At 34.3% G+C, this 144179-nt stretch overlaps 6 protein-coding genes and 1 long non-coding RNA gene across 8 annotated transcripts in view; 4 read left to right on the forward strand and 3 right to left on the reverse strand.

Annotated features, from left to right (window-relative positions):
- The window catches only part of LOC134253303 (F-box/WD repeat-containing protein 5-like), a 13767-nt gene extending 5072 nt beyond the window's left edge, over positions 1 to 8695 (forward strand). For both annotated transcript variants that reach the window (XM_062735822.1, XM_062735823.1), the window contains 6 exons: positions 6463 to 6699; positions 7055 to 7229; positions 7332 to 7468; positions 7551 to 7915; positions 8038 to 8232; positions 8330 to 8695. In XM_062735822.1, the coding sequence (XP_062591806.1) occupies positions 6463 to 6699; positions 7055 to 7229; positions 7332 to 7468; positions 7551 to 7915; positions 8038 to 8232; positions 8330 to 8582 (1362 nt within the window). In that variant the 3' untranslated portion in view covers positions 8583 to 8695. The remainder of the gene's footprint in view (positions 1 to 6462; positions 6700 to 7054; positions 7230 to 7331; positions 7469 to 7550; positions 7916 to 8037; positions 8233 to 8329) is intronic.
- A 5572-nt stretch (positions 8696 to 14267) lies between these two features.
- LOC134253339 (protein hobbit-like) lies at positions 14268 to 62963 on the reverse strand. Its single transcript, XM_062735869.1, has 58 exons — positions 62766 to 62963; positions 49873 to 49996; positions 48888 to 48937; positions 48317 to 48443; positions 47282 to 47400; positions 46104 to 46164; positions 45824 to 45910; positions 45525 to 45570; positions 45334 to 45396; positions 45158 to 45216; positions 44958 to 45016; positions 44723 to 44835; positions 44567 to 44631; positions 44255 to 44427; positions 42424 to 42578; positions 42160 to 42305; positions 41671 to 41938; positions 41123 to 41229; positions 40921 to 41007; positions 40622 to 40733; positions 40058 to 40172; positions 39843 to 39954; positions 39667 to 39755; positions 39378 to 39447; positions 39045 to 39146; positions 38767 to 38917; positions 38257 to 38467; positions 37876 to 38048; positions 37599 to 37697; positions 37255 to 37521; positions 36958 to 37054; positions 35705 to 35798; positions 29331 to 29474; positions 28747 to 28838; positions 28041 to 28287; positions 27860 to 27915; positions 27685 to 27766; positions 27313 to 27480; positions 26880 to 27020; positions 26576 to 26657; positions 26128 to 26294; positions 25157 to 25327; positions 24643 to 24747; positions 24464 to 24553; positions 24168 to 24233; positions 23985 to 24082; positions 23017 to 23100; positions 22810 to 22902; positions 21980 to 22032; positions 21686 to 21800; positions 21284 to 21380; positions 20919 to 21003; positions 20598 to 20729; positions 18813 to 18931; positions 18642 to 18713; positions 18412 to 18552; positions 18033 to 18143; positions 14268 to 15335 (listed from the first exon to the last, which is right to left on the reverse strand). The coding sequence occupies exons 1-58, from the start codon at positions 62822 to 62824 to the stop codon at positions 15279 to 15281; spliced, it is 6528 nt and encodes a 2175-aa protein (XP_062591853.1). The 5' UTR covers positions 62825 to 62963; the 3' UTR covers positions 14268 to 15278.
- A 41-nt stretch (positions 62964 to 63004) lies between these two features.
- On the forward strand, positions 63005 to 94113 carry LOC134253318 (mediator of RNA polymerase II transcription subunit 13-like). Its single transcript, XM_062735847.1, has 21 exons — positions 63005 to 63214; positions 63553 to 63814; positions 64268 to 64361; positions 64618 to 64701; positions 66568 to 66713; positions 67016 to 67183; positions 68145 to 68460; positions 68675 to 68761; positions 68923 to 69609; positions 70678 to 70897; positions 72068 to 72119; positions 72514 to 72641; positions 73025 to 73118; positions 73210 to 73364; positions 73482 to 73645; positions 73741 to 74456; positions 80681 to 80806; positions 80954 to 81124; positions 85340 to 85437; positions 85546 to 85610; positions 91315 to 94113. Exons 1-21 carry the CDS (start codon positions 63146 to 63148, stop codon positions 91445 to 91447), a joined length of 4035 nt encoding a protein of 1344 aa, XP_062591831.1. The 5' UTR covers positions 63005 to 63145; the 3' UTR covers positions 91448 to 94113.
- LOC134253337 (uncharacterized) lies at positions 84253 to 85192 on the reverse strand. Its single transcript, XR_009989105.1, has 3 exons — positions 84735 to 85192; positions 84445 to 84545; positions 84253 to 84332 (listed from the first exon to the last, which is right to left on the reverse strand). It is a non-coding gene; the product is annotated as an uncharacterized LOC134253337 (long non-coding RNA).
- A 2439-nt stretch (positions 94114 to 96552) lies between the features above and the next one.
- LOC134253335 (small nuclear ribonucleoprotein Sm D3-like) lies at positions 96553 to 97655 on the reverse strand. The gene is made up of 2 exons (XM_062735867.1): positions 97203 to 97655; positions 96553 to 96933 (listed from the first exon to the last, which is right to left on the reverse strand). The coding sequence occupies exons 1-2, from the start codon at positions 97513 to 97515 to the stop codon at positions 96854 to 96856; spliced, it is 393 nt and encodes a 130-aa protein (XP_062591851.1). The 5' UTR covers positions 97516 to 97655; the 3' UTR covers positions 96553 to 96853.
- An 8013-nt stretch (positions 97656 to 105668) lies between these two features.
- Positions 105669 to 107008, forward strand: LOC134253325 (short-chain collagen C4-like). Its single transcript, XM_062735855.1, has 3 exons — positions 105669 to 106081; positions 106184 to 106252; positions 106539 to 107008. Exons 1-3 carry the CDS (start codon positions 105805 to 105807, stop codon positions 106997 to 106999), a joined length of 807 nt encoding a protein of 268 aa, XP_062591839.1. The 5' UTR covers positions 105669 to 105804; the 3' UTR covers positions 107000 to 107008.
- A 15926-nt stretch (positions 107009 to 122934) lies between these two features.
- Positions 122935 to 125296, forward strand: LOC134253310 (protein ABHD15-like). Its single transcript, XM_062735833.1, has one exon. It carries the CDS (start codon positions 123303 to 123305, stop codon positions 124647 to 124649), a length of 1347 nt encoding a protein of 448 aa, XP_062591817.1. The 5' UTR covers positions 122935 to 123302; the 3' UTR covers positions 124650 to 125296.
- Positions 125297 to 144179: the final 18883 nt, after the last annotated feature.

Consider the following 144179-nt stretch of genomic DNA (forward strand, 5'->3'; position numbering starts at 1 on the left):
TAAGGTTTGGGTCAATTTTAAATCCTCTTTAGCAGAACCATTGGGCTAAAAACAATACTAATGTGAAAGCTTTATCATTTAATAAGTGTAGAGATGTTTTTGAAGATTATGTACCCCTAATGTACTTATAGTGTTACATTAGAAGTCTAAAATGTGCAAGGAATAGGTGTAAAATCTTTTTAAAATCTCCTTCTTAACAACCAGAAACTAAGATACTGTCTAATTAATATGCAACATCGTTTTGTGTGTTGAATGATGATTCCATTTTGATAAAATTATGGCGGATGGGGGGTAGGATGAAGATGCAGTTAGACATAGAAGAAAAAAAAAGAGTTGATAGAATTTAGTTTTTCTTCCATTTTATTTATCAATACATATTTCTGAATAAGAAATATACTTCTACTTCTTGGTTGGGTTTGATCAACATAAAGGGTGATCTTGCTGTAGTCAAGAAAAACATGTTTTGTACGGTAAAGAAAATGCCTTTATATAATTGCAGAATGAATAAAATGGACAGAGGCGGAACTGAAGGAGAGGCATGAAATAAGGAATATTTCAAAGATTGCCTGAGCATAACCACTGCTACTGGATAAACATATGGCGATATAAAAGAGCAGGGTCAATGGAGGTATCATACAGTATAGGCCATGAGACACCCTGAAGAAGAAAGTATTGAACAGAAACAAAAATAAAACCATTTTGACATTTATTGAAATATAGGATCAAAGTCTTACATGTAAAATTTGGGCATGTAATGACTTTTCTCTAGCTCTAAGACTTATACATGTAACAGTGATGATTTGATTTAATATCTTTATCCCGATTTGTCGAAAAGATTTGGACATAGTGCATCAATTATTATAAAGTTTTGATACAACGAATTCATTCATTGTACTTGTAACTGAGTTTTCTAATGCGACACTGTTTTATCAGCTTCAAAACTAAGTTTGTGATTTCCAAACCAGATTAATGAGATCATATTTTTATTATTACAGGGAAAATATGCATCGTACATATATCTGTAATAAACAGGATTATAGAAATTTTCCATATAATACAACACAATCTTAGCAACTGAAGGCAAATATTTTATCAAGGGTGTGATCTTTTTATCAATATGGTTTTCAGCATCTTGCTCTACCTGTAATGACTTGCTCCAAGTTCCAATATTTAAATTTAAATTTTGCAAACATTGTTATAAAATTCTTTAAAAGCCAAATAGTTTAGGCACAAAATGTTTATATATTTCCTATCATTTGTAAAGTGTACACTGAATGAGATGTGGAATGTTAGAATTAAAGTATTAAATATGTTTTGGACATGTATGCTTATGCAGATAAATTTGAATTCAACTAGGGAAGGTAAATGTCATACTTATTGGGTTTGCAATCTAATGTAGGAGTATAAATATCCAAGACAAATTTGACAATTTTAATGAAGGGTATAAGTAACCCAAGAAGAACTGGACAGGTAAACATCACCTGTTGGGTTTTATTCTAATGTTGGGATGTAATATCCAAGAAGAGTTGAACCGATGTCCAATACCTATTGGGTTTTCTTTCTTATGAAAAAAAAATTTGAATAACCCAAGAAGATTGTCCAATACCTTTTAGTTTATATACTATTGAAGAGATGAAGATATCCAAGAGGAATTGGACAGGTGTCCATTACCTGTTGGGTAGTATTCTGATGAGGGGATTCTCAAGAAACCCAAGAATCAGACAAGTGTCCATTGCCTGTTGGGTGGGATGTAGATATCCAAGAGGAGTTGGACGGATGTCCATTACCTGTTGGATGGTATTCTGATGAAACAATTCAAGAAACCCAAGAAGAATCAGACAAGTGTCCATTACCTGTTGGGTGAGATGTAGATATCCAAGAGGAGTTGGACAGGTGTCCATTACCTGTTGGGTGGTATTGTGATGAAACAATTCAAGAAACCCAAGAAGAATTGGACAAGTGTCCATTACCTGTTGGGTGGGATGTAGATATCCAAGAGGAGTTGGACAGGTGTCCATTACCTGTTGGGTTGTATTTTGATGATGAAATTCAAGAAACCCCAAAATTAGACAAGTGTCAATTGCCTGTTGGGTGGGATGTAGATATCCAAGAGGAGTTGGACGGATGTCCATTACCTGTTGGGTGGTATTGTGATGAAACAATTCAAGAAACCCAAGAAGAATTGGACAAGTGTCCATTACCTGTTGGGTGGGATGTAGATATCCAAGAGGAGTTGGACAGGTGTACATTACCTGTTGGGTGGTGTTTTGATGATGCAATTCAAGAAACCCAAGAATTAGACAAGTGTCTATAGCCTGTTTGGTGGGATGTAGACATCCAAGAGGAGTTGGACAGATGTCCATTACCTGTTGGGTGGTATTGTGATGAAACAATTCAAGAAACCCAAGAAGAATTGGACAAGTGTCCATTACCTGTTGGGTGGGATGGAGATATCCAAGAGGAGTTGGACAGGTGTCCATTACCTGTTGGGTTGCATTTTGATGAGGAGATTCAAGAAACCCAAATAGAATTGGACAATGTACACATGTTCAATTGCTCTTGGGTAGTTTTATCCCTTCGTCAAAATACAACCCAACAGGTATTGGACACATGTCCAATGCCTGTTGGATACCTTCATTCTGTCCAACATGTAATGGGTATTTGCTTATTATTAATTGGTCAATTATTAATTATTAATTGGTCATTGACTCAAAAAGTTTTCTCCTTAAATACTTAATTTTGTTATTCAAGAAAGGTTGAACAGAGCCTGGGATGTGTTGAGTTGTGTTTTCACAATTCAGTTTTTTTGCACTTAGGTATTCATATATTTAAATATTAAGTATTTTGAAACATACAGGTGTATATCCTTATTGCTAAGAACAAATTAGTTAGTTGTTACAATAAAAGAGCTATACCACAGAAATTGACAAAAATATGGGTTAAAAACCAAAGGTTTTCAGTCTTGTCTGAATTTACCAGCAAATATTAAATATATAATAAATTTGAAATGGATAAAAAAAAACAATAAGAAAAAACCCAATAAAATACGGACACGAGGATTAATATCCAATAAGATTTGAACAGTAACTACCCAAATAGTGCTCTCTCGTGTGTACACTTTTTTTGTATCCAATAAGCAGTATCCAATAGGACTTGGACTTGATGTACCCAATATATAACCAAATGTGTGTCTGTCCGACTGTACGTCCGTCCGTCCGTCCGTCTGTCGAGTTATGTCCAAGACACGATGTAGTTACGATATCGACACATTACTTTTTTATAGTTTACTATAATAGTTCTATATTCTCATGTGTTTATTACAATACTTTCTGTTTTAATACTGTTTCCTTACTGTTAATATCCTCGATATCGTGCCGATATCGAATCATGGTTGCTCCAAAAATTGTGGTTTTCATCCTTAATATGGTGTTTTTAAGAACTGTTACTTAAAAATTTCTTTATAAATCTTTCCCTGATGTGTCGATATCGTCGACATCGACGATATCGCTTCGATATCGAATCATGTTTGCTTAGCCCTTGGTAAATACCTTCCCTGTTTCTTTGAATGTGTTTATGTTTAAATACTTTACTTTAACGAAGATATTACCTGCCATCGATATCGTCGATATCGACGATATCGTATCGATATCGAATCATGATTGTTAAGAGCATATTACTTTACAAATCTTCACCCTAATACAAAAACTTTATTTTTACATCACTTCTGTGTTTAACAAGTTTACCTTACTGTCGATTTGCAAGATTGGTAAAGTAATATGCTCTTTCTTTGAATTCGCGGAAAGTCTGTCCGTCCGTCCGTCCGTCTGTTACGCTTTGGGGTACCCATCTCTTATCCGCAACTCCTCTCATACCACTGATTTATAAAATCTTATATAAGATCATGTATAATTATGTGTATTTGTTTTATGTATGATGACATGATACCAAATAAATACTACTACAATGTACTACTACCGTCACACAACCCCAATTGGGCCAATATCGTAAATGACCAACTGGTAACTAATAAATAAGCAAAAAAACCAATGGGGTCCTATCTTAAAAACTTTAAATAAAAAATAATAATACAATGTTCCATCAATAAAGCACTATGATAATTTTTGGCACAGCTATTTTAGCATTTTAAACATCTAAATTGAGTTAAAATATGATAACATTGACATTATCAATAAAATAATAAAATATATTTTATAAACTATTACTGAAACATAAAAATTAAAAGAAAACTTTGTCACAGTGCATTTTAAAGCTAGATATTATCTAAAACATAAAAAATGAATTATTTATATTTCACATAATTATTTTTTTTTTTTAATAAATCATCAATGATTATTTCCTTGATTTGAAAAAGAAAACACGTCTATATTAATTATCATTTCTTGTGCAATGGGACGTCGTATTTTTTATAACTCTCCGTTGAGTCCAACTTTTCTATCATTTGCTTTCCTTTATATTTGTTGTTCCGTTGTTTTATATGGCACGTCAAAATCACAAAAAATGAGCTAAACATGTATAGTTTCACAGTCGAGGTTTATCGATTGTAATTACTAAACTATATAGTTTGTGTACTATAAACTATAGTTAACAGCGTTAATCAATACTAGTATTTTACATCTGTAAACCATAGTGAACGCGATAATCTATGTTTCAGAACCGTAAACTTTACTGAAACACTGAAAACAATTTAACAATCGTTTAAAGGTACTTGGACACAGATTTGAAGTTAATATTTTTTGTATAATATCACGAATTATATATTTTGATAGCATTTCACACAAAAATTAATAAAAATCTTATTTCGTTTAAAAGTTATTAAAACTTTAAATTTTTTGGCGGGTTTGATTAACACATCCTTGCACGTTCACAAATTTTAACTTTATTCTTAATCCTTAGGAAAAGTGGCAATTTTTATGTGTTTTAATGAGAAATATTAAAACTTACAGAAAAATAATTTTATTTAGAGTAGAAATGTTAGAAAGCAAAACTCCTTCACAAGTGTCGTCATTCCGTTGTGTACAGAGTTTAGCAAATCGAGCACACTCGTGTTATGTACACAGTTTTTTTTTTTTGTAAACAGGGCACGAGCTCTGTTATTGTTTGATGTTTACGATTCACCGGGTGCGTTCAATCGCCAAAGTCTGCTCACCACAAATACATGAACTGACAATATATTGTGTGTTTGTTTTGCTTTCGAACATGTCTACTCTGAATAATCTGTATTATAGGATTAATATTTTTCATTAATACACAACACGATTGCCACTTTTCCTAAGGGTTAGGAATAAAGTTAAAATTTGTGAAAGTGCAAGGATGTGTCAATCGAACCCGCCGAAAACTTTGAAGTTTTAATAACTTTTAAAAGATTTTTAATTAATTTTTGTGTGAAATGCTATTAAAATGTATAAGTCATAATAATATAGAGAAAATATTAACTTCAAATCTGTGTCCAAGTACCTTTAAATATTATAGTTTTACAGATGAAAACTTTTTTGAAAAAATTTTGAAGAATAAGCGCTAGGACTTCATAATCAGACCTTCTTTTGGATACCAAGAGTTTGACTAACTATTTGTTAACTAAAGTTCACGGTTTGTAAATTACAGTTAACAGTCCACGTGAGTCGATAAACCTAGTCTATCAACTGTGAAACTATGTTTAGCTCATTTTTGTGAATTTGGCTTTCCATAGTTTTACGTCCCACTCGACTCTTGAGTATTTAATTTTCACATATTGTGGAGACGCGAGCACTTTCCGCTGCACATCGAGGCTATGTTACAACACAAAACACGAATTTTGAGAAAAAAATATAGTCTTTTTAAAAAATTGAGAGTGCATTGGTTTTGTCTCAAATTTGAGGCACTTTATAAGCATTTTCAAAGAGTGTTGATTTTATCCCAGTTTTAACGCACTCTGAAAAATGTTGTTTAACGTGCGTAATTTTCAAAAATTGCGTTGGCACAAGGCTATAGACCTCTATTCGCCACCTATGGCATTTGAGCAGTGAGATATTTTTTTTCACCAACACTCACTACAACACGGTACCTCGGTTTAGATTGGGATTCGAAACCAAGGATCGACTCCGAAACCAACGGGCGAATGGGAGGGGGTGGGAAACTACTACTAGTACGCAAAAGTTCCCCGACAACCCAATAACCCAAATAAAGAAAAAGTTGTAATATGTAGACAAATCCATAAAAAATGTTTTGTTTGTCGAACACTTATAATCGCAAAATTATGGTATAATGACATTTTATGTTCGCTTAAAATATGCTTTATGAATGTATTCAACAAACGCTGTTCCATGTATAAGATAAGATAAGATAATTTTATTTTCCAATTTTGGGCCCACAAGGCATAAAGGTTCTTTTTACAATGTATATGTACAATTAAACTAAATTTAGGAGACTCAAATACACCAAATGCAGTTAGTTTTCTTTCGGTAGAATTGGTATCGAATAGCCCAGGATGAAAGCTTATGGAAAGAATTAACATACAGGAATTTAGGATGTCGTTACTCTCGACATGACGTCAGCTGGAAATCGGAATTGAAACGACTGACTTACCATGCCCCCACCCATCTTCATCAAACGTGTGAGGGTCACGTGGATGAAATCTACTACGTCTGCTGTTCTAATAGCGGCAAATTCCTAGCTACCTGTGGAGCAGACGGTATTGTAAAGGTAAGTCAAACAAGAAGAAGAAGAAGAAAGCTACATGACTTCTTTGGCATGACGTGATTCGTATTCTACTCATGTGACTGTTGTAAATTAGTTGAATTTGATTCTTCGAGGAATATTTCTCAAATATTCAACTTTTTTTTTAACTTTTTTATCATTCAGTATAACATAATTCACAAATATTGCATGCAGTCAAGGGGTATTATAGTATTTGAAGTTTTTCGACCCTTCAAAAACCAATGTCAACGTAGGCTACAAAATGTTTTTCCTGGGGAAGGGGTGGGGGTAAAATTTACGACGTTACACTTAATTTTATAAATATTTTTAAATTGAAAATGATTTCTTGTTATTTACAAAGGTATGGAAATATGGTCCCAACACGGAGCTTTTACACTCCAGTCAAGTTGTGGATCCGCCGTCCTATGCCAACTACGTGGAGTTCAATGAAGCTGAAACGCATCTAATCGTGAACTGCATGATGAGGGAGGAGGGCGGATTACAAGTCGCACTGGCCGTGCTCGCCATTGAAAAAGGTAATTCTTGGTTCCCCACCTGTAGATTTTTACAGAACATGTCACGTACCTGTACATTTGTATGTGGGATATAACAATTTAGATTTGACATTATCTGTGTAGGACTTGCAGTGGTGGCGGCGAGACAATCTTGGTTCCCTAACTTTAGAGGAACTTGGCTGACTAACGACACTTTCCTTCTAGCCGATGTATTGGCGTACTTTTTCTCTAATGATAATGTGAAGTTAGTCGGTTGTAAGGTGAGTAGCATTTAATACAGGTACTTAATTACTGTTTCTATTTTAAGTTTAAATTAACATTCGGTTTCTTTCATTCAATCAGTTCTATGAGGAAGAATTGGAAAACCCGGAACTTTATGAGCGCCCTCTTTTAGAAAATCTCACGGATGACAATGTGGAATTATGGACTCTACTAGAAATGGTACGCGATGAGTATCGACCCCATTTAGTGAAGGTCATAGAGTGGTCCAAATGGAACCAAGATTCTCCAATCGAACGCGTGGAGACTTCCCGCCCAGGGGATAGGGTGGTGATTATTTACCAACAAAGTCTGGAGTGGGACATCGTACACAGACTGGTGTTCTATAAAGTGGACATAGACTGTGAGACCCCCAGTGTTACAGAACCGATCAAAATAATCATGATCAACAGCGGGTGTCTGGGAGTCAATCTCTCGGCGGATCACAGGTAAGGAATGAGTGGTGACCATTCAATTTGACGGGGGGTGTTCGGAGTGATATTTTATGTTTATTACAAAATTACTAATACAGTTTTACTAAGTATACTACTTGTTATTCCAATGCATACAGGTACGTCGTGTACAACTTAAGAAGGGTGTGTATAGACGGCGATAACAGCTGGTACGAAAAAGATGTCGACACAATGGTGATCAATTTAGCAAATATTGGAGAAAAACCGGAGGTGTTTGAAGGAAACAAGTCTTTAGAACAGTCAGCAACAATATTTTACTTCTTCCCTAGCATTTCTTCTGATTTCCTTGCAAGGTATCTATCATTTCTTATTTTTAAACAATCTTTAAAATATCCAATGTCTTATTTCCGTATTACAGTGTATTTTTATTTGTTTCTTTTGTCCAAAAAGCGGATCTGAACAAGACGTTGCTTTTCTTTGGGATCGTCATTCGAAACACGTGATCGCTACATTACCTCACACACTTCCGGATCCGAAGAATGGAGTGAGTGCCGTTGCCTTCCATCCACGTGACCCGGAAGTCTTAATTAGTGTAGCAGATGATTGTAGAATTAGGATATGGATGTCCAAAAACAGGGAAAGACAATTTAAACAGCAGAGTGATATACCAGACTGTGATTATACCTTACAAAGTGATGTTTAATGTAAGCCATAAACTCAAACTCGTTCTGCTTGATATCACAACGTCAGGCGTTTTTAATGTAGTTCTTGTATACTTACTGCCAATAAATTATGGAATTAAAATTTAAGTTTTGACTATGAGTTAATGTGGTTTCTTCCTCCGTATTCCTGACGTCAATGGTGGAAATAAATATCGAAATACTTAGTACTATAGTGGAAAATGCGGGTTCGCTTACCGGTTGCATCAATCCAAAAGGACCACACGATTTGGAAATGATAAAACCACAGGCAACTGAATTTTTACCAATCAGACGCTCAATAAGACAAATATCGAAAACGTCTACCCTCTCTATATAAAATGAAATAGCCTTCGGTGATTCTTGAGAAAAAAGATTTTTTTCTATGTATTTGAATGTACACTTTGATACCCTATCGTTGGCCCCACGCAAGATTTGAATAATTTAGAATCTGCACTACCTCAAAATGCGTCTACAAAATATTCAATTCTCTGTTCCAATAGTTCTTGAGCACACCAGATAGTGTTTTTACATTTTTTTTGCCCATTTTTGTTCCCCGCTGAAAGTGGAGGATAATGATTTTGGTCTGTCTGTCCATCTGTTTGTAGCTCTGTCTGTCTGTAACACTTTCGTTTCCACGCGATATCTTGAGAAGACTTTAATTTGTGACATGAAATTATACATGAACTCCCCATGGCATAAGAACGACCCTATGGATTTTGAGGTCAAAAGTTAAGGTCACAAATTCAAAACTTCTGTTTAAGTACTTTCGATTCCGCGCGATTAGGGGCCTTTGAGCTTTTGCAATGACATTTTATACAACAACTCCTTATTGCTTAGGGTCAAACCCAACGACCAATGGTTTGAGACCAGGGAAGCGGTTATGACAGAAATAATCGAAAATAAATGCGTGCAAGTCCAAATGTTTCGGGAAAATTTAAGATCGGTAAAGAAGGACATTATATTCGCCGAATCAACCTACAATGACATATGGGGCACTGGTTTGGATAAAAAAGGTACGGAGAACACCAAAATTGATTCCTGGCCTGGAAAAAACCTACTTGGGAAAATTATCAGTAAAATCGGCAAAAAAATACGGAAACGAAAAAAAAGTGACCAGTGGAGCAAACCAAAACAAAAACCGAAAGTTAACACCAAACAACGGGACATTGCACAGATGTTACATGCTTTAAGGAATCAATCGGATTCTGAATCCATGTCAGGTTTTGATGAATCATCGGACTCTGATTCAGACGACCCGGCTAAGAAGGACAAATAAATCAAAAACTGTGTAATGCTCGAACGCTACAGGACTTTGATTCTCGATCAGCGGACTGGAATGAAATGTTACGGTATTTTTTTCTATATCAAATATATGCATTTTAAGATTAATTCGTATGGAAAAGTTAGAATTTATCTCAGTTAATGTAAGGGGTTTAAATACCCCCGAAAAAAGACAAAAAATTTTTACATGGTTGAAAGAATGTAACATAGATATCATTCTGTTGCAAGAAACACATTGTTTAGAAAAAAATGAATCTGTATATAATTTAAACTGGAGAGGAAAAACATTTCACGCATATAGCGACTCTGCATTCAGTAGAGGCGTGTCTGTTCTATTTAACGAAAAAATAGATGTAAACATAATAAATGTCAAAAAGTCTATTTATGGTAGGAAAATTCTGATAAATCTTGAAGTCGAGGGTAATATTTTTACAATAGTAAATATATATGCACCTAATGAAATTAAGAAGAGGTGTGAATTTTTCAAAAAACTTAAGAACTTTATTTCAAAAAGTTGTGTCAACGAAAATATTACACTATGTGGAGATTTTAACTGCCAGATAAACAATATTAATAATGTAGATAAAAGTGTAAATTATTTCAAAGATTTGATAAGGCATTATAACATGGATGATATTTGGAAAAAACAAAATCCAGGTATGTCAGGTTTCACTTGGTGTGATGCAAAAAATGATCCTAAAAGTCGAATAGATTATGTTTTTATAAATGATTCTTTTTATTATAGCATAGCAGATATTAAGGTTAGAAAAATTCCAGGCACCCATTCAAACGGGAGTCGAATGAGTGACCATAGATACTTAAAATTTAGTTTTGATATCGATAAAACGAAAAAAGGTCCCGGATACTGGAAACTTAACGTTTCCTATCTCGATAATGAAAAATATAAAAAATGTATTTTAGACATTATTTATAATATAGATTCCTCTTTAAGCCCTATAATGACATGGGAGTTAATTAAACGAAAGGTTAAAGATTTCTCTATTTATTTTGCAAAAAATGAACAAAAATCAATTAAACAAAAGATAAGAGCAATAGAACGCGAAATAGAAGATATGGAGGAAGGAAATGTAGAAAATTTTGATTACAAAAGACTGAAAACTTTAGAAGCGGAAGTTGACGCTATTTACGACAAAAAATCTAAAGGTGCGCAGATAAGATCTAAAATTAAATGGATAGAGGAGGGGGAAAAAAATTCAAATTTTTTTTTAAATTTAGAAAAGCGCAATCAATCATCAAACGTAATTAAAGAAATAAAAACAAGAGAAGGTAACAAAATCAGTAAAACTAATGCTATTTTAGGTGAAATGCATTCTTTCTATAGTGAACTATATACGAGTAAAGACATTTCAAACGAAAAAATAGAAAAATATTTATCTGAGATAGACGATATCCCTAAATTAAATGAAGAAGATAAGATACTGTTAGAAAAATTTCCAACATATGAAGAGTGTAAGGAAGCTGTTGATAGCATGAAAAAAGAAAAATCACCTGGACTAGATGGACTTCCTAGTGAATTTTATCAATGTTTTTGGGAAAAACTTGGGCCCTTCTTTTATAAAGCACTTAATGATATTTTTGATAAAGGTGAATTGTCTTACACACAGAAACTTTCTATTATATCACTAATTTACAAAAAGGGTGAAAAAGATAATTTAAAAAACTATAGACCGATAAGTTTAACAAACACAGATTATAAAATCATTGCCTTTGTCTTTGAAAAAAGATTACAAAATATACTATATAAGTTGATTAACGAAAATCAAACTGCATACATAAAAGGGAGATATATCGGTGAAAATGCTAGATTAGTCCTTGACGTTTTTGAATACTGTGAAAGAGAAAATTCAGATGATATTTTACTTTTCTTAGACTTTGAAAAAGCCTTCGACTCGGTTGAATGGAATTTTCTTTTCCAAGTCTTACAAAAATTTAATATTGGCAATAGTTTTATAAAGTGGGCAAAAATTTTATATACAAATCCAATGTTTAAAATGAAAAACAACGGCTGGCTTTCTAAAACCAGCGAAATGACGCGAGGAATTAGGCAAGGCTGTCCTATTTCCGCTCTCTTGTACCTATTCGTAGCAGAAAGTTTGGCTATTAAAATAAAATGTGATACTGATATAAAAGGCATTACAATTAATAACCATGAAATTAAAACCATCCAGCATGCAGACGATTTGACTGTAGCTTTAAAAGACGAAATATCAATAAAGCGAACTCTGGATAAATTACAAGAATTTTGTGAACATGCAGGATCAAAAGTAAACATGCATAAGACAGAATGCATTTTACTAGGGGAACTAAAAAATTTATATGATGAACTCTACGGTATAAAAATTACAAATAAAGCAGTAAGATGCTTGGGAATATTCATAGGGCATGATAAGGAAGAATGTTACACTAAAAACTGGATGAAAATTTATCACGATATTGAAAAACTTTTTGAATCCTGGAAAAGAAGAAAACTAACGTTATTTGGTAAATCATGTATAGTTAAGACACTTGCTATATCTAAACTTACATATGTTGCCTCAATACTTAGTCTTCCTGATATTGCTTACATTAAAAAAATACAGCGTCTAATTTATAACTTCATTTGGGATAAAAATGAACGAATTAAAAGAAACACGCTTATAGGTAGAATTTCAAAAGGTGGCCTCTCAATTGTTGATATTGAATGTAAATTAAAAGCTTTAAAAGCAGCTTGGGTACCTAGATTGTTAAAAAGCAAAGGTATTTTGTACAACATTTTTGATGGCTATTGTAAAAAATCAAATTTTGATGTTCTTTATGTGTTAGATTTTTCTGATAGAAAAATAGAAAATATTGAAAAATTAGAGAAACTACCTATTTTTTATCAACAAATGTTATGTTGCTTTAATGAATGTAAGCCCTGTTTTTTGAACAAAATGTCTTCCGATAATGTTCTTCGACAGCCGATATGGAACAATTGTAACTTTGTTTATAGGGGAAATACATTATTTTTTAAAAACTGGATAGCCAGTGGGATTTTGCATGTTAAAGACTTATTTGACGATGATGGTAATTTTAAATCATTGTTAGATTTTTCTAATTATATAAAAAACAAGTCAAACTGGTTGTGTGAATTTAAAATTCTTACTTCTGTTTTCAAACCTTTGCTACTAAAGTATGATTTTTCAAATTGTAAGTTTGTTAACATAAGATACAGAAATTATTTTCTTTTCTACACAGGATATGTTAATATCATAGATCAAAGATGTAACTTTTTCTATGACAATCTTGTACACAGAAAATTTTGTAAACCATTTTATCAAATAGTTTTAAGCAAAGAATTCAGTGTTGAACCCTCAGAATGGAAAAATATATATCAATGTAAATTATATGACATACCCGATAAACAACTTACAGAATTCAACTATAAACTTTTAAACAATATTCTTTGTAATAACTTCTATCTCAGTAAATGGAAAAAAAGACACGAGTAGTCATTGCAAATTATGCCACGTGAATGAAACTTCAAAACATCTCATTTTTGAATGTAAAAATGTTATTGAAATATGGAACAGATTAAGTTTGTACCTGAAAATAGATATCAAATGGAAACATGTAATAATTGGATTTAGCTCTGAGCGCAATAGAAAAATTGTATCACTCAACGCACTCATCTCTTATGTTGCCTATAGAATTTACAAATATAAGATGTACTGTCGACTAAATTCCTTAGATGAAACTAGTTATAACATCTTCAATCACGTTAAATCTTCAATTTTTTTTCTATGCTTCCATTCTGAAAAATTTGAAATCACTTGACTACAAACTTTTTAAAAATAACTCCTTATTGCAGTTGTAACATGTGTCCAGCCGAGTGGTCTCAATATTCAAGTGGACACGTACTCGGTTACATCCAGGATTTCTGCAGTGAAATAACCTAAACAAATGATCTGTATCTTGTCCACTAGGACACAAACTTAATCAATATATTTACGATGAATATTTAAACAATTTACTTAATATATTTACTACGATTCGCAGAACAAAATCAAGGGACAATTTGACTTCGGACCACTTGTCTCACCCCTAACCAATGTCCCGGACAACTGGCCCAACCAAGGGTCCAGGTTACTAAACCAAAGGTCTCTAGTCAACTGGCGTCTCCAGTTCACTTTGACACTAGGGTACAGACTTATTCAGCCTTTACTTCTAATGCCAAAGCTACAGTGCTCTTAGAAGGAGGTTTGTTTCTTCACTCGGGGATGCTTTGTATCAACTTTGGTTAAAATTAAACTAGGATTTCTTGAGAAAAAAGTTAAAAATGTAAAGTTTACTGATGGATGAACAGACATATAGACTGAGGCTGGAGAAAGGGTGTGGGGCTAAAAAAGGAAACCAACAGAAAAGTAAACAATGCAATATGTATTGATATTGTATATATCATTGAACTTAATAATACAAAAAAATTAATTTATTGTGAAAATAGATGACTTAAATAAGCAGAACCTTAAATACACACAACAATAAATAAGTACAAAAGTTTGAGCTTTAAACTACAAGCTTAATCCTGACTTGCAGCTAAAATAAAATTAAAGTTCTACCTCACAGAAAATAGTGAATCTAAAACATTTAAAACGTGACTAAAGCAATGAATATCACAGACGTTATATTCAACAATAAATAGCATAACAAGAGCAGCACCATAAAACAATTATCGTTGTTCTCTTAACAACATTAGGTCATATACAGTGTAAAATTATATTCCACATTCTCTTTCTTTCTCTGGTGATATTGTTAGAAAAATTATTCCAATACAGGAATTAAACAATGGAAGAGAACTTAAAAGATGGAAGAGAATTAGTATCATAAAATATATCTTACATATACATAAATTATTTGTGCTTTTTAATTAGTTGTATTCTTCAGAAAACCATGTATATGCAAATCTCATAACCCATGTATATATGTTTGAGAAATAGTCTTTTTTCATTTCATTATTGCACAAAATAAATTACAGTGAAGTCATATCTTCTACAGAGGTAAAATTGGATGTTTTAAGGTACAAAGAGACATTATTCATCCCCTTCAACAAAATGTAAAATACTTGTATGAAAACTCAGTAGTTCCTCAATAACCAAAACCATTCTCATTGAACCAGTATGTTTTCCTCAAAGCAGTAAAATTTATCTTAATAAAAATTGATTTTACAATATACACATACATCTACATGTATATTTGAGTAAACATAGCTAAATATTAACTACATGTAAGAAAGACTCCTGGCACAGAAGAAAAGCAAAAAAAAAAAAAAAAAAACAGTTTACATCTCTTGTAGAAACTTGTCAAACAGCATTACACTGTTATGATAGCAATCATTATCTCTTCGTCTTCATCATTTGTGTTGTTCTCACAATTGAGTTTTACTTCTTTTGAGATTTTCCAAAAATTCCTTTCTTTGCGGGTTTTTCCTGACCGGCCTGTAAAAAATGAAAAGATATCAGAGCTGACAGGGAATGATTTTTCTCTGATATAATGTATTTCAATGGATTCCAAAGGTACCTGATTCCAAAAGAATCTATTTCCCAAGAAATCTTTAGACATTTTTCTCATGTGTATATTAAAAAGAAAAACTATGTTCATTTTTATATCATCTATAAAGCAAAGGAAACTATCCAGATATTTTACATCTGTATTTCTCACAAAAATTGTCCATAAATCATTTTACTAAAAAAAATATTCATTTTATTCATACACTGCATCATAGTAAATTAGTCTTAGAATTTTAAGATAGACAATTACAGTTAATTCTCGTTAAACCGCCACCTTTTGTAATTTAGAAATCATGGCGGTATAACGAATTTGGCGATGAATTGAATTTCCCATCTTTTAGGAAACAAGAAGTAAAGTTATCGTTCTTAGAAATACCATTAAGCATTTCTTTTCTTATTACCGGTATTACATGTACATTTATATAAAAACATATTTCTAAATTTGAAAATACTTCTAGTAATTTTTTTATGTACAATTTCACTAAAACAAAATATGCAGTTATGAAATAAAAGATAAGTACATGTGAATGCATTAAATCTGCACGTCTGATATTGAAGAAAAAAAACATGCTGGTTCGATCGTCGTGATATATTGCGGATAGTACTTAAAATGAATTTTCAATAAATTCATTGTTTATGGCATCATAGTTAATGAAACGTTCACAATTTCTACCATATAATTATTTTTTAAGCAAACTTTGCATTGTTTAAAGCAGAGATCATCAAAGTAATATCGTTACTGGTGAACTTTAACAACAACCGCTTTCGTGGCGAAGCCCTGACTAAATGATTTTTATTAAACAGGAAACGAAATCATTATAACAGTTCAAGTTAAAATTATTGTTTATTTAATTTTTATTTAATTATGTAATTGCATGTACCTCGTCCGGCTTTGCATGCTTTACAACAGTGATAGTGTCAACCAATTAGCCACTTCACTGACCACATACAACTTGTGGCAGTATATCGAGATAATTGAGACTAAGAAATGGACATTTGTTGTGAAAACAGGGCGGCAGATGGTGGTATGTGAATTTGGCATTATAAAGAGAATTTTATATAGCAGGAAAAGCGTTCTTGGAAAATCATGGTGGTATTGCGAAAATGGCGATGAATCGAATGGCGATAATTCGAGAATTGACTGTACTCAAGTATACACTATATGAAAGGAAACAGCCAAAAACATAGTACTTCTATAAGTACTTATTATAGGAAAGTCTTTTTTCTTTGGAATGCCTTACCAGGCTCTAGGGCCATAAAACCTACTTATGATCTCCGTCTCACTATTACCAAAGGAAGTTAAAGCAAACAAGAGGCCCATGGGCCACATCGCTCACCTGAGAAGCTTTGACCATTCTGTTCTTTACCAGATTTCCCCCTTGTAATACATAATGCATCCCCACCCTACCCCACTGATCATAATTTAGACATTTTGAAATTTACACTACCCCATGATTCTTCCATGTGCACATAAGTTTCAGCTTTTCTGGCCCAGTGGTTCTTGAAAAGAAGATTTTCAAAGATTTTTCCTATGTATTTCTATGTAAAACTTTGATTCCCCATTGTGGCCCCGCCCTTCCTTCGGGGATCATGATTTGAACAATTTAGAATCTACACTATACCAGGATGCTTCCACATAAGTTTCAGCTTTTCTGGCCCAGTGGTTCTTGAGAAGAAGATTTTCAAAGATTTTTCCTATATATTTCTATGTAAAACTTTGATTTCCCATTGTGGCCCCACCCTTCCCCCGGGGGTCATGATTTGAACAATTTAGAATCTACACTACCCTAGGATGCTTCCACATAAGTTTCAGCTTTCCTGGCCCAGTGGTTCTTGAGAAGAAGATTTTCAAAGATTTTTCCTATACCGGTATATTTCTATGTAAAACTTTGATTCCCCATTGTGGCCCTGCCCTTCCCCCGGGGGTCAAGATTTGAACAATTTAGAATTTACACTACCCCAGGATGCTTCCACATAAGTTTCAGTTTTCTGGCCCGGTGGTTCTTGAGAAGAAGATTTTTTAATGACCCCACCCTATTTTTGTCTTTTCTTGATTATCTCCCCTTGTGAGGGGACTTGGCCCTTTATTTTAACAATTTAAATTCCCCTTCACCCAAGGATACTTTGTACCAAGTTTGGTTGAAATTGGCCCAGTGGTTCTTGAGAAGAAGTCGAAAATGTGAAAAGTTTACAGACGGACAGACAGACGGACGACGGACAAAACGTGATCAGAAAAGCTCACTTGAGCCTTCGGCTCAGGTGAGCTAAAAAGCTAAGACCAAGATCAAGAGTGAGCTAATTGAAGTTTATGGTCCCAGAGCCAGAAATTTAACACCAAGCGACATTTGATCTTGACACTTACCAGGACTTTGGCCTTGTCACTGGCACCAAGCAACATTTGGCCTTGACATTTACCAGGCATTGGCCTTGTCACTGGCACCAAGCAACATTTGGCCTTGACATTTACCAGGCATTGGCCTTGTCACTGGCACCAAGCAATATTTGGCCTTGACATTTACCAGGACTTTGGCCTTGTCACTAGCACCAAGCAACATTTGATCTTGACACTTACCAGGTGTTTGGCCTTGACACTGGCACCAAGCAACATTTGGTCTTGACACTTACCAGGACTTTGGCACCAAGTAGCATTTTCATTTTGTTCTCCTCTTGTTGAACATCATTAAGTGGAGTCTCCTCATCAGCCCTGGACTTCATGTGTAGCTTTTGTTTGATAGCCTACAAACAGGACATCAAATATGTGTTAATACACAATCTATGAAAGGATTGATTTAGTATGAATCAGGGGTCAGTCAACAGTTACAAGATTTCAAAAGATCGTTTTATCTCCAGCTTAAAAAAAATTATAAAATGTTAAATTCTCAAACATATGTACAAGGAAATTCATCTTTACAATGGCAAATATAAGCTGTTTAATCAGTAAGAGTGACTTTTGCTCTTTACGTTACCTAAGATATAAAAACATGAGAATTTAAGGAGGACGAACCTGAGACAAAATGACCCTCTTGGTGTCACCCCGGATGGCCATCAGGAGATCAAACCAGGTCCAGATCTGATTGTGGTACTCCATGGTGGGTAGGACGATGCTGAAGTCATGGATGTCTGCTATATTCTTCTCCTTCTCACCCTGAAGATTTTAGATATTAGTTAACTCATTGGGCATTATCACTACAAGTCAATTTATAAGAAATGAGTCCAAAGTAACATTGTCTATACCTTGTAGCTCACACGGAGAGAAACTTCTGGGATTTTAACGTACACAAAGGTGTTGTTATTTGAAGCTCTTTCCTGTAAGAATTATGAAGTATAGAGTAAATCTCAAGTTTGCACAACACTAGTTTGTTTATTCCATACATATCATGAGTTTAATTTCATGTAAACACTTGCCTTCATTTTGTCGATTTCTGCAAAGTTATGAGCTGAGGAGCTTCGTTTGACGCTGTCTCTCTTTATGGAGGGTCGCTTCTCCACTTTCTTTTTCACGGGGGCCTTCTCTGTCTCTCCATCTTATCAAATAGTGTATATATTATTATATAAAGATTTAATAGCATTTTCTTCATTCTACATTTCAATAAAGTGCCGCGCCACAGCATGATAAGCCCGTCAAAAAAATACAATTTTCTTGAACATTTTAGTGTGCAAGAATATCACGTCAACCTTGATTCCAAGATTTCCATGATTTTTCCATTCCTTCAAATATTTATCCATTTCCTGTTATCTAGGCATTAATTATAATAAATATTTCATCATTAATAGATTTCTATGCTGGTTGTGTTAGACCTTGTCTAATGCCCATCATATTAAACAATATCAAATTAGTCTTAACATCTTAATCTATACCAAATTAATTTTGAAAAGAAAAGTCCTGGCCATCAAATGACATGCTATAAACTGACCAGCACTTCTTTTGTCTAATCCCCAAAGGATACAGATAAGCCGCTTGATCAGCTAGCCTTCCTACATTGAACTCATTAATTAATCTTTAACTGGATGCTTGTCTACTCATAACTACAAAGAGATGAATGGGTCTGCACTATCTACCATAAATTTTTTCTAAACATATAAAATATTCAACGATTTTTTTTGGTTGAGATTTAATGTCCGACAGGTTTTAATATGTAATTCATATGGAAATGCTGATTCCACCCCACCCCTTAAAATTAGTTTTTAAATTAATAATATTATATAATATCAGATTAGTCTATTATGCAATATCAAATTAGTTTTAATTACTTTTCATCAAATTCATTTTAAAACTTTGGCTAGCCAACAAGAGCTATTTTTAATCCAAGGGGCTTACCCATCTGCCCAATACCCAAGGGATGTAGATAACACTGATGTTCTATCAGTTAGATCCTCACACTCAAAACTCATTAATTTCTCTCTAATTTGACATGAAATTTTCTGTTATCAAAATTCTTCTTGACCAGTGCTTGATAATTACACTCAAGGGAGAGGTAGGATTTCTCTAACATACATTGTATTTGTTATAAATTGCTGTCAAGTATATGCTTAAAAAAATAAGTATTTTCTTGATTTAACACTTTTTTAATAAGAAGAGAGCAATACTCTTACATTATTTGGGATGCTTCAATGAATAGTAAAAAGACACATTTTTTTTTTTTTTAATTTCACTTAGATTAAAGGTCACAGTGACCTTGAAATAGGTCGCGACACTTTCTACCTAAGATGCATAAACTGCCCAAGTTTGATGATTGTTAGTCTTATAGTTTTCTAGTTATGGGCCGGAAAGGATTTTTCCATATTTGGCTATAACTTCTTAATAAAAGGTCAGAGCGACCTACTTTTTGTGCGCAACACACCTTCTACCCAAGATGCATCAGATGACAAAGTTTGATAATCCTAGGCCTAATAGTATTAAAGTTATGAGCCGGAAACGAAAAAGCTAACAGACAGACGGACGGACACGAAGCCTATAACATAATACGTCCCGTCTTAAGACGGCGTATAAAAAAATGATGTCAGAAGAGAGTACATTTTGAACCAATTTACACAGGTATACATTCCAGACCCTCCAAATAAAACAGTAATAATTAAATATTTTTCTAACCTGGATACAAGTTTTAGAAACATTCAACATCGACATTCAGAACATGCTGATATAAGACACGACAAATTTTAAAATAATCATGTGCCTCATCTCTATCTCACCCGGGCCTTCTGTTTCAATGTTTTTATCAGGGAAGAAGAATTCCATGACTGTCTTGTAGAACTGGTAAGTCATCTGAATCTGTAGGGGGACGACATTCACCTCAAAGTGCTCCTTCACAGCAATCCCTCCAACTAAAAGGTAAGTTTTAAAATTATTCATCAGTGGCATTAAAAGCACATTTACGAAAATATTGATAGTGAGATAAAAAATTATGTATAAATTTTTGATGATTGAATTTGTTAACTTATTACGAAGGTAATCATAAAGGTTTTGAAAATTCACACGTTTGTTTACGACGATTTTGTTTAGCTATCACTCACCAGGGGGTCTCTCACTACATATGATTCGGAGCGCCATCTGTCTGAGATCATTCTCTTTACCCAGTACAAGGGGGACCAAGACATCCTATGTAAAATGAAATGTTTTTTTAAAAATAAAATATAAAGACAAATTACTCAGCTCAAATGTGTTTTTATGGATCAACACGATAAACTATGTGGAATCATCACAGTGGTTCTTTAAGGAGCAGAGTACTTGGATCACTCTTAATCAGGGATTAACATCCCCTTGAACGATAACTTTGTCAATATTTTGGTTATTCATGAACATTGACCCCCCACATTAAAATGATTAAACAGTAAATTAAATTTGCAATGTCTGTACAATATTGATCTGATTCTCTGACCTTGTAGATAGTGTTTGGTAGTAGGTTGGTCATCTTGACCCAGCCCAGTTCCAGCTGGTGAGTCCACGTGTCATTATCTCTGTTAACTTTAGTGTATCTGTGTCAAGAAAAAATATTACAAATCCTAGAATTCTCACTCAGAAAGGCTCAGCAGAGTGGATTCATTTTTTTATTAAATGTAAAAGCAATGACAATGTTTTTCTCTGATTTGTCAAATAGTTTACGGTACTCCAAAAGCACAACCTTTCTACTTTACTTCATCCCTCTATTCAAACTCTAAACATAAATTTTTAAATAAGGTTTCTTCACAAATGTTTGACCTGACATGTTGAGCACTTTCTTTAGCATTAACAATCCTATCTCAATGGTGTATTGGACCAGTAGTCCATTTTTATCACTTACACAAAGTTTCTGAGCATTAGGTCCGTTATTCCCAGCTGCCCGTCCTCTCTGGTCAGCCTCCACTGAGCAAACTTAAAACACACCTCATTACGCCGCGACACATGGACCTGCTGAGCTGTTTATAAAAATTTATCTTTACTGGATAATTAATTTTACAATTAAAAAAAGTCTTAGTCAAGATAAATTCAGTTTTTTTTAAATACACATATATTAAATAATTTTCATTTGAATATATCTCCTACTGTATGCAAATAAAGTCACAGTAATAAATATAGACTTAATAGAAAAGCCTACCCTTCATGATCCTCTGCAGTGCTTTGAACTGAAGTTGGCTCTCTTTAAAACAGCTGTCATAAAAAAGCACATTTAGCTTAAAAACTATCATACAAATATTCACTTGTGAATACTTAATTAATATAGCAATAAATACGAGGGGTGATCAGAAAGTTCGCAAACTAACTGAATAACTTCCATACAAGAAACAATATTTGGTTTTAATGTTGATTATATTTTAAATTAATCCTCCCCGATTTTAATGTACATCAACCACCATTCTGCGCATGCGCGAATCACGTGATATTGGCGGTATTAAATACTTATATCATTGTTCAAATATTCAACTATTTTTCAAAGTGCTAATTAGAGGTCTTTGATAGCAAATTGCTTAATTAAAAATCCATATCTTTTCAAACTTGCTTTCACTGGGCAAGATGACAAGTATCATTTTTAACCATCAGCCTTCCTTCATTAAAACGATAAATCCAGTCATTAATTGAATTTATAGGAACTCCTTTATCTCAATAAACTGTGTACAAATTATTATATGATACTGTAGAGGGATTTCTAAGATATTACAATAAATTGTACAGTCGTTTGTTTAACAAGTTCGACTGAGACAACCATTTTTCGTCACAAGTGACCTACATAGTGACGTCATTTTCACATTGTGACGTCACAAACAAGGAGAAAAATTTTAGTCAGCATATGCTATTTATAGATCTTGTGTATGGCTATGTGTGTACCGAATTTCATTCTAATCTGAATTGTGGTTTTGTAGATATAGAGATAGTTTGCGAACTTTTTGATCACCCCTCGTACAACTAAAAACTTTATAACATAATTACCTAATTCTCATTGACAGTTCCTCATTGAGATAGTAAATTTTTTCCTTGAGATCAAACAATTGGTGCTCACGTACTTCACTCTGTTGCATCAAACTGAACAAAAAATAAAGAGGTCAACTTGGTAGAATACATGTATATCACTTAACATTACATTACAGTGCCATATGAAGCTGCTCTGAACAAGAAAGACATCTTTGAATTCCTTACTCTTCATTGTCTTCATCATCGTCCAGACCTTTGTGAATGAGGTAGAGTTCTTTCTCAAGTCGCCGAAGAGTCAAACAATGCTCCCTATCAAAAGATTTAAGGAATTGCATATAAATGTCACAAAAGTTTTCTTGTAAGTAATTTTTTCAAATTTCAGAAGTACATATCCTTTCCTTTTCTGTTCCCTTAAAGCTGAGCATGACTCATGATAAGGCGAATGCCATTTTCAGTTTTACTTTCTACAATATCAGCACCGGGGTACTCGTAACACCTGACTGCTTTATTGTCACGGTTATCGGCATTGACTGGCTACCCATGTTCATTTTGGTTATCTTACATTTCCTTTGTTTACATTTTAATAAAGTTACATGTATTTGTGTTTGTATACTGCACTGGCCTGTGCAACTGTTGAAAGTCTCTTTGGTATTTTACTCTACTTCATAAGAAGTGCAGAGTTTTTTTTACCCTACAATTACTGTAAAACATATATCCATATATGCTGGTGACAATTGATTACACTGAACAGTTACTAAGTCAGTCGCTTTATAAAGGTCCTCAGATATAGTGAGAGTCTAATCAAATATGGCAGACACATTCCTTTTACAAATCGTGTTTAGTTTTAACTACCTACAACTAACCCTGAAAATTCACTGTGTTAAATTTCTAAGATTTACATGAAGGACTACCTGACATCTTTCTGAGTCATCCAACTGCTCAGTATTTGTGTTTGGTTTCTCACTACCTGAGATTAGTAGTGGAAAAAATGTATGTGTTTGATGACTTCATAAGATTTTTCTTTAGTGGGCTTCCTACCACATCCTCATAATTAACAACTACCTGTTATTTTCATCATATCTATTGACTTCCTGAGATTTTCAAATGTTAATTGACTAACTTAAATCATTCAGTGTTGCCTGATCATGTGAGTTATTTCGCTTAGTTTGCTGAATACCTCAGATTCTGTTTACCTGAGATTTTCCTGTGTGACCTGGATAGGAGTTTTCTGGTCCTCGATATTGGAGAGTTGTAATTGGAACCTCATGTCCTGAAGCTTGTCTGTGGTCTCCTGTTACACGATAAACACAGTTCATACGAAGTCTTATGAAGTACTGATGATCAGAAAAATGTGATTGTATTAAAAATTTTTATACCTTTTGTTTTTGTTCCACATGGAGCAGCAAATTGTTGACAATATCCAGGATCATCTGATACTGAGGCTGAAAAGAATTCAGAATGTTTGGTAAATGTACATGTATGTGTTTATAAACATCACAGTAGCTGAAAAGAGTTTTGCTTAAATGAGTACTTATTTGTACAATAGGTCTGAATTTCTCTTACATTGAATAAACCTTTTTTTCACAATACAACAACTTTAAAGTTCTCAATTCATTTTAAGCACTGTATAGTCTTGAATAATAATCAATATAAAAGCCATAGAATTACTTACAAAGTTGGTACAGATATTGAGATCATGGTGGAGAAGAGTAAACGTGTCTACCGCCTCCTCTGGTGCTACGATGTCCGAGTCATCCATTGGCTACAAAGTATTGTCATGTGTTACGGTACTATTTATAGACATGAGTAATTCAGTACAATTCAGAACGGTACATAAAGCTCTGTACTTACAGGAGGAGGGATAGCCAGTGTTATGTCAGGCCCCACTTTTCCGTAGCTGGCATAGAACACCTGACATTTACACCGGGAGATGATCCTCTGAAGCTGAACTTGTTTCTAAAACAATGTAAAAGTAATTGTAATGGCAAACATTATACAGTGTACACTGAAGACTAACAAGTCAAAATAAAACCTGAGTTGGTAATTCATATCATTTTATAATAGGAGGATAAAAACTGATCTTTTCACTGTGGGGTGGGGATATAGAAACCCCCCACTCTTTCCTCTCAGTTCATGTTTATCATGGTGTTAAAGGTGGTCATAGATCCCCATTCCCCCCACCCCCTAAACACAACAGTTTTTGTATTAACCTAGGTATTGGGGCTGGTGCTGTAGATGACCCCCCTCCCCCACCTTTAACTCATTCTCCTTCACCTCCCTCTTCCTTTTCCCAATATTTGTTTACCTTGGTGTAAAAGATGATGATATAGATCCCCCCAACACACACCACATTATTTGTGTTTACCTTGGTGTTGGGTATAGTGCTGTAGACGACTCCCCCTACACTGTGCCCACTAGACACCATCTCGGGCAGCCCACTTAGATCCTCCTCCATTCGATCCTCTACATTTTCCTGGGACAGCCAGGGATAGCAGTCTTCTTCAAGGTCACTGCCAGGGTCCACAGTGGCATAGTACTGACAAAGAGAGTAACATTTAGGTTGAGAAAAAAAATTCTGGATAATTATTTGCACTGGAAAGGTATTATTACCAGTACATTTGAATGTATAATCTAGGGCAATCTGTGTGGAAAACATCTTCCACTGAATCACCTAAGAAGAAGATACAGTTTGAGCTTTATTGTGCCCTAAAAATTTAATGTTCTTAAAAAGTTATGAAATTGGCTTTAACAATAGATGAGTAAATGAATACGATAAATTATTAAAGAATATGGCATGAAAGAGGACCTTTCTAGAAATATGACATCATTAATTTGGTACATTTCTAAGTTTAATGCAGAAAAGCATCAAAATGGCTCATTTCTGTGCTTATTTTCCTTTAGAAAATAGTGTCTGCCACAGTCGCCCAATTTAATTTTTTGTATATAGTATGTAAAATGCTATGAAAAATCACATATCTCAAAATCTTTCCGGGCGACGGTGGCAGATTATATTTTTTGAAAGAAAATTCTACTGGAAATTGATGTCTTCTGCTACTTTTTAAGAAAATACGGGAAAATGCACAAGTTAATGATGTCACAATTAGCGTTTAGGAGGTCATATGAGAAAAACGATTTATATATTCTTATTGCAGGGAGTTCCTTTGATTCAGAAATAATGAATTTTGATTTCTTATATCACTTTCATATTTTAGAAAAAATATTAGGCTTAATTTGTTTTGAAACTGTACCTTGTTCTTCTGATGTATCCTCAGATTAAGCATTTCAAAATGATTTAAAATCACATGTAGAGCTTTGAGAGATCACTACTGGAGTTACCTGCATGCATTCGATGGAGCTGACCCAGGCTGTCTTACTGTGGATCTGCTGATTCTGCCACACAGGTTGATACTCATACGACGTTATCTCCGCTTTGGCGGCGCTGACAATCACATGACCATCAGTTTCTACCCCTTTTAGAACAACCTGACAGTTGTGTAGCTCAACTATCGGGAAAAATTAGCAATAAAATATACGTTCTACAAACAATAAGCACAGTTTACAGGTCATACCATATCTTAACCTCAATAATTCCTTTACCATATGGCATACAAGTTAATTTAGCAAACTACAAATTGTTTTTGGAAAAGTGAAAATGCCAGAGTTAACTAAAATAAATAACACTCAAAAATTATACACATATGGGTTACAAAAAGGACTTATCTTCATAAGCTTATAATTCTACATGTACAGAAAACCTGAGAATATTGTGACAATTCCAGCATACTTAGCCAGTTCCTGCAGGTGATGTCGTCCTCTCTCATACATGCAGCCTTGCCATGGAGCTGTTCCAAGTTAGAGCTTGAGGGCTGAGGATCAAAACAGAACACTCAATATATCAGTTTAAAACTAACAAAGCCAAAGAATTTAAATAATGAAAATGTATGTTATTTAGCTACATTGGAAAACAGAAACAATCAAATTTGGTTCTATGGAAGTCACATAGTAGTCACGCGGACTTCAAATTTTGCTTCTTTATAATGATGGTTCTTAATATGCATATAAAACAAAAATTATATTTTGTTTCTCACCTCTTCAGTGAAGACGACAGATTTGCTGTCTGACTCGGCCACCAGTTTTTCCAGTATGTGGAGATAGTTAATGGAGGGTGGGGTTTGTTGTGTGGGGGACTCGGGCTGACCCGCAGACATCGACATTGACCGGTTCTTCTGCTGTAAGTAAATACAAAATATCATCTGACCCTTAAGAGCTCAGATCTCTATTTGTAAATATAAATTCTTTCTCTGGGAATTGTTTTTATTTTTTAATAAAAAAAATTATTGTTGTTAGCAAATAATCAGAATCAAAGAATTCCTCTCATAAATAATTCAACTTTTTTTTTTTTATTAATGATTTGTTTAAAACACAGATGCTTGTGGACAGTACCTCCCCTCCCCCTTGGACTTGGGGTGTATAATGGGGGATGGAGCCCTGTTGACAAGCACCTGTGGATTTAACACTTACTGAAGATCCCTCCTCCACTTTGAAGGCCTTGAGGGCGTCGGCTGCCAGGTTCCTTCTCAGTGACTGGGCCTTCTGGTAGCTGTCATATAGGCCAATCAGAACGTTACGATTGTGTTTAGTCCATGCCCCCTTCATTCCGTACACATGGAGGTTATGGACAAACTGAGACTGCAAGGAAAGAAGTAATGGAAAAGCTAAGCTGGCAAACAAATATTGGAATAGTGCATAGAGACAAATGACAAAATTAAAAATAAAAATTTGGGTTCATGGGTCAAGATTTAATTGTTTGAAACAAGCTGTATCCATAGTTCAACAAAGAAAATTAAGAGTTATTTGTGACCAATTTTAAGTTAAAATGAATTTAAATCCTACCTTTTCCTTTTTTATGTCTGTTTCATCTTCTGAATCACTCTCTGTCTTTGGAGTTGTGATGTCCCCTCTCTTGTATGTTACCCTGTAGGACAAATAAATTGATTGAAATACAAGTACATGTAGATCTATGTGTGTTTGAAAATTAGTGTGTATATTGTGAAAACTGACAATCTACCTATTGACAGTGATGAACAGCTTTTTATCCACTGGATTTCTCAAAGAAACATTCAACTAGATAGAATAAAAAACAATACTTGCATATAAAATACCACAGGTATATAAATCACTTAAATGCAGTACAACCAATATGTGATAAATCTACAATGACTTAGATATCCCTACAGTGTAAGACTCACCTCGTCTGCCGTCTGTCTGGCACTCTGTAACCAGACCTTGGCAGCGTTCAGGTCACAGCTGAGGTATCGGACACTCCAGTTCGCGGCCGGGCGGTGGAACAGACCGTCTTCTATCGGGACCAGTGTCAGGTCGTGACAGCTGTGGAGAACGAACGACTCCGCCAGCAGTTCCTGTCCGTGCTGCTTAGAGAAGGACATCCAGTAACAGATGTTAAATCGATGGAGGTTTACATCCAACTTAATGGTTCTGTAAAATGGGAAAAAATGGTAAGCTAATTCTCTTATACCCTAAATCTGGAAATTTTACGTCGATTTTATTTTGCGATTTCGGGTCAAAATGGTGTTGATTAATTTTTACGTTTCAAAATTTTGCCAATTACCACTGCTTTGTTTACATTTTCTTATTGGTAATTTATTTTTAAGAAAAATATTTTTGCGAATGCAATGAACTCGCAAATTTGCTAAAAATTTATCTACAGCAAAAATTCCCAGATTTACGGTATTGTTATTTTTCATCATTTGACAGATTACTCGAAAAATATCACACAAGTCAAATTCCTCTTCTTCAAATGCTAAGAATTGTGTCCATTTTCCTCATCACATGTGTATTGAATTATTTTTAAATTCTAATTCAATAAATCAAATGTGTGTCACCTTCTTTTTCAATTTCTATTGCATGCTGGTTATCACAGTCAGGTAAACTTACTTGTAATGTCGTGTCAGCTGGATTTTCCTTGCTTTAGCATTCTTAAAAATGGCTCCTCTTTTAATTGGTCTCGTTACTGAAGCTAAACATGTCTGAAATGACAAAGAAAGTCAGTTTAAACATTGTATACAAGTATTTTAGGTACATTAATCTAACATTTAAGCACTGCAAGATACATGTACTTCACTGCATTTTGCTTATTCACATTTTATGACATGCACATGAATTGAAAAACTAGCTGTAGCACTATGAGAAATAAGATTTATGGCACCCAGAAATACAAAACATGATCTTTCAATACTCAAAATGTATTTATATTCCTAAACCATCTAGTATTTTACAAAGACTTTTGAAGTCATATCTTGAAAACAGGTTTTTACTGACTTCATTATATACAGAAGTATCTTTGTCTTTAAGTGCCAAATAAATTGCTTGTAAATGGTAAGATTAGTTAATATAAAAAAGTTGTGTAACTTCTATGTTTTAATTAACATATTTACTCAAACATAGTCATCAATACATAGAGCCAAAGTCTGTGTGATAAGACCCTAATTTATATTCTTATTAACTCATTCATATTTTACCCCAATTTTATCCAAGAATTTGAGAGTGCTGGCATAAAAAAGGCAGCTAGGAATATTCAGAGTGTTGTCTCTACTTGGTTTTGTATCCATGGAAATCTCCAGATTTAGGTTCTGAGATCTGAAAGCTCGGAATGAATCATGCTCCTGTAAGGACAATTTTTTATTTTGAATTTAACATGAATTGAAGCCTAACCAAAAATTTAATTGTAGAAGTGTATCATTTAATATACAGCATAATAATAACATCACATCTATAAACAACACTGATAAAACAAAATAACAAACTATATACAGTAAAACATGCTTGTAGTGAAGTGGAGGCAATGGACAACTTTTCTTAAAGTCATGGGAAATGAAAATCACTTCTTGCAGGGTCAGTTCATTATAAGCATGTTCCCTATCAGAATGTTTTCCTGTTCTTTGATTGAACTGAATTAAAGCTTGTGCTCTTTTTCTGAGTCAGGTCTTACCTCTAGTGAGTACTGTGGTACTTTATTTAGAGTCAGGTCTTTACCTCTAGTGAGTACTCTGGTACTATATTTAGAGTCAGGTCTTTACCTCTAGTGAGTACTCTGGTACTATATTTAGAGTCAGGTCTTACCTCTAGTGAGTACTCTGGTACTATATTTAGAGTCAGGTCTTTACCTCTAGTGGGTACTCTGGTACTATATTTAGAGTCAGGTCTTTACCTCTAGTGAGTACTCTGGTACTATATTTAGAGTCAGGTCTTTACCTCTAGTGAGTACTCTGGTACTATATTTAGAGTCAGGTCTTTACCTCTAGTGAGTACTCTGGTACTATATTTAGAGTCAGGTCTTACCTCTAGTGAGTACTCTGGTACTATATTTAGAGTCAGGTCTTTACCTCTAGTGGGTACTCTGGTACTATATTTAGAGTCAGGTCTTTACCTCTAGTGAGTACTCTGGTACTATATTTAGAGTCAGGTCTTACCTCTAGTGAGTACTGTGGTACTATATTTAGAGTCAGGTCTTACCTCTAGTGAGTACTCTGGTACTATATTTAGAGTCAGGTCTTACCTCTAGTGAGTACTCTGGTACTATATTTAGAGTCAGGTCTTACCTCTAGTGAGTACTCTGGTACTATATTTAGAGTCAGGTCTTTACCTCTAGTGGGTACTCTGGTACCTCTAGTGAGTACTCTGGTACTATATTTAGAGTCAGGTCTTTACCTCTAGTGAGTACTCTGGTACTATATTTAGAGTCAGGTCTTTACCTCTAGTGAGTACTCTGGTACTATATTTAGAGTCAGGTCTTTACCTCTAGTGGGTACTCTGGTACTATATTTAGAGTCAGGTCTTTACCTCTAGTGAGTACTCTGGTACTATATTTAGAGTCAGGTCTTACCTCTAGTGAGTACTCTGGTACTATATTTAGAGTCAGGTCTTATCTCTAGTGAGTACTCTGGTACTATATTTAGAGTCAGGTCTTTACCTCTAGTGAGTACTCTGGTACTATATTTAGAGTCAGGTCTTTACCTCTAGTGAGTACTCTGGTACTATATTTAGAGTCAGGTCTTTACCTCTAGTGAGTACTCTGGTACTATATTTAGAGTCAGGTCTTTACCTCTAGTGGGTACTCTGGTACTATATTTAGAGTCAGGTCTTTACCTCTAGTGAGTACTCTGGTACTATATTTAGAGTCAGGTCTTTACCTCTAGTGAGTACTCTGGTACTATATTTAGAGTCAGGTCTTTACCTCTAGTGAGTACTCTGGTACTATATTTAGAGTCAGGTCTTTACCTCTAGTGGGTACTCTGGTACTATATTTAGAGTCAGGTCTTACCTCTAGTGAGTACTCTGGTACTATATTTAGAGTCAGGTCTTTACCTCTAGTGGGTACTCTGGTACTATATTTAGAGTCAGGTCTTACCTCTAGTGAGTACTCTGGTACTATATTTAGAGTCAGGTCTTTACCTCTAGTGAGTACTCTGGTACTATATTTAGAGTCAGGTCTTACCTCTAGTGAGTACTCTGGTACTATATTTAGAGTCAGGTCTTACCTCTAGTGAGTACTCTGGTACTATATTTAGAGTCAGGTCTTTACCTCTAGTGAGTACTCTGGTACTATATTTAGAGTCAGGTCTTTACCTCTAGTGGGTACTCTGGTACTATATTTAGAGTCAGGTCTTTACCTCTAGTGGGTACTCTGGTACTTTATTTAGAGTCAGGTCTTTACCTCTAGTGAGTACTCTGGTACTATATTTAGAGTCAGGTCTTACCTCTAGTGAGTACTCTGGTACTATATTTAGAGTCAGGTCTTTACCTCTAGTGAGTACTCTGGTACTATATTTAGAGTCAGGTCTTTACCTCTAGTGAGTACTCTGGTACTATATTTAGAGTCAGGTCTTTACCTCTAGTGAGTACTCTGGTACTTTATTTAGAGTAAGGTCTTTACCTCTAGTGAGTACTCTGGTACTTTATTTAGAGTCAGGTCTTTACCTCTAGTGAGTACTCTGGTACTTTATTTAGAGTACTTTATTTAGAGTCAGGTCTTTACCTCTAGTGAGTACTCTGGTACTATATTTAGAGTCAGGTCTTACCTCTAGTGAGTACTCTGGTACTATATTTAGAGTCAGGTCTTTACCTCTAGTGAGTACTGTGGTACTATATTTAGAGTCAGGTCTTTACCTCTAGTGGGTACTCTGGTACTATATTTAGAGTCAGGTCTTTACCTCTAGTGGGTACTCTGGTATTATATTTAGAGTTAGGTCTTTACCTCTAGTGAGTACTGTGGTACTAATTTAGAGTCAGGTCTTTACCTCTAGTGAGTACTCTGGTACTTTATTTAGAGTAAGGTCTTTACCTCTAGTGAGTACTCTGGTACTTTATTTAGAGTCAGGTCTTTACCTCTAGTGAGTACTCTGGTACTAATTTAGAGTCATGTCTTTACCTCTAGTGAGTACTCTGGTACTTTATTTAGAGTCAGGTCTTTACCTCTAGTGAGTACTCTGGTACTTTATTTAGAGTCAGGTCTTTACCTCTAGTGAGTACTCTGGTACTTTATTTAGAGTCAGGTCTTTACCTCTTGTGAGTACTCTGGTACTTTATTTAGAGTCAGGTCTTTACCTCTAGTGAGTAGTCTTTACCTCTAGTGAGTACTCTGGTACTATATTTAGAGTCAGGTCTTATCTCTAGTGAGTACTCTGGTACTATATTTAGAGTCAGGTCTTACCTCTAGTGAGTAGTGTGGTACTATATTTAGAGTCAGGTCTCTACCTCTAGTGAGTACTCTGGTACTATATTTAGAGTCAGGTCTTTACCTCTAGTGAGTACTCTGGTACTATATTTAGAGTCAGGTCTTTACCTCTAGTGAGTACTGTGGTACTATATTTAGAGTCAGGTCTTTACCTCTAGTGAGTACTGTGGTACTATATTTAGAGTCAGGTCTTTACCTCTAGTGAGTACTCTGGTACTATATTTAGAGTCAGGTCTTTACCTCTAGTGAGTACTCTGGTATTATATTTAGAGTCAGGTCTTTACCTCTAGTGAGTACTCTGGTACTATATTTAGAGTCAGGTCTTTACCTCTAGTGAGTACTCTGGTACTATATTTAGAGTCAGGTCTTTACCTCTAGTGAGTACTCTGGTACTATATTTAGAGTCAGGTCTCTACCTCTAGTGAGTACTCTAGTACTTTATTTAGAGTCAGGTCTTTACCTCTAGTGAGTACTGTGGTACTAATTTAGAGTCAGGTCTTTACCTCTAGTGAGTACTCTGGTACTTTATTTAGAGTCAGGTCTTTACCTTTAGTGAGTACTCTGGTACTATATTTAGAGTCATGTCTTTACCTCTAGTGAGTACTCTGGTACTATATTTTGAGGCAGGTCTCTACCTCTAGTGAGTACTCTGGTACTTTATTTAGAGTCAGGTCTTTACCTCTAGTGAGTACTCTGGTACTTTATTTAGAGTCAGGTCTTTACCTCTAGTGAGTACTCTGGTACTAATTTAGAGTCATGTCTTTACCTCTAGTGTGTACTCTAGTACTATATTTAGAGTCAGGTCTTTACCTCTAGTGAGTACTCTGGTACTATATTTAGAGTCAGGTCTTTACCTCTAGTGAGTACTCTAGTACTATATTTAGAGTTAGGTTTTTACCTCTAGTGAGTACTCTGGTACTATATTTAGAGTCAGGTCTTTACCTCTAGTGAGTACTGTGGTACTATATTTAGAGTCAGGTCTTTACCTCTAGTGAGTACTCTGGTACTATATTTAGAGTCAGGTCTTTACCTTTAGTGAGTACTGTGGTACTAATTTAGAGTCAGGTCTTTACCTCTAGTGAGTACTCTGGTACTTTATTTAGAGTCAGGTCTTTACCTTTAGTGAGTACTCTGGTACTATATTTAGAGGCAGGTCTCTACCTCTAGTGAGTACTCTGGTACTAATTTAGAGTCAGGTCTTTACCTCTAGTGAGTACTGTGGTACTATATTCAGAGTCAGGTCTTACCTCTAGTGAGTACTGTGGTACTATATTTAGAGTCAGGTCTTTACCTCTAGTGAGTACTCTGGGACTAATTTAGAGTCAGGTCTTTACCTCTAGTGAGTAGTGTGGTACTATATTTAGAGTCAGGTCTTTACCTCTAGTGAGTACTCTGGTACTACATTTAGAGTCAGGTCTTTACCTCTAATGAGTACTCTGGTACTATATTTAGAGTCAGGTCTTTACCTCTAGTGAGTACTCTGGTACAATATTTAGAGTCAGGTCTTTATCTCTAGTGAGTACTCTGGTACTTTATTTAGAGTCAGGTCTTTACCTCTAGTGAGTACTCTGGTACTATATTTAGAGTCAGGTCTTTACCTATAGTGAGTAGTGTGGTACTATATTTAGAGTCAGGTCTTTACCTCTAGTGAGTACTCTGATACTATATTTAGAGTCAGGTCTTATCTCTAGTGAGTACTCTGGTACTATATTTAGAGTCAGGTCTTTACCTCTAATGAGTACTCTGGTACTATATTTAGAGTCAGGTCTTTACCTCTAGTGAGTACTCTGGTACTTTATTTAGAGTCAGGTCTTTACCTCTAGTGAGTACTCTGGTACTATATTTAGGGTCAGGTCTTTACCTCTAGTGACTGGTACTATATTTAGAGTCAGGTCTTTACCTCTAGTGAGTACTCTGGTACTATATTTAGAGTCAGGTCTTTACCTCTAGTGAGTACTCTGGTACTATATTTAGAGTCAGGTCTCTACCTCTAGTGAGTACTCTGGTACTATATCGTTACGTTTCACGAAGTGTACCTGTGAAATTCGGGTTAACTCTTGTTTACAAGTTCGGAATAAATGGACCCTGAACCCGATGTTTATAAACTACGTAAATATTTGTCAATGAATAGTTAACAAAAGAAATGAACACTAATTGATTTAATATGACTTTATTAACTTAACTTGTATAATTTAAAGACAAAGTGATGTATTTTGTATGTTTTATATTATTATTATTTTAGTATGTATAATTTTGTTGGTCAAAACCCGCTAACTTATTGATTGTATTGATTGTGACGTAATATAGGTATCTTATTGTCTCTTACGTCATCATAACAACTTTTGTCTATATAAACCAGCTGTTTTGGGTTTAGACTTCAGTCGGCTGTGGGGAGCGACTCGCAGCACACAGCCTTCCCTGGTAAGTCACTTGGGGAACGACTCCGTATACTTCGGTTATAAGATGGTACCAAGTCTATGTATACGAAACCATTAAAGGGAACCAAGTTTTTAGGAACGTCCTGGATTGACCATCGGTTGGTCACCTTTTTGTTAACCAAATAACGTTGTACCAACCAAGTTACAGTGTACCATTCTGTGTGTTTATAAGTGAACCATTTGATCGTCCTAATAAATGTTATAAACTTTTAACAAGTATTATTCCTAACAAACATTATTTAAAGTGACCAAAAATTGGTCATTACGTCAACCAAAGAAGTGACCAAAATTGGTAATTACGTCAACCAAAGAGGTGACCAAAAGTTGGTCATTACATCAACCAAATAAGTGACCAAAAGTTGGTTATTAACCATTATATAAACTGTGACCAACAGAACCATCAAATCTCGACCAAGTGACCAGAAAACTAATAGCGGCCCACGAGTAAATTATAACACGATACCCTCGGTCTCGTTACAATATTTAGAGTCAGGTCTTTACCTCTAGTGAGTACTCTGGTACTTTATTTAGAGTCAGGTCTTTACCTCTAGTGAGTACTCTGGTACTATATTTAGAGTCAGGTCTTTACCTCTAGTGAGTACTCTGGTACTATATTTAGAGTCAGGTCTTTACCTCTAGTGAGTACTCTGGTACAATATTTAGAGTCAGGTCTTTACCTCTAGTGAGTACTCTGGTACAATATTTAGAGTCAGGTCTTTACCTCTAGTGAGTACTCTGGCACTTTATCAGGGGCACACGGCATGACTGAGTGGTGATCATTGGCATCACCAAGACAAATCCAACCCAACTTCACACTAAAAATAAAAGACTGAAACCTTATACTGAAAGCCAAGTGAGAATTAATAAATAGGGAATATAAAATTTTTTCTAATAAATAACAATTCTGGCAAAGTCTTTCTTGGGCTGACCAATAAGCTTGCCCTACTTATTTACTTTACCTCTAATACGTTTTGTGAAAGAAAATCCAAAGTCAGACTGAGTGCATGAGATATAACTGCTGGCAGATGGAGTAAGTATGACATATGACAGTCATAAAATCTAACACTCATTTTGGTCTGGGTCTCTAATAACTATATTTCTTAGGAACACAGAGCAGTACTTTTCTAAGGAATACACAATACCTGTTTTAGATCATTTGATAATATTTTATCTTACTCAGCAAATACTTTGTGGTAAGAAACATTTCTATCAGATATGAGCTCCAATTAAACTGTGGTTTGTTTGTTGTTTATTGTCCCCTTACAGAATTTTTCACTTATACACATGTATTGCGACACCATTTCATACAGTTGGTGGGCTGCAAATTTTACTTTATATATCTAATTTATAAGTATTTTTTTGTGCAATCACCTACTGAACCACAGAATCTCGATTTATGGTCTCATCTGAAGAACCAGTCTCCATGTCCCACAGTGAGATTAGAGACAGTGACATAAGGATCAGACTTAATTTTGTAACTCAAAAGCAATTGCTTTAACCACTGTGCCACACATGCAACTTTATCTTTAAAATGCTTAAGACATTTTTTTTTTCTGCCTTTGAAACTCTGTAGGGTTGGAGTTAGAATTTAAGATTGAACATACGTAAAGTTTGAAACTTGTGAGGAGAAAGCAATACTGCTACTGCAAGACAACTGTTTACTGTTTGTCTCAATGAGGTCAAGCTATCAAATGGGCAGATCAGGTGTCACCATTTTCAGGGGAATCACATTTGTGTGTGTGTGGGTGTGTGTGTGTGGGGGGGTCTATAGTTTTCCTGGTGTGAACAGATGAAGAGATACATAAATTCACATCAACATTGAAATGTTTTAATCTTTTATACTACAGTCTGAAGCTCCTCTTTAGAACATGTATTAAATTATCTCTAATCAATGACTCTAACTAAAAACATGTAAAAGAAGTGAATTTACAGTATTTGGGGTGAATAAATGTACAAATCAAACCACATACATACCTAAGATTAAGCTTTGGAAGATGAAGAAGTTTACAATCATCATATTTGGAAGCTGTTCTTGCATAAATGTCCAAGTCACCTTTTAATCTGAACCATGCTGTAATTGTAAATACTGTATAACAAACTAAATCTGAATAATTTTGAAAACAGAAACATGAATTATTCTACAAAAAAATCTACATCAATAACTTTTTTTCATTTATCAAAATATCTTCTCCTTCCTCTTTACATCAAAAGATATTTATATATTAATCAGGATCTTTAAAGACTTTAAACTATAAATAGGAGTCTGTTTACCATTGGTCCAGTCCAAAATGAGGTTACTCCAGGACCAGTCCATCAGTTCCGTGGTGTTGTATGGATCAAATGAAGCATGATAAAGCCAGCTCATCTGGTCTACAGACATGGTCAGTCGACCGTGCAGGAGGAGGCGAATCTTGTCCCACCAGGGGAGGGGTCGACTGGGGTCAACCGAGGGTTTGTTGACAAGATCCATGGACAGGTTATACTGAGCCATAGCTGGTTCCCAGCATGCACCATAGGCCATTATCCAAGATTGTACATCTGAAAGGAATGCACATTCTATAGTTGATAAAAAGTCTATAGCAGAAGTCATGGTACAATTTGAGAGCAGTACTCACCACAGCTGAAGTCATGGTAAAACTTTAGACCGGGTAGGTTTCTCTCCACAGTCATATCTCCCCATGGCTCTCCCACTGACACGGTACAGGACCTCTTAGCTACAATCAACACACAACAAGGGCTTTCTGACAACAAGGCACATGAACTCGTGACGCATAGTTATATATTCTTTAGTATCAAAGTGCAGATTTTCACAATAAACTTTTAATGGTTGTGCTGTATTTCTCAAGAAGTTTTAATGGATGTGATAGTCATACAAGTATAAACTTTACAGACCTCTTTTGAGTCCCTCCTGCTCGGCTCCAATGAGCCTACCCCACAGATGCATGTCCTTGACCTCCAGCCAGGGCTGGGGATAGTCCCGCATAGTGATCAACCAGGTACTGAGGCTGACATTGACCATTCTACACCACAGGGTCACAAAGTCTAGTCCCTCAGCAGGATACGGACTGTTTATTCGGCAGGGTACGGACTGTTAATACAAAGTTAATAAAAATACAATAACTCAGACATTGACCATTCAGTCTAGTCCTTCAGCAGGGTACAGACTGTTAATACAAAGTACAATTAAAACCAATTAGGAACTGAAGCTTACACTGAACCTCTATACCATTATTAATATTACATTAATACAGTTTCCAATATGAGAATTCTTACCTGTCCTTGTCAATTTCCCGTAAGTGCTTTACCACGTTCTCTTTGCCGTGGAATGATAGGTCCGCCAGAGCAAGGATTTCAATGTCCTCCATGGCCCACGTAAACAGCTTCCGTCTCATTGGTGTCTGAGCATACAGCTGGTGAGATCGCTGAATGTAGATTTCGCTGTTCTTCTTGGCCAGGGAAGCATACAGCTCTTGTAATTTATCAGCTGTCAAAAGCATTTAATTAAAATTAATTCTGCAATATTTCTGACAAGAATTTCATCCAAAACATTTCTTACATGTATCCGTGTATAAAATTATAGCATAATATACAGTCACTTTTTAAAAAAGAAAAACTGCAAAACTTCAACTAAACTTAGCTCACCCAGTCAAGCACCTCTATAATTAAAATCACTTTAGTTCATAAAACATGTACTAGTCTAATTTGCTTAGGGAAGATTAATTTTATAAGCGTCTTGCATGTTACTAGATATACGCAATGGATTCTGAAATTTTTATTGATTACCAGGTATGATGACACGACTTCTCGTCTCCTGAATCTTTTGGTCCAGTACTTGACGCCGTTTGATGCCCTCGCTGCTTTCATCTTTCAGTAAATCGTAATTATCTCCTAACTTAACCTCAAATGGGTCATCACTCAGTTGTATAATGAATAACTATAAATAAACCCCATGGAACTTGCATTAGCATGTAAATATGTACAAAAATAAAATGTAGGATTAAAATGCCTCAAACATCTGATAAAAAGGTATATATTTAAGATACATGTATGTATATATGTACCTTAGCTTTGATCCTGAGATCAGGAGGGAGTTTACTGTCCACTGTAAATGGCTTCTTTTGTATGTTGTGAACCAACTTCCACCATTTAAACAAATTGACAAACTTAAAAACAAAAAAAAAACATACATGTAAAATTAATTTTAATTCTGTTTGAATGGTAGATAAAGCTGTCATAGATATCATCTCACATACAGGATCATCATTAACTTCTGTATCTCTTGCCTTTTGGATCGGTTAATTGTAATTTTGACTTCTTTATATGCCCTTGATTGACAAACATAAATGTCTCTCCTTGGTATCAATCTAAACTCTTTCACTAAATTTTTTTCTTACCTCATCAAAGCACTCAGCAAAGTTGTAGTTAAAGGGAAAGAAAACCTTAAAGGTTGAAAATGATATATTCCTGCAAAATAATGCAGAAATAAATAAATTTTTAATGCTGCATGAACATATTTGCAATCACTCAAAAGAGAAATTAAAATATGCTCAGCCAATACAGCCATCAAAGGATATTTATTCCGTACAGAAACATATATGTCTAGAATATTTTAATGTGCCATTTTTGAGCACTTACATCCTGTGGCATACATTTAAAGTCAAAATTACAAAATTATGAACTTGCCAGGAACGGTTAGATTGTAATGTGAGATCCCCAAAAATAGATCTTTCCTTCATTAAGAACGAATCTCCCATAGCAGCAAACAACACTTCCTGAAAAGAAATATTTGTTACACTTCACTTTACATATTTAAATGTATGAATCTTCTTTGATTGCACAGTAAATCTGACCTGCCTTACCTCTATATGGAAGACTTTGTGTTTATCACACTGAATGACTAAATTCTTGATCTCCATTAGGACTTCCACCACAGATCTTTTGAAGACCAGGCCCTCCACCAATAGAGTTACACTGAAAAGGACAAGGAACAAGTTTACAACTACAGCTGCACATGTACTGGAATGTATCAGTGACAGGGGAAATTCTAGATAGATGAATGTACTTCAAGACTTACGTTCTTTTGTGTGCCAGTTTCAGTGTGAGAGACACTCTAGCTGTAACCCCCACATTGATCTTCATTTTAATCTCCGCCGAGGTGTTCTTTAAAAGTGGACTTGGCTTCTTAAATTCTGGAATAAAAATCAGGTCATTATTTACTGTCCTAGAGCAGAAACACTTGGCTAGTTATTAAACTAAGAGAGAAATGCCATGATTAGCATTGGGGCAACTGAATTTTTGAATGAAACTGGTGGTTAAAAACAAGACACACAGTTTAATGGCTTTTCGTATTTAAGATTATACTTGAGGGGAGACGTAAGGTTCTTGATGTATTATAAACTTTTGTACCGTCAATCTGCTGAGTTTGACATTTAAGTTCCATTGCATTTGATAATATACATGTTCTTCAAGCAGCATATTTTTTTGAGAATGGTAACAAGTTCATCATTATTTTTTTTAAACAAATCCTTCCAATAGTTTCCGAGAAATGGTCCAGACAAAAACTTGTCTACAGACAGACAGACAAGCTGATTCCATTATACCCCCAGGAACTTCGTTTGCAGGGGGTATAATAAAATACCTTTGAATTTTGCTACGAGTTCCTTCGTATCTTCCAGTGCCTGAATAATACACATATGATGACCAGTCTCCCAGTGGCAAGACAAACTCTGGGTCACCTTTACGTCCAATGTCTGGAAAGATTACATCAACAGCTAATAAGAAATCATGAAATCACATTTTATAAGCACCTTAACTAAAACAAAAATTGTCTAAGAAATTGTGATGTCCATGTCCATGGTAATCTTTGAATTACAGTAAATAATCTGACCGTCTGATAAAATTTCTAAACTAATTGTAATATAGAATTTCTAAACTCACATTGCGAGTATGTGATAAAACAATTTCCACTTTTTGAATGTGGACAGCTGGACTGCGAAGGTCACTGGAACTCTGTAGTTTTACAAACTGTAACAAAGTGAAGCACAAAAAGATCATAATGAACCGAAACACCCAAAAAAAAGCACCTACACTCTGTAAAACAGAAAAAAAAAGATGTCTCACAGATGTCCTCAATGCTTACTTGATCTTTGAGTTGAACAGCCATGACCTTGACCCCTTCGATAGCCATGTCTATCTGTGAAGGTTGTCTACACACAATAATGCTGTCCACTCGTAGCATCAAGCCAACTACAATATAAAGTTGAAATATTTTTTTAGGGATGACAACGTTTAACCAGCTAACCAACTAATCAATCAGAAACATGAAAGCTAATTACAATTTCTATAACTGGTAAGTCCATAATTTTTGCAAAATAAACAATTTTTTAAAAATATTTCTTTCTTTTAAAATTTAATCTCTTTGGTAGAGTGTTTAAAACTGAAATGCTGCCTATAATCAATTGAACAATTCATTTTCCACCATCTAAACATGTCCCAACATTTTTAAAAAATATATCCCTAAATGCTTAAGTTTAAAATATCTCTGTAAAAAATATTCTACCTGCATTACTGGGTAACACAAAACAGCTTATTTTCTACTCAAAATGCGGAAATATTTCAAGAGGTACTGAGAAGGCAAAAAAAAATTGCAAAACAAATTATCAAATGTTTGTCTGACCAAGCTCTCACCTTTATAATTATTAGTGATGAACACACTTGTGTTAGATGCTTCAAAGTTGATAGTGACCTTTAAATTGGCAGGTACTTTCCATGCTGTATTTCCTGACATTGGAGCCCTGGATGAGGACCTTGGTAGATTGATCTCCCCTGAGTAGGAGCGCGATCTCTGTAGGGAGCTCAGAAAGCTGAGGAGGACATTGACGGTGTTGGAGGACCACTCTAGCTGTCCATTCATCACGATCGCTGTCACCTCCACCTCACTCCCCGACTTCATCATCTGACGTACCAAATATTACATAGTGTTACATGTACTTATAGGTAACATGAAAATATTATACAGGTATTCTGGAGATCCATATTATTTTTTAATTTTTTCCCATCATTTGCAATCTCACATACCACAAACTGTGTGCCTGGCCAGTGCCTACTTCTGTTGAAGTGATACTAACCTTGAGAACCAGTTTATCTATGTAGTCCCAGTAACGAAGTGGTACTAACCTTTAGAACCAGTTTATCTATGTAGATGGGGTGGTCCCAGTAATGATGCTGGTGATGCAGTGTGTCGGGTGTGACTGTGCTCTCCATATGTTGACAGTACACCGTATTTACCTCCACCTGACAGGAGAGGTCCTGCTGGACGTCTCCTGTTGGAAACAAAGTTTTAAATTTATGGAGTCATTTGTACAATCATGACATATATTTTGACATGTAAATATAAAACAGTACTCAAGATAAGTTTGACAAAATAAACCTGAGACTAACCTGCCACTCCAGGAAAGACAGTGAATGAGAATTGTGTGGAGAGGACACCAAAATGAAGACCAGAACAGATAGCAGATGACACAGCAGACGACACATCATTTAAATTAACAACACATGAAATCTCACGACTGTGTAGAAAATCCCGCAGTTTGGATCTGGAAATGCATGCATGTCAAAATAATTCAGAAAAGAGCATATTTTCTTTACATCAATAAAGTGCACCAGTCACAGTATGAAACACCAATAAAATAAACTGCTTTTTAAATTTCTCTCAATTTGTTTCATAATATAACCAATTTTTACACCAAAAATACATTTCCATTTGACATTCAAAAGAAATCCTTTTGTGTAATACATCAAAATATCTTCGATGAAAAATTTTTCTGGAAATCTAGATGAGGGAGATATCTGGAAGTGTAACAATATACTTGCAAGGACATATCTGGATGAATTACATGTAAGTAGATATCTGGATGTGTTATGTGTAGGGAGATATCTGAATGTTACCTGTAGGGAGATATTTGGATGTTGTTTTCAGGGAGATATCAGGATAATGATATCTATAAAATTCTTGAAATGTTACCTTTAGGGAGATATCTGGATGTGTTACTTGAAAGGAGATATCTGGTTCGATTGACTGTCAGGAGATATCTGGATGTGTTTTCTGTAGGGAGATATCTGGATGTTTCTTGTATGGAGATATCTGGATGTGTTTTTTGTAAGAAGATATCTAGATGTGTTTTTTGTAAGAAGATATCTGGATGTTTCTTGTATGGAGATATCTGGATGTGTTATCTGTCTGGAGATATCTGGATGTGTTTTTTGTAGGGATGTCAAATCGGTCAATTTTTGATACTCGGTTATGTGTTTTTTGTAAAAGTGTAAATAAATATGAACAAGTTTATTGATGACTGTAAAACATTGTAAACTCTTGTAGAAATAAAACCGATGGGAGGTTACCTGCAAATGCGTTGTAACAATTATGACCACTTTGTAAGAAATTTAATCTAACATTTTTTTGTAAATTTTTTATCAAATAAATACGAGAAATAAAATCATAAATGGTTCACAGTGTTTTTGTTCCGTAAGTGTTCGCTATGTTTGACGTCCAAGTTGTCTGAGCTACATGTACGGTATAAACTTGATCAACTTATCCTATAATTAACAGAGCGGATTTATACGATCTTCGTACACTTTTTGATCCTAGATTTCATAGAATTACGATATGTTATGTTGTAGTTTTGAGCAACGATGGACATAAGATTTTTAAAGCATTTGTCTTCAACCATTTGCATTAATTGGCATGCAATCAGACGCATCCAAATCAACAATCGCACTTGCAATATCGTCTGTCTCTTTCCCGAAAATTTACGGCTTCTTGGAAAATTGACAAAATTATTTAATTTATTCAAATATAATGGACCTTAAACGATGTTCAATGAAAACAAATAATTAAAGCAAACTAAATATAGGGAGGTATCTGGACGAGATTTTGTAAGAAGATATCTGGATATATTACATATAGGGAGATATCTGGATGATTCTTGTATGGAGATATCTGGATTGTTGTCCGTATGGAGATATCTGGATGTGTTTTTTGTAAGAAGATATCTGGATGTGTTTTCTGTAGGGATATATCTGGATGTGTTTCTTGTAAGGAGATATCTGGATGTGTTTTTTGTAAGAAGATATTTGGATGTGTTTTCTGTAGGGATATATCTGGATGTTTCTTGTATGGAGATATCTGGATGTGTTTCTTGTAGGGAGATATCTGGATGTGTTATATGTAGGGAGATATCTGTTACATGTGGGAGATATCTTGATGTGTTACCTGTAGGGAGATGATGGTTGACTAGAGTTGGTAGACATTGTTGATAATTGGGAGGAGGAGCGTCCCTCAGTTAATCGACAGACCACACTGCTCCAATATTGCACTTCATCGTGATGATAATGAAAGTAGCCTCCATGGACAGCTAAAGAACTATCTACAGAGTCACCCCCAACCTGAAAATCACAACGTGTTTACATGATATATAATGAGTAATTAGCTGGAAACTCCGGCTATTTTCAGAGCTTCTTGTTTAACATGTAAAAAATAATTAAATAAACTTCTCTGAAAAATGAGAATTTATAAAGATGATACCTTGCACTTGATTTTCATTTTTTCTAAATCGGCAAATCTGGCTTGTGGAGATTTTGTATGAAAGTCTGGAAGAGGAAAACAAAATATACTGAATGTACAATGTAACTAAGAAGTCAATAGTGTGATATTAATAAATATGATAATGTAAATACTTACCATCTATAATAATGTTAAGAACTGCTTCCTCACTGCTGTTAGTATTAACTTCATGTAAACCCTTCCCTTTGAAGAATTCTGTATGGAACATTCTCAGACTAATACTTAGTGTTCTACAAAATAATGCCACAAATTACTTCAAAGTTCAAGCCATAAAATAACACGAGATTTTACTTCACTAGGTAATCACAAATTAATCTTATGCACGATATAAGATGTTAAAAATTTATATTACCTTTGTTTATTATCCCTAACTATCACTGTGTGTAAATCTGTAACATCAATTCCAATTTCCTGTTGATGATAATGATAAATACAAAAAGTTAAAGAAATATACATTTTAACTTATAGTTTAGAATGTTCTTTTCGTTAATTTTATGTAACATTTGTGAGATAATCATCACTTTATTACTAATTATTACAATGGTCTCTTACATTTGGAATTATTTGTTCTAATGGAATCTTTGAGGCAAGGTTTTGGCTGGAAGGTCTTTCTGAAAAATCGATGTCTTCTTTATATACCAGACCAACAATAAGCAATAAATCTTCATTGTGAATCAAATCCTTATTAAGTTCTTAATTAATTTTACCTTCGTTATGTTACATCTTACCTTCTCTGGTTAATGCATTGGCAAGGCGAGATCGGCGGACATCTTGTAAACTTGTTAAAAAAGCTGTAAAATACAATTATAGTGTTTGTCTTAAACATTGAGAGCATTACATGTAAACACTGTAACTTACAGCAAAGAGCAAAGACAAAGAGCATGTTCACAGATTTGTTACCAAAAATTGAGTTCCTTACCTTCTGTCATCATTGCTTGTGGTTTCTCCACCAAAATTCTTGCTGACTAAAGAAAACCATAGGAAACACCAATGCATAAAATTCTTCCTTACAAAATTTACATGATGAAATAACAAATTTGAGAGAAATTTATATTCTGCACTATTTTTTAATGTTTAATACTATTTTCCTTCAAACTGGATTTACTTCTATAATTCCTATCATTTTACACAATACAAATACATATATGTACTATACATTGAGTTTTTTTATTGGATAAATCTTGGTAATTCAGAGCATCTACAGATCTATAAATTTACTTTAATTTTTGTGTTGCTGTGTAGGAGACCTGTGACATGGATTAACTTCCAGGAGGCTTCCGCTAGACATGGCTCTATATTCTCTGTCTGTAAAGGAGATTGTTTAATTTCAGACAATAGTTCATAACTTGATTTGGATAAGAAATTATGATGATGGATGATGAATGTTGAGTCATTTCAAAAATAGCAAAGTTCTCTTAAGTTTTCTAAATATACTATACATATGAGAATATATTTTTTAAACACTAATATGAGAATATAAACATGTAGGTAGACTCACTGTCTGGGCACTGCGTAAGGCCTGACATTTTACACTGTCTACATCAAATGTCAGCTGATAGCTTCAAAACAAATAATTAGGTTGATTACAAAAATGGAAAAGGAAAAATAATTTCAACAATTGTAATCAGCAAGATTCTTATTTATAACCAAAAACATAATTCAAAGAAAAGTCTATCTTTAAAACAAAATGTTCCTTATAAGGGAAAAATACACTACATCAACGGGTTTCCTTCAATAATTCTATCACACTTCAATGGCTAAAATAATCCATAGCTAAGTCAATCTAAATAAGAAACTTTCCATCTTTAAGCCTCAGTCAGATATCTCTTTATCATCCATCAGTGTCCATCAGTGTCTCATAACCTACTATCCATAAATCACTGTTTATCAGATACCTACCAGTATACAGTTACTCTTCATTTATATAACAAATTCAATAATCAGATATCCACCAATTCTCAGTCACTCTTCATCAGATACCAACCACAACAAAGCTTCTCAATCAGATATCCAACATCTCTTAGTCCCTCCTAGTCAGACATCTATCATACATAGTCACTTTGATACAGATACCTCCCATACACTTTAAACCGATATCGATCATCTCTCAGTCACTTTTAATCATCTACCATGGAATAGTCACTTAGTTGGATATCAACCCATAAAACTGTCATTTTTAAGCAGATATCAATCATTTCTAAGTCAATCTTAATCAGATATCCACCAATTCTCAGTCACTCTTAGTCAGTCATCTACCATACATAGTCACTTTCAGTCAGATATCTACAGTCACACAGTCACTCTTTTACAGATATCAATTATCTGTCAGTCATTTCAAACAGATATCAACCAATTCTCAGTCACTCTTTGTCAAATATCTACCATACATAGTCATTTTAAACAGATATTGATTATCCTTCAGTCATTTTAAACAGATATCCATCGATTCTCATTCAATCTTAGTCAGATATCTCTTAAACATAGTAACTCTTATACAGATATCCACCATAAAAAGACACTCTAAAACCAATATCAATCATCTTTCAGTCACTTTTTAATCAGATATCCCCTAATTCAATTAGATACTCACCAGCCCTCTGTCACAGTGATACCTAAGTTGACTCTTTACTCACCAGCCCTCTGTCACAGTGATACCTAAGTTGACTCTTTACTCACCAGCCCTCTGTGACTGTGATATCCAGGTTGACAGAGTCACTTTTCACGTGGACAAGGCAGTCTTGTATCATTGTATTCAGTAACAACACAGTGAGATTAGAGATTTTCAGTCCTAAAAACTTAAAAGAGAACCAGAATTTTATTTAACGGAGAGGTCATGACTTCATTACTCAATGGCACGTGTATTGCAAAGATGATAAAAATATATGCTTTCTTTTTCTGGCCAGATAGCAAATTTTGATAAAGTACTAGTAAAGTTTCTTTTTCTAAATTAAAAATAGAGATGTGATGTGGCACAAAGAAAATATGGCAAAAATAACCCTATTAATTAACAATATGTATTTGGCCATTTATTTCCAAAGAAATCTTTGTCTGGGCATACTTATAGTGTGTATAAGAATTAAAATGGCAATCCAAACAAATTGTGGTGTGGTGTACCATGGAATTACGACCCCATGGGTAAAAAGTAAGCTTAAAGTACATGTACATGAAGTTAGATAAAAATTACTTAAATGAGCATTGTGGGAGAAACAAGTAGTACAACGGAGAAACAATGTGATTCAAGATCAAATGGAACAAAAGAGCAAATTAAATTCACAGACTATCTTGTAAGAAAACTTAGTTTTTTTTTCAATGAAAATTTTGCCTCTTTATAAATCAGTAGCAATTACTTTGGGGCAAATGTAACTATTTCATGTAAGACAATGTTTCTTAAGGATATTACCTGACTATAGCAAGCTGGTTTGGTTACAGACAATGTTTCTTAAGGATATTACCTGACTATAGTAAGCTAGTTTGGTTACAGACAATGTTTCTTAAAGACATTACCTGACTATAGTAAGCTAGTTTAGGACATTACCTGACTATAGTAAGCTAGTTTAGGACATTACCTGACTATAGTAAGCTAGTTTAGGACATTACCTGACTAGAGTAAGCTAGTTTAGGACATTACCTGACTATAGTAAGCTAGTTTGGTTACAGACAATGTTTCTTAAGGACATTACCTGACTATAGTAAGCTAGTTTAGGACATTACCTGACTATAGTAAGCTAGTTTGGTGATGACAGACTTCCTCTCCTGAGATCGAGGAGTGGATCCTTGTTCTTCGTGGTGGACATCAGCCTGTACTCTTATGTCCTCTATACATATCACTAGGGGTTTCCTGATTGGATAATGAGTTTTGTAATATTACACTTATTAAACTGACAGTTATAAACAAATAAATTCAGGAATTTCACAGCTCTATTCTACGAAAAAGCTTTTGATGAATACAAAGACACACTCTAAACTGAAATTTTTTCTTCATTTTCAAACTTAGTTTTATTTTTGTATATGTCAAGGACACAAAAGTACTATGGTGGAACTTTGGTATCTCAACTCGGATATCTCGAATACCATGGATTTGTCGCAGTGACGCATAAGTCCCAACCACAAATTCTTTAAGTATTTTACCCTCAATATCTCGAATCCCCGGATATTTCGAAGTTTTTTCTCAGCCCCATTAGAATTGAGATAACAAAGTTTGACTGTATTTAAAAAAGTTTTGGTTTTATGAGTCTGATATCTTACTAAGTTTCTGTTAAAATTTTGATACACTTTAACTTACTTCACCTCTTGGTTAAAAAACACACTGGACAGCCAGGCTCTTTCTATCTCCTGTTTCAAGAAAATGTATGCTTGAGAGAATTATAGAGCAAAAGTCATTCTATATATAGCTCATTTTTTTACTTTGACCTTAGTAATGCCCTTGACCTAAAATAATGCTATAACCCTATGAAATAGTAAGTCCCTATCATATAGTTTAAAATTAATGCAATAAATCAAATACTCTATGTCTTAAAGCTCTTCAGATGGTACTGTGGCAATTAGCTGCAGATCTGTAACGCTATGATTTCATTTATTTGTCTTTGACCATAACACTTGACCTAAAATAATGCTATAACCCGAAATAAAGCAAAAAAAGGTGCAAGCTCTTTTACTGTGGCGGCGCAATATTTGTCTTTTTTTGTGCATTTTTGGGGAGAATTTCTCCACTTTCCAGCATCTGTCAATTAACTACCTTTCACTCCCTAATTCTAGGCACATTATTTAACTAATCTGTATAGTTTATCCATCTCCCAATCCTTTATAGTCGTCTCTACAAGTGATAAACTCGCTTGATTAAAATTATTTGTTAGATTGCTGAAAATTTACTTCAAGAGAGTTTATTGCCTGTAGAGACAAAAATAAATGGTTGGGAGGTGGATAAAATATACATATTGGCTACAGGATGTGTCTAGAATTAGGGAGTGAAAGGTAGTTGATTGACCAATGCTAGAAAGTGGAGAAATCCTCCCAAAAAGTGCGCAAAAAATATTGCGCCATAAATTACACATTTTTTGCATTACGGGATCTGTAGCATTATGGTCAAAGACAAATACATCTATATAAAGCAATAGAGATCTGCAGCTACATGGCAATAGTCTTGAGTTTTCAAATTCTGCGAAAGAGTTTAACTTCATAAGCAAATTTATTTTGAGACATAGACCATAAAAATTCCCACTGCTATAACATGTGAGGTATTGAGGGTACAGATATTTGCACCAACTCACCACAGAGAGGCCTTTTTTTATGGTTATCTGGACTTTTTTACAGCTGAAGAGGCCCACACTTCCTATCTTCACAAGGACCCCTCCATATCGCTGGAGCAGCCACTGAGCCAACCAAGCTAACAATCTGTAACAATAATACAGAATTCAAATTGCAAACAACTAACAACACATACAGTAACAAGAGGCCCATACGCCACAACATTCATCTGAGAAACCATGGTCTTTCTTGATCTTCATCAGCAGATTCTTTATCTTAATTTATAAACCCAAGGATTCTCCATGCCAAGTTTGGTTGAAATTTGCCCAGTTATTCTGGGGAAGATGAAAATGCATAAAATTTACGTGGATGACGACAATGGCAACAACATTGATGACAAACAATGAACAGATTTTGATTCAGTAAAGTTCAGCTCAGGTAATGTCTAGTGCAAGGATACGAACAATAAAAGACATACAGTGAAATCACAAATTTTCGTGGGGGTTTAAATTTCGTTGTTTTCGAGGTATGTAGAGACCCACGAATTCATGTCCACCACAAAATGTAAAATGTTACATACATAACTACTCAACAATTTTTCATCCATGAATTCAAATCCCCACGAACCAAGAGTTTTTACTCGAACCACGAAATTTTGACCCCACGAAAATATGTGATTTTACAGTATACAGTAAAACATGGCTACACATGTGCAATATCCCAATGCATGAATAAGAATGATTTTTTTTTTCAAATACATATAATTCATCATAACAGACAAGTTTGTAATATTTCATTCATTATAAGCATGTTTTCTGTAAACATGTTTTATTTTATACACATATTTTCTAATGTAGTATTTGTGGGTTATGTACTCTTTAACATGGTCATTAAAAAGCACTACAAATCTTAACATGTATATACATGTAAATTCCATGAATATCTTTAAAATTTTGGAGAACTTCTAAGCAATGGCACTAAAATAATTACTGCTATGAAGCAGCATTCTTTTGTCAACCATATACATTGTTCACCCTTTCACATCCATTAAACTTCTACTATACTGTATGTTTTGCATGTATTATGTAAATAAGTGCAATTACAGTAAATTTTGTCTAATCTCAAATACCACTGGTTCTATGGAAATCTAGTGGATAAGAAACCATTCTGGATTAAACATTTTATACATATGAATGAACATTGAAAAGGATTTTTTTAAGTAACAGGATTTTTTTAAGATTTCATTGTAGGCAAGATTTTGGAAGTTTTACTGTACTTGTTTTGTTAATGTATTTGATATATTTTCTTGTCAACAGATCTATTTTAACTCTCTTTTTAACATCATTTTATTATTTTTTAAAATTTTATTTATTCATTTTTTTTTTTTTGGCATCAAACTCTTGCTGCTTTTGACATGTTTAAATATACAGAAGTTTGTATTTAGAAATAATCTAAATTGGATTACAATTTCAAAGCTTAACTTAACAAAAGGTTATATTTTACAAGAGTTAGTAACTGTAGTCACAAAAAAAAAAACAGAAAGAAATAAGATCAAAGATATTTAAATTAAGTTGCATGTGTGCAACAGTTATGAACTATCTTCTTTGATATCAAATAGATTGAATGTATCTTTGAATAGACACTCTATGAAACACATATTATAAAAGCCATAAAATCTTTTAAAGTTTTGCACTTATGAACAAGTGAAGAAATATGTCTCCAACGAAATTGCTTTAGAAGATGCTACAGTTATTAAGAGTTATTTTTAAAGGTATAATCCTCAGACATTCTATTCATGAAATAAATGTGTAATGAGTAATATATAAACGGTCGACACATGCATTTCCATTCATTTTCTGGTTTACTGGCATTCAAACCAACCAACCATAAAGGCAGCGTCCCCCGATCGTTAATCATGCCCTTTACATTCACTTACATCTCAAACCATTGTACATCAAAAGACCTAACAGACACTTTTTTAATGCAAGAATTAATGACTGCCTACATGATTGATCACTGATGGGATAGATTGTATTGAGAATATTGTGAACTGCTTTTCTGCTGTATAACATCACTGCAATAGGCTGCTACATTTTTAATACTATTGATCCCATCAGTGAGACTATTAGCTAAAAGCTTGTACGAGAGAAATATGTTGGTATTGGACAAACTCATATTAATCCCTAATTTGAAAACTAATAATATACGTGATATTTCAATCAATAACATGTCTAATGTTGCAGTATACCAAAATATGTTTATTAAAAATTAGCAGGGGAAAAAAATTAAAAGTTGTAACACAAGACCCTTCTTATTCCAATAAAACCTATCTATGGTATTACAGCCTGGTTAAAAACTAATATTACATGGTGGGTGGAATACTTATTTTCCATACTTTGCTTCAGCGTCTTAATAGCACGACTTTGAAGATAGTCCAGCTATTTATGCCTGTTGCTAAAAGCTGTGAATTTATGTATCTGTCTAATCAATAGATATGTACTGTTAATCAACGGTTTAAGAACCTGCAATACACCAGACTAAAACTCGTGTTATTCTGTAATATACTGGAGACCACAAAGCTATCTCGCCTTAGTACTTACAGCCTCTGCTGATTAAAATAACCCCGTCATCTGACACTGTACGTCTAGATTTTTATTTATATGTGGTTTCCATGATGTGAAACAGATGGGGATTAAAGATCTGCTTTAGAGGACATTTGTGTGCAGTGTAAACTAGATGCTCATATGTTATACTGAAATGAAAGAACATATACAGTGTAGCACTCTGAGTGTGCTGGCCTTAGATTTGATACAGGAACCACTGCACCACTTGGCCATATATACACATATATAGTAATTTCAGAATGTATGGAAACATCAAGTAAAATTGGTAGATTTTTTGCATCATTGTCATTCATTACTGGGTATTTCTCTGAAGAATATGAGACATATTGCTCACTGACCAGTTACTACAGCAGACAGAGTTTTTCGTTTTGTTTTTAAATCTGTCATAGCTAGCTCCTGTCTTAAAAAATCCATAAAAATGGATTAAGTCATAATCAATTTTGAACTTCAATGGGGAAAAAATGGGGCAATCATGGTTATCAATTATTAAACTAGACAAATACAGAAAAAAACACTGTAATCATGGTAATGCAAACAGTTATGTCTTTATTTTAAAGTGCAGTAAATGCAAACAGCAATCAGTTATATTGTTTTCTTATGTAAATGTTCAGTGTTCACTTTCAGTTATTAGTATTTTGACAATATGTATATTAGTTTATAAATTATGTAAGCATTTTTTTACTCAAACTCAGCAAAATATGTTTTTAAATTCCACTCATGTTTTGTATTTGTTTGACATTTCAAATGCTTCACAGTTTATCTCAATCATTATCAGTATGTATGTACATATATCATCATTATCTGGAGAGATCACTTTTATTCTGATCTCATAGCATCTTCCTGATAGCTTAATAACAAGTACCCTCTCTCTCTCTCTCTCTCTCTCTCTACCAGGCATGAAAAAGTCTAAAACAATATTCCATTACATAATGACAGGCTGAAGCAGCTATCTACCAAATCCTGGTCATGGCAGCCCAAGAAATCAATACCAGCTAAATTCATTTAATAAATCACCCGGTTCTAGCAACAAATGACTTGATTTTTAAAATCTTGCCTATCCGCGGTGACAAGAGATATGAAGAATAATGACTGCGGCAGACAGCATTGATTTTCTTAATACGCAGGTGTTTTTCTTTATACCTGGAATACGCTGAGTATCTTATGTAACCTTCCAATCAAACGAGTGTTATTTACATCATTAATTCCATAATCTTTAATACCTGGTAATACCTTATAAAACTTCAGCATCATTGAGTTGTTCTTCATTATATAAACATATTCCACATTTCTACCTGTTATTTTTTCTTATATGCATTGCCTTGTGTTTATATAACTAGTAGTATTTGAAATTCTCAGTGAAATTTTTACATATTTAAAGATGTTGCCAAGCGAGAGCCCCGAGTGAAGGTTGAAATCAATGTGATTTGTAAATAGATATACACAGTGACGATATGTTAGTTGATGCAAAATCTACTTAAAATGTAATACTGCCACTTTTTAATGCTAGTATTTGCATTACTATTGATCTAAATTCATAGAAATTGAGTAAGTAAATGAAAAAGGAAGTATTATAGTTATTGAGGAAAAGAGAAAGAGATATACAATTGATTCAACAAAAAAAAAAATGATTTTCTAAAAATTTTCTCTGAAAATTAAAATTTTGTGTTAACAGATGCACTGACAAATTCACTACCATAAACATTTGTCTTCATATTCTGTACCTAACTGACTGTAATCTCACTTATAATTATCAGCACAAATTTTTTTTTTTAATTTACCAGAATAATTTCCCCTGGCATATCAGTCAATTTTCAAATATGTCTCAAATGTTTTAGATTTGAAGATTCATATCAAAAATGTCCATAAGAATGCAAGATTTAATTTTCTCTGTTTTCCCTAAATGGTTCACAAATACATGTAAAATAGGAGGAAAGAGAAGTTTGAAACAAAGTTGACTTTTGTGAAGAAACACAACAAAGGGGGTTAATGACAACGACTCATTAATAAGCTACAATGATTACAGTTCAATAAACATATTTAAATGTTTTTAGGTCAGTAGATTTGCTTACCAGTAAAGTACAATGTATATGTATTTGATTTTAAAACTCTACATGCATCATGTTTACATTTCCCATTCCACAAATTTTATGAAATGATGCTGCCCCAGACTCTGTGAAATCTAATATTGACATTATCTTAAAGAGAATTTTTTGTGTATTGTTACCTTGGTTATTAATAGTCTGTGTCAGGCAACATACTACATTAATTTTTTGGAGATTCTTGTACTAATTTTCGACAAGCGGCTCATGGGTTTCAACACTCACTTACATTCCTTTACTCCTGCAGACATTCAGCAGATTTTAAAAGATTTTTATATTCTCTTGAAAATTCTTACCCTGCCCCATATTGTGCCTAATACCAAATCTAAAGAGTCTTAAGCCACACATCTGAGGATGCTACTACATCTACATGACTAACATGGCCTTCCACTTAAGCAGGAGATAATTCTTTTCCTGTTGTAGTAGGAAAGGAGAAATGCACGAAGAAAATAAATGGCTGGACTGGGAATCGAACCTGGTACCCCTGCATTACTTGACCGGTGCTCTAACCACTGAGATATCCACAGTCCATAAAGCCCGAACTTCTACATTCCTCCCTCCTTAAACAGTCTTCAACCTCAAAGGCACAAGTTCTAGGGCCCTGCCAGGGATTATTAATTTACACATACATTATAACCTGAACAAACTCCCCACACTGGCCACCAATTGTAGTAGGAAAGGAGAAATGCACAAAGAAAACATTAGACTGGATCGGGAATCACACCTGGAACCCCTGCATTACTAGTCAGGTGCTTTAACCACTGAGCTATCCAGGCCGATATCCACAGTCCGTAAAGCCCAAACCTCTACACTGTATTATATCATGTAGATTCATTTATGTAAAATTTCATCGTATTTTAGCCATCTATAATCCAGGGTCCATAATTAAAAAATCTGGTGATTAAGCCACCTGAGGAGAACAATATATTATACTTTGAGGGTGGATATATCATCATATTGACCTTTAAATAGCAATTCAATTTTATTATATGATGCAATTATTAAATGATATGATCAAGACAAACCTAGGAAGCAAAGCAAACCATCTTTCTAAATAAAGTCTACATTTGAGAGAAACAGTAGAATTCCCTTTTTTATAAACAATGTCAATATCACTTTACGCAAAACTCATTTAATCAGAAGTCTCTGTCAAGACTGTAAGCTCTACTGGTTTGTGCTAATAATAAAGGTTTGATTGTATATTGTTTAACGTCCCTCTCGAGAATTTTTCACTCATATGGAGACGTCATCGTATGCCGGTGAAGGGCTTCAAATTTTGACCTTTACTAGGCACTCAGGGCCATTGAGCAGTGAGTGATCTTTATCGTGCCAACGCCTGCCGCTGACACGGGGCCTCGGATTTTAAGGTCTCATCCGAAGGACCCGCAACTTTCACTTCAAAGTGCCGAGCGCATGGCGAAGGAACAGTTGCTACCCATTTTATCGACTGGGTCAGTCGTGGCTGAGATACGAATTCACGACCTCCCGATCATGGAGCGAGCGCTCTACCGACTGAGCTACCGTGAACGGTCTAATAATAAAGGAAGAGAAAAGTAGCAGTTGGGACATAAAACTTTTACAAAAGCAATAAACAGAATAATGATCCTTGATTAAGTCTCTTTTTGTAGCAAAATTGCCATAAGGCTACAACAATTACTGTAGGAGCAGTGATTTTTCTACACTCAATTTAGGTCCGAATATCGGCCCTTTCCCCTCTCAAAAATTACCCATTTTTTCCCAATTTTCAACTGCTTTTTTCCCAAAATCAAAACGTATTGTTTTGGTGATATTGAATTTTTTATGTATGACTTATCTAAAATGGAACGCACTTGTTTTTGGTTAATGTAAAATAATTAAAAACAGCAGTTTATTTGTGTGTTTGCAAGACTTGGAAAAACACATCAGTCATGTGGATGTCAAACTTGTGTGTCAATACATCGTAAGAAATTTAATATGCATGTGAATCAGTTAAACATAGCTTTATTTGCAAATTGCAACTAGTAGTTCTACAGCAAGTTTCCTTGATTTCACCAAAGTTAAACTGTTTCTTCATTCTGCAGATACTAGCATTGCGGAGAAACACAGCAATACATGCTTGAAAATCGTGTCAAGATTATTCCATCTCTAATACGAGCAATAACCAGAAATCGGGAGTGATTTTTTCGCAGTTATGTCTACCATTATGGCAAAAAATGGAATACAGGACAATCAAAGAACAAAAATGAAAGAAAATTAAAAATGTAGAGCTGTGTTCATTTTGTTGAAACATTTTGTAGCAAATAAATTAAATAAATGATATAACATTTACTTATATAATTTATTTTACTTGTCAATATGAAGGTTAATTACAATCTTATTGTTTTTCCCAATTTGACACAAATGTCGACAATTTTTCCCAATTGAAAAGGCCCAGGCCCCTTTTAAAAATTGTAGAAAAATCTCAGAGGAGTAGCTTTTAATAAAATTTTAAAGAATTTTCAATTTTAGCTACCAAGGCAACATTGTTCATCAAAATCAAAAACACAAAACTGATAATTATGTATCACAGTGTAGTCTACTTGCATGCAAAATTATGATATAATCAGACTAAAAACTGTATTTGGAGTAGCATTTTGAAAGTATTTCACGGAAATTTCTATTTTTAGCAACTACATCAACACCGTTCATGGAAATAAAAAACCGATATAAAGAATTATGTATCTTTAGTGTACTGGTAGTCTACTTGTGTGCCAAGTTATATTGAAATCAGACTAAAACTGAAGGAGGAGTAGCATTTTAAAAGTATTTCATAGAAATTTCTATTTTTTAGTAACCATGGCAACACCATTCACCAAATTCAAAAACTGATACACAACATTATGTACCTTTATGTAGTCTACTTGTGTGCCAAGTTATATTGAAATCAGAACAAAACTGTAGGAGGAGTAGCATTTTGAAAAATTGTTTACAGACAGACACATGGATCAGACGACAGACTCATTACTATCGCATAAGCTCTTCTGACCAGTAGATCTAAAAATTAGAAAATACACAGAAAACCTGACAACATGGTAAGTTAAGATTTAACGTTTCCCTTCTTGTCATCCCCCCTCTCCCAAACAAACCAAATGAGTAATAAACTTAAAATCAGAAAAAATACATTAACTAAAATTCCAAATTTACTTAGTGTACAGTGTACTACTTGACTGCTACCCTACCAAAACCTATCAGATCAGTTCAAAACCAGTCTTGGTTACAAGTTGACTCGGTTATAAGTCAGTCTGGTTACAAGTTGATTTGGTTATGAGTCAGTCTGGTTACAAGTTGACTCAGTTAGGAGTCAGTCTGGTTACAAGTTGACTCGGTTAGGAGTCGGTCTGGTTACAAGTTGACTTGTTTATTAGTCAGTCTGATTACATGTTGACTTGATACCCTAGCTTCACTAGTCACTTGCAAAGGTAGGTTGAATCTATATATAGTTTCTATGTGACTTGTAGAGGTAGACTTACACAAGTCTTGTTGATTTTTCAATATAAGCTCATAATGCTGTACTTAGTACTACATGATTATGTCCTGCTCATGACTTTCAAACACCTGCTCTACCTATACCACAATAGACTTGCTTGTCTTTCTGGATGGCTGTTGTTGTTTTTTTTCTCTTGTACGTAAATGTTTGAAAAAGTAATTGTTTTTCAAAGTCTTTATAAAAACTTAATGAAGAAAATCCCCTAAATGCTGAATATTAAAAGCAAATATTTAACACTGCTTACAACCTTTATTGACAATTGTCATATGCAAAGAGTTTACCTTTTTGACCAATGGCATGAATTTTACAATTGCCTTACACCATTTGTAAGATTAGTACAACATTTCCATGTTATATCAAGAAGTACACTGTCCATTATTAAAATAATCAATTTCATTTGACTTATATTAAAAATATATTTCCTTTTTGTGTTTCCAAAAGCTACACTCTGCATCAACATCTGAGCAAGACTCAATAGTTTCTAAAATAAATGAAATTTTTGGGATGCACTTCTGTAAGATCAATATGAAACTGCATGATTTCATCTTAATTTTTATGTGTATACCTACTCTCAATACAAACGTGAAACCACAGCTATGTCACAAACTTTTGACCTCTTCCAAGCTAATATCTATCCTGAGTTTTGTCCACTTTTAGATGAAATATGGGAGAAGTGCAAGAAATTACAAATTTTGTTCAAATTGCATGACTAGTGTTTTTCACGCTAATTAATTGTTAGGCCATTATTACACACTGAATTGTCGACTGTTTTTTTTTCTATATATTCGATCAATGCATACTATCTTTGCAAGATATATAACTGTATTCAGCGGCAGCTCACACATATTGGTCCGACCAAAATAATTCCATCATGATAAGTAGATACAACATTATTGTTCATGATAAGAGTAAAGTTGTGTATGTCATACGTTAAAGAAATCAAAAATAACGTCAAAATATCATTAGAAAGTCACTTTCCCCCCGAAATGCAAATAAAAAATATCAATATTCCTACGCTCGCTCCCTCCTCAGCCTTTTTTTTTTACGTGTTTGATAACAGAGAATAATTAGGTCATTCTTCGATTCATATCTTTTCACCAATGAATTGATAATACTATATCAACAATTGTATTAAGTACATGTTTATAGTCCGTTAATTATCATACAATTTGTTCTTAAAGAAAAAATTAATCATTCTAGCAGCTGTGTGTGTGTATTATTAAATGATGGAATTTTCAATCCCTGGCCTGCTCGTGTGTACACTTTGTAAACTGTAGGGTATGTGTGGCAAAACGAGAACTGCATGGGTTGGAGATTCGGGTTCGTGTTGAAGTTCAGCATACCATTATATATAGAACTTGAATAATGTAAGTAATTTCTGCGACAAATATATTAGTATATTTCAGTTATTTTCAAAACAAAAAAGGTTTTCCATGTTTTCAGTTTAGAATTTTCCGACCCGGTCCTGATTTTCCCAACCCGGCCATTTTAAACACAAGTTGTTGCAGATGCAAATGTTAGAACAAACTATATAAAGTTCAACAGGGATTGTATAATTTTTATTAATCAGAATTCGTATTTATATGATCTAATTAAGAAAAGAAAAGTTTTGTCTGACACCGTAACTTCTCGGCAAAACAAAACGTGTTTCTCCGAGCTCGCTGGATGCGTGTGACAGCTCCATTGCACGTGTGTAGACCAAGGCTACAGGTACATGTAGGCCTATGTGTACTGTTTGTTAGGAGACTGGGTGACCGTAATGCTATGGAATCACGATATTTACAACAGTTCCATAATTAGACAGTGCAGTTTTTTTTTTATTAACGTCATTATAAACACTGTTAAACATATTAAATCTAACAGTCGAATATCTTTGGATATGGGGTAACCCATATCTATTCTTGTTTATTGTTATTTCCTGACCTTGAGGAGAACACAGTGGGTGTGACCAAACCAGCAGGGAATGCTCACTACTCCATGGCACCTGATCCCACCTCTCCTGTTTTTAGAAATTAGAGGTCCACGTTTTGCCAAATTTGTATTGTGAAATGGACTTTTGAACTTGAACATGTTCGTTATCTCCATATTTTTCATGGTTTCAATATGAATGAGTGCCAAGTCAGTTTGTCGCCTCTAGTCTAAGAAAGTAACTGTCAGAGTTATACTTATCCTATATAGTTAAATTTCATGAAATGTGTGTGAAACTGTGGATCTCCTTTTGAATTGTTTTTTACCACCTTCAAAATTTCATAAATGAGGTAGTGTTAGAGTACAGATAGTGAAAATTTAAGGGGGAGTCCCAAACTGAACTGTTAAACATGACATGCTAAATAAAATGTTTAGTTCTCTTGACAGGTCGTTGGGTTTGATGGATGGGTACTGCCCAGATAGCATGACTCCGTTGGGCCAACGTTGGTTTTTGGTTGTATGGTCGGTGGAGTGTTGGCGTTGGGGAACAGATGTAGGCCCAACGTTGGTCCAACGTTCATTTACGTTGGCATGAAAGCTAAACCAACGGTGTTGGACATGTGATATTGGCCCAACGTTGGTCCAACGTTCATTTACGTTGGCATGAAAGCTAAACCAAGGGTGTTGGGCATGTGATATTGGCCCAACGTTGGTCCAACGTTCATTTACGTTGGCATGAAAGCTAAACCAACGGTGTTGGGCATGTGATGTTGGCCCAATATTGGCCCATTGTAGTTACATGTTGACAAGAAACATAGCGATTTTGTGTTGGACATTAAGATGTTGGCCCAACATAGGTCCAACCGAGTAAATGTTGACATGGATTAAGACCATTGTGTGTTAAATATGAAATGTTGGACCAACGTAGGTCTAACTGAGTACACTTTAGTGGCAAAACATTGCCACTTATTGTTGGTTATTCAATGTTGGCCCAACGTTGGCCCAGCTTAATAAATGTTGACAATATAATGATGCATTGCTCTGTGTTGGGCGTGCTTGACTGAACTGGAGTTGGTCCAATAGTAGGAATACTGGGATTACTAGTACATGTACAGGTAGCCTGCAATGTTTGAGATGAAATGCTGGTCCAACGTTGGCCCAATGTTGCGAAAAGTATTCATCAATTTAGATTTATCTATTGTAAATCGATGGTAATGTAATAAGCAACTCATTATAAACATGTGATCTATATTATATATTGAATGGAAATTATGAGACAATCCTTATAAGTCTGTGAAATACATATAGTAATTTTATATCTTGGTAGATTCTATATTTAGCATCATTGAATCAAATTTAAAGTGCTGTGTTTTGCAAGTTTTGGGCTCCAAAATAAATAGGTCACTGGTGAAATTCACTGGCTCGGCAGGTGACTCATAGGTCTCCAAGGAAACCGTGATCTTTAAATCAGTTTTTTTTAACCGCGCACTTTAACAATTCAAAGCGTATGTGTCTGTTTAAGTGTGTCTGTTGAAATAATTAATAGTGTGAAATACACAATATTGTAATGGCCTGCATGTAGGCTTTCAAATTATTGGTACCAGGTAGCTGATTAAACAATTGTAATTGATGACGACCTTAACTTTTATAGGAATTGGCGGGCTTGTCCGGATCTGTAAGTGAACACAAGAATGTTAACCAGTGAAATGTAAGTAACTATTTTGTATTTGTTATTAATAATTACTAATGTGAAATTCAATTTTAAGGATTGCTTTAAAAATATGTGTGATGCTGATGAACATTTGAAAATACTATTTTAATTGATGACAATCTTAACGTTTGCAGGAATTGCCGGGATGGAAAAACCCTCTTCACTCTGAGACTATTGATGTGGCATTTCTGTATATGGAAGGGACTGATTTATATGTGTGGGAAACATGGATTCTAAGAACAGATAAACAACAGAAAAAGTGATAAGTGATGCAAATATGACCTTTCAAAACTCTACAGTTAGAACTTGAAGACTCTTATATCAAAGTGATATTAAGTAGTGGACATAGTGATGTGGAGTGTACTTGAGAAACATTGAACTTTCTACCTCTTCCTTCTTTTAGTTACATTCCATGGAATACTTTAATGAAATGAAAGTGGTAAAGAATATATTGTGATACATTTTAGGAGGAAAAAAGTATTTGACCAAACATGGTGAAATTAATTGTGTCGTATAATCTGGGAAATAAAAATTACAGAATTTAATTAATTTTGTGAGACATTTGTATTGAGGAATAATTGTGTCATTGATATTTCAAGAATCAGCTTTGTATCAACATTGAACCAACGTAATAACTATATTTTGAACTGAGGTCCAATGTAGGGCCAACGTTACAAAATATTTGGTTAGCATCGGTACGTTGGAATAGTGTTGTACCAACGTTGGCATTTCAACAAAAGCGTTGTACCAACGTTGGACCAACGTCGGACCAACGTCATGATTATATTTTGAACTGAGGTCCAACGTTGGGCCAACGTTAAAAAAATATTGCGTTGGCGTTGGTATGTTGGAACAACGTTGTACCAACGTTGACAAATGAACAAACAGTATTGTACCAACATTGGCCCAACATGTTGGGCCAACGGCGCGCCAATGAGCAGTAAGACATTGGGCCAACGTAAAACTGCCAACATTGGCCCAACATAACCGACATTGTTTGGCCAACGTTGGGCCAATGTCCTCATGCTATCTGGGTGAGGGTTTCAGAAGTGTTTATTCTGTGTTTTACCTTGTGATCAGCCAAATCAAGACGATTACGTAAAAAACGCTCCATAAATAATACCACATGGTAAAGATTTCAGTGTTAGAAATAAAATGTCAGAACTCCGTCCTAAAACTTCTTCTCTTTGACGCCTCCCACTGCATTTCTCGTGTGTAACCTGAAATTTCCATGATGGACGAAAAGTAGGTCAAACGTCCATGTGATGATAATCAGCCAATCGTATCTCTCGGCCATTGCCGCCGTTGTTCACCCAGCGCAGCCATTACTGTCGCCATATTATTCGAGGATTTTATTGTATTGAAAGTTTTTCCTGCTAATATACTGAAGTAAATGTCTTAGGGACAAGATTTTTTTCTGTGTTCGTCTTGCAAAACCATGGCGTGACAATGAGTCACTCAACTCCATCGGGGAACGGCTGTTCACTTGAGGATTGTTACACAAATTTATTTTCACTTGTAAGTTGAATGCCTTTTTCAGGCGAAGGCCGTCTACATTTTTTAAATCTGTTGTATTCTAATGAGTCAATTATAAGTTGTACATGTTGAATTACGATAACAAGGTTAAATATAACTGTAAGATATTGAGTAAATTTAAATATAAATTGAACCATAATAGTTAATAGCTTGATAAACATGTCACCTGTGTATTTATTTATTCTAAAAATACAATAACTTTGATGAATGCAACCACCGTGCATGTCTGCTGTCCGCGTGCCGGTGTAATTAACATTGTTTACGTCTGTGTAATGATCGTAGCGCTTCCATCATATTAACTACTGATTTTGTTTATTCAGACGGAGATTCGTGGAATAAAATGGAAAAGATTGTCGGCTAATCCCGAGTATACAACTGTTGACCAGTTGGAGGACCCAGTGTTGGTGTCTTATGCTAAATGCATTAAAGCTGACATTTTGTCAGTATGGAGAAGGGTTCCCAGGAGCTCTGACCAGCCTCGATACACAACTGATCAGCTTGCTTATAACAAGGAATTGTGGATATTTTGGTATGGAGACGAACCTGAAAATTTGAATCGGTTGCTCTCAGAAGATTTGAAAGGTAAAGAAACGGTGCCAAATAAATTATGTTGAAATCAGTTTCTCTGTCAAATTAGTCGAGGGATCAGAAAGCAAATTGAAGGAATTGACAAGTGTTAATATATTGTGTGATTTATTGCTAGTTTTCCACTTGATGAAATTCATGTGAAATTGGCCGCAGGTTATTTTCCCTGCCTTATAATTTGACAGTTTTAATGATTTGCATAATTTTTGTCGAGACTTACCTTTTGCTTTTGTACACTGTGACATCAATTAACAATTAACATTAAGTGCAAATCATGAAATGTTACATTCAAATGACTTCATTTCAGTTTTAAGTTATTTGCACTGTTTAAATTTGAATGAGGCTTTATTAAATTGTATAAAATAAAATATTTTCAGGATTTGTAAGCAAGAAAGAAATTGCTTGTAAATTGTTATTATAATTAGGTGTATTATAAATTTTTTTTCACAGAGGATGCCAGTGGTGGATGGGACAAGGGAGAATGTGGAATTTCATATGAATGCAGGACCTTGATTTTTAAAGCTCTCCACAATCTTATTGAAAAGTAAAACATTTTAATTATTTCAAACTATTTATGACTATGAATTCAATCACAATATCTGAAAGAAGTAATTATGATAAAATTACATTCTCTGTTGCTTGTCATTAAACTTCTTATCTTGTCTGTACCAACTGTATATAATGATGTCAACAAATTGAATTAAAATATACACGTGTTCAGAAAAAATTGACATCCAAATTAAAGTTAAGTATATTTAAGACAAATTTCAAGCTTGATATGTTGATAATGAATATTGTAGATGCCTCCTACACAGAGGGTTTGTACGGATTGGGAAGTGGTTTGTCCAGCCCCACGATGTCACTCCTAGTGGACAGGAAAGGAGGTGAGTTAGCTACAAAAATTTAATGGAGATGTAAAACACAGTTGCATATAATTATTTCTTTGGAAGAAGGGGTTGGACTGAGGAATGTTGTTTTATGCATTTTTATATGCCCGTCTTAAGACGGGACACATTATTCTACAATTCACTTCCTCCCAATTCCCAGAATTTATTTTTCATCATGGGAGAAGGATTGATATGATCTATTTCAGGAACACAGTGAAGGGTTAGAGATCAGTTGTAACAGGCTAGGGACTGAGGTTTTTGAAAAAATCTCTGAGGGCCTTACAACAAATTTTTATTTCAAAATTTTTATTTCAAGGGCATACGGAATTTTATTCAATTGATATAAGAATATCTAGGCCAAGTTCTGTTTTGGGGATCACACCATTTTTGCAGAGTTATGCCCCTTGGATTTGGAAAAATTTCAATTATTTGCAGTTTCCGTTCATTTTCTTTGCAACCGTTGCACATACTGAATTCAAATTTGGTATACAGATATATCACATGAATATCTAGATCACACCATTTTTGACAGAGTTATGCCCCTTGGAGTTTGAAAAAAAAATTTTTGCAACCGTTGCAAAATACTGAAATCAAAGGTAAATATATACATGAATTTTTACGAGGCACCATTTTTGACAGAAGAAAAAATTTCAATTATTTCTTCATTTTCTTTGCAACCGTTGCACATACTGAGATGAAATTTAATATACAGATTAATCAGATGAATATCTAGGTCATGTTCTGTTTTGGGTACAATCGTGCCATTTTTGACAGAGTTATGCCCCCTTGGACTTACAAAAAAATTCCAATTTGGGGGGAGGGGGGCATAAGTGTTTTACAAACATCTCTTGTATTCAATTGAAGTGGTCAATTTGGCCCAGCCTATGCAAAAGTTTAAAATTTTTGCAGGACAAAATGTCAGGTAAAAATAAAATTTTTACGAGACCAAGAAATTTCTTACCAGACCGACTCTTTTCCTTTAAATTCATACATGCATGTGATTATGAATTTGAGATTGAAAGGGCGGGTGGAGGTTTGGTGGAATTGGGCTAAATTTTTCTCAATCTGAAATCATACCTTAAATAAATCCAGATAGAAATGGACTTGTTAAGTTACCAGTAATATTATTAATTTTCCAATTACATGCAATTTTTTAAAATTGTAAATAAATACACTGTATCAAAGATTTTCTTAAATTAATATGCACTTCCCAATATATATTAATTTTTTTCTGAAACATCTCATTATATTATAGTTACTCAAGTTCAATGATCATTTGAAAATAATTTCCCAAACGAATCTATGTATGTATTATCTAAATAATTTCCCAACTGAATCTACGTATGAGTTATTTAAAGACCTCTAATCCTTAACAGGGGAAATTTGAATTAGGAAAAAACTATCATGACAGGGTTGTAATACTTAACAATTAATCAGGTATTGCAGCTAAATTAGTCAAATAAAGTATATCTGTTGGAAAGGGAACCATGTGTACATCTTAATTTAGATTTATTTGGTCTTATTTTTTATCGGACATTTGGTCCTGTATACTGAAATTTTTTACCAACCCGAACTTAATTTTACTGGTAAAAACCGACGGTCCGGTGACTTTCGCGTAGACTGTTGGCCGGTAGCCGGTTCTTGGGGAAAACACTGAGAACACATCATATGCCCCCAAAACTGTTTAAGAGTTTACTTACTGCATTACCTATAGCTTAAAACTTTTATCTTAACTATAATCTAGTTATGGATATTAAAATTAAAATGTTTGTATTTATTTATTTAAACACTCTTGTAGACATTTCAATTGATGGAAACATCTTATCTTTTAACCAAAACAATAAACATTTTATTCTGTTACAGCACCCACTTGTCGTTCTGTTTTAACTTCTTCCTACATGGGGAGAGTTCTGTGTGTGCCAGTATAGAAGTCAAGCAGCACCCCCCAGTGTGGAGATTGACCAATCATCATTTAGCCTTGGCCCAGGAAAACCCAGACAGTCTTCAAGGTAATAGAACATTTTTTTACCACCTTACTACATGTGTACATGTACCTGATATCAAAATTATTCAATTTAATTATAGAGAATTGTTAGTTTTGATATTGGAACAACTTTGTATTTTGAATTGCATAAATCAAAAAAAAATACATCCAATGAATTGAAATATAATTAAGTAAAAGTAACTTGTGTTAAAATTTGAATGATGTGGAAGTTCTAGTAAATCACATATGAAACATTCCTTGATGTTACTGAATGTTGATACATTGCATTTATTGCTAAGTCAGTAACACATTTGATTCTATTACTAGTTATTCTTGTGCCATACGGGTTATGTGGGAAACTGACAGGGAATTCCTACAGAGACACTGATCAGTCAGCCAGTAAAATAATGGAAGAGTGGAGTCAGTTCTACCCTCTGGATAAAAACGATGGAACTGATGTCAGTCGAGTGCCACCCTTAGTAGAAGTCACTGTCGGTAAGTCTGTTTCTATTATGTTTTGTAGAAACATGTACTTTGTGCAAAATGTTAAAAGTATTGATAATGGAGATAAATGATGTTAAGAATTCGTTTTGGGGACATTTGTTACTACTGTATATACTCGCCTTTAAGTCGGTCCGCCTATATTTCGGTTGTGATTTTTGCAGCTATTTTGGAGGAATTTGCCATTGACCCACTTATGAATCGGTACAACTTTTGTCAGAATTTGTTGACAATTTTAAATCAATGCTGTGGTGTTTTAATAAGGTTTAAACTAATATTTTTCAAACACGACGTCGATTTTTAATTCCAAATCATTAAACAAAATAAGTAATGCGCACTGAAAATAAAATAAAACTATACAAATTCATAAATACTTTTACTGTATGCATAATCTTATAAAACTACATTTCTTCGACCAGAAATAATACCAATCTTTCAGTGACTTGCCTATAAGTCAGACAATGAGTTTTGGACCAAAATTCAACTCCCAAAAAACTGACTTATAGGCGAGTATATACAGTACATCCTAGAAGACTGATTATTATTGTTGTGTGTGCCCCCTAGAAAGGGTGGAGGATTGTTGATCTCATGAATCTGACATCATGAAGCCCTTCTGAAAGCATACACTACGATTGAAATAGACTTTCATTGAGTGATAAAGCTATTGGATTGGGACAGTTTAAAAGTATGAATAAAAAGGATTCATTTTCTATAAAACATGTCCATCCACTTTTAAGTGGTTTCCTTTCCCTGTACATAGTTGGAAAGCTTCTAATGGTCTTACCATGTTGGATAGTCAAAAACTTGAATACCTCCAATATGTTGTTCCAATAAGCCAGATATTTGGGGTTTCTCATACCAAAACAAGGACTTTGTTATCATAAGCAAATTTTAGCATGGTTATTGTTTTGAGAGCTCAGTGCTTACTGTACTTAAAAATTGATTTTAATTGCAGCGGGAGTGAGGATGAAGTATCCTTCATGTTATGTGTTACTTTGTGAAATGGAAGATGCACCGGCCCGTGCCCCAAACCCGACTGTCCAGCGTCCCGGGGTAGCCCCGGGAGGCCTCTTAACTCCACCTACCTCACCGGCAGCTGCTGGCATCCACCCAGGGGCTGATGCAGGGGGGAAAACTCAGTGTGCCCCATATACAGGGGCTCACACAGATGCCAATACAGATCTGATGGCTAAATCATCACGGGCATTCAGTGCTAGAATCACAGAAAAGGTCACCCAGGACAACCTTATCACTGCAGGCATTGCAAAGAGGTAACCAAATCCTTTGTTATTTTCTTTAAAAATATGAGGAATAAAATTTAAGTACATTATATTAATTATTTTATCATACAGATAGTGAAAGCATTTTGAATATATTATTAAAAAAAGTTTCACAGAAAAGAAAGCTTATGGAAGTAATTTAAAGCAAATTCCTGTAGATGATGGGAGTGAAGTGAAGTCAGTTGATACAGAAAGTTATTTTCAGGTCTATGGAGACTCTGAGTGATGAAGCCGCTGTAGGAGTGTGGAACTTCAATGATCCTTCAGTCAAGACAACATGTAACTGTGCAAGGTAGGGTTATATCTCACTGAATCAATGATTGTCTCCAGACATGAATGTGTATTGTTAGTTTATGTTACAAACAACAATCTCAACCAAGTTTACTAACATTTATATTGCTCACCTTATTTTTAGCACATGGAAAATCACCATTAAAAAAAATTATATTTTAGGCATAGAGGTGCAAAAAACAAACTTACTCAGCAAAATAAAAGCATACCTCCAGTTGGGAAGAAAGGAGACAAACCAGAGAAACTGGACCGCCAACAGTCACGTCTAGCTAGAGGTGCTGCTCCATTCCATCGTCGACATTTAATGGTGGAGGATACATCACAGAGTGATATGCCATTAGTTCTCTCTGGACCTGTGGCCTCTTTTAATTCCACAGCTGGGAATGCTTTGCTTCCTCAGCTGAATAATTCAACAGAAACAACAGGTGGTACAGCAGCCAGTGTAGAGGCTGCATCCCCCGCAGATATGTCTCCACTGAATGGACACCCATCACCACCTGACCCAGCTATGCCCAAACTCAGTCCTCATCCCCCCGTAGATACAGGAACAGAGAATAAGCCTGTTAAAATGGCCACTGAAGCTCCACCGCAAGCTAACACAGCATTTGAGTTTATTAAACCTGCCACTGCATCAACACCGAAAGTGGCAGAAAATATATTGTCTCCTCTTTCCTGGCCTGGTCAGCAGAGCGAGGCAAAGACGGCCAGTATAAATAACTGGATCAAATCGTCTCAGCCCCAGCCCGAGGTCACAAGCATCAAGCGGCCTGTACTTCCAGCTAAAGATACCGATGAGGATGAACTAGTCACAAAATCTCTCTTACTACCAGGACTAAACCGCCACCTTTTGTAATTTAGAAATCATGGCGGTATAACGAATTTGGCGATGAATTGAACATCTTTTAGGAAATAAGACGTAGAGTTATCGTTCTTAGAAATGCCATTTAGCGTTTCTATTTTTATTATTACATGTACATGTATGCATAAACATATTTCTAAATTTGAAAATACTTCAAGTAATCTTTTTATGTACAATTTCGCTAAAACAAAATATTCAGTTATGAAATCAAGACAAGTACATGCATAATGATATTATGTGTATGCATGTAAATCTACACGTCTGATATTGAAAAAAAAATGCTGGGTCGACCGTCGTGATAATATTGCCCATAGTACTTAAAATAAGTTCTTGAATAAATTCATTGTTTATAAAATCATTGTTAATGAAACGTTCACAATTTCTGACTTATAATTATTTTTTAAAGCAAACTTTGCATTGTTTTTAAAAGCAGAGATCATCAAAATAATATCGTTATCGGCATACTTTACAACGACCGCTTTCCTGGCGAAGCCTTGACTAAATGATTTTATTAAATAGAAAACAAAATTATTCTAACAGTTCATGTTAAAATTATTGTTTACTTAATTGCATGTACCTTGACTGGCTTTGCATGTTTTACAACAGGGATAGTGTCAACCAATTAGCCGCGCTTCACTGACCACACGCACCTGTGGCGGTATTATTAATTGACACTTAAGAATGGACATTTGTTGTGAAAACAGGGTGGCGGATGGCGGTATGCGAATTTGGCATTATAAAGAGAATTTTATGTAGCAGGAAAAACGTTCTTGGGAAATCATGGCGGTATTGCGAAAATGGCGATGAATCGAATGGCGATAATTCGAGAATTGACTGTATATACATTTTCTTGTACAATTGAAAAAAAAAATCAAGTTGAAAATGGTTGTATTAATACTCTGTATAGAGTTTTAACAAAGATACATTTTGATTTCAACTTATTAATGACAAAAGTGATTCTCATTGTACCTGTCAATTTAGGTAATGTGGATAGTCTTTAAATGTTAGCAGGCATGAACTGATGTACAAGATTAATTTGGTATGTTTTTTCTCATCAGGTCAGAGTATCCAGTGAAGAGAGCTAGGGTGGAGAGGGCTTGTTCACTGGTGGAGGTGGGTCCACAATCTCCAGGTCTTCCCTCAAACCTCTCACAAAAACACAAGACGAAGCAGCCAGACCCCTACGACTTCAATGACGATGAGCAGTCCATCAATCCGGCCACTGTGTCTAAAAGAATGTTCCGCTCAAGTCGAGATGAATTCATGAACAAGAAAATGGTGGGTATAGTTTTTCAACACTTTAAAGTAGTCTCTTCATTTAGGAATAGTAAAAAGCAGCCAACTTTCACTGTGACTAATTAGGATGTATACCTAAAACAAAGACCCCTCTCTCCTTTGGCATTTAGATATACACAAGCAAAAGCATTTTTGACTGCAAAGAATTAATTTCTTGGAGACTTGAGGGGGCATTTTCAAAATGAAAAATTTGATTTGTTTTTTTGAGGCGCATCGTTTTCGATGCAGCCTCATTGCTACCACCTGGCATCTTTCTTATCTGAACTGCGGCGGCAAAGGACTCAACAATGTTGATTCTTAACACGTTATTAAAAATAGTGCTAATGTACATTGACAAGTTGGCGATATCCATTGTTAATTTTAAACAGCTAATAACATAAAATCTCACTTTGTTTGTTTGTTTTTACTTTGAATCAACAGAGGTTACAAAAAATGAGAAAATAAACAATTAAAACAAAGAGAGAAAACAACAACAAACGTGCCCTACGCGGAGTAAGATCTATTTGCATATCAACAGCTCGTATGATTAATTACTCGGTTTTGTATCGGGTTCATAATAAACCGTATACCACGCCCGATTGTTTATTTTAGTCCCGTATAATTTACATGAACATCTCATGTATATAACATTTGTTATATTGTGCCATTTATATTGGGGAAAAGTTAAAAACAAAGTACTGATATTTATAAAAGTGCACATAATGAAAGAAACTGAAATAATTCAGATATGAAATTAATCAAAATTAATTATATTAATTTTTTCAATAATCAGTACTAGTAATTTCTATATTGACATTCATTATTTCATCTTCCTAATAGTAAAAGAATAAAAATTTAAAAAAAAAGAATAAAAATACAATTAAAATACAATTAAAATCAGTTATGATTTAATTTAAATATCAATATATCAGACTTTCTTTTTTTAAAAAAAAAGTTTTCCTCTCCTGCACATGATCGATTGGCTAAAACTCAGAGCCATGGCTCAATTTTTTTTAACCTCAAAGAAACGTTAGTTATTTTTTAAATTCTTATTCCTGGATTCTTTCATTCCCTTAACATTGATGTTGAATTTCTCTAAGAAAAAAAAAAGTTTTATACCTTCAATGCGATGCGCCTCTCAGGCCGTCAGGCCTTTGATTTTTCTATTTTTAGGATGATGACATGAAGATGGATTTTGGTGATCCTTTTTCAGTTGAAATTCCAGGTAAAAGAAATATTTAACTTAAATAGTGAAATGGTTTGTAAGTGTAATTGAAATATACTTTATATATGAATTCTTATATTTCTCATTTTAGGGGGAAATAAACTGTAAATCTGGAAATTTTTACGTCGATTTTATTTTGCAAATCTGGGTAAAAATGCTGTTGATTAATTTTTACGTTTCAAAATTTTGCGAATGACCATTTCTTAGTTTACATTTTCTTATTGTTGAATTATTTTTAAGAAAATTATTTTTGCGAATGCAATGAACTCGCAAATTTGCTAAAAATTTATCTACAGCAAAAATTTCCAGATTTACGGTATGTAAAATGTGTATTCTCTTTATTTTTATTGACTTTTTTCTAGACTTGGTCTAATGAAGAAAATTTTTGTTTCAGACTCGGCATCATCTCCTCCAGAAACACCAAGCGCCTCGAGGAATCTGATTCACACGAGTGATCTGAAGCCCAGCTATGATGACCTGGCTCACATATTTGATTCTGATGATTCAGACAGAGATGATAATGTAAGTCATTCTGTGTAGAATTTCTGAATTTGAATGTATCTAGATCAGGAAAGTTTGAATGTATCTAGATCAGGAAAGTTTACTAGGAGAATTTGTTGTAAGGCAGCAGGTACTCTACTGTTTCAAGAAATCTCATTCATGAAACATTCATTCCTCCGTATCTTGGCTTCTGAGATGAGGTTATGGTTGGGTTTTGAGTAGATCAATTTCCTTTATTTTAGTTTGAAGGAGATTGTCTTGCCCTATGGACCTTTATTGTTTAATATTGTGCATCATCAGATTATCACAAATCCCAAATTTTTCATGAAGTAAATAACCATTCTCTTCTAGTTTTACAAACATTTTAATTGGTTTTATGTATGCGGAATTTTGAATCTTTTCAGTTTGGTGACCATCCTCAGACAGTGGACATGATGGATGATGGCACCACAAGGTTTACAATGGGCAATGCAATGACAGTTGCAGATGGCACAATTTGTGAGTAATACAAATTATTTATTTCATGGGCTCATCTGCGTTTTGATGATGCTTTCAGAATACAAATTAATTTGAATTTAAACCTTTTCAGCTGTCTCAGAACTTTCCAAAATGTACCCCACCCCTCCATCAAATAATACCTCATCTGACAGATCCCCTGGCCCTCATGATATACTGGACAACCATATCCCAGAGAAGCCCATCGTCAAGACCGAGTTCATTCCAATCAAGGAAGACTTCTTCAGGGTATTACTTTCGTTTTCCTTTGCTTGGTATCCTGTATTTAAAAATTAATGCAGTAGGAAATGATACACATGCTCTTGATGAGTGCATTTAATAATGATGTATACATGTGTCTTTCAGGACTTGCCTGCTGTCTACAAGCCCCTGGAACAAGCCGATTTTGTTGGTTCTGATAAATACTCACCAATAATACTACAGAGCAGCAAGATGTCTCCTATACCACGCCCACCAGAATACAAAGCCCATTGGCATTTCACAAGCTTTGGGAAACCTTTGCAACCAAGGTAAACATAATTGTTATGCAGTTATTGCAAATATTTTTTAAAAATTGCTTGAAAGTTTATGATGTAATTAGTAATCAATGATCTATTACTTGCAGCAATTATACAAATATCCCGTCCATAGAAAACATACCGAGCATGTCATCACGAATGCCACAAAATTCACCAGCCACATTCCTGAACAATAGTGTAGGCCAACAGAGGACTCCAATGAGTAACTATAATGAACTCCAGTCTCCAGCATCTAATGCTTCCTCCTATCTCAACAAAACACTGAACTCTATAGACAACCAAGGAACTAACCTTCAAATTCCAGAAGTTCACAGTCTTATTGTCAATGTGTTCTTAATGGATTCAAGGTCAAATTTGTTTCGTGATGTGAATTTTGATAGTTGCAATATCTGTGTATGTAACATGAACATTAAGGGAGCAGACACTGAGATTTATTTACCTGATTCCTCAGGGGAGTCTGCCACCCGTTGTGTTTGTGGATTTAGTGCTATAGTCAACAGACGTTTTGGATTTAATTCCGGGTTATTTTATGAAGATGAAGTGGATATTACGGGTATTAGAAACGATCGATACGAGGGGCGTAAACCTAGTTTGTTGGCCCTAGAGTATCAGAAAGATGGGGAGAAGCTAGCGGAGTATACAGATCTGCCTCACGAGATTCTAAATCTGCTGATCAGCCAATTTTCTTATCCCTATCCCTCATCATCAACAATACAACACATACTGCGACTCAGCATGATGAACACAACGTCAGGATTTACAGACAATTCTTCTGCCTTGGTGGATGTTTTACAACTTCAAGGTCGGTAACCTTAAAAAATTGCGTTGTCCATTTCTTTTTTATTTATGCATCGATCCGAGGCGTATATTGTTGTAGTCCTGTCTGTCTGTCTGTTTGTCTGCTAACTTTAACCTTCGCCATAACTTTTGAACCATGAAAGACAGAGATTTCATATTTGGTACGCATACTCCACTAATAAAGCTCTTTCAAATAACACCAAGGTCTATGACCTTGTGACCTTGGCTGTGATCTACATGCTAAAAATAGATTTTTTCTGCAAACTTTAACCTTCGCTATATCTTTTGAACCATGAAAGATAGAGACTTCATATTTATTTTGGGTACTTCACTCATTAAGCTCTTTCTAATGACACTAAGGTCAATGACCAATGACAGTGATCTATATGCTAAAAAAGCTTTTTTTCGAACTTTGTTGCCGCAGGGCGTATAGTGTTTCACAAACACATCTTGTTTTCTTATGCTTTATGAGAAAAGGTAAAACAGCTTTGAGAAAGGCAGAAGTAAAATGTAGGGAGTGAACTTTACATGTTCACTAGCCAACGGTTTATGATCGGCACCACTCCTCTCCGAATTAAGCGAACTTGGGTTGTAGAAGAGTTGAGCTGCTTGAGCAGATTGTTAACCCTTGGCTAGCGAAGATTCTGACTAAGAATCACTACGCTTTTCTAACTGTTATCATACATGTTAATGTACTGAGATGAAAAATGGGAGATAAGGATTTCAAAAGCAGTAGCATTGTACATGTGTTTACAAACTGAAAAAAAATCTACAACTTAAACTGGAAAATCCCAAATTTATTTTTAGCTTTCTAGATTCTTGCCAGATAGTAAAAACAATTCAGAGTCAATTGAGTATTTATTTTAATAAGTGGTGTAAAGCTAAATCAAATTGAGAGTGTTTCTTAGGCCCTGGTACATCTGTTTTGAGGGAGCCACATTCCAAATTTAATCATAATTTTGATAGAGAATAAAAAAAAATTTAATGGAGACCAATTTGAAAAAAAACCCTCCCCCCTGCCTCTGTATTGGAGAAAATTGACTGAGAACTAGAGAATTGAATTTATGTAGCCTTAAGTAAAACCTTTTGTTACAAATGATATAGTATGAAACAAATGAAAAATATCTGGTGTCTTCGGTGTAGAAAAAAAGGAACAGAATTGGGATACTAATTTTTGGAATAAAACACTTCACTTTAAAAAAAGTATAAAGAGTATTTTGTAACTATATTTTAAAACTAATCATTCCTAAAAGATCTATGTTGCATTTTTTAATGGACTAATTCAGGGTCCGACACTCGTCAAAATTTGGTCTCGCCATTTGGGCAACCTATGTATGATCACAGGTTGCCCGAATGAATTTCAAGTCGTCCAAATAAAATTTCAAACGAAACAAAACTCAATGTGCAATTGTTTAAAATTTGTTAACTAAAGATAATCAAAAGAAGTTGTGTTTTTTCAATTGTGCATTTAAAAAAATGTAAACCAGACATTTTTGGAATGTCAAGATGTCTTCCAGTACTTTATCAAACAAAAATATGAGCAGAATGATGATTGAATCAGACATGCAGAATGCTAAGGTTTGTAGTTTAAAACATTCATTTTCTATTTCCATGAAACCCTACAGAAATGGGTTCAAATAACCCTGGACTGAATTAACCAGGTGTGATATTACAGTGGACACCCAACATGGCTGTCTAGCAGCAGAAAACGATCGTCAGATGATCCGAAAGTTGTAGGGGGAAATGCAAGATTTTACAATGATGATTATTTCTCCGTATATTTAAGGTGATTGTTGACTAAGTTGACATATTTTATATCTCAAATAAAACTTAAATAAAGACTTTTGGTAAAAATTGCATCAGCTGATTGATCGAGCACATATTTGGCAGTGAGAAAAATCTTCACGGCTGCAATTTGAACATGTTGAAAGGGTTGGTTTTGTTATAGTTAATTATGTTTTCAAAGCCTCATGAAGTTTATTTTAAAATATTAAAGATCATTATTAGATATTCCCAACTTGTCCCAGGTCGTCATTTGGGCGAGGCAGACTAAAAATCAGGTCGTCCGAAATCATTTCTGGATGGAAATGACGAGGTGACGAGCGCGAATGTCGAACCCTGCTAATTTTTGCATGACAAGTCCATCATGCATTCATGATTCTCTGCCATGCTTCATACATTGCTGCTATGCATAAGTCATTGATATAACATTCGTAATAGAAGATTTACTCAAATTATCAATTGAAAAATAATTCATGAACAACTCAAATCACCAGAGCTAGAATATTTCACACTTGTGGTGAACTCGAGTGCCAATCACAGGGTTTGATGCAATAACTGTCAGTTTTAAGCTTTCATTTTTTGATAACAATTATTACAGGGAAAAAATTAATTGCTGTTGGATAGTACAATCTTTAAAGTAATACACCTGTTAATGCACTTGTGGGTTTTTTCCAGCCTTGATAGGTTTTTCTTCATAAAAAAACAAGATGTGTTTGTAAAACACTGATGCCCCCGTATGGCAACGTAGCAAAGGTGAAGCTTTCCCAAATGCAGATCAAGTATGTTGGTACCTCAAGTAAGGCCTTTTCAGAAAAAATACAAATATGAAATATAAAACCTTGGCACCACCTGTTCAAAGGTTATGACCAAGGTTAACGTTTTTAAAGGTAGGGCAAACTACAGGATCAAGGTCAAAGGGTCAGGGTTGTTGGTTTCTAAAGAAAGATCTTGTCTCAGAGTTTACATATGTGAAGTATAAAAGCGCTGGCCTTTATCATTCAAAAGTTATGTCCAAGGTTAAAGTTTGTAAAAAATAGGTCAAGGTCCAAGGGTCAAAGTTGTTGATATCAAATGAAAGGTCTTCTTACAAGGATTATATATGTGAAGTATGAAAGCCCTAGCCCTTACCGTTCAAAAGTTATGGCCAAGGTTAAATTCTTTTTGTAAGTACGGATATCTCCAAGGTCAAAAGGTAAAAATTGTTGGTTTCAGATGAAAGGTCTTACCACAAAGAATTGATATTTGAAATTCCTAGTATCTACCGTTTGAAAATTAGGGCCAAAGAAAAAGTTTGTATCTTTTGTGTAAAAATGGGTCAAACTCCAAGGTCAAAGGGTCAAGGTACTTGATATCAAATCAAAAGTCTTGTCACAAGGATTCGATATGTGAGTTATGAAAGCCCTAGTCCTAACCCTTCAAAAATTATGGTCAAGGTTGTATTTTAAAAGTAGGTAAATCTCCAAGGTCAATGTCAAAGGGTCAAAGTTCTTGGTATCCAATGAAGCGTCTTTTCACAAGGATTACGTTTGTGAAGTATGAAAAGCCCTGTCCCTTACAGTTCAAAAGTTATGGCCAAAGTTAAATTTTTTTCTTAAGTACGGAAATCTCCAAGGTCAAATGGTCAAAGTTTTTGGTACTTAATGAAAGGTCTTTCCACAAATAATACATATATGAAGTATAAAAGTCCTGGTATCTACTATTCAAAAGATATGGCCAAAGTAATAGTTTGGAATTTTTGTGTAAAATGCATCCACTTAATCAAAAGTTATGGTCAAGGTTAAAGTTTTTGCAGACAAACAGACAAGACTGAGAGAGAGAGAGAGAGAGACAGACAGACAGACAGATGGACAGGACAAAAACTATATACCCCCCAAAACTCCATTTATGGGGGCATGAAAGGCACCAATATTTTGACTTTTACACCTGTAAAATGATTTTATTTGTTTAAGGCCAAAAAAAATAATCAATAGTTTCTCAGGCCAAAAAAATCAGAATTCAATGTGGCAGGCAGGTTTAACACCTTTTTTAAGCCATTTGTTCAATAAAATGATAATATCTACCAATTCTTAATTTTTGTTCTCTGAAATTGGTTGTAATATGTATTCAACTTTAAATAATGTTACTCCAAATATTTATTTAAGGGGGCCGACTATAGTTTTATTGTGTGAAAACTACAATAGCGAAACTCTTCATTTTTATACCATATATACCTTACATTAACTTCAGTGTACATGCAAAGTTTGGGGGAAATCTACCGTCCAGGTATTTTTGAGGGACCGTCTCAAAATACAGGTACATTTACTACAGGTTTATATAGGAAAATGCCAATTTTTGGCTATTTAAAGCAAATTATACAAATACTACAATAGACATTTTGTTCAAACTATAATATTTGATGAGTAATACTACATTATACAATATATGTATGAAACACAAAATTCTACCGTCTTGTTACCAGAGGGGGCATCTCAAAATGCAAAAAATTAGCAAATTTTACTATTTTTATAGAGTATTTCACAATTTGACGTACACAATGGATTCACATGAAAACATTATAAAATTATTGTAGATATTCTCAAATTTCTATGTTTTAAATTTCAAGAGCGTATGTTTATTACTTTTTCTTTAATTATATTTTTATTACCCCTTTCTTTAAGAGCTACAGATTACCATAACGTCAAAAACACACTGCAACGACGTCAACCTACCTATCAATTGCAAAATCGGTTAAAAAATTAATTATATCAAATTTTAATTACACTTTTATATCTGGAATTTCTTAATTTTGTTTAATTTCAATAATTTAGCGAAAAAAGTTGCATTAAAACAGTAAATACGCTTCATTTTACTATGATGCGCGAAATATTGCGCAATGGAAACTATAGTCGGCCCCCTTAAAAGTTAATTAATAAAATACTGGAAATTTAGAAGAAATGTATTTTTTTTTTCCTAATAAAAAGTCTATGTTAGCATTTATGAAAAGGGGAATAATTCGATTTTCTTTTTCAGCTTGGAAAAAAATAGAAAATTGAGTTATTTCCCTTTTCAATATGTCAATAAAATTGATCAATGCGGCCATTTTTGAACTGATGCGGCAGTGCCTGAGAAACTATTGATTAATTTTTTTTGGCCTAAACATAATTTATTTTTATCCATCTTTAATAATTTGCGGTTACACTTGGAACAGGTGTACATGTTATACACAATATTGCATATAAAATATAGAATATGCATTTGACAGCTGTGCCTGTGCATCAAAATCTTAGCTGTAATATCTTAGATTACAGATTACTGTCAATTACTTGAAAAAAGTAATCATTACAATCGATTATGAATATTTGATTGCGATTACCCTATGCCTGCTTTTCACTAGCCAGTCGGGCTCCTTCTGAAACAATTTTTACTACAGTCAGGGGCATGATGGAATCAAGAGATTTTTTAAAATAACTTGTTTAGGTTACTTCACTTATTTATTTCTAAACAAAAAAGTAACTTGTTTGAGTTAATGCTTAAAAGTAGAATGCCTATCAGTTTTGCCAAAAAACATTGATATTTTGACTTTGCTGCTAATTTAAGATGATTTAAGGCTAAGAAAATTGTAAATATGTGTACTCTTCTTAATAGACTCAACAAACCCAATATCTCCTGAGTAGATATGATGATATTAAAAAAATAACATAATATTTTTCAAGGAAAAATAATTCCATTTCACTAACATTTCAGAGGTCAATTACACATCTTCTGCCAATTTTGCCAACTTTGAGACTAATTTTCCTAGAATCTTTGGATATTACTGTACAATCTCCATGTCTTATATTTTTTGTGCATAGCTGTAGATTTTTGTGCAAGAGTTTTAAAGTGAGGTGGGTTAATGATGAAATAACTGAAATAAGTTGTAATTTGTTGGATTTCAAATCAATGTGTTAAATCTTAAAGATAGATTACTTTTACTGTCATGAACATTTTCCTTCTACTTAATAACCTAAGCACAGCGTGAATAAAGCTATTTAGATGCCCGTAGATTTACAATAATGAGTAGTAAAGTATCAATAACAAGAATAAGTTACTGAAGAAAAGCATAATCAGGGAAAGATAACCCAAAATGTTGACATTTAATAACTGAAACGAATTATTTCAAAAATATCTTTTTTCCATGATGCCCTTGACTGTACTAGCACTGACCAATTTTTGCTAGCATCGAGCATTGGGCTAGTGAGTTTTCATGAAGACTGTAATTGCAAGTGTGAAAGGATGAAAATAACATGTTGCAAAAATAACCCTGTATACAGTAGTTTCTGACAAAAGAATATTTGAAGACCCATGAATCATTTGTGTATAATTTTTGTCAATCTGATTATAAATGTATTTAATTCATCCAAAAATTGCTGTTTGTATACATTATAGCTTGATTGACCCATGAATTAGATTGTAAACAATGTTTTACAGATGGAAATGACATCACATACATGGCGCTGGATCTCGGGAGACAAGCAATGGAACACTGCTCTCCAAACAAACTAGACGATCCCATTCTAAAGGCTACGTGTTTACACAAATGGCAGTTTTTACAAGGTAAAGAATATAAAACAGGTGATCAAGCAATAGATTTTTTTATAGTCATTGTGTGACTTGTGAAATGTAAAAGCCAAACTGCCCTTTTCCTGCTTGTTGGAAGAAATTGAGTAAAGTGATCACTGTGTACCATTTCTTATAATACAGGTGCTAGTCGAATACCTCAGAATTCTCAAGATTGTGTACAAGTTTTGAAATCTCTACAACCTATTCTTCAAGATGCCATACAAAACAAACGAAGTATACCTTTATGGGAACATAAATACAAATTATCAGGACCTCTCACTTGGAAAGAATTTCACCAGCTTGCTGGTAGAGGTAAATAAGATCTACAATATTTTAACATTATTTGAATTTGTATATATAATAATAATAATAATAATATATGAATTTATAAAGCGCTAAATATTAATAATTTAACTCTAAAGCGCTGTACAATAAGACGCGAGTAAACATAATTTAAAAGCTATGAAAACTTATATAAAATATTAACCCATACTAATATATATGTTCGGAATTATAACATTAAAATACTACAAATTACATACAAAATACAATTACACCATCAATATAAAACTCAATAAAAGAACATCATTAGTGATTTATGATTTGCTGCTAAAAATTGAGCACCTAAAATTTAAAAAGCTATCCTATAAAAATGCGTCTTTAATTGTCTTTTAAAAATATCCAGGGACTGGGCCTGCTTTATATCATTAGGAAGGTCGTTCCACAAAAATGCTGCTGCCCAACCAAGTCGACGTTCACCATATGTCTTCGTCCTGATCTTAGGAACAACTAACCGTGATGTTGACTCAGATCGCAGTGATCTGGTAGGCTTGTATTCCATTATAAGATCTTTGATATACGATGGAGCTAATCCGTGTAAGGATTGGTAGACATATGTCAAGATTTTATATTGTGGACGAAAAGAAACAGGTAGCCAATGAAGATCAGCTAGGATAGGTGTAATATGCTCCCGTTTCGATGATCTTGTAACTAAACGAGCTGCCTTGTTCTGGACTTTTTGAATCCGGTCTAGTAAGGCCTTCGACACTCCATATAGAAGGCAGTTCCCATAGTCCAGCCTGGCTGTGATAACGGCATTCACCATGGTCTTGCAGGCTTCTTTTGTAAGAAAGCGCCGTATTCGTCCAATATTGCTTATTTGAAAATAGCATGACTTGACGACCGAGGATACCTGTTTTTCCATAGTAAGGTGTTGATCGAAAAATGCACCTAGATTTTTTACACATGGCACGCTTTCAATGATATTATCACCAACTTTTAGTTGTAATGTTGGCAGATATTTCTGATGTTGCTTTGTGGAGAAGATTATTAGCTCGGTCTTTTCTTGGTTTAGTTTGAGTAGGTTTGATGTCATCCATGAGCCAATTTCACTAAGACACGCTTCAAGTCGAGAGAAGTAATTCTTCCAATTTTCCAGTGGTCTTATGATCATGTAGATTTGTGTATCATCTGCATAGCAGTGATATATCATTCCATGGCGGTGGCATATGATTCCAATGGGTTTGGAGAAGAGGCAATACAATTTCGGTCCGAGCACAGATCCTTGGGGGACACCAAAAGGCAGCTGTCTAGACTCTGATCGGACGGATCCAATTGTTACACATTGTTTTCTGTTCTTGAGGTAAGACTTGATCCACTCAAGAGCTCCATCACGGAAACCATAAGACACAGTCAGGCGTTGGAACAATATATTATGGTCAATAACATCAAAAGCAGCGGATAAATCCAGAAGGACAAGGACTGCCGAAGATTGTTGGTCCAGGGCTGTCACAATATCGTTGTGGACCTTGATGAGGGCCGTTTCCGTGGAGTGCCTGGGACGATATGCCGACTGAAGTGGATCGCGAAGAGAATTCGCATCCAAATGGGCATCAATCCTACGAGCCACAACTTTCTCCAATATTTTTGAGATAAAACTCAAGTTCGATACTGGCCGATAGTTTTTCAACACTTCCTTATCTAGTCCAGGTTTCTTAAGCAGTGGACGAACTATGGCCTCCTTCCAAGCAGACGGAAAAATTCCCTGATCGAGAGATGCATTAACCATTTCTGTGACAAGCGGTATTACCGGATCCAGGCACTTTTTCAGTAGCTTTGTTGGAATTGGATCCAGTTCGCATGATTTACTGGGTGCCTTCATTATTAGTGATCGTACTTCATCTTCAGTGGTACGTTCAAAAGCAGCTAATACAGGCCCATGATAGTATACGTCTGTGCCTAAATAGCTGTCTTCTTTTTCTGTTTTTTGTTTAAGTGTCTCTCTGATGGATGTTACTTTGTCTATGAAAAACGTTGAAAATTTATTTGCAAGATCTTCATCTGATGGTGATGTTGGTAGGGGACTCTCCTGATTCTTACCCATCAATAAATTTGTCACCCTAAAGAAGTTTTTCAGATCATGTCTACATTCCTGAATTTTAGTAGAATAGAATTCTTCTTTTGCCTTGTGTAGTAATTGGCCTGTTTGCTTACATTCCGCTTTAAATAGCTGGTGGTGTATTTCCAGTTTAGATCTACGCCAACGTCTCTCCGTTTTCCGCTTCTGTTGTTTCGCTGTCCTGAGCTCGTCTGTGTACCACTCTGTGTTAGCTCTTATAAGAATTGACTTGCTAACAAGAGGCGCATGAGTGTTTAGAATATGCGAGAGGCATTTGTTGTACCCTTGTACTAAATGGTCAACAGACGTGTTCTCATTTCGTGCGGATTCATCTTGTAGTTGATTTTTAATATCTCTACTCATGTCATGTATGTTGATATTCTTGAGCCTTCTAAACGTAATCTCTTTACGTTGATGTTGTGGCTTTCTGCAGTTGAACGTTGCATGTATAGCATAGTGGTCACAGCACAAGTTTCCTTTCACATCACTCAATGAAGGATTTTTGACTTGAGGACGTGAATGTAGTATTTCACTAGATGATCGTGTGATAAGCAAGTCTAGGATATGTCCGTGAACATGGGTCGGCTCGTCCACGTGTTGTATAAGGTTGCGATCATCAAGGGATTGTAACAACCTGCTTGCCTCAGGATCACTACGATTGTCGACGTGAAAATTGAAATCACCTGTGATTACTAGGTAGAGTATATGTAGAGTACATCAACACACTAGGTTCACCAGTCTGTACAAAAAAGTCTGGGTTACACAGGACATTTAGTCAACATAAGGCCATTTTTATTTTATTAGCTTTTACGGATTTTTTTTGGAAAATGTCCATTGGGTGGCTACAAAAAAAAAAAAGAAGAAGAAGAAGAAGAAGTGTTCAATGTTCAAAACTTTAATATGCGGCATATCAAAGCAGTTGGGGAAATCAACCTCAGAACATTGCACAGAAATGTCTTTCTTGGCATTCCTCACTAAAAGAGAATGATTCTCCGAGCAGAGAGACATATGTGAACAATGCTAAACTTTCTGTGTATGTCTATGACTGGATATGGGTGTCCTCTCACTGCTACGTCCACATTGCCACAGAAAAACACACTTCAGCAAATTTTACACAACCCCCTGTAAAATAATAAAAAGTTTAATCAAATTCACATAATACCTTTTCTTAAACAGTATTAAACAGTATAAAACTAAAATTCAGTGCACAGTTAATGGACACAAATAAACTTACCAGAATGATAAGTCATCCCCATAGGGTTTCACATTCCTATGACTCTCATACAAACATTTTTTGTCTTAGAACATCCTGATGAGTCAGTTCCTTTTCCAAATCTAAAATTTAAAACTTTAAGAAACATTTCTTTCACATCATTTGATAGATTCATACCTGTACAATGATAAAAAAAATCTTTTATTTCTCTGACGTTTTAACAATTGACAACACGTCTTGCAGATTTTTAAAATACAGTCAAACATGTTCTTTTAAAAATGTCATAAATATTATATGAACTGTTAACTAACCATTAGATATAACTGTTTAAAAATTCGCCAAACCCTCAAAGAAAAGTTATGGGTGTCAGATGGAGTGCAAGTGATGACATCAGATTCGTTGGTTTTGGCTGTAATTTCCTCAACCACCACACTCCATTCGCTGATCAGATAACATCATAATAGAATAATCACCAGCCTGATCAGCCCATAAAAACCGTCATACATTTACTACTGTCCTTAAAACATTTATATTCTGTTTTGAAAAACCTAAAATGTTTCACATGGCCGTCATACTTATTTCATCTCTGACTATAAAACGCTTGCAGAGTTTTTTTTTAAAGGGTCAATAGTGGAAGCGTTTACATGATTCTGATCACAACTAAGTAAAATTCAAACAATGGACGGTCATTTCCGGATTTTTTTAATATGATTGAAGTAAAGTTCGATCGGCGATTATAAAAAAAGGATTGAATGGAATTTTTATTTTTTTTCCAAAACTTAGAAAAATGGGGTCGGCGGATCCGTAAAACAACCAATAAAAAAATTTTGGCCTAACTGACAAAGTAATTAGACTATATATTGGAACTACTCCTGTATGTTATGACATTTTATAAACTGACGTGACTTTTTTGTAGGTTCTGATGAGAACTCAACTCCTCAACCGATTCCATCCTTTCTTGCTGGTTATGATGGGGACTGGTTGTCTCTGTCTCCTTATTCTCTCAGGTTCTGGGTAAGTAGGAGAATGAAATCCATGTTAATGTTCATTATGTCATACTTTTGCAATATTTCACTGCTACATGTATCTTAATCTTCATATAATTTTTCTCCATCCTTCCAGGATAAACAGTTTTTGGAACCCTATGGAATTTTTTGCCCATTACATTTATCACATGTCAGACCTATGTAAAATTAGGTTTTATTGTTGATGGTAGATGCTTTTTTTTTAAAGTAAGAAAATGTATATGTATTTACTGTTTACTGAGATTTTTATAAAAAATTTTGAATTTATCTTCAATTAAAAAAAAATAATTTCCCTCCCTTCCTCCTGTGTCTGAAACCCTTCAGGCAGCAATTCCAAACAAACATTTTTTTTTAAGGATGGCCCTATTCATTTCATAGAAAAAGTAAAATTACACATATTAAGTGAAGCCAGAATAAAAGTAATTCCTTGAATTGTTCACACATAGCGGATTTGTTCCTGGTTTCACTGCAAAGTTTTCATTGACACTTAATTGCAAATCACCATGGAGATACTTGGAAGGCAGCTCATTGTTCTCAGATTCCAATAGCCTCTTCTCAGATTTACGTGACAGATCTAGACCTTGTGACACTTTTTGCAGCATTCCCAAGCTGCAATCTTTGTACTTTCGCATAACTGCAAAATCGAAGTACATTTTTGCCTTGACAATGAATTACAATTCTAAATTTACCTGCAAGGGACCTTCATGAAACTTTTAAACTTTGTACACAACAAGTCTGCATAACACTTTTACATCTGTGTTACCCATACCATGATATGTGAAAACCTCCAGACAAACCAGTTTACATCAATCAAGCCTTCATGAAACTTTTAAATTTGTTTATTCTCACCGTTTTGCTGAGGAAAAGGTAGTGACTCTTTCCCTCATAGGCATTAATTGGGTGCTGATAGATTGTTTACACGCGGGTGTGTGAAACATATAAGTCATTTTTCAGGAAATTCATGACTTTTTAAAGGTAATTTAGTTTGCAAAATTATGACCAAAACCGCTGATAAAAGAGTTAAACTATTACTTATTTATTCATAAAATAAAAGAGCGCCTAACGAAACGACGTGCAATCACACCACAGCATCAGTGTGACTTCTATTAATAGATGATATATTTTTGACTTCATAAAAGACATTTGTTTATATAAATAAGTTCTAATCATTTCTTTGAGTAAATAATGAAGTTAAAAAACATCTACTTTGCCTAAAAAGTGCTAGCTAGAAAGTCCTACTGTCCCGTTCAGTAAAATAATTATTCCACACATTCTCTCGAAACCTTACCCGATATTTTGAATTTTTTACCTCCTTGATTTGAGATTTTTTTGTAAAACCATGCTTAAAAATCGGGATTCTAGCAGCACTTTCCAAGTTTGTCATATATTCCTTTATCTCTTAAGTGCCTTAATAGTTCACACAATATCAGATAAATTGATTTCTATGGGTATTCCATCCAGTCCTTTTTTAGCTCTTCTGAGCCTTCTTCTGAGCCAAAGTCTCAAAGAGCTAATGCTATGGCCATTTGTGTGGTTTGCGTACTGTTTAAGAATATAGAATATAACTCAGCTACCCATTGGGCAATCATTGTCAAATTTGTCACACTGGGTATTCTTGACCCAAGGTACTAAAACTAGGGGTGGAACCCTTACACAAGGGAAGATAATCAGAAAAATAAAACCAAAAGTACTAGTTTTTAAAAAATCTTGGATACAAAAGTACTAGTTTTTAAAATACATATCCTGGTGTCATATCCCATTTCTCTGTGTTCATAACAAATTTAGTGATCTGCATTATTGAAGCTCTTCATCCATTAGAGGTGTCCTTAAAAAGCGCGTAGATTTTTCTTCCTCTTTAAGCTCAATTTTGATGAATGGGTTAGTGTCCATATTTACATCAAAAGCGCCATAATCATTCCCAAAATCATCCCCAAATCTTCTTCTTTCAGACTCAGCGATAAATCACATATTCCTTTAAATGCTCAATTTTCATTCTCTAGAGTTTCACATATTATTTGAGAAAGTGTAAAATTGTCTATGTCATTGTTCCATGCATCAAGAAAAATTGATATCTATTAGATCTACATCCGTCTAACCAGCCATTGCATCACCATCAAAATGATTTTCGCATTGACACTGTGCATGAGTGCAAAAATGCAAAAATTGCTTACTTTGTCACCTTAACCTTCAACTTTTATTCTTTATTATACCCCCCGCTTGAAAAGCTGGAGGGTATATAGTAATCGGTATTTCTGTCCATCTGTCTGTCCGTCTGTTACGCTTTGGGGTACCCATCTCTTATCCCCAACTCCTCTCATATCACTGAATGAAGTTTGATGAAACTTTCACAGAATCTTTATTACATATTGCCATTGTGCACCTCCAATTTGATAAGACACTTACTTTGGGTTTCCTGGCCACAGGAAAACATGGACTTTTTCACCAGTTAAAACCATATGGGAGGCGGGGGTATCATTTAGTGAGCTCATCGCTCACAGTACCTCTAGTTCAAATTAGTTATCATTGCATAATCTGATTTACAATAAAAACCACACAGATACAGAAGCTTCAAAATCTAAAAATACCGGTAATTGATGTTTCATGTCACAAGTCATTTAGAATACTTGTTTCTTATTGATTGACAGAAACAGGACAAGGCGGGGCTCAAGCTATCACTCTCGTCCTATATCTCTCACACAATAAGAAACTCATACTCTATATATAATACATGTTTCATTCTATTGCTTTAGAGCAAATGAGCTAGGTTACTGTAAACCACATAGTAAACCATTTTTTTTCTGCGTATCTTTTATTTGAGATTAATCAGTTTGAAATCAGTCATTAACTATGATTAAATTTTTATGAATAAGGATAAATGTTGTACAAAAACTAAGTAAGATGAATATTCTGCAGCGATTGCTATTTGAGACTTAAAGTACATCACAAATCTTATGAATATTTTTCTCATGCAGATAAAGATAATAAAAGTTGCTTTACCATGTTAACAGTACTCAGATTAGTGTTAAAGTTTTGTACCCTTGTTCCAGTCCAAAGAAAATTATGATTTTTTCTTCAGAAAGCAACAGACATTTTTAAGTAATGTAATTTAATGATTTTTTTCTGCAGTTCAAAGAATGCTCAGTGGTGTTGGTTAAATTGCCGAGGAATATTGGAAGAGATAATGGTATGTATGAAAACTTTTCATGCAAATCAGAGTAAAATTTAAGGGTCTTAAACTATCTGCTCACTCATATGAAATTTTTCTTTAACTTTTATGATTTTCTAAAGCAAATGTATATTCTGAATAAAATACAATTAATTATCATATACAGGGTTCTCCATGAGCTGTTTTACTGTGTTGCTCCTGACACAGTAATGATTCAAATTTCATGCATGTGTCACAGTAAAAATTTTGCCGACACAGTAAGAGTTGTGATAATTAGAAAATCTAAACACACACATTCTTTCTAACGTTAACTGAAACTTTAATCAAACAATTCTACTGTCTTTCAATTCAAAAAGTTATAACACTTAATTACTAGGGCTTCACCTTGAGTAATCAATCAATTATTTCCAAGACCCTTGCCGGACTTTATGCATGACGGAACAAAGACAAATAAATTGTTTTCACAATTCAATGTACTGGTTTATTGGTAGTTGCAATAAAATACATTGTATTATTTTTGAAAAATATGTATGTTTTTCCTATAGAACCACGGCTCTAGAATTATATAAATTATGTAAGCAATCAAACATAACATCGTACCGAAGTCATTTATTTGAAATAAATAAGTTGCTGAAAATTTTTGAAATTTCAGCATAATCAAGGAACTCTTTAAAATATTTTATTACTCAGAAGTACCTTTTTAGATGGGATCACGTGACCCTGTCTATTAGTTTACTGTCCGAGGCCTCAGAAGGGAAGCCATGGTGATATAACACATGAATTAAATCTACGTTTTATGAAAAAGTGCAGAAATTGTTTTGATTGCAATACAAACATTTTGTATCAAATTGAAGAAAATAATACAGTGGGTTCTGTTTAAACGGATAGTCAACCTGCCAGACAAGCTTTATCCAATTAGCCGAATAATCGAATAGCCGATTGCTCCATTTCAAGTCCAAACAAAGATGTATAGAGCTAAATGTATTGACAATACATCGTTGAAAATTTCAAACTTGCACTTTGCTTTCGTTTGATTACTTTACCTGGCAATTTTCCTAAAATTAAATGTTCACTTACTTATTAATTAAATGTGGTAGCATTTTTCAAATAAAATGACTGATGAAAATTGTTTTTTAATAGTTATTGTCATCTTTAATAAGCACATGTTTACATTCCTTCGTCGATGGCTGCCATTTTGGAAGCGGAATTAGACTAGTAAATGCCTGACTTTATTCCGTAATTTATTTTTCGCCGGATAAATGGTCCAGTAATAATAAGGACAGATGATACAAACAAACTTTTTTCAAAGAATTTGAAAATAACAACTTAGGGCATGTTAAAATGAGCAAAATGAAAAACTTTCACCGCGTAGTTTTTATTTTTTTAATTCAAATTTGCACAAAACTTGAATTTGAAATCAAAAATATTTGTATAGATTAAAAAGGATGGTTTCCGAAGGGTAGACTTTTGAACATCACAAAAGGTTTACAACTTCTTTATATTCTAGATATTTATTTTTTGCGTCATTTGCAATTACATTAGGCCACAAAATATATACCAATCCAGGCATCCATTTTTTGTTTGTATCATCTATCCTTAAGCAAAAATATTTAATTGTTTTTTTTTATTTGTTTCTTTGATATGGTTTTGTATTTCATACTGTTTGTGACAATTCTCAAGTCAATAGTCCTGTAGCTATGATGCATTTCAATGTCCCAGCTTATTGTCATACACAAGCTTATACGTTCAATAATTAAAATCTAACTTTGGAAAAAATTGCAAACATTTATGATTATCGAGTACATCACTGAAAATTAATTTTTAGCCCAAGCTGATCATTTTAACTGTATCAAAACTAACAATCTAGTGTGCCAATACGTTCTATTTCCACCAGTGAAGAGTTATAGTTCTTAGTGCGCTCTTTTGTGAAAAAGTCGGAGAATGTACAAATCTCGCGGGATTTCTGGGACAAATGTAACATAAACATGTAAACAACATGTTGAATGTCGATGAACAAATGCTAACTAAATGCATATGAAATTATTTTGTTTTTTTGATTTTATTTAAATCAAGAGTGAGATGACAAAGAAATTAATTTACATCTCGTATGTTCTATTTATCGTTTGTACATTTAAAGACAATACACATACCTGGAAATGTCGTATTTTTTTTATCAATGGACGATAAATTGTTTACACTCTCTTTCATAAGTCAATAATTAAAATCTTTCTTTGGAAAAAAATGCACCAAACATTTAAAATTATCGAGTACATCACTGAAAAGTAATTTAAGACCCAAAGCTGATCATTATAAGTTCAAAATGGAAATATAAAGTATTATTAACACGGGTAAGGTGACTGCATGCGTTCAGCCGTAACTAATCCCCTCATTATCGTACTCAAGGTGTCTCACAGTGTAAACAAAGGCTTCACTAGGGAAGTTAGAGGTGTAAACAAGGTCATGATTATCCAAAAATACTATGATAGAGCAAATTTTTGTATCAGATAAAACGAAATTCTAATATTTTCTTCTTAATAAATATATAAGAAATGGTTTTGTGCTCTGATATTTTATTGGAATAGCCAAAATATTTGTTAAACCACTATCCGATTAAGTGGAAGCCATGAAATTTAGTACATGCATGTAGAACATGTATTGTTAATTTCTATTGGAATTTTCATACAAGTTTATTTGTTTTAGATATGTTCTGGAGACGTACAATGCTCTGTCCTGGTTGACCTTTGACCCTGTACAGAACGATCGCCAGTCATGTTTGCCAATCCATTTTTTGGTGCTTATGCAGATGTATCATGCATTAAATGCATTTGTATGATGTGATATTTTGAAGGAAACAATGGTTATTTTAGGAAAAACCGTTGATGCATTGGATGCATATGTGATATTTTGGAACAGAATTTGTTTACGCAATGATTTTTTTTATGTTGTGTATAATTCACATGTAATTTATTATTTTCTATGATCAAAATTTGAGCAAATTGTTATTATTGTCAAGACTCAAAACAACAAATCCAAAAACATTTGTGAAAATAACTTGGAAACAAAACCTAGGCAATATTTCATGATGTTTTAGACGTTATGTAATGGATTGAGGCAAAATTATCATATTTGGTTGTAATTTATTTATGTAAAAAATGAATTTCTAGAAGATAGCAAGTCCATGCTTGAGAAAATTAACAAAAATATCTTAGTTTTTATATATTAAAAAAAAAGTATTTTTAAAGTGTTGGTGAAATTGTTTTGAAATTTTTTTCTTAATTGTGCATTTAATGAAATAAATGATTTTTAAAAGAACCCAAGAAACAAACAAACTCTGTTAACATACAGCATTGATGCATGACATGGAAGTAAAGTGCCAAAGTTAATCTTGCCAAATTAGTGCAAAAATCACAAAGCCCTGCCAAAGGAGGAAGTTTATCATTGATTTGAACAAAAAATACTGAACTACTTATTGAGGTTTTTAAAAAAAATGTTCCAAATGGTATTGCAAATACTCAGATCATTAATAATGTGTGTAATTCTATGGAATTTAGTTTATACTGAAAACATTTACTTGAGAGCTCGAGCAGAAAAAAATGCTGAAAAAATGAGCCTATTTTTATAGAAGGACGTTCCAGAAAAAAAAGGTAACTAGTAGGAGGAAATTCCAAATATTTTTTTATTTGGAGGATGGCTTTTGGGGTAGGTAAGCAAACATTACTTACTCTACCCTGCATAGGGTGGGCATTACTGTTGGGGGGGGGGGGGTCAAGATTTTAATCTATTTGTTAAAAAAAAAAAAAACACTATGAAATTAATAGAACACTTGAATTTAAAAGCTTGATTTGTTGTACCTATTTTATCCTTGGACAATGCATCACTCTAAAACTGAAAATTATGAGGCATTATAAAAGTAATGAGGATTGAGGATATTTGTGCTGTATTTGCCATCCTTGAATGAAAGTTCCTAATATCAAAGCTAAGCCAATTATTTACCTCTCAGTAGGAAATGCATGTATTTCCTATTATAGTATCAGATGAATTTACATATGGTTACAGAAGATATTACTAATGATTTCCTTTGCATATTTTAAGATCTACTTAACTGCACATTTTAAATTTTTGTTAAAAGAAAATGGAAGTAAATATTGGGGAAAAATATTGGCATTTTTTGTGTACGTACATGTTTATTTTTTTTTTCTGGAATAGCTCTTTGTTAGTAATTTATTTTCAATATAACTCATAAACTGTGATTTCTTATTTAATGTATATGACAGATTTCTTGAGCAATGCATTTACAACTGTAAGAAGTCTGCCTTGTGAAAAGAACTATTCAAATGTTAAGTAAATAGTTGTGTAATATATACGGACATAAAGAGGGAGAGAGCGTCTTGTGAAGACATGATTTGCTAGCGCTGTTTATAGAATTAATTTTGTAATCTTTTTTAATCTCAATTTTTTTCATGCATGAAGTAATGGATGATCTCGGAATAAATTTTTTGGAGATGCTTCAAAGGTACATTGTTCTGCGTCTTTTATGATATTTACAATTTTATGGTAGAATCCCATAATGTAACAAATGCATGCAAAGAAAAAAGGCATGGAATATTTTGTATCAGTTGTAACAAACATCTCAAGAAACAATGTCTTTCACTGCATTCTTGTATCTCATATATATGCATGTTGTGCAATACAATGAAGCATTGAAATTATAAGAATCAAATTCAATTGAAGTTGGAATTTCCATTCTTAGATCAATTTGCAGATTTTCATTTTACATGAATTTTTTGTGATCTTTTATCGATTAATATCGAGGGGATTAATTTGAAAAGTGCTTTTTCTAGAGTGAACTGACATCAAAGATGTCTATTTATCATTCATTCAATATGAGAAAAAAATATCTTCATGTGATTTTAGCATAGGGTATCTGTTGTTTTTTCCTTGTGTATATCATGACATGTTTTGTACAGAGGAGATTTTTTTGTACAGATGTTTTACCAAAGTCTATGAAATGTTACTATATATATACATGTATGTGAATACCTTCATCTCATTGTTTGATCATTTTCTGTGTGAAAGGCAATATTTTTGGTAAAAGTGAAACTAGGTTGTTTACAGTATTACTATGACAATGTACTGGTTCTGTAGTTAGCTGTATGTGATCGGATCATGCTTACTTCCATATGTCTGTGATTATAGTTACTACGGAGGTCTCATCTCTACCAGCCAGGTATGGAAGTGAACTTGATCTATACCAATCATGTGATCCAGGAGTCACATGACCTTGTGTCACATGACCACATCAATGTCTCAGCTTCAGGTTATGTCCGTGTACATAGGTATAAATTTATTCTCAGACTGTTTGTGAGAAAGTCAATATTATATTTGTATTTAATGATGATAAAAGTCATAATTTATTTTCTGTTCCTAGTTGTGTATTTTGAAAATAAGATGACTCAGTAGATTCTACTAGCTCATGGAGAAATAAATGAATGAAGATGACATTGTTTTAGTCTTGATGTGTCCAAGAGAATGTTGCTGCAGATTGAACCAGTGCAAGTGGTAATAGCACTTCTCAGTTTACATCACTATATCTGCATTATCTCCCCTACTTGAAGCAATATAGAATTTTCCAAATCAAGGTCCATCATCATAAGCCAAGGTTTTGTGGCTTCAGAACTTTTGTGGAGTCCCCAGATCATAAATCACTAACATTATTAGGATGATCAAGGTTATGTATGGGAGATTCTTTTTTTGTAGAAAATAAGATTGTTTAAACCCTAAATTGACAAGGACAAGGAGATTTGAATCCTGAAATATTATGTTATCTAATAATATTCTATCTTTTTTACATAGTACTATACAGGCCCATTGAATCTTAAAAGGGAGAGGGGGGGGGGGGCTTGCCTCCTCTTCCCCAATAATTTTGCCAATATATATATGTATCTGTTTATTTAAAGCAATATGAGCTGCAACCCAGTAATTTTGCCAATATTCATGTATCTGTTTATTTAAGAAGGAAGCTAATTTAGGTTTTGTCTCCTCAATGATAATGCCCATTCTCCTTTCTATGGAGCTCAACTTTCTTACTTTGTATTCCTGATCCCAAAGATTGATATTTTTTGTAAAATTATTTTTCATTCGAGAGCAGCATCATAGAGACTACTAGAGGCACATTTTTCAAGCATGTGCAACGTCCTAGTTCTGAGAGACTGTACTAGAAGCACTAAAATCTGAATTATAGTATCCTATACCAATAACTTTGGTAACTGCACTGTACTGTTAGCTGCAGAATTGTAGTGTTATGGTTTTATCTAATTAGTTTTTGACAATGCTACAGATCCTGTAATACAAAACAGTGTCATTCGGCGCAAGATATATTGCACACTTAGAGAGAATTTCTCCACTTTTCAGCATTAGTCAATCAACTTCCTTTCATTCAGATTCTCTATTCTAGATATATTTTGTAATTAATCTGTACATTTTATTCACCACCCTTTTCAGTTGTCTCTACAAACCCATACACTGACTTGTAAAATTTCTGCAATCCAACAGACAATTCAAATCAAGCTAGTTTATCAAATGCAGAGACGACTTATTCATTAAGGATTGAATGGTGGATAAAATACACAGACTTGTAAAAAAAAATGTGTTTAGAATTAAGGATTGAAAGGTAGTTGACTGACCAATGCTGAAAAGTGGAGAAATTCTCCCAAACAGTGTGCAAAAAATCCTGTACCTTTTTAGCTCACCTGAGCCGAAGGCTCAATTGAGCTTTTCTGATCAAAATTTGTCCGTTGTCTGTCGATGTCGTTGTCGAAGTCGTTGTCGTTGTCGTCGTTGTCGTCGTAAACTTTTCACATTTTCATCTTCTTCTCAAGAACCACTGGGCCAATTTCAACCAAACTTGGTACAAAGTATCCTTGGGTGAAGGGGATTCAAGTTTGTTCAAATGAAGGGCCATGCCCTTTTCCAAGGGGAGATAATCATGAATTTGTTAAAATATTAATGGCAATTTTAAAAAATCTTCTTCTTCAGAACCGCTGGGCCAGGAAAGATGAAACTCATGTGAAAGCATCCTCAGGTAGTGTAGATTCAAGTTTGTTCAAATCATGATCCCCGGGGCAAGGGTGGGGCCAAAATGGCCTACCCAAATTTTACATAGGAATATATTGGAAAAATCTTTAAAAATCTTCTTCTCAAGAACCACTAGGCCAGGAAAGATGAAACTCATACTGAATCATCTTCAGGTAGTGTAGATTCAAGTTTGTTCAAATCATGACCCCCGGGGCAAGGGTGGGGCCTTAATGGCCGACCCAAGTTTTACATAGGAATATATTGGAAAAATCTTTAAAAGTCTTCTTCTCCAGAACCACTGGGCCAGGAAAGATGAAACTCATGTGGAATCATCATCAGGTAGTGTAGATTCAAATTTGTTCAAATCATGACCCCTGGGGCTAGGGTGAGGCCAAAATGGCCGACCCAAGTTTTACATAGGGATATATAGGGAAACCTTTTAAAATCTTCTTTTCAAGTACTTCAAAGCTATGATTAGTGATATTTATATGGAATCATCCTCAGGTAGTGTAGATTCTAGTTTGTTCAAATGATGAACGCCTGGAGGAGGGGAATAAATTCCAAGCCCGATGTGCTCAGGTGAGCGCTGTGGCCCCTGGGCCTCTTGTTTTGTATTATCATGATTATGGGATCTGTAGCATTATGGTCAAAGACGAATATCTAAAACCAAACATTACAGTTCTGCAGCTATACTACTTTCAACAACAGTTCAGACCATAATTTGTCAGCCTAACCTCTTTTAAAAAATCATTCATAGCACTTGGGTCTCCTCATTTTAACAAGATACCAAGTGTATCAATAGAGAGTTTTCAGTATCTAAGCTACAGTATTATCCAATAACCATTCAAATAGCACAAAATGATGACATTTTTTGCATATTTATTAAAAAATCAATATCATCTTTATGTACATATTCAATTATTAATCTACAAAGATGACAATAAAAACATGATACATGTACAACACTAACTCCTTCCACTGGAAATGAAATGATTTTTCTCACTCATGGATGTCTTCAATGAAAAAAAAAAATAATAAAACGAACACTGAATGTGCAATACGTGTGTATTGCACTCTTCTCCCAATACAACCCCTGTGTTGGTTGTAATTACTGATCCACATTTGATGGAGATCTGAGATGACGAGATGAAGTCTATGTCTGTGATTAACGACGCCGGTTCTGATACATGTTCCCACCGCCTCCTCTCGGCCCCCCTGGTCCTCCCCGGCCTCTCCCTCGGGCAGCTACAACAGAACAAGCAATAATGAATACAAAATAATACAACAAGCAAAATTATAATTACAGTAGAACTTGAGAGATGTGTAACAACAATGTTATTCTCTAAAGTATCCTCCATTCTAACACAATTAAAAAATCAGCACTTGCTAAAGCACTCTACTGGATGAAAGAGAGGCGAGACTGAAAAGCAGTGTCAATGACAATCAGGTGGGTGGTATTGCACAGCTTGATATTTCTGTAATAACTTGCAAGAAGGTCAACATGATATTCATACCTTGCGTTCGTAGAATTGCAGACTTCCCCCTGTTTGCTGAACCTCCTTTTCCTTGTACTCTTTTGAACATTGGAGCATTCTTTAACATATCTGGTAATATTAGAAATCTTATCTTGCTACCTCTGAGATACACATTTTCCAGCTGTGCTACTCTTCCATCTCTGTATGTCACTGTGATTGCAGACATTTGACAGTTCATATTATCCTCGGCTTCGACAAGTTTCCCTCGATAAACTTCACCGGTTGTTGTTTCACATGTCACAATGTGTCCTTCTGCCTCATGCAGAACTTTAATGGGTACACCAATGGACATTGCAATATATCAACCTTTCGTCAAACTTATGATTGGATAAATAAATGCTACAATAAATTATAGATGGCCTTCGATTGTAAACACCGTTTTGTTTTGGTACACACAATGGCGCCCAACGCTATTCGTACGTTTCCGGTGGTTTCGGTAATTGATAACCAAACCATAGAATTATTCGGATTTATTCATACGTGTATGAGTTCGATTTATAATAATTCAACAATTTTTTTTAATCCACTCTTTAAAAAAAGATAAATGTGCTATTTTTTGAATGACACAAATAGAAATAAATCAATAAAAATAAATAATAATTAAAAAAAAAAAAGAAACAGATTTGTCTTTCCTTTCCCATACTCATCCAATGATTTTTTCAAGCCAATTTTCGAATGATTCTGGGAAATACGAAAGTCCATAGGCCCTATGTTCGTGTATACTTACATGACATACTAATCAACCCAATCTTCAAAGTGTATATCAATTTAACAAAAAATTCATTGCATATTATTTATTTTTATTTACTTTTATTTGGTTAGTTATATTGAAAGTTTTTTTCCTTTCTTTTCTTTCTTTGTTTAAAGTAAATATTATATTTAAAAATGTTGCCAATAAAATAAAACCGATAAATGATGGAATCATTTCGAGATAGCAATTTTCAGGCAAGGTATGTTAATAAATGTGCACAATATGTCCCTAAAATATCATCAAAAACTTGTTTGAATAACCAAAAACAAAAAAAAACGTAACATTGAAGATTGAGAACATCACATCTTAAATCCCCATCGCCTAGCATAATTTTTTTTTGTTGTGTCAATGATTTCCAGGTTATTCGTGTCTTTTTTTTTTGGCCACCCCCACCCCTTGCACTTCTAACAAACTATATATGCAACGTCATGCCCTTATAGACGACTTTCACATTTACAAAAGTTATTCCCCTTTGCGGGGCCTATCTTGGGTCGATTTATAAAAAGCACACACATAATTTTTTTAAAAACAATTTTAATACCATCAGGAGATATATATACCTATTTTAATGTAGAATTATGTAAATTTTATTTATTTGCTGTTTATGAGAGAGAGAGAGAGAGAGAGAGAGAGAGATCATGTGTATTCCTTTTTGTACCATTATTCATGAAATGCAGCATTTTTTTTTCATGTTCTAGCGTCTTTCAGAAGTCAGTTTATGCCAAACTTCCTAAATATAAATCAAGCTACTTGTCTCCCTCGACTCACGGTACCATCTAGTCGACCGACATTGTATCCTTGGGGACTCGTTTCCAGAGAAATATATTTTCCATTTTACTCATGATTGGTCTTCAATGATTCAAATGTTTGCTTTCTTTATTAATTCAGTTGATTTATATGTGTACACAGTGAAAATGTTAACATTATTCATTAGAATTTCAGATAGAGAACGCTAAACAGAGAAATAAAATCAATTTAACGGAAAATCAATTTAACGGTGAAAAATACTAATAACAATTATTTATTCTCAATTTAATAATTAAACAATGTTTTGCCTCTCTTTTTTTCTCAGTATTCTCAGAAAAATAGTATGACTATCTCTTTGGTATTACAGCACCACCACCCTTCTACCCACCCCATTGGGTTTTTCTGTGGCTTGCGCTGTGATCTCTCGCAGCAGAGTACTGATCCAAATTAAATTTTTCCGTTCGATCTAAAAAAAAAATCAGCCTATCAAATTTTAGTACCTAATTAAATTTTTAGAATTATTTCTTAATATTGGATATTTAATTTTATGGTGTAAATAAATGTTTATAATTTTTACATTTTATTCTTGATGGCACAAAATGGTATTTCCATGCATGCTGTCCTAATTAACGATATGTAATCAACAGGATAGTGTTAATTACTTGTTAGGTCTGGGAATGCTCTTTACATGTAACTACACACTTCTGTGACAGCAAGATAAGAGAATGTTCCAAGCATTTGTTGAATTGTTCTTCCCATTTTAATTGAATCAAATCAAAATTATATTTTTTAATGGCATACATATATGTTACAATCTCCTTGAACATTTAAAGATCGATCTTTATAATTTAATATGCAGAAAAAGTGGTCATTTATTTAAATACTGTAGTATCATTATAAATAATATACCTACCGCTATAATATCATGGCCTATTAGCCATCGTAATTTATTTATTTATTTTTTTTTTGCAAAACAAAACATATTCCTGAATGATGCAAGATATGGATCAGTATGTTAGTTCCACAGATCAATAGAACACAATCATTTATACTCCCACAGCTATCTCCCCACGCATTTCATCAATATCTAAACAGAGTATAGTTTGATTTTTAGAATGACAAGCGATTCTTTTTCATTTAAAGAAAGGCTTCAGTTTCTGAGTGTCAAAATTTATATCAGTGACGGTAAAAATGATCCCCGACATATCACAAAGACGAATATCCGATGGGCACTAATTGTGATCCTTTATAGCCGACACGTTTTATTAGTCCTTTGAAGCAGAATTTATTCAAACACTTCTACTCGAGAAGAAAACACTTGCTGTGGCCTTCACTTCGACATTTTTACATTCAGATGTCGATTCGAAGCATTCCAGTTAACTTAAATTAAAAAAAACACAACAGAGTCTGCAACATCTTTTTCACATTAGGATATTTTACTGAGTATGGACGATGAGGACCAACTAACTACTAAGTTGTCTGACAAAGGAGATGAATTCAACTCTTTTCGACCGACAACTAAATATTTTATAATATACCGTTATCACCTGCTTATAGTATTTATGTCCCTAACTAATTCATTAAGAAAGAGTATGTTCTGAATGCGATCAATTTTTAAACCGAGACAGCCCACTGACACATAAGTTGATGTTACGTGGCTTTCAACAACCTCGTTTAAGGTCGAAATTTGGTAATATCTATGGTCGTTATTATGACTTTGTTAGCAAAACCAACCCACCATTGGGTCGTATATTTTGGCTGACTTACCGGTAATGCAAATCAATTGTTTGGACTTTGTTTTTAAACTGAATTAGACTACGAATGACCCGTCTACCTGACCAATACATAAAGGGCTCACAGCGTATGTGACCGGTCAACAGGGGAAGCTTACTCCTCCTAGGCACCTGATCCTACATCTGGATTGTCCAGGGATCCGTGTTTTGTGCCCTCTTCACAGATTTGTTTTGTTGTTCGATTTTTTATATTGATTACTATTTGTTTTCTTCATCTTTTTCATTTTTCCGAGTTTTACAAACGACTTCAAACATGTCATAGAGGCAAATGTATGTCAAGTTTTCAAACAACATTCGACATGCCATAAAGATGAATGTCATTTTACAATAAAACGACTCCAGATGTGACATAGATATGAATATTTGTAAAATTTACAAACACACTTGTCATATAAAAACAAATGCCTGAAAAGTTTAAAAACGAACCATATCATAGAAAAGAGAGACTCTCAACATGTCAAATACGTGCTCCTTGTCATGATTTGGCAAACATATGTCTTTAAAAAATCAGGGTGTAAATAGTGGCATAACAGTTAGCATAAAACGTCTGACAGCATACGACATAATGATAAAATTATTATTTGAACCGCCCATGCAACTTGGAAATGATGACTTTAAACGATACTGTTGATATCCTGTTTTATGAACTTGTTTGTCATTAGCTTGCATTGCCTCGGTAGATTTAGAAATAGTTCGTACGTAGATCAATCATGCTCTCATGTATTGATTCAACTTGGAGATATGGCGATAAGCAATATACCTTAAGGGAAGTTGGCACGAGAAGTTAAAGTAATTGCATTTTTTCCATAGAATATTTTGGTTGTCAGGATAACATTGATGTCCTGTTCTAGTAAAATAAGTAAATATGAAACAGGTGTCATAGACTCTGCAGTATATTTTTTTATTTGAAGTTCACTGGGATATATCGAGTCGACGTATGAATGGAAGTTACCATTGTTCATTGATGATACGACTTCTATCCTACTCGATATTCAAGAGCATGCTCCGTGTACGATCAGTTTTATCAGAGGCAAGCTTCTGTTGCATAAGTTGATGTCATAGGGATTTCAACAACCTCGTTTAAAGTCAGTAAATTCTATGGTTGTTATAATGACCTTGTTAGCAGATAAAGCGTATCATTAGGTCGTATTTTGGTTGACGTTTTACATGAAACATACGGAGATAACGAACAATATTCAAGATCAAAAGTCCATAAAACAATACAAAATAGGAGCAGAGCAAATACAGACCTCCAAAATATCGGAGATGGGATCAGGTACCATGGAGGAGTGAGCATCCCCTGCCGACCGGTGCTCCTCATCATTATCGGGAAATAACGGAAAAATCCGTCGTCAATTCAGTGTATGAATAATGGACTAACAATTCGTATGGAAAACGTCAATAAGCATTTGACTCAATCATAAATTGTATTTGCTGACAAGGTCATTGTATCGGCCATAGAACTTACGAACTAATGAGTTTGAACGAGACTGCTGAATTCTTGTTTCATCAATTTGTTTGTCAATAATTCACCCCGTCTTAGAAATTGTTCATACGTAGAGCATGCTCTTGCGTATCGAATCAAATGAGATATATAAACTCCGTATGCAAGTGATGAAGGTACTGTAAACCAACTTTTATTCGCGTGCGATAAATTTTCGCGAACAAAGTCTCGTCATCGCGAATATTTCTCGCCGCGAACCTGCACTTAAATTATCTCTGTCTACTAACAACAGATCGAAAAAGGCCTGATCGCGAAAATTAATCGTCACCAACTAGTTTACCCCTGGTAAATCGCGAAATAAAGTTGTCGTGAATAAAAGTTGGTTTACAGGTATTTTGCTGCATAAGTGAGAGAAGTTGATGATAGAAAAAGTTAAAGTCATCATGTTTATCATAGAGCTTGGTTGTTAGATTACCATTAACGTCTTTTTTTCAAGTAAAATATCCAGATATGAAACAGATGTGTCAGACTCTGTGATATCTTTTATCTAAAGCTCACAAAAATTTATCGTATCGACATAAGAATGGAAATCACCATTGTTAATTGACAATACGTCGTCGATATATCTAAATATGGAGTTGAAGGCCACAACATTCTTTTCACGCATAAGATTTTTGGACAAATTCTACTTCATATGAATACAAAAATAGGTCTGCTAATAGCAGGGCGCAATTGGTACCCAAGGGAATTCCAAAAGATTGTTGGAAGACCTGGTCTCCAAAAACCCCATAGATATTGTCAATCAGAAACTCTGACAGGCATCTTTTTGTTGTCAACTTCAGAGTACACGTGTGTACAATCAAAATGATTTTTTAACATTATACTTTTGCAAATGACCGATGACAAGGTATACGTAAGTAAATTTACAAATTCTATTTTTATTGAAAAAGCAGCTGTCAATGATATCAAACAGCCTAGACTAATTTATCGTGGGGTAATGGTTGTGTTTAAAGTTGAAAAGTCGTAAGTCGTACATACCAATTGTTAAGCCGTTGTTTTTATTCTGAATTTGACTATGGAATATTAAATGTACCTAATCAATTCTTAGGGCTTGCAATAAATGTGACCGGTCGACAGGGGGCGCTTACTTCTCCTGGTTACCTGATCCCACTTCTGGAATTCCCCGGGGGGGGGTCCATATTAAATTCGTCGTTCACGTTTTCTTTCTTTTTTAGGTGGACTAATCTTCGTTATCTTCAGATTTTTTTTTCATTCTTAGACGTATTTCATACCAAAATAAAAATATCAGCACCTGATTTGGCATTTCAGATGTTTTTGTCTTTACTTTTGAATGTTGGCTATGAGTTTCTCTCACCTGTAACCTCTAGTTATACATAGCTTCACGCTAAATAATTAAAATATGTACAGTTTTCTCTTAAATTATGACAAATCCATACTTATAAGATAATTTCCACATGTATTTTAAGCGGCCATTTCCACAGTCTGTCGTTTTTTGACCTTTTTGTACTGGAATCAATGGTCTGTCTGGAGTAAAGTTTCCTAAGTATCATGGTAATAACTAATTACAATAGATCACAGGGATACAGTCGCTTTTTCCAAATGGATGTTCTCTGTAATACATTTTTATGGTACATTAAAAAGGCAACAGTTCTATGACTTTGAGCAATTGTTTAGAACATGAAGGTTTCTTTAATTGATGGTATAATCACAAAACAAAATGCCTCGCTGTCTTTGCCGTCTTTGATTTTCAGCATGAGTGCTGTAATCTGAGCAGCGACTCGGTTTTCCGACATGTTAATCTGTTAAACCAATTCCGATCCCGTGCCGTAATACATGCTGATAATAGTTTAGTCATTTCCAGTACACTTTGACGTTACATTAACAATAATTCATCTTCCTCGTCCGACCGTTTGATGTGGGTCTTACAGTAGTTTTTATGGCGTGACAAATTTCGCAAAATCTTTGATGAAAAGGAAAGTTTGTATTAATCTGCGAAAATTAAGTCCCAAACTCTGGTACATTTCTTTACTTGCAGAACCGCAAGAATTATGATCTTTTAAATCTTGTTCAAATAGGAAGCAAATACTTGGCTGTGTAATCTCAGATGTCGAATTTGATACACTTGTTAATAACTTCTGATATAGCCATTTATTTTGTCTGACAAAATGCAGATATTCAGCTTGGTTATTATTTTTTTTAAATTTTTTTTTCTGTTTATTCATCATGCATCATCATAGATTGCTTACAAACTTAGTTCTCCTATCCCAACTATTGAGTGCAAACTAATTTCTCCACCTCGATCTGAAATGCAGTGCTATTCCAAGATTCGGGCATCAATTCTCTTTTTCTTCTGAAGAAATGTCAAATCTATTCCCTTGGTTTTTCGTATTCGTTGTTAGTTTATATTTCTCGAGAATGACAAGGCATTTCTCCGAAAATAAATCTGTGTGATTGCTTCACAATGAGCAATTAAAATTAATGCAGAATAATGCTACTACTTTTCTTGCTTCCTAAATATTACTCGAGTAAGATGGTGCTGCAGTAATACATGTATTCAATCTTTAAGTGTTTAATGTTCAGAACAGCAGAGATGCCAACGATACTACCGAAAACCTACCCACATCTACAACAGTTGACAGTTTCCCATAAAAATAATAAATGCCAATGTCATTTGCCAATGGGAATATGCCTCTTTGTTCGACATATAATTTTGAGAAAACTTCTTCAGACTTAAATAGGATAAGTTTTTACGACGAGCCTTGATAACATGTTCTAACAAGTGTCAGAATCGTGCCTCTATCGACAGGTCGTCGTAGTCTGGGAATAAAACTCTAAAAATAAAGATGAGAACAATATTAAAAAAGTGCCGTAAGAACACCTTTAAGATTAAAAAAAATAATAATAATAAATAAATAATAATAATAAAATAAAAAATAAACAGTTGATAAGATATTTTGATATAATTTAATTGTCTTCCGTGTAGAAATATCCTTTCCTTGAGATTGATTTTTATTTATGAAAAGGAAAGATCTTATGCCTAAAACCGCTGATGAAAATATCACCAAGAATCAAAATACTCTTGCTAGATTTTTATAATGTGTTATATTTACATCCATTGAATATTTTTTCCTTTATTTCTTATGAAGACAAATGCCATTAATCAGTGCATGAACAACAATAAGCCAGCCACGAGCGTAGATTTCTTGAACGATGGCTGTTCTATCAGTTACACATACAATGACATATTCATTCTAAATACAATATTAAAGCAAATTTAATTTCACTTTGAATGTTTTTAATACAGATGTAAATATATACAATAAACAATAAAATGCTTTCTTTGTTTATTAGTACGGAAATTAACTTCGCAGCAATTGCAGAAAAAAAAAACATAACCAGCTTACGAGGGTTTTTTCTGCAACAGCTGCGACATTAATTCCCTTACTAACACCGAAAGAAAGCATTTTATTATTTAAATTATTGACATTTAGTAAATTTTTCATCTACTTACGACACATTTCGAGTTTTACGTATAACTTTCTAGATTTTTTTAAGACAACGTGTAAGGATCGATACATTTAGATTTTTTGGCATGCCTCGTTGAAACTGTAATATTATTTAAACTGACTGGAAAAATAATTCCACTAGGTAAAACAACAATAGAATCCTTTTCAAGGTATGGGTTTCGCAAGTACATTAAGTATAGCGTTGCAAATTATTCGAAGGCCATTCAAATAGATTATGTCCGAATGTCCGATAGGGTTGTTGTTATGATAAGAAGGTGTACTCCAGGACGGCTAACTTCTTTGATATCATTGGTCCACAATGATTGCTATTGTTAGATTGTTTTATCTTTCTGGATTGCTGGGACATGTATATTGTCAAAATTTAGAAAAACGACTACTTTTGAATGACCCAAATGTGATTCATTCCCAGCTTACTGAACTGCAACGTCAACTTCAAGAACTGACATCGAAATTCAATGCACAAGAAACCAAACTCCAGACACAGGAAGCAACCATCAAACTGCAACAGACGAAACTGCTTGCTCAAGAGGGAAAAATATCCGAATTAACGGTTAAACAATCAGCCACTCAAAAAGGTATATCATGATAAAATTATGTTCCTAATAACATTCCGTTCGTAGAAAACATTATAATGTGATTTCCTCATCATTTTTCTATTGTGTATAATATTAAAACAGAAGGTGCAACATATGTTCGATGGGGAAAACATGGTTGTCCTGACAACGACACAGAACTAGTCTACTCAGGTAAGAAAGAAGTTCAAGCAGAAAGTTTGTGTCGTCTTAAAATTCAAATAAAAGTGAAAATCGTAAATCAAACCAGGAATGAAAAGTCATTAATATTGTCAAAGGTTATTCAAAACGTCAAAGAAAATATGGGATGTTTTTTTCCCAATAGTATTTGATTTACATTAAAGAATTTCATCGAATTTCCCTCCAGCTGCTAAGAAAATATTCCTTTACAATTTTCATTGCGAACAGTGCCTTTCCTCAAACTTTAAATGCATTTTATGTTTTGCTTAATTAACTTAAGGATTTGCTGGTGGTTCGTATTTTGGACACACTGGAGGTGCAGCCGAATATGTCTGTTTGTCGCCTTCACCAGTCCTCGTTACTCTGCACGATAGTGTTCACAATGCAACAATGTACGGTGCCGAATACGATTCGAACGCCTTTGGACCTGACAATGGAGACGATATGCCCTGTGCAGTATGTCGTAGTAAGTCGACATCCAGTGTTCTTATGATCCCTGGAACAAACGTTTGTGTCCCGGGTTGGAGAACGCAGTACAAAGGTTACCTTGCAGCGGGGTCATTTGACCAAGCAGCAGCATCACAGTACATTTGTCTGGACGAGATTCCCGAAACTATCGTAAATGGACACGTCAATAATAATGGAAAACTCGTTCATCCCGTTCTGGCTGTCTGTGGTTCGCTGGAGTGTCCTCCATACAAAAACAACAAGTATTTGACTTGTGTAGTTTGTACGAAATAAAGTTTTCATCAGAAGACTATGTGATTCAAGCATGATGTTTAAGATATTGTAACGTAACCGAGGGTATCGTGTAATAAACTCGTGGGCCGCTATTGGTTTTCTGGTCACTGGTCGAGATTTGATGGTAACGTTGGTCACAGTTTATGTTATGGTCAATGACCAACTTTTGGTCACTTATTTGGTTGACGTAATGACCAACTTTTAGTCACTTGATAGGTTAACGTAATGACCAACTTTTGGTCACTTCTTTGGTTGATGTAATGACCAATTTTTGGTCACTTTAAATAATGTTTGTTAGGAATAACACTTGTTAAAAGTTTATAACATTTATTAGGACGATCAAATGGTTCACTTATAAACACACAGAATGATACACTGTAACTTGGTTGGTACAACGTTATTTGGTTAACAAAAAGGTGACCAACCGATGGTCAATCCAGGACGTTCCTAAAAACTTGGTTCCCTTTCATGGTTTCGTATACATAGACTTGGTACCGTCTTATAACCGAAGTATACGGAGTCGTTCCCCAAAGTGACTTAGGTCACTTTCCCCTTACCAGGGAAGGCTGTGTGCTCCAAGTCGCTCCCCACAGCCGACTGAAGTCTAAACCCAAAACAGCTGGTTTATATAGACAAAAGTTGTTATGATGACGTAAGAGACAATCAGATACTTATTACGTCACAATCAATGCAATCAATAAGTTAGCGGGATTTAACCATCAAAATTACCTACTAAATTAATAACGTTGTACCCATATAAAACATACAAAATACACCACTTTGTCATTAAATCATACATGTTAAATTAATAAAGTCATTAAATCAATTATAGTTCATTTCTTTCGTTAACTGTTCATTGACAATTATTTACGGAGTTTATAAACATCGGGTTCAAGTTCCATATATTCCAAACTTGTAAACAAGAGTTAACCCGAATTTCACAGGTACACTTTGTGAAACGTTACATTACCCCCTTCTTGAGTCGAAACGTCCTCGTTTCGGGGCATTTTATCAATGACTTATACAAGTCCACTGGTAATGTCTTTCGAGATACGCGTTTTTCGAATATAATGTCATCTGCTTCACCACTAAACAGCTTCATCTGGTCATGATGCACATATTTTGGTTTCTCCGCTGCAGACTTTCTCACTTTGAATACCGAATCGGACACAACACGTAACACTGTGTAAGGTCCATTCCAATGAACCTTAAGTTTATGAGATCTTCCTTTGGTCCTTGCCTTTGATGCGATCGACACATACTGCCCTGGGGTGTACTGAATCTGGTTTGACTTGGTGCCATACTTTCGTTTCTGGTTCTCAGTTGCTTCTATCCATCGGGTGCAATAATCTGAACTGGTAACAACGTCCTTGTTACCCTTCTTGGTCCGTGGTAAATGACCAAGGATATCAATATCCACTTGTTCCAGTGGTTCCCTAACTAAACATTGACCCGGTTTTCCTCTAGATCTGGCTGCCCTAGGTGGATTCTTCTTTGCTTCACCTACGGTACAATCTCTGATATGTTTCTCAGCGTCGTTTGTGTCCTCCTCGTCACAAGGTTCACATGGTCGTCGGTCATCATTATTATTGTGTAAAGCTTCTTGTACGCAAATTTTGAACACAGGATTGTGTTCACTTTTAATGTCACATGGTAATTTATTCTTTCCAAATGTAAGAGTTCCTTCACCCAAATTCAATTGACAGTTATGCTGTTTAAGAAAATCAAGACCTAAGATCATGTGTGACTCAATGTCAGCGACGACCACTTTATGTTCGGTAACTTCACCATTAATACCAATTTGAAGTTCAGTCTGACCTTCTGGTACAATTAAATCACCGTTTGCCATCTGTAAGTTACTACGGTTTGGAAATAATTTTGGTCTTACACATCTTTCTATCTCGTAATATTTCTTTGGGTGGATAACTGTTATAACTGAACCCGTGTCAATGACACAATTTATTTTCACATTGTTAACAAGCACATCAATTGTTAGTAAGTTGGTACTGCGAGTATTTGAGTTCTTTATTCCAAAAACATGTGGCCTTTTCTGTTTTGTAGTTGACGTTAGGCCGCCGACGTCAACTACTGCGCGTTTCCCTGGTTCTCGGGTTCTCTGGTCGTCAGGCCTGGTGCGTATTCCGGTTTTCTTTGATTTCTGTATTTTTCATTTTTTAAGTGCCGTTGTAGTAACCTGCATTCTCTTTTGATGTGACCATCTTTCTTACAGTAGAAACAGGGACCTTTCTTCTTCTTATCTGTGTTTTGGCTGATCATAGCCACTTGGTCTGTTTCGTAATAATTTCTGTCGGTAAACGCTGGCTCCTCTGTCTGCATACGCACTGCAACTTTATTTCGTCTCTCCCGTGCTTGTTGAAAGGCCTCATATTCCAATGCCAGTCGCACTGCATCTTCTAGGTCTGTAGGTTTTCCTTGAAATACTGCCCATTCCATTTCTTGGTCATTTAAACTTCCGATGAACGAATCTTTGGTTATCTGGTCGCGGAAACTTAAGGGTGCGTTCGGGTATGACATCCTCGTAAGTCGCTTTATGTCTTGCATTAATTCTGTGATCGTTTCGTTTTTCTTCCGTATTCTGCTCTTTAGTTGCGTCTTGTAGATTTCTGTTTGGTTTTCTGGGTCAAATCTTGCTGCTAGTGCGGTAACAAGGTGACGAAAATTATACCGATATTCTGGTTGTAGGTCACTCAAAACGCTTAGTGCCGGGCCGCGTAGACTGGTAGCTAACTCTAATGCCTTTGTTTCTTCATTCCAGTGGTTCAATTGGGCGATCATGTCGAAATGAACTATATAGTCGTTCCAGTTCATGGTACCATCGAACGTTGCTGGTTTTCTCCCTTTAGGTTCCGGGGTACGCCTGAATCCGTGGTCATGGACTTGTCTTGTGTGACCATAATTTGGTACATCGTAATCAAAGCTGCGCATGGTCCGCTGAAATTCGTTGGTCCTAGCATTGGTAGTGTAACTTCGTTGTAACGTCGGGTTTAACAAACTTGTCCTTGAATGTGCATAATCACGAAAGTCATCATATGAATTTTGTAGAGTTGTATTTCTGTATGGTCGATGTTCACTGCGTATTTGGTCATCGTCAGACGTAGTACTTGTACCGGACTGCACGCAATTTTGGTCTACATATTGGTTGTCAGCACTCGTTGGTCTCACTTGAGATTGTAATTGGTTCATCTGGGACTTCAACATTTTTAATTCTTGTAGAATTATGTGTAGACTGTCGTTGGTACCTGCGTTGATTCCGCTGCCGTCTCCTATCTGGTCGTTGTTGTTAACCCGCAAAAGAACTTCTTTACTTGGAGTACCGTCGATAAACTGTGGTTCTTTTGGTTCTGTATTATAATCACTTTCCTCAACCGATTTTTCGTTCCTAGACATCTTTGTAATGGTTTAGGTTCACAATTCACAGAATAGCGGATCCCACCGCTGCCACCAATGTAACGTAACCGAGGGTATCGTGTAATAAACTCGTGGGCCGCTATTGGTTTTCTGGTCACTGGTCGAGATTTGATGGTAACGTTGGTCACAGTTTATGTTATGGTCAATGACCAACTTTTGGTCACTTCTTTGGTTGACGTAATGACCACTTTTGGTCACTTCTTTAGTTGACGTAATGACCAATTTTTGGTCACTTTAAATAATGTTTGTTAGGAATAACACTTGTTAAAAGTTTATAACATTTATTAGGACGATCAAATGGTTCACTTATAAACACACAGAATGATACACTGTAACTTGGTTGGTACAACGTTATTTGGTTAACAAAAAGGTGACCAACCGATGGTCAATCCAGGACGTTCCTAAAAACTTGGTTCCCTTTCATGGTTTCGTATACATAGACTTGGTACCGTCTTATAACCGAAGTATACGGAGTCGTTCCCCAAAGTGACTTAGGTCACTTTCCCCTTACCAGGGAAGGCTGTGTGCTCCGAGTCGCTCCCCACAGCCGACTGAAGTCTAAACCCAAAACAGCTGGTTTATATAGACAAAAGTTGTTATGATGACGTAAGAGACAATCAGATACTTATTACGTCACAATCAATGCAATCAATAAGTTAGCGGGATTTAACCATCAAAATTACCTACTAAATTAATAACGTTGTACCCATATAAAACATACAAAATACACCACTTTGTCATTAAATCATACATGTTAAATTAATAAAGTCATTAAATCAATTATAGTTCATTTCTTTCGTTAACTGTTCATTGACAATTATTTACGGAGTTTATAAACATCGGGTTCAAGTTCCATATATTCCAAACTTGTAAACAAGAGTTAACCCGAATTTCACAGGTACACTTTGTGAAACGTTACAATATTTTTTGAAGAAAAGAAGAAGTTAACTAAAATGCGCTTTATTATATCTACCCATATCCACAAAACGTTTGAATTTCTTCAAAAGGGTAATTATATCAATTCTCAAGGAATGAAATGTAAAGATAACGAACAGAAATTAATTTCTAAAATCACTGAAACAATACAAATTTGGAAGAGATCAAAATTGGACCTCTAAAACATCATAAATGGGATCAGGTACTACGGAGGAGTGAGCATCCCCTGCCGACCGGTTGTACCCCCTGTGTGCTCCTTGTCATGATCGGACAAACGAAAACACACACTGTATTGCTGACAAGTCATTTTATCTACCATAGAACTTGCGGAATGATGACTTTAAGCTAGACTTTTGATATCCTTGTATCATCAACGTGTTTGTCTGTAACTATTGTTAATTGATAATATATCGTCCATACATACTTAAAAACATTCTTTATGTTTACTTTTCACATGTTAAAAAGCACCAAAAATATACTCAGTTTTTGAATTTCACGCTGCCCCATTGTTACATTTTTACTAATGTCTATGTAGCCTCATTAATTGTGATATCACGTTAGCGCACGTTTTATTTGTGTATATTTCAACGCGTGAGTTTACACGAAAATACTAGTAGTATTCAAATCAATTTCACAGTTGGCTTACTAGAAATACACAATGAATGTAAAATATATTCTTTCAAATGCAACAACGAACATCTCAAAATTTCAGTAGATGTAAGTGGGGTGATCAAAAAGTTCGCGTACTATCTCTATATTTACAAAACCACAATTCACATCAAAATGAAATTTGGCACACATACACATGTTCTATAAATAGCATATATAATGAGACGTTTTGCACCATGTTTGTGACGTCACAATGTGAAATGATGTCAATATACGTTAATAGATCACTTGTGACAAAAAAATTGTTGACTCAGTCGTATTCGAGAAACGAACGGCTGTAAAGTTTAAAGTTTATCTTAGAAATTCCTTTGCAGAAGTTTATAATAATATGTACACGATTTATGAAGACAAAAGACTTGCCAGAGGTTTTCTCATTAATTGGATTAAATGTTCAACCAAGCCTCTTTCTTTACTCCTCACTAAGATATTGACAGTAGTGAAGGAAACATTTCAAGAGTACTGTGCAACATTAGATCCAAGAAGTGGTGTGAATCAGCTGTGGATACTCAAAAATTCCAAAGATCTTTTGGACAATTTCAAATCACAAGATTTTACCAAAATCAACAGCTTAAAAACATACGACTTTTCAACTCTATACACAACCATTACCCACGATAAATTAAAGTCCAACAGGCTTTTTGAAATCATTGACAGCTGCTTTTTCAATAAAAATTTAACTCTTTAATTTACTTACACATTCTGATTGCACAATCAAGTACTCTGAAGTTGACATTAAAAAGATGCTTGAGTTTCTGATTGACAATATCTATGTGGTTTTTGGAGATAACGTCTTCCAACAATCTACTGGAATTCCATAGGGTACCAATTTGCGCTCTGTTATTAGCCGACCTATTTTTGTATTCATATGAAGCAGAATTTGTGCAAAATCATATCCTTGAAAAGAAGAAAACACTTGCCTTCAACTCGACATTTAGATATATCGACGATGTATTGTCAATTAACAATGATAATTTCCATTCCTATGTCGATGAGATATATCCCGGTGAGCTGGAGATAAAAGACACCACAGAGTCTAACACATCTGTTTCATACTTGGATATTTTACTTCAAAAAGACATTAATGGAAATCTAACAAACAAGCTCTATGATAAACGTGATGACTTTAACTTTTTTCTGTCAACTTCCCTTACTTATGCAGCAATATACATTCATCACCTGCATATGGAGTTTATATATCTCAGTTGATTCGATAAGCAAGAGCTTGCTCTACGTATGAACAATTTCTAAAACGAGGCAAATATAGACAAACAAGTTGATGAAACAAGAATTTCAGCAGTCTCGTTTAAAGTCATCATTTCATAAGTTCTATGTTCGATACAATGACCTTATTAGAAAATACAATTTATCATTGAGTCATATGCTGACTGACTTTTTTCATACAAATTGTCAGTCCATTATTTATACACTTAATTGAAGACGTATTTTTCCGTTATGGAAAAGGACAAGGATCAAACGGCGGGTGTGACCAGTTGGCAGAGGATGCTCACTCTTCCATGGCAAATGCTCCCTCATCTGATGTTTTGAAGGTCCATGTTTGCTCTGCTCCTGTTTTGTATTGTTTATGGACTTTTGATCTTGAATACTGGTCGTTATCTCCATATATCATTAATAAGAATTGTTTAGAAACCAAACTTAGTAACGCGTCAAATAATCATGTATTTTCTTCTAATATTCATCAGTCGCCCTTGTGGCGCATTGGTAAGACCATCTGCTCTAAAGTCGCAAAGTAAGGAGTTGATCCCTACGTCGCGGGTTCGAATCCCACTGTGGGACGTGGAGACGGTCCTTCGAATGTGACCGTATAAACCGAGGTCCCATGTCGCAATAGGTTCTGGCACAAAAAAGATCCCTTCCTGCTAAATGGCCCTAAGTACCGAATACTATAGTATAAAACAAAATTTGCAGCTCTCCACAGGCAAGTAGTGGCGTCTCCATATGAGTCAATAATGCTCGAGAGGGACGTTTAACAACACACAATCAATTTAATAATTGACGCGGAAGAATCTCTATATAAAATTGAAAGTTGGTCCAAAAAAAGTCATCATTTCGTAAGTGGTAAGGTCAAAACAATGACCTTGTCAGCAAATACAATTTATCATTGAGTCAAATGCTGACTGACGTTTTTCATACTTATTGTTAGTCCATTATTTATACACAGAATTGACGATGGATTTTTCCGTTATTTCCCGATCCTGACAAGGAGAACACGGCGGGTGTGACCGGTCGGCAGGGTATGCTCACTCCTGCATGGCACCTGATCCCACCTCTGAAGTTTTGGAGGTCCGTGTTTGCTCTTCTCCCGTTTTGTATTGTTTTATGGACTTTGATCTTGAATACTGTTTGTTATCTCCATATCCTTCATGTATAACATTTTATTTAGTGCGAACTATCTATATACATGTATACTATTCTTTCTTTATTTCCAATCGATTTGAATACACTTGCATATATGCTATCAATCTAAACTGACAACCAGACATACATCCTCAATGTATTACTATTTTATGATTGCAAGCTCAGTTTGAAATAATATACGACAAACAAGTAAACAAATCTAACAGACAAGCCAAAGTTCCACAATGGTACTGGCTAAATTCCCTTTTTATGTGGTCTTTTTCGTCTTTTCTTAATTGCATCTGACTAACGAAACTGCAAAATGATTTACTATTATACATCGAAAGTGATAATATTCCTATATTTACAGTAGATATCAAACAACACAATTTAGACAAATGCAACCATAGTATGACGTTATTACGGGTTCATCCGCCATAATTCACCAGAGGGCACTTCCTTCTATGGTAAATTACATATCTAGAAAGGAAAGAAAAAGATAAACGAAGCAGTTCTAAAGTTCATTTTTTTCTTTTGTTACGCTATAACTCGTCTGCAACACAACATAGAATTTTACATTGGCCCGTGTCTACTCTGTTTTAAATTTGTCTTGTTTAAATAAACCTTTACATTAGATGATTCTTCGTTAGCTTCATATTTCATTGTACTTTATATCATGGTCTGGTACTCTTTGGAACTATAACTTAATTGTTTGTATGATATTTTTGGGGAAAGATTTGAAAACTGTATTTAATAATTCTCTTGTACTTCTTGAAGACTGAATATCTTTGAGGCCAGGTTTTGTATTTTTGAGAACTGTACTTGTTATGGCCTTGCATTTTTGAAAATTGTCCTGCATATCATTTTTGGTTTTAATGAATTTAATTATTTTGGTGTTTTTTTTTAATTATAATTCTTTCAAAACAGGTCTGTTATTCTGAAAATTCTATTGTATTCTTGATAGCTGTAGATTTGTCACGGAGTCGCATTCTGTATGGGTGTTATTTTCCAATGAAATATATGGAGATAACAAACTGTATTCCAGCTCAAAAGTCCATAAAACAATACAAAATAGGAACAGAGCAAACATGGACCTCCAAAAATATGAGGTGGGATCCGGTGCCATGGAGGAGTGAGCATCCCCTGCCGACTAGGATTTTTATTCTCAGTGTTGTCAATCACATTCCTGTCTTAAATATTTAAACATATTTTTTTGTTACATACTAATTAAGGGGATAAGGATATTTAAAGAAGTTATTGTTTGAGCTAGGCAAAAATATCCAGTATACGACGGTCATCTTCTCTGGAATTCGATGTCTGAAACAAAATTGCAGAAATAATTTTCAGAGCCCGTTTTAGACAGGCTAATGTTTTGGAGACTATATAGACTTTAAAATAGGAAATTACACAACATCTACCCTTTAATCTTAAGTTAATTAATTAGTTTTTTTTAAAGATTGATATGGGGATATTATTAGTTTTTTCAAATTATTTCATACATCTTTGCCTTCTTTGGGTTTTTGTAAACAAGTGCATATTTTATCTATCGTGAGATATTTAAATATATTAATAAAAAGAAAACACATGAAAGCATACATCCAAAGTTTAAAAAAAAAAGCCAAAGATGTAATATTGCTCATTCTTCAGTGAGAGCCAAATATGGCGAAAGAATATTTAACAGAAATAGAGATGACTATGGTTAGCGCATCATCGGAAACCCACGGGTGATCTCGTCTTTTCTTATTAGTTTCCGACGATGTGATTAGAGCTATTTGCAAACGTGTATATAAAGTCGTATCATTACAAACACCTTGTTTTTAAATCAGCACCTTGTAGGCATAATACCATAATGAGATAACGATGCAATAAATACATGTAATTGTTTTTAGACAAATCGTGCCTGACGAATTTACACGTTGTAACGCCTCGTTAAAATTGTATGCTGAAAGACTGACTTTTTTCTTGAACCAACTTTCAATTTTATATTGAGATTCTTCAGCATCAATTATCAAATCAAATTTTTTGATTTATTGAGTGTGTGTTGTTAAATGTCCCTCTCGAGCATTATTCACTCATATGGAGACGCCACCACATGCCTGTGGAGAGCTGCAAATTTTGTCTTATATTCGGCACTCGGGGCTATTGAGCAGGAAGGGATCTTTTTTTGTGCCAGAACCTACTGTGACATGGGACCTCGGTTTATACGGTCTCATCCGAAGGACTGTCTCCAATTCCCACAGTGGGATTCGAAACCGCAACGTAAGGATCAACTCTTTACTTTGCGACTCTAGAGCAGATGGTCTTACCAATGTGCTACGAGGGCGACTGATGAATATTAGAAAACAATACGTAATTATTTGACGCGTTACTGAGTTCGGTTTTTAAACAATTCTTATTATTGATATATGGAGAAAACGAACAGTATTCAAGATCAAAAGTCCATAAACAATACAAAACAGGAGCAGAGCAAACACGGACCTTCAAAACATTAGATGTGGGATCAGTTGCCATGGAAGAGTGAGCATATCCTGTCAACTGCTCACACCTACCGTGTGCTCCTTGTCATGATCGGAAAATAGAGGAAAATCTGTCGACAGTAATGGTCAAACAATTTGTATGAAAAACGTCAGTCAGCATTTGACTCAATAATAAATTGTATTTCCTAACAAGATCATTGTATCGACCATAGAACTTACCAAATAATGACTTTAAACGCGACTGCTGATATTCTTGTTTCATCAACTTGTTTGTCTATAATTTACCTCATTTTGGAAATTGTTCATAGCTAGAGAACTTACGAAATGATGACTTTAAAAGAGGCAGCTGAAATTCTTGTTCATCAACTTGTTTGTCAATAATTTACCTCGTTTTAGAAAGTGCAAATGTTTGAATCAACTGAGTTATATAAATTATACAGGTGATGTATACTGCATAAGTAAGGGAAGTTGACGATAGAAAAGTTAAAGTCATCAATTGTTCACCATTAACGTCTTTTTCAAGTAGAATATCCAAACATGAGTAGAGAACTCAAGCTCACCTGGATATAATGATAAGAATTGAAATTAAGAGACAGATATATCTAAATGTCCATTTGAATGCCACAGCAATTCCATAATATTTTGCACAAATTCTGCTTCATATGAATACAAAGAAGGTTTCCAATAAAAACAAAACAGATATTGTCAATCAGAAACTCAAGTCAGAGCAAGTGTTTTCTTCTTTTCACGCATAAGATTTTGCACAAATTCTGCTTCATCAGAATTCAAAATTAGGTCTGCTAATAACGGGGTGCAATTGGTACCCATGGGAATTCCAATAGATTGTTGAAATACCTTGTCTCCAAAAACAACATAGATATTGTCAATCAGAAACTCAAGCACCTTCTTAATGTCGACTTGTGTACATAATCAGAATGTAGTCTTCGGGTCTTGGATAAGACCAGGCAGGAAAAAGTCCCCTCAATGCTCAGTGGCACTGAGTACATACAGTTTTTAAATTTGTAGCCCTCCACTGGAAAGTGATGGGGTTTCAATATGAGTGAAAAATTCTCGAAAGGAACGCTAAACAAATAAACAAAGTTAACGTATCATTCATGTAGGGGAAAAGGTTACAAAGAAATCTATAGCCTTACCAAGGGTCATTATTCAAAGATTACTCAACATTATTCAATAGAAGACAAAAAAATTAAGAAACAATTTTAACACAACCACAGAAAAGAAATTTTGTGACAGTGCATAAGCTAACACTAAAAGTAACTTGAAAAAATCTTAGGTTAAGGTAGGAAAACAGATTTTTTTTTAATTGCCCATTTTCATTTTAAGGGCTAATTAAAATGTTCTACACATAGTACTTTTTGTAGAAAAGTGTCATGTTAAAACAAAGCAATAAAACGCAGATAACAGGTCTTCCTACAATCAATTAATCCTCCAAAACGCACTTTTAGCAAATGGAAAAACAAAAATAACAAAGAACCAAGTACATTTCTAAATAGTTCTCCTCTTGTCCCTGCTTCCTACTTACCAGTTATCTTAAACAAGCTTTGAAATTGAGAGATATATTTAACTTCCGACCGTAATTCGGCGCGACTGGGCTATAACTTTCTCTATCAATCAGGTAGGTGATATAACTCAACCTTTTCACTTCGCACAGCTGTCGACAAACACATAAGCCACATTCCTTGGGGTTTGCCTCTCCACCGAAATACAGGAAATTAATCTTCAATTCTTTAGTTCACGTGATTAGATTAACACAGATTAACAGAGCCTGTGTGGAAACTGTCATGTTTACGACCCCCATGAATTCTATATCTTAACAAGCCCTGTGCTTACTGAGGAATCTCGCATGCATTCCTCAGAATGATGCTACCTAAAATATCAAGATTTCCCAATGTACATTTTCATATCTTAGAAAATCAGGATTTCAATGATTTTTAAGACTAGAAAAAGAATTTTCTTGCTATATAAATAAAAGCATACATTTTTCCGTCTCTTGAAATGTTTTTCGAAATCCTTACTTAAAATAATAGGATATAATTGTTAGGTAAGGAAAAAAGTAAAGGAATACAGCAAAAATGTCAAGCATGTATTTCAATTTCTGTTTCTTTAAATCAAAGAGTTCAATATTTAGAATACAGCCTTTTGCTGTTGAGAAGAAATTGACATATCGAAAAGGAAAATCTTATTGCACTTCATTTACATTTTTAAATGAAGCAATTGCTTGGATCAAAACAAACATACATGAAACTTATCATTGGATTGTATTTTGGCCGACGCGTTTCACATCAAGTGTTAGGCCTTTGCGTTTATAAATAATCTAACTACAACATGTTCTATCTACCTGATCAATATACAGGGCTCACGACGTGTGTGACCGGTCAACAGGGGATGCTCACTCCTCCTAGGCACCTGATCCCACCTCTGGATTATCCGAAGGTTTGTTTTAAACCGACTCTTTCCTGGACTTAAATTGTTTGTAGATTTTTGGAAATCAGTTGCCTTTTAATTGTATCCTTATCCTTATAAAGATTGATTGTACATTCAGATATTCAAAGTTGAAATTAAGAATTAAAAAAGATGTTTGAGTTTTTGATTGACAAGTATCTATGATATTTTTGTAGACCAATAACCATTTGTACCTATTGCATCCCATTATTAGCAGACATATTTCTGTCTGCATATAAAGCAAAATTTCTTTTTATTAAAAAAATTTTTTAAGATTTCTTCATGAAAAGGGGATCTCTTGTTGTCACTTTCAATGAAACATATGGAGATAACTAACAGTATTCAAGATCAGAAGGCCATTAATCAATAGATAGTTTTCAGTAGACCCAGATTAACAAAAGTTGTTTCCAGTTGGCCGCTACATTGGGGTCAAAATGCTTATTTCCTTCATTGTTCAACCAACTGAAAATTTTTACACTGGCAATTGTGGGGTGTGAAACATTGTTTTTCTTTAAAATATATATGTGATAGAGCCTCCTTTATTTCATAATTTTTATTCCATAAAGATTTCCCCAAAATATTACAGCTAAACCCTCTTATATTTGGTAGGACACAGAGGGAAAAATACCAGGTTGACCCCCAATATGGCGGCCAACGGGAAATAACTCTTGCTAATTTGGGTCTACTGAAAACTATCTATACAAAATAGGAGCAGAGCAAACACGGACATCCAAAACATCGGAGGTGGGATGAGGTACCATGGAGGAGTAAGCATCCCCTGCTGACCAATCACACCCGCCGTGTATTCCTCGTCATGATCGGGGAAAAAAATTCGTCGTCAATTCAGTATTTAAATAATGGACTAAAAATTCGCATGAAAAAAAAAAAACAAGTCAGCATTTAACTCAATGATAAAATGTTTTTGCTGACAAGGTCATTGTATCGACTATAGAACTTACGTAATGATGACTTTATCAAGACTGCTGAAATTCTTGTTTCATCAACTTATTTGTCAATTATTTACCTCGTTTTAGAAAGTGCTCATACGTAGTGCATGCTCTTGCGTATCGATCAACTGATATATATAAACTCCGTATGCAGGTGATGAAGGTATATTGCTGCATAGGTAAGGGAAGTTGACGTTGGAAAAGTTTAAGTCATCACGTTTATCATAGAGCTTGATTGTTAAATTACCAATCCATTAACGTCTTTTTCAAATAAAATATCCAAATATGAAACAGATGTGTCAGAATCTTTGGTATCTTTTATCTCAAGCTCACCAGGATATATCGTATGGACATAAGAATGGAAACTAATTACTATTGTTAATTGACAATACTTCGTCGATATATATAACTGTAATTCAATATTTAGATTTATCAATTGATAGTATTCATTTTATTCCTACGTTGATTCGACCTATCGCTTTCGAAATAAAAGACGCCACAACGTCCGACACATCTGTTTCATATTAAGATACTGTATTTTAATAGCAAAAACGTGGTTAATGGTTTAATAGTAACCAATAACAAAAACGTAATACGTGTAATATAAACCCATGTATACTATTACCAGTTGCATTTGCTTGGAGAATTTTGTCTCCCAACTGAATTAATACTTAAGAGAATGCTATATGGGTTTATTATTTTTTTTTATTTTTGGTACCAACAATTCTAAAACAGGGCAAGCTATTGATCAATAAGTTGGTGATAAAGGGGTCACCAATCTCGTTTAAAGTCTTATTTCACAAATTTTATGGTCTATGGCCTTGTCAGTAAAAAAATCTATCATTAATTCGATATTGTTAGATTTTTTTCAAACAAACTGAATTGATAGATCATTATTTTCACACTAAAAAGTCTATAATTTTCCCGTTTGTCCGATCTTGTCAAGGAGCACCAGGAAAACTTACTCCTACAGTGTATCTGATCCCAACTCTGAGGTTTTAGAGGGATCCCAATTTGAATTGATTTTAATGGACTTTAAAGCCAAATAATCTGTATATTTTATCAAATAACATTATCATACAATATAGGAACATGAAGTTAATGTATATAAACGAACAGGTCAATTTTTGAAATAAATATCAAAAGGCAGAATGAAATAAATTTATAAAATGTTTTACACTCATTTTTATTATTGACGTATTTAGAGAAGATGTTCATTAACACATAATTTTAGTATTATCAACATTTTAAATACTTTTTCTTTTTTTTTTAAATAACTTAAAGATATTGGACCAAAGTATTTTTAGAAGAGATTTGAAACAATTACTAATCCAGGCATAAAGTAGAAAACAAAGTACAAATCATTTAGAAAAAGAAATAACATTACATAGCATGAATATTTTTTTAAAAGTTGTACTTAAATAAACCATGTGAATACACGCGCACCTGTCGTCCTGTTGTAACAGCTGCTCATACTGCCATACATTCAACCTGTCCTGCATCAGATTACCAGAGGAGACGACATAAATCTCTCAAATACAAATAAAATTTCTTAGAGATCAAAACTTTAATTATTTTTAGGCTAAATGTGAATCATTTTTCGCTACAAAATGGATGTTTTTTTTAATTCATTACGAATTCCTTTCATTTAATTAATTCTTAATACTAGTATACAGCAGGTGTATTTCTTAGATATCAAAACTTCAATTTTTTTTTGGGGGGGGGGGGGGGGCTAAATGTGAATGGTTTTTCGCGACAAAATTGATGTCTTTTTAAAATTAATCACGAATTCCTTTCATTTATTTAATTTTTAATACTAGTATACAGCAGGTGTGTTTTCCAAGTATCAATTTTATTTCTGATACATTTTAAATAATTTGCTTATTATAATTTGTAAAACACAGTTAAATTTCTGTTTCTTTAAAACATTTACATTAAAATGTGGAGATAACGAACAGTGTTCAATCACCATTAAGAATCGTGAACAGGGTATTATACAATTAATAACGAATACAAAATAGATAAACATGCTGAGCTCTTATAATAGAAGTAGGGTACTGTAAATCTCGGTAACTAATCAACCCTCATCAAATCGAAACAATTTTCTTAACGATAATTTGACAGCAGGTTATTATTCGTTGGTTGAACAATTGGTTAAATTACATTATTATCTTAACTATTTTTTGTATTGATTCAATTTAACGTTTAAGATTTCTAAGTGGTTTTATGATGTGACCACTTTTTATGAGATGCGTGTTCTCCCTCCATGCAGTCTTCGGGCAGTTTTTCGACATTACTTGTTTCATAAATTTGCATGGTCCCCCAGGAAATTCTAGAGACACAAAAAGATACATGTATTGACGCAAACAGATCTTCTTAGTAGCTCTGTCACGCTATTGGGCTTTTTTTCCTCCATACAAATTAGCTTCATCTGAATCATCACTTTTTTCTTTCATTTATTCAAGAATTTCTTCATAAATAAGAAGCTATCTTTTAAAAGCAAACAGAAGTTACATTCGGAATGTTTACGATCTACAGAGATTTACTTATGCAAACAGCGCAAGAATTTGATATAAGTGCTAATAAGTGTTTAGTAGCAGCACACGCCGTCTTTGGATAGCATTTTAACAAACTTATCGCTTTGCAAAATTATTGAATTTTGATAAGATAAATATCGTCTGCAGCAGAGAGCGGTAAATCACACACCTAGTTCGCTGTGGTGATTGGTGAGGGACAACCGAACAGAAGTAAACCGTCATTACCACCAAGTCCCGCGAGACCGCGAGCACGGGAGCTACCTCATTAATGGAAAAAGTTCTCCTAACAACTTAATACGGAAAGCAGTGATAAATTTGTAATTGTGTCACTCATTAACAACTCTAGGAATTGTAGATAAAATCTCGGGATTATTCTGTCCAGTGAGATTGATGGTTCGGTGATGGACTTTACATTCTAGTTGGTAATCTATTCTCCGAGTGAATGGAATAAAAGAAAGGGATAACTCATGATTGATCCCGGCCTAAACCAATGATCGCGGAAACTGTCATGAGAGAAGCGGGGAGGAAAGGATTGACACCACGACCAAATGATAACCAATATATAATTCATAGCCCCTTTAACAGCAGGCAGAACGTTCACGGAGCGGCTGTGGTAAGAGCTCCGGAGAAGAGTGCTTATTTTTCTTACGTAATGCTGGCTCTCTACACGGTACTGTGGCTGCCGTTTTACATTGCTATTGTCGGGACCTTGGTGTTAAGTTTGTTTGTCTACTTAAAAAGTTTTGTAAGTTCTAAGGAAATACTTCCCAAACTTTTCTACAAGGAATCAACTTTAGCGACTCATATACTTAAAAGGTGTAGGTTCATGACTCGGACGTTTTCGCCATCGCCTTGGATTAAGAATTGTCACATTCAAACTCTGCTTCCATGGATAATTCCACATAACTGCAAGTGTCAGTTTGACAGAGAATACCTTCAGTTGAGAGATAAAGGGGTCGTGGCACTGGATTGGGTGACAAATGTTAACCTCCCAAAGAAGAAGAAAAGGACAGTAATCCTTATCATTCCTGGACTAACCGGTGACGCACTGAGCGTCTCGTCGTTATGTGACGCTGCGTCTTGCAGAGGAATGCAATGCGTTGTTTTCAACAGAAGAGGTCACGGAGGAACGTTTCTGACCACCCCTAAATTACAAAGTTATGGAGACCCCTCTGATCTTCGGCAGGTTATAATTTATATTCACGACAGATGTCCTAAAACACTTATAACAGTTGTATCATTCGGGTCTGGGTGTGACTTATTTCTGTCTTATCTCGGTGAATTCGGGTCGTCTGCTCACATTTGCGCGGGAGTCTGTGTCTCACCTTGTTTTGAAATGAATCAACGCTCATCTGACATTTTCTCAGGGATTTACAACATATTCGTACTACTGTATATGAAATACATTATTTGGAGACATGCTCGGGCTCTTAGTAATGTCATAGACGTACCCGGTGCTCTAACCTCATGGTCACTCAAAAAATTTGACAGTCATGTTTTTTTGAAAATGTTTGGTTGTGAAGACATGGAGGAGTTTTACGAGAGAAACAACCCTTTAAGGGATGTGGACGATATATCAGTCCCACTGTTATTTATATGCAGCTTAGACGACCCTGTGTACAGCAAAAATTCCATTCCACATGACTTATTCAAGTATTATCCAAACTTTTTTATGCTGACCATGGAAAGGGGAGGCCACTGTGGTTTTAGAGAGAAATTGGCATCAGGTTCCTGGGCGGATAAGATTTCGTTAGATTACTTGGAAGCAATTCTAGAATTTACAATTAAAGGGTATAGAATTGATTACCACAAAAGCCCCGCGCGTTCTACTATTTGATAAACATCGGCACGTGCTAAATGCTTCTGACAAAAAATTATTCAAATCGTTGAAGACAATTTGAAATATGTGGATGCACTTCCTCTCGACAAAAATACATTCCAAAATTATCTAGAGATTACATGCAGCACGTTTTTCCTGCATTTTTTTTACATTAGAGAATTGTGTCAGAGATTATATATATCACCAATGTCCTTGATAAAATTAATCAAGACACTTTATGAGGATATTTTACTGATGTAGTATTGAAGGTAAGAGGGTAGTTATTGTCTTAAAGATATCTGTCGATAATATAATTCTTCAGAAGATGACTCCGTCTATTACTACAAAGAGAATACCCATACGGATTACGTTTTTTTTCATCATCAAGCTTTGTTAACATCAAGGGAAATTAAAAAAAAATACATTCACTTCAACCAAATTGCACCAAGACTGGTTAGAAACGGAGGATTGTATTGACTTAAAGTATCATCATAGAGATAATTCCATCGACTCTATAATGTGTTGGATGAGAGCTTATCAATACGGTTCTCTGTAACATCTTGTTATCGGGGACACAAGACAAGGGGCTACATTCCTACATTGTCTTACTGCGCCTCCAGTATATTTGTTCTGTTTTTAAATCTTATTAAAAATTTATATTTGTTGAGCTGTTTCTAATATTTTATCTTTGATTTCTTAATCATTGACCGATAAGAAAGGTTCAAGTGGGAGATCAGCGAAGAGTAATCGCCTTAACTTAATGAAAGAAAAACACATCTTGATTTCACGTTCAATTCGCTTGCAGTGCGAATGTTGACAGAAGGAAGAAACAACAAAAAAATCATCTACAAACCAGCATTGTCAAAATTGATCATCGTTATGGCATGCACATGCATTAACCAGATACCAAGGGAAATAGAATCTACGAATGCTGCATTAAACTGGTTGAAAACTGCATAATGCCTCTCTCTGGGACAAAAATGTGTGCATGTCTGCAGTTGTCAAAGGTCTAATAAGGATCATGTACAATGTTTTCATCCTCAGTGGTGTGCCTTGATTAGAATACACAATGCTTCCTTCTGATATAGTTATTATCTCCACAATTACATATCGATAATTGATGAATAGTAATCAAATTATATGCAAGTGAAGGTATGATCGGTTGATCAATATATCCAATAGCAATAAAGCGGGGTATATGTTTAAAGTATGCTGATGATTATTTATAATTAATCAGCCTATCCGCCGCTGCATGTGATCAATTTATATCTGAATTAGAGAATTTTAGTTTATCTTTAGTTCTTAATAATAATTTTTAATAAAAATAGAACTTGTTAATATATTTAAATTGTCATTGGTCATTTGAATAATTATGAAAAAAAACCATTCTGATTGTACATAAGTACCCTGAAGTTTATATTAATAGGGTGCTTGAGTTTCTTATTGACAATATCTATTTAGCAATGACAATGACAATGACAATGACAACAATCTGTTGGAATTTCAATGGGCACCTCTTTCATCCTGTTGTTACACTTTTCTCTATTTATATACAACAGAATTTACTTAAAAATTTCTAAAAGAGAAGAAAAAAAACTTGTTGTGGACTTCAAGTTTTCATTTGGATATATCGACTACGTATCATCAATTAACAATTGTTACTCCCATTCAAATGTCGACTCGATATATCCCGGTGAGCTTTAATTAAATGATACTAGTACAGAGTCTGACATATTTGTTTCAAATTTGCATTCTAAAAAAAGTGTTAATGGTAACTTACAACCAAGCTTAATGATTTATGTGATGACTTTTATTTTCCAGTTGTCATTTTCCCATGGTTATATAACATTCTATCCTGAATACCTGTACGAGATATATGAGGTTCATGTCTCTCAAATGATTCGATTTGCAATGACATTTTTTTCAAAAGAGGCAAGTAATTGAAAATCAAGTTGATGAAGCAAGGCTGCAAGAATACCAATTAACAATCTCCCTTGTCTCTATTAAAGTCATAATTTCGCAAACATGACGTTTTCATATTTATTGTTGGTCCATTATTTACACACTGAATTATCCACGTGTTTCCCCTTGGTTTTCCCGATCCTGATAAGGAACACATGGTGGATGTGACCGGTCGACAGGGGATGTTCACTCATCCATGGCCCCTGATCCCGTCTCTGTTTTGGAGGTCCGTGCATTGTTTCGCCTTAAGGGGGCCGACTATAGTTTCCATTGCGCAATATTTCGCGCATCATAGTAAAATGAAGCGTATTTACTGTTTTAATGCAATTTTTTTCGCTTAATTATTAAAATTAAACAAAATTAAGAAATTATAGGTATAAAAATGTAATTACAATTTGATATAACTGATTTTTAACCGATTTTGCAATTGATAGGTAGGTTGACGTCGTTGCAGTGTGTTTTTGACGTTATGATAATGTAAGCTTCCTCAGCACCCTGTCAAATGCCAATCAGCTTACAATGTTTCCATCCCGTGTAAATTCAATAAATTATAAAATTATATTTTTATCAGGACTACTCATGACATCCGTCCACATATAAAAAAAGGGGGGGGCATCCTCAGCCCGTCACATGTATTTAAACACCCTTGATAATTTACTTCACATCCTTGTAAATCATAACCAAGTTCCATTTTTCGTTTCAAATATTTCATTTAATAAAGACTTCAATGAAACATAACAAAACAGTCAGAGTACAAGTCCTAGCTTAACATCTCTGGCCTAATAAAATACAGTGGATTGCGGTGTCCGTGCGGTGGAGAAATTATACGCTACTTAATTTGTATTAGTTTACATTATTTTCTTTTACCTAAGTCACTAGTAATTTACAGTCAGTGATGTTGATGACGTAATATGATCTGATCGTTACGATCGTCGTGATGAAACTGGCGTTCGCTGCTCATATATATAACCTTCCATAAATGGTCACGTGATCACAACAACCAATGAATAATTGTCCTTTCTGGAGTCTCTCAGAACTACTTTACATACATATTGTGTAATACAAAGAAAATAACATCGCTCAAAATGTCCTTTCTACATGTAAAGTGGGAGCTATAAATTTTATTCGATATACATTAGAAAACAAGTTCAACAAACAATCTGTAATAAAACGGACACACACAATCCATGGCGTAGTAATACCGAACAATAATGCAAACACATAAGTATTACGCTACACATTCAAGTTCCAAAACATTTCGTCAAATACAGCATAATTAAATGACAATACTGCAATAAAATAACATTTAAGTATCAATTATGAATATTTGAGGACACGGACAGTGTTATTTCGATCTTATCAATTGTAAAACAACAATGTTTATGTCACATGACTAATTTCTTCGTAAGAAAGATGGCAGGCGCCCAATTTACAACACATGTGATAATGCTGAAATAAGTAAGTAAATTACAGTCGTAATATGGTAGATAATGATGAAAAACTGACATACAACATCTCAGTATCACTGTCCCTTACTGTCTGTTCAACAATATCTCGCTAGATCGTCTAGTAACACAAAAACAGCATTTGTTTACATTAATACAATGTCGAAGTGCAATGTGTATTGCATCAATAATTCAAGTAAACAATAAGATAATGAAATAACATCAACAATAAAACATTTCTTATAGATTTACAACTGGATGCTACTTTACTTCACTTACAAACACTCCACCATCAGCCTGTGATTAATTAATATGCAATATTCTAAAGTCCAACCCCCATGCATATTACAATAATCTATGGCTCTTAAAGAAAGGGGTAATAAAAATATTATTAAAGAAAAAGTAATAAACATACGCTCTTGAAATTTAAAACATAGAAATTCGAGAATATCTCCAATATTTTTATTATGTTTTCATGTGAATCCATTGTGTACGTCATATTTTGTAATACTCTATAAAATAGTAAAATTTGCTATTTTTTTGCATTTTGAGATGCCCCTCTCTGGTAACAAGACGGTAGAAGTTTGTGTTTCTTACATATATTGTAAAATATAGTTTTCCTTATCAAATATTATAGTTTGAACAAAATGTCTATTGTTGTATTTGTATAATTTGCTCTAAAGTGCTAAAAATTGGCATTTTCCTATATAATCCTATAGTAAATGTACCTGTATTTTGAGACGGTCCCTTAAAAATACCTGGACGGTAGATTTCCCTCAAACTTTGCATGTACACTAAAGTTAATGTAAGTCATATATGGTATAAAAATGAAGAGATTCGCTATTGTAATTTTCACACAATAAAACTATAGTCGGCCCCCTTAACACAATCTTGTAAAGGTGTGACCCTACTCACCGTCTTCTGTCTCGGAAACGGATGACAGGTCTTTCAGCAATATAATGAAATTTCCATGGGCACCGATTGCACCCCCTTATAAGCAGACCTAGTTTTGTATTCATTTGAAGCAGAAATTGTCCAAAATCTTATGCTTGAACAGAAGAAAACACTTGTTGTGGCATTCACCTCGAAATTAATATGAAATATGAGGAGATAGCGAACATTTGAGCTGAAAAGTTGATGAAACATTACAAAATAGCATTGGAGCAAACATGGGCCTCCAAAACATCAGAGGTGGGATCTTGTGCCGTGGAGGAGTGAGCATCACCTGCCGACTGGTCACAACTGCCGTGTTCTCCTTGTCATAATAAGGAAATGACGGAAAATATCCGTGGACAACTCAGTGTGTAAATAATGGCTTAGCAATCAGTATGAAAAAAGTCAGCATTTGACTTAATGATAAATTGTAGATGCTGACAACCCCATTGTATCGACCATAGAACTTACGAAATGATGACTATAAACGAGACTGTTGATATTCTTGCTTCATTACCTTGTTTGTAAATAACTTACCTCGTTTTAAAAAAATGTTCATACATAGAACACCGCAGAATCAACTGAGAGTTATAAAATTCCGTATGCGGCTGACAAAGGTATTTTGACGCACAAGTAAGGGAAGCTGAAGATTGAAAAGTTAAAGTCATCACGTTTATCATAAAGCTTTTTCGTTGAAAAAGCATTAACCTCTTTTTCTGGTAAAATATCTAAAAATGAAACAAATGTGCCATACTCTGTGGTATCTTTTATTTCAAGCTCACCGGGATATATCTTGTCGACATAAGAATGGAAATAACTATTATTAATTGACAATACGTCGTCGATATATCGAAAGGTCGAGTTTAAGGCCACAGCAGGCGTTTTCTTCTTTTCATGTAAAAGATTTTGAACAAATTTTGCTTCATATGAATACAAATATAGGTCGGTCTGCTAATAACGGGGTGTGATTGGTACCCACGGGAATTCCAATAGATAGTGGGAAGACCTGATCTCCAAAAACTATATATATATTGTCAATCAGAAATCGAACATCTTTTCAATATCAACTTTAAAGTATGTGTACAATCAGAATGTTTTTAACAAAGTAATTTTGCAAATGACCAATGACTGTAAGTAAATGTTCGAGTTCCATGTTTATTGAAAGCAGCTGTCAACGATGTCTGAAAGCCTGGACTTTAATTTATCGCGGGGAATAGATGTAAATAAAGTCGAAAAGTCGTAAGTTTTTAAATGTTGATTTTGGTAAAATTTTGTGATTTCAAATGTTCCAAAAGTTCCTTGAAATTTTTAAGTATCTACATCCGATTTACACCACTTCTCAAATATATACTCTTGAAGTTTCTCCTTCACTACTGCTAATATCTTACTGAGGAGTAAAGAAAGAGGCTTGGTTGAACATTTACTGAAGCCCGCTGAAATAAGAATATCAGCAGTCTCGTTTAAAGACATCATTTTGTAAGTTTTATGGTCGATACAATAACCTTATCAGTAAATACAAGTTATCATCAAGTCAAATGCTGACTGATGTTATTCATACTAATGTTGACTGATGTTATTCATACTAATGTTGGGCAATTATTTACACACTGAATTGACGACGGATTTTCCCAATATATCCCGATCATGACAAGGAGCACACAGTGGGTAAATTCGATCAGCAGGGGATGCTCCTCTATGGCACCTGATCCACCGTCTGATGTTTTGGAGGTCCGTGTTTGCTGTGCTCCAGTTTTGTATTTTTTGGTGGACATTTGAGCTTAAATACTGTTCCTTATCTCTATATACTCCAAAGAGTTACTTGAAAAAATACACTGTTTATTGTATAAAAGGTATATAATTTACCCCAAAGTTTTTTTTCGGTAATTTGACTATTAAGGGTATATAATAAATTAGTCGTTATAACAGTAACTTGATCCGAAGAGCCGTATCACGAGTTGTGGACAGACCCTTCGCGTCTCGTTTGATCTGGTGATCCGCGCCTGTCAACTCGACGTGAAACGGCTCTTCGAATCAAAGAACTGTTACAATAATATCAATTTATTTCATGATAAACTCATCCCCATTTCTCCCATGTTTCTTATCTTTTCTCTCGCCTATCTTCCAAACATCGTTCTCCTTTTGAAAGTTTGTCAAAAAATGACAGAATTCCGACAAGCCGTATTCTGATCAGTATGTTTTACATGTCTATATCTAAAGCTGTTTTCCGTTCTTAAACAGTTCTCATTTCAACAGAAATTACTGCCTTTCTTGCAAACTGATAATAGAAACCAATCACACAAATGCTTGCTTCTTTATTTCTTTCTTTCTTTGTACGTTTAATCGTATTTTCTGTTATTCCTATTGAAAGGAGTAATGTTGTCCTAAAGCCTATGGAGGATTTGAAAGTATTAGCCATGATTTTATTATATCAATCTGTATTACGTTCATTTTGCTTCTAGTACGAGAATCAATGCATTCAAACTATTCATAAAATACACATATAAAAGTGATGGTTTTCTGAAAAGCAGGCCAAAACCAAATGCGGACTTCAGAAAATGGAAATATCTTTTCATGTTTGACAGAACGTAAGATTTGTTGCAGGGATGATGGGCATTTATGTTTGTAAAACTGTGGATGTAGGGCAGTAATGTCAGAGAGAAAGAGAGAGAGAGAGAGAGAGAGAGAGAGAGAGAGATCTGATTAAGGCTGAACCTATGATGAAGCCCACACAAGAACAGAAGGATAGCCGATCTAAGTGATGTAGACTTTATTTTGCTTTGACGTTAAAGCGTCAGTACAGACAAAAAAATACTTCTTTGAGATTGATATGAGCTTGTAAAAGCATGATTGAGCGATGACAGGTAACTAATACAAATGCGCAGATTGGAAGCAGATGTTTTATAAATTTGACTGCAATGAAGAAATATCGATGTTTTACAATCGAGTGGAAACTTTTTGAAAACAAGAATAAGATTATCCAGATATTTTTATTCCATTTTGTCGATTATTAAAATCGCTCGACTTTTGTACAAAGTCAATGTAGAACAGGAATGCCACAGGAGGGAATACGCGCGAGCAAGGACATATGTCCTTAGCTTTAACTGGGGGATCGAAAACTTGGGAATATTTCCCTCTATTTGGACTTTCTTTTCTTTTTATTCAATTTATTCATTTTTTATTTATTCGTATATTTATTATTATATATTTGTTTCACTCGAGGAATAGTTTAATTAATGTTTCTTAGAGAATACTAGAGTTAGAGAACATTAGTTACAAAAGTTGTATAAAAAAGAAAAGAAAATTAATCAAGTGTGTAAATTTTGTTTCAGTGTTGTTTGTGCATATATGGTGATTATTCGCTACTCGAGAGCATTCTTTAAGTACTGTCAATTTCTAAACCGAGGCAGACTATTCCTGACTATTCATACATCAGTTGATGTTGCAGGAATTTCAACCACCTCCTTTAAAGTCAGCATTTTCTAATCATTTTTTGGTCTTTAAAATGAGTTTTTTTTTTTATTATCAATTAAATATAACCTATCAGTTGTTCGTATTTTGGTTGATTTTTTCCATACCAATTGTTATAGGCCTTTGTTTTTACACTAAATTGTACTAGGATGTGTTCCGTCTACTTGATTAATACATCTGGCCCACTGCAGGTGTGACCAGTCAACAGGGGATGTTTACCCCTCCACGGCACCTGATCCCATCTCTTGAATTTCCGGGGGCCCGTGTTAATGCCCTGTACAGTGTTTTGTACTGTTTATGTTTTTTATGAGTTCGATTATTGTTTTTTAAAAACCTTTTTAATTGTAAAACAACACAAAAATAAAAAAATTAGTTTCTACTGCAACAAAAGAGTATTCTTGTTTTCACAAATATATGATAAAGTGGCAGTTCATTGATCTATCTTTCAAAACCTTTGATTGGAATCTTTAAGTTTTAAAGTCTTACTTTTTTTGCCAAGTATATTTTAAGTTTCTAAATACATAGCTTAATTAAAATTCAAATCAAAAAATGGGGGTCAATACGCTTCTTTTGGCGCAACAGTACATTTAATATGACCTGTTTGCACTGAAATTTGTGTCTTTCTTAAAAATTGAATTTTTAACGTTTTCCCTCCAATATCTTTACCCAATTAAATCATGAAACAAAATGAACCCTAAGTTTGTTTAAAAAAAAAGACACTGATAAATTGTGACTAAGAAAAATTTTCAAATTGCTTCGGATAATCAAGTATTTGACCTTTCTGCACTAATAAAATGTGATTTTTCTGGCATTGAAAATTTCTTAAGCAAGAAAATTATTTTAAAGTCTTAAACTTTTTCTGATTTTATGCAAGTTGGTCAAATTTATCTTGAATATTTAGAAAAAAACATAAAAAGTAAAGTAAATTTTCAGATATTTGTCAATTTTATCGGATTTTCAGAATATATTAACTGTATTTGTACACTTTGTTAAATATATTCACAAATATTTTATGATATTTCAAGTGGCATAACACATTTCACTGTTGCAACCAGGATGGCAAAATAGGAATCCAAAATTAAAAGTACTGTTATAGTTCAAAATGGAAAAACTGATCATTTTCGTCTAAAAAACCTTCCGCCACAAAATATAGTAGCTTAATTCTACTTGAATGGAATTTAATCGCAGTTTTTTCATTGAGTATAGTTAAATTTGCTCTGTAAAATTCAGATTTAATGGTAGAATTTAAAAATGATGCAGAATTTTATAAATAAAGGACCTGACGAAATTCGCTCAAAATCTCAGGATCGAACGTCCTTAAGTTTTGGCTTATATTTATTGTACATTCAGTTCGTTTGAAACGAGACCTAACAATAAGGAAACATTTATTTCAAAGCGGAACATGTAAAGTTTGAAAATCTTATAGTTAAATGAAATATAATCTTTAAATATATATTTTTTTCATGTTATCTGGTGGGGTGGATGTTATTTTGAGGTCGATGTAATCTACACACTCTCTGTAGCTTAAATCCTTAAAAGACATGATGCAGTAGTATTTATTACATTACCACAAATTTGCATATGCTACCATCTGCATCGTTCATCAGAAGTCACGGAGATCCTATTAATGCTAAATACTATAGTAGATCGATCTAGTTCAGGTCATAAATCACTGATAGATAAAACATATATAGACAAAACTGTATCATGTACCATAAAACAGCTAAACTGGAGTAGTAGGCATGCCCGTAGGGAGCAATTTTAGTTTCTATTTTTGAGGTGGGGAGGGGCATTTTAGTTTAGGGGTACCACACTGCAAAATTTTCTTGACAAGCAAATAAGGGTAACATAAGACGTGCTTATTGACAGGGTACATCCACAAACTAGTTTTTTTTTTTAATTTTTAGAATACTATCTATACTGTGTAGCGGCAATTCATCCTCTCCCCACACCGACCGAACTCACGGCCATATCAAATAATAGTTTATCCTATACAGGTTTGTTTTATGTTAAAACGTTGAAATATTTATTGTTTCCATCGTGTTTCAGAAGGAACAGGTAAACTTGAATAAGACAGATTTTGCTAAGTCTAATTGTTCTTTTTTTTAGTTCTAAAAAAACCACACACAAACATTTGCCATTTCTAAATTGTTTCAGGAACTTTAAGCTTTTTTTTTTTTTTGGCCTTGTGATTTTCTTTTTGCTTTATGCAATTGATTTTCTGCACTACCAGAAAAATACTGTAGACAGAAAGGGTTATCAATAATTTTGATTGAGAAGATGAACAAGACTTATCGCTTTCATTAAGTGTGCTTCGTTTCCGCAGCGAACGTACTTTTCGTTAAATATAAAGAGAATTTCGGTCTATATGAAACTTTTAATAATCGTTGTAAGAGGATATTGCTACGTGTGCTACCGACTCCGAAATCTTACAAGGATCAAATTATTCTGATGGTTGACATGTCTTCCTTTTGCGCTTGATAAAATATTAAGATTTCCATTGATTAGGAAAAACAGATTTTACTCTTTGATTTCTTTTTATTTTATTTAAGTAAAATCTTGCTGAATTGCTAGTATTCAATAAATATTATAAGCAATAAAATGTTGATGTCTTTGTCTCGGATCCATTGATAGTCGGCTTAAAATGTAATGAAATCCTATTTACCATTTTACTCCATGCATCACAAACACTGATTTGATCATTTATTGGTGATGTATCGATATCAGCTTAAAATGTAATGAAAGTTAAGGTTATATTGGTTTTTGGATAAAGTAGTCATAGTAATTCGATCATTAAAGATAGAAATCCGATAAGTTATTTTTTATGACGTTAACATCGATATTAACTGAATTTATTAAAGTTTTGCTTGTTTTTTTTTATGGAAGTGAGAATCTTCTAGAGAGCTGTATTGGTTCACAATGGAAGACTTGTCCGACATCAGACGATCACTGACACTCAGAACAACCGGTCATGTACCGAGAAAAGGTCCCTGCCTCTTTGTAAGAGAACATGTAAATATTCATTTCAGGGCAGAACATTTAATTGAACAGTAATGAATTGAAAACTTGGATTTAATTCTACAAGCGGTAATGCATCTCATACTGATAGTTCCATTTCTAAGGAAAACATTCTTCAAAATCATATGTCAGTTTTGAATATTTATTTAATAATATCTTAAAGAACCAAAAGGAATTTTAACTACAATTCATATATTGGATTCTGATACTTTATAAGAATCCTTACAAACAAAGATATATATATATATATATATATATATATATATATATATATATATATATATATATATATATATATATATATATATATATATATATATATATATATAAAGCGGGTTCCAGTAAATGTTCAACCAAACCCCTTTCTTTACGCCTCACTAAGATATTAACAGTAGTGAAGGAGAAACTGAAAGACTACTGTGCAACAATATATTCAAGAAGTGGTGTAAATCAGATGTGGATACTTAAAAATTCCAAGGAACTTTTGGACAATTTGAAAACACCATATTTTACCAAAATCAACAGCTAAAAACTTACGACTTTTGAACTTTATACACAACCATTCCCCACAATAAATTAAAGTCCAGGCTTTTCGATATTGACAGTTGCTTTTTCAATATAAATGGAACTCGTAAATTTACTTACCTTGTCATTGGTTCCACCTCTGATGTTTTGGAGGTCCGTGTTTGCTCTGCTCCTGTTTTGTATTGCTTTATGGACTTTGATACTGAATACTGTTCTTTATCTCTATATCCTTCATTGTAAAAGGATTTTGTTAAAAACATTCTAATTGTACATACAAGTACTATGAAGCTGACATCAAAAAGATGCTTGAGTTTCTGATTGACAATATCTATGCTGTTTTTGCAGACCAGGTCTTTCAACAATCCATTATAATTCCCAAGGGTACCAATTGCACCCCGTTATTAGCAGACTTATTTTTGTATTCATATGAAGCAGAATTTGTCCAAAATCGTACGCGTGAAAAGAAGAAAACACTTGCTGTGGCCTTCAACTCGACATTTTGATATATCGACGACGGGTTGTCAATTACAATGGCAATTTCCATTCTTACGTCGATAAGATATATCCTGGCGAGCTCCAGATAAAAGATACTACAGAGTCTGACACATCTGTTTCATATTTGAATATTTTACCTGAAAAAGTCATTAATGGTAATCTAACAACCAGGCTCTATGATAAACGTGATGACTTGAACTTTTCATTCGTCAACTTCCCTTACTTATGCAGCGATATACCTTCAACACCCGCATTCGGAGGTTATATCTCTCAGTTGATTTGATATACAAGAGCGTACTCTACGTATGAACAATTTGTAAAACGAGGTAAATTATTGACAAACAAATTGATGAAACAAGAATATCAGCAGTCTCGCTTAAAGTCATCATTTCGTAAGTTCTTTGGTCGATACAATGACCTTGTCAGCAAATACAATTTATCATTGAATCAAATGCTGACTAACGATTTTCATACTTATTGTTAGTCCAATGTTTATACACTGAATTGACGACGGATTTTCCCGTTATTTCCAGATCATGACAGCGGGTGTGACCGGTCGGCAGGGTATGCTAACTCCTCCATGGCACCTGATCCCACCTGTGATCTTTTGGAGGTCCGTGTTTGCTCTGCTCCTATTTTGTATTGATCTTTTGAGCATTAATACTGTTCATTATCTCTGTATGTTTCATGTGGAAATAAAGTAGAGCAATCAAGCTCACTCTCTGACATGATCGGAAAAACGAAAAAAAAAAATCCGCAAACAACATAGCGCGCAAACAATTATCCAACAACTTACTCGAAAATCGACAACCAGCTCTCGAATCAACGACAGACTGCATCCTTTGAAAAGGTCACTGTATCGATCAAAGAAATGATGATTTTTAGCGATACTATTGATATCGACAATAACTTTTTTCCTAGAAATTGTTCATGCATAGAGCATACTCTTACAAATCGAATATTTTTTTCTTTGACATTCATGAAAAAATATATTCTGTACATAAGTAAGAGAAGTAAAGATTCTTCTATTTCGAAAGATGAAATGTTTGCCTTTTTGCTATTGTCTATAAAAAGAATTAAAGAATTCATAAAATATGCAAATCCGATTTTCCTTTATTTTCCTTTATTTTAATTTCTTAATTAACTATTGAACCTTGGTTATTTTTGTATGTATGCTATTTAATCTTTTTTTCCGTTTTCAAAACATTAAATGTAGTTGCCTTTATAATGCAAAATGATACTATAAAAAAATTAAAGAATTAATGAATAATTAGCTAAAAATGTGCAAATCCGATTTTTCTTTATTTTCCTTTATTTTTTTGGCCCAAATCTGTTCTGAAATTGGAAGGTTTGAAAAGTGTACGAGTTTATTGTTTGTTTTAAAAATCATATCCAATTTATATCATTCAAAACTTCAATTATAGTTATTAATTTCAGTCACTTCAAAAAACTTCTTTTATTCTTTATAAATATGGCTAAATTCATTGAGTTGTAGTAGTTTTAAAAAGCAGAAAAGAAAAAGAGATATTTCCATATGCCTTTCCCCTAAAATTATAGTAACTATTATATTTCAAACTCATTTTATCATTTCTGTATCAGGAAAAACTGAAGTTTTTGATCCCTTATATTTGAACGTATTAAATATATGGAGATAACGAATAGTATATTCAAGCTCAAAAGTCCATCAAACAATACAAAATAGGAGCACAGCAAACACAAACCTCCGAAACATCAGAGGTGGGATCAGGTGCCATGGAGGAGTGAGCATCCACTGCCGACCCGTCACACCCGTCTTGTGCTCCTTGTCATGATCGGGAAATAACGGAAAATCCGTCTTCAAGTCAGTGTGTAAATAATGGACTAACAATTTAGTATGAAAATCGTCAGTTAGCAACTGACTCAATTATAAATTGTATTTGCTGACAATGTCATTGTATCTACCATAAAACTTTTTAAAAATGATGACTTTAAACGAGACTGCTGATATTTTTGTTTCATCAACTTGTTTGTCAATGATTTACCTCGCTTTAGAAATTGTTCATACGTAGAGTATGCTCTTGCATATCGAATCAACTGAGATATATAACCTCCGAATGCAGGTGATGAATGTATATTGCTTCTTATGTAAGGGAAGTTGACGATTGAAAAGTTAAAGTCATCACGTTTATCATAGAGCTTGGTTGTTTGAATACCATTAAGTCTTTTTCAAATAAAATATCCAAATATGAAACATTTGTCAGGCTTTGTGGTTTCTTTTTACTTCAAGCCCATCTTGATTTAAGTAAAATAAGAGATAATACTTTGATTTTTTTTTAATTTTGTCTGAAACCAGACAAAAATCTCTCCTTAAAATCATCAGGACCAAGGATCATGAAACAGATTTTCATTCGACTGAAAAACTTTTTTTTTAAAAATTAGAATTAATCTGTTACGAGCACTTAAAGATTTTAGCACAACATGAACATTTAAAAGCATAACTGGGGCCGGGTTAATCATAAAGACTTTTGTTGTCAAGTTACCCTTTACGTCTTTTTCTATTAAAATATCCAAATATGAAACAGATATGTAAGACTTTGAAATCTTTCATTTCAAGTTCACTTGAAAAAAAAACCCCATAGTAAATAGAGCAAAATGAGAAATAGTAAGGCAGAACATAACTGAGCAATAATATAGCAGAACATAATTGTACAATAGTATAACAGAACATAAAAGATTATTAGTTTAGCAAAACATAATTAAACAATTGTATACAAATACAAATATTTATTGGCGCAAATTCAAATGCAATAATTTGCTAAGGAACAACATATGAGAAACATCAGTAGTTTCTACATTTTAACAATATTCTGGTATGTACGGTTATACATAAATTATACAATCATTTGTGCAATAGATATGTAATACAATAATTTCTAGAAATATGACATTTTTAAAAAATAAATTTGTGCGTTATTTTCAGTGTTATTATAGCAGAACATAATAGAACAGTTGTCTTTTTTGGGCAATGTAGATAAATATTAGTATAAATGTCAGTTATGAGAAGTTTGAATGCTACCTTGTACTTCATAAACATATGCGATATAATTTGAATATCAGTTTGAACCTTAAAACCCCAGTCACATTTCCAAAAGCGACCAACGGCCGACGGGTTTTGAAACAAAAATGGGATTCTTCGGGTGACAGTCGTCAGTTCATCGGCCGTTGTCTTGGCCGATTTTGACCTATTTTTTTTTGTCGGCCGACCAATTTTGTGTCCATCGGTCCAAGTTATAATTTTTCATGCGTCGGTGGCCGATTTCTTCAAGTGCAGTTAAAAATCATCGTCCGACCATCGGCGGTCAGTTTATTAAGTCGGTCGTCCGTCGTTGGACAATAAGGGTGTTGAAAATTTCGGCCGACGTTTAAAATCAAACTGTAGCTCAGAGCTCGATGATCGGGCGACGATTAATGCCCGACTTGTGAATATTTTACCTATTAAGGATACATAACACAAACAAAATTTTGATGCATGGATTGATATAAATTTTTTTGAACTTAGATAGCATAAATAATTAATCCGTAAGATATAAAGAAATATTAAGTATTCTTTGCTGCTTAGATATGCACCATTTGTCGTTTTTATGCAATTCCATACAAGTTTTGCACACATTTTCAACATTGAGTCACAATTTTATAATATTCTGCCACTTTGCCTTGCAAACATTACTCACGTCACCTATCTAAATATAGATCTTTGAAAAAATATTGCTGATTTCTAAAGAAAAAGATTTTTTTGTGTTATTTATCCAAGTCATCGGTGTCCCTAGGAAATAATGTGAACTGTGTCGGCCGATCCTGTTCTTTCAGCCGACAAGACCAAAAAAATTTAGTCGCCCGACCATCGGCTTAAATGTGACCTAGGCATAAGTCAAGAGAGAAATCATAAAGTATAGATTAACTATAAGATCACGAAAGAAATGTTTTGCTTTTATTGGCTCAAAATAGATTTTCCTTTATTAAAGTGCTATCACTCCTTTACCTTGTGTCAATGAAGTAATATGACATGACGTCATCCGGCAGACAGTCAGTCAGTAAAACTGACATAAAACTAGCATTATTTGTGCAGATTAAAAGCCTAGCTTCCGAGGTAGGGTAAGACGAGATCGATGGCTGTGACAAATCAAAATTATATTGCTATATATAAGGTCTGTTTTAGTTACTAATTGACAAAGACAAAATTGCCAAGGATTAAAAAGTGGGCTTTTTTTCATTACGGTCAAGGTCTATCATAATATTTATTAGGATCGTTGTATAAAAATTAACAACCAAATTATTGTGCAGTAAGGTATATTAGACACTTGTAATAAGTTTTAAGAACTTTGTAAGAGATCTGTTGATTTCTCACTCTTATTGGTCAAAGCATTTCAGTTAACGAGATTTTGTATTGTGTCAGTTTAAAAAAGTAAGTGATTGTGCATTTTCCTTGTATTACTGCAGTATTTTAAATTTGACTTGTATATCCACGGACATGTTGTAATTTTATTGATTGTGTCTTATAAAAATTCCTGTTATATACCCATAAGCAAAGAATTATTCATTTGGAATATTCATGGTCGCAAATTCTGCTCCTCTCTTGGTCGACCTGTTTTGTATTTTCTTGAAGCAGAATTTATTAAAAAAAAAACCTTCTGCATGACTAGGGGAATCTTTTGTTTATATACTGGCATTCGACATTTTGATATACCGACATTTCATCAAGCAACAATTGTTAATTAATTTCATTCTTATTTAGACTCTATATATTCCAGTGAACTTGATCAGACATTAGTCCTATTTTCATGTTTTTACCAATAAGATTACACCAACAAATTAAACTGTATGACAAAATGGAATGGCTAAAGCGTTTTCACTGTCACCTTCCTCTGTTTATATAGTAATTTTCCGGCATCACCTGCATAGGGTGTTTATATTTGTTGACTCGTTATACCAGAGTAAATTCTAAATAAAATCATTTTAAAACTGATGAAGACTCCTGACAAATATATTGATGTTAAAGGGCTTCCAACAATAAGCGAGCATCTCGCTTATTCTGTGATATTGTTTGAAAATAAAGATACGTTGTTAGTCATATACTAAATTGACTCTCTCTCTCTCTCTCTCTCTCTCTTCACAATAATATTAATAAAACTGGAATTCAACGAAATGATGAAAATGATGACAATCTAACTAGATATTTTGCCTGAATCCTAGTCTGTTATTATTTTTTATTGCCAGGCGCTAATTGTTTCATCGAAGTCCTACTGTACGACTCTCTCGTGGTTCATTTTGCAAACCTATGCTGACGTTTCTAATTTTGAACTGTCCTAATAAGATATTGATTAGAAATAGTGACGTCATAAATTTGTTAGCGCCGACATCTGAACCCCTCGGGAACCGACACAGCAATGGTTTCTAGGTATCGACCAATGCAGAAACGGTCATAAGCATAACGAATATATTTATTTAAAAATCAGAAGAGGAGTATTGCAGAGTTAAAAATAATGTTAAGGACCGTTGTATGGAATAAAGGCACTAACCTGAAGTTAGAGACAAAGTGTAAAACAAAAGGCCTTGATAGACTCAGAACGTCATCTACCAACCCGTGATGTACTGCGGTCAATGTTCCCTTACTGACCCCATAAAGCGAAAATTATGAATTATTTGTAAAAATAATGAAATTTCCGTCTATAATTATTTGGCATTAATAGAAGTTGATACAGTGTAGCTAGGAGAGAGAGCTTACAGAGATACATAGACACGCAATGATTAGATAGCCTTAATCCATATGATTCGATCATACAGCACAGAAGTTAGGGGCCCAGAATGAATCAAATGTTCAATATCTTGATAAGTTTTTTTTCCAGTTAATTTCTACAGATCAGAGATCTTAACTCTAACATTGACGAAGGTCTCTGTTGATCTAGGCTGAATTTAAAAGAATCGTCAACCGTAGATTGCATTTAATTAAAGTTTTAAATCAATTTTTTAATCATTAATGTAGAAACTTTACGCGTATATTTGTACTTTTGTTATCTTTCTAGATATTTTTAAAAAGTGAAAAGTAAATATAATATTTGGATTCAGGACATAATTAATTTTGCAGGATATATTATGGGATCCACAGTTTATTGAACATTTGAGACTGAGGCGGTTATCAGGTGCTTGAGTAATTGACTAGTTCTGAATCGCTTACCTCCTATCGCTTACCTCCAGAATACTCTAGAGGAACAATTAAATTGTTCCATGATCCTGTTTCAAATTAATATTCCCATTTATATTCTCCGATATCTTTTAACAAAAGAACAGGTTTCCAAACAATCTTTTGGAATTCCCATAGGTACTTATTACGCGTCGTTATTAGCATACATATTTGATATTTATATGTCGAAGAATTTATTTTAAAATTATGCATAAGAAGAGGAAAACACTTTGTGTGCCTTTCAACTCGACATTTAGATATATCGTTGAAGTATTATCATTTAACAATTGTTACATCCATTCATATGTTGTCTTGATATATCCCAGTGAGCTTGAAACGAAAGATACCCCAAAGTCTAATATATTTGTTTAATGATTGAATATTTTACTAGAAAAGTCGTTAATGTTAGCCTAACAACAATCTGAATAATGGCGATAACTGCCTGTAATACAATGGTTAACAATAAATTGTTACATTTTTCTTTCATTTTATTTATCATTTTAAAGAACCAAATTATGCTAACTATATTTCAGTTAATTAAATATAAAATATTTGTGATGTTCATTGTTAATATTTATCAACCAACTCCGATAATTTATATATACCCAGTAAATCAATCACTTTTATTTAAGTTCTAATATTAGAAGTTTCGCATTGTTTTATGGTTAAAGAGATAAACCTTGGGTTGGGTGGGTGCCATTATTAACTTTTTAATGTTAACCCCCAAACAGAAATGAATAATGCACAGTTCATCAGTTACATGTCTCGTTGTATGCATCCAACAGTTTCCAAGAGTTGACGCCTTTGCAGGATCAAGAAGTCAATTTTAAAAATTTGACAGCTTCCCGTGTTATGCTTTCTTCTGATCCATCACACGTGTCTGCGGAGAATTCTGATAAATACGTCACGCTCTTTTCACATCTATCTTTCAGCGTCTTAGATTGAGATGCCGGTTATCCTCTCTTCCTTATGTTCAGAATATTTGTGAATTATTTTAAAATCTGCTCCTTTGAAAAATTTATGTTCATGTCCACGACGGGTATAACGATCATTCCTTTAAATTTAAATTGTCATCACGTGACAGCCTCATTTGTCACGGAAAGAAGCATTGCAGAGAGTTATTTAATGCTACTGACAGAGACATTTAATAACAGACTCCTTGAGAAGCCCACAAACGATTAAAAAACGATTGAAGGTCTTGCAGGAAACTGGGGTCCCTGAAACTGTCAGAATGATATCTTATTTATTTGACGTGTTGGTTCTTATCAAACATTTGGATTTGTCCTTAATAAGATTTTTTGTCAACTGAATTTGAATTTATCAGTGAAAAAAAAAAAATTGGCCAAGAAACCTAAAAATGTCGATCAAATAAGAGTTTAGAATAATATTTGCGTCACTATGGAAGTAAACTGTTGAATAATCTTTCCTAAAAGGAAAACTAAACACCTCATACGTAATCCTTATGAATTCTTTGTACATTTTAGT

This window comes from Saccostrea cucullata, unplaced genomic scaffold (genome assembly GCF_032062105.1).
Source record: "Saccostrea cucullata isolate Sc308-1 unplaced genomic scaffold, CSIRO_AGI_Scuc_v1 ctg176, whole genome shotgun sequence".
Lineage (NCBI taxonomy): Eukaryota > Metazoa > Mollusca > Bivalvia > Ostreida > Ostreidae > Saccostrea > Saccostrea cuccullata.

Coding starts and splice junctions, on each gene's coding strand:
- LOC134253339 (XM_062735869.1), bottom strand. CDS start 62,824: ATGTGGTATTATTTATGGAGCGTTTTTTACGTAATCGTCTTGATTTGG. Junction 39,756..39,842: donor ACAAAGTCTTCCATATAGAG/GTAAGGCAGGTC, acceptor ATTTCTTTTCAG/GAAGTGTTGTTTGCTGCTAT. Junction 25,328..26,127: donor GCTCCATCGAATGCATGCAG/GTAACTCCAGTA, acceptor TCTCTTTGTCAG/TACTATGCCACTGTGGACCC.
- LOC134253318 (XM_062735847.1), top strand. CDS start 63,146: ATGAGTCACTCAACTCCATCGGGGAACGGCTGTTCACTTGAGGATTGT. Junction 64,362..64,617: donor CTCCACAATCTTATTGAAAA/GTAAAACATTTT, acceptor TGAATATTGTAG/ATGCCTCCTACACAGAGGGT. Junction 69,610..70,677: donor GGACTAAACCGCCACCTTTT/GTAATTTAGAAA, acceptor TTTTCTCATCAG/GTCAGAGTATCCAGTGAAGA.
- LOC134253310 (XM_062735833.1), top strand. CDS start 123,303: ATGATCGCGGAAACTGTCATGAGAGAAGCGGGGAGGAAAGGATTGACA.
- LOC134253325 (XM_062735855.1), top strand. CDS start 105,805: ATGATTGCTATTGTTAGATTGTTTTATCTTTCTGGATTGCTGGGACAT. Junction 106,082..106,183: donor ACAATCAGCCACTCAAAAAG/GTATATCATGAT, acceptor ATATTAAAACAG/AAGGTGCAACATATGTTCGA. Junction 106,253..106,538: donor CACAGAACTAGTCTACTCAG/GTAAGAAAGAAG, acceptor AATTAACTTAAG/GATTTGCTGGTGGTTCGTAT.
- LOC134253335 (XM_062735867.1), bottom strand. CDS start 97,515: ATGTCCATTGGTGTACCCATTAAAGTTCTGCATGAGGCAGAAGGACAC. Junction 96,934..97,202: donor TGCAATTCTACGAACGCAAG/GTATGAATATCA, acceptor GTTCTGTTGTAG/CTGCCCGAGGGAGAGGCCGG.